Genomic DNA, 108,642 nt, shown 5'->3' on the forward strand with positions numbered 1-108,642 from the left:
TCTAATATTGGTCTGGGACTTTGGAGGAAACGGGGGGCGTCAATTTTCGAGGAAAAAAGAACTCGTTCAAGCGACAGTCATGTGAGGCAACCTGGATTTAAATCTTGCGCGAAACTCTTCAGGACAAGAGAGGTCACTGTATTAATTAATAAAATCATTCCTCGTCATCTCAACAAATTATCATTGACGTGGCAATAAATAAGTGGGTTATGTATTGGTCCGTGTTATCTTCCATATTTTATTACACTACTAGCAAATGGCCGCGTCTTGCTTTTCTGAGAAGCCGTTGAAGAACTCAAAAACTAAACAGTGCCAGTGCCTGTTTTTAACATGGCCATGCCCTCCACTTTCAATACTGCTCGGCTGCACTTCTAAAAGTCAGGAAAGCTCGCTCGCTCCATCTCAAGCTTTTCTAATGGCAAACAGTCTCCAGAGGCCGTTAAAAGTCTCAACCAGTCATGATGCTTCATCACTTGGCAACAAGAGGCAAAGGGAAGCACAAGTACTTGACGGTTCTGATATCGTGTCTGAGAAAATCACGGCCATTGAAGATCTTCACGACATGGGAACTCGCCAACTACGCGAACAAGCAATCCTCCGAGGCCTTTCTTCAAGTGGGTCAAAGAAAGAACTACTAGATAGGCTCTGTGCAGAGTCAGAGAAAGAGTCAAAGAACGGTACACCCGAAGGTTTGTGCAATTTCTGACCAATTATACTCAAGAAAATTTTATTATAAGATGTAGTGGATTAATCTGTTTGGTCTTGCTGGCACTTGGCAGGCAAAGAAGAAGACGAAGAAAAAGAAACAAGCAACAAGGACGACAAAGTTACTGCGAGTTTCAACAAGGTCACTGCCGGGCTGGATCAGTATCTGCCTGATCATATAAAGACACAGAACCATGTTCTAGAGCATGTAAAGAACATTCTACTTTCATTTGCAACGTCTAATTAAATGTCTGAAACTTGCTGTTGATTTACAAGCATAAGCCTTTTAAAACTTCATCCTTTTCCATGCAGGGGGATAGTATCTATGATGCCACGTTGAATCAAACAAATGTTGGGAATAATAATAACAAGTTCTATCTGATTCAGGCTCTTGGTCAGTCCTTGATCTCTTCAAGTTCAGTAGATTTTTGTAAATTATAACAGTTGCAATTATTATTAGTTAGATTTTTTTTAATTTGATTAGTTTTTAGGTGCTTGTTTGACTGAGTTACACGAATTTAATAATGGTTCAGTTTCATTGATTTAGTCTTTTAATGGTTTAAATTGTAAAACAATTGCAGAATCTAATGACTCTAGCAAATTCATGGTATACACTAGATGGGGTAGAGTAGGAATTAAAGGTCAAGACTGTTAATATCATGGGGACAAACAATGCCCCACCTCCACTAATGCCTAGTGGGAACACATCACCTTCCACTTAGCATAAAGTGGAGGCATAAATGGTGGCAACTATTTTGCCGTAATTGGTGGCCTTGACTTCTTCCCCCAAGCTTTGGCTATAATTAGACAAAGTGAAGAGTGTTGGTGTGTGAAGAATGCAGAGAAGAGTGAAAACACAGAGAGAAAAACGTGAGAGAGAGAGCTTGAGTTGAGTAGAGAAGATTTCTCCCCCTCCTTGTTTTGTTGTTTGTATTGTTTCTAAGCTTGATTAATACAAACCAGTAGCTCCGTGGAGTAGGCAAGTTGCCGAACCACGTAAATTTATGTGTTTGAGTTCTGGAATTGCCCAACAACTGGTATCAGAGCTTGTTCTTGAAAAAGAGGGTGTTTGATCCAAACTCAAAAATCAAAGTTCTCAAAACGTGTTTTTGACTTTACCATCGCGTAGAGAAAGACGAGACGAATTCACTGGTGAAAACCCGGCGAAGAACCGACGTCCTACATGCCCGAACGCGCCAACACGCGCCGACGACAGCACTGCCCACGCGCGACCACTCGCGCCACGCTCTCCACGCGTCGTCTTCACCCGATTGTCTGCAACTGAACCGGGTTGACCCGCCACGCCAGCAACCAGCAGCCACGCCAGCAATCCTGCACAGTCAGCAGCCACGTCATCCGTCCAGTCAGCAGACACGTCATCAACTGCCACGTCAGCCGAAATTACGCGTGCTTTTGCCACGTCAGCAAAAGTGGGTCCCGGTTGGCTACGTGGATGCCACGTCACCTGGACACGTCAGCAAAAGTGAGTTTTGATCCAGTGCTTCGCAGACACTATTATGGCCTGACACGCGGCTTCATCTGCACCGTCCGTTGATCCAAAACTTTGATTGTTAAAATCTGAGCCATCCGAAGTCCGATTGGGGTGATCTCAGTGTCGTTTCCAATAGTTTTGGCCGTTCCGGACACATCTGTAAGGTCAGATTTGACAAATTCAAATCAGAGAAACAGTAAAAATGGCAGATGAAATAAAGGCTGCGGGAATTGAAAAATTTGATGGATCAGATTTTGGATATTGGAAAATGCAAATTGAAGACTATTTATATGGGAAGAAACTTCATCTTCCTCTGTTGGGGAGCAAACCAGAAAATATGCCAGAAGAAGATTGGTTGCTTCTTGATAGACAAGTTTTGGGTATTATCCGGTTATCTTTATCAAGAAGAGTTGCTCACAATGTTACAAAAGAAAGATCCACTGCAAGACTGATGGAAGCCCTGTCTGGGATGTATGAGAAGCCCTCAGCAAATAACAAAGTGCACCTGATGAAGAAGTTGTTCAACTTGAAGATGACAGAAAGCACCTCTGTTACACAGCATCTCAACAACTTCAATACTATCACAAATCAATTGTCATCTGTAGAGATTGAGTTTGATGATGAGATCCGTGCACTCATTTTACTGGCTTCACTTCCAAGCAGTTGGGAAGGTATGAGGACAGCCGTGAGCAACTCAGCTGGAAAATCCAAACTGAAATATGATGATATCCGAGACTTGATTTTAGCTGAAGAAGTGCGAAGGAAAGACTCAGGTGAAAGTTCAAGTTCAGGATCAGCTCTCAACATTAACACTCGAGGGAGGAGACAGGATAAAGGTTTATCCAGAGGCAGATCCAAATCAAGATACAGAAGTAAAAGCAAGTTCGGACCCAGAAAGCAGGTTGAATGTAGGAATTGTGGCAAACCTGGTCATTTCATGAGGAATTGCACAAAACCGAAAAAACCTGAAGCTGACTCTGCAAACGCTACCACAGATGAGGTGCAAGACGCTTTGATTCTTGCTGTACAAAGTCCAATTGATGATTGGATTCTTGATTCTGGTGCTTCATTCCATTGTACACCACACCATGAGATGATGCAAAACTATGTTGCTGGAGATCACGGTGTAGTCTATCTGGCCGATGGACAACCAATGAAGATTGTGGGTATAGGAGAAGTGCAGATCAAGACAATGAATGGATCTACATGGAACTTGTAAAATGTAAGGCATGTTCCTGGACTAAAGAAGAAGCTGATCTCAGTTGGACAACTTGATGAGAGTGGTCATTCAATCCTTTTTTCTGGAGGTATGTGGAAGGTATCAAAGGGAGCAATGGTTTTGGCTCGTGGAAAGAAAACCGGCACCCTGTATATGACCACAAGATTTGCAGACATTATTGCCTCTACTGAAGCAGAAAATCAAGCACAGCTATGGCACTGTAGACTCGGCCATATGAGTCAAAAAGGGATGAAGATACTTCAGTCGAAGGGAAAACTGCCAGAGCTTAAAAATGTTGATCTAGACATTTGTGAAAGCTGTGTTCTTGGAAAACAGAAGAAGCTTAGTTTCCTAAAGGTTGGCAGGGCCTTAAGACCAAGAAAGCTAAAACTAGTGCACACAGATTTATGGGGACCGTCTCCCGTGGCATCTCTTGGAGGTTCTCGGTATTACGTAACTTTCATTGATGATTTCAGCAGAAAGGTATGGGTCTACTTTCTGAAAAATAAATCTGATGTGTTCGAAACATTCAAGAAGTGGAAGGCTATGGTTGAAAATGAATCAGGTTTAAAGTTGAAATGCTTAAGATCTGATAATGGAGGAGAATACATTGATGGAGGTTTCAAGGAGTATTGCGCTATTAATGGTATCAGAATGGAAAAGACCATTCCAGGCACACCACAACAGAATGGCATTGCTGAAAGAATGAACCGGACCATCAATGAACGAGCTAGAAGCATGAGGCTGCATTCAAGGCTACCTCAAACATTCTGGGCTGACGCAGTTCATACTGCAGTTTACTTGATTAACCGTGGACCATCAGTTCCTTTGGAGTTCAGATTGCCCGAGGAAGTATGGAGAGGAAAAGAGGTACAACTTTCTCATTTAAAAGTCTTTGGGTGTGTTTCCTATGTGCATATAGATTCTGATGCTCGCAACAAGCTAGATGCCAAATCCAAGAAATGTTTCTTCATTGGCTATGGAGATGAAGAATTTGGATTTCGGTTCTGGGATGATCAGAACAGAAAGATTATTAGAAGCAGGAACGTGATCTTCAATGAGAAAGTTTTGTACAAAGACAGATCAAGTGCAGAAACAGATATGACTAATTCAGATACAAGTCCACAAAAATCTGAATTCATCAGATTAGAAGGGCTTCCCGATGTTACCGAGCAAAACAAAACTCAAGAGTCTTTACAAGAAGATTCAAGCACATCTGTACCCACCACTACACAAGATGATGCAGAGCCAAGTGAACCAATTGTTTATGTTCGCAGGTCTTCAAGGACTGTAAAGCCCCCACAACGGTTCACACTTCTACTGAATTATATTTTGCTGACAGATGGTGGTGAGCCGCTAAGTTATGAAGAATCCTTACAAGATGGAAACTCAAGCAAGTGGGAGTTAGCCATGAAGGATGAGATGAGTTCGTTGCTGAAGAACAAGACCTGGGAGCTGACCACACTACCTGAAGGAAAGAAGGCTTTGCAAAACAAGTGGGTCTACAAAGTAAAGACTGAGCATGATGGAAGCAAACGGTTCAAGGCAAGACTTGTTGTAAAAGGGTTTCAACAAAAGAAAGGGATTGACTACTCTGAGATATTTTCTCCAGTTGTGAAGCTTACAACAATCAGAGTTGTTCTGGGGATAGTAGCAGCAGAGAATTTACATCTTGAACAATTAGATGTAAAAACAGCTTTTCTTCATGGAGAATTGGAGGAAGACATTTACATGCAACAACCAGAGGGGTTTGAAATACCAGGAAAGGAGAACCAAGTCTGCAAGCTAAAGAAAAGCCTATACGGTTTGAAGCAAGCTCCAAGACAGTGGTACAAGAAGTTTGACAACTTCATGTGTAGTTCGGGATACACAAGATGCCAGGTTGATCACTGTTGCTATGTCAAACATTTTGACAACTCCTACATCATTCTACTATTATATGTGGATGATATGTTGATTGCAGGATCCAACATTGAGGAGATTGACAAGCTGAAACAACAATTGTCAAAACAGTTTGAAATGAAGGATCTGGGAGCTGCTAAACAAATACTTGGCATGAGAATCATCAGAGATCAAGACAAAGGCATACTAAAGCTTTCACAAACAGAGTATGTCAAGAAGGTTCTCAGCAGGTTTAGTATGGATAATGCTAAACCAGTAAGTACACCTCTGGGGAATCATTTCAAGCTCAGCAAAGACCAGTCACCAAAAACTGAGCTAGAAAGTGGATACATGGATAAGATTCCATACGCCTCAGCTATCGGCTCTTTGATGTATGCTATGGTCTGTACTAGACCAGACATTGCCCATGCAGTGGGAGTTGTAAGCCGATATATGAGCAATCCTGGAAAGCAACATTGGGAGGCGGTGAAATGGATCATGAGATACTTAAAAGGTTCATCAGAGACATGTCTTACCTTCACAGCTGGTGGTTTGAAACTTGAAGGTTTTGTAGACGCTGATCTAGCAGGAGATGTTGATAGCAGAAAGAGCACTACAGGATATGTATATACTCTAGGAGGGACTGCTGTTTCCTGGAGTTCGACCTTACAAAAGATCGTCGCTCTTTCAACAACTGAAGCTGAATATGTTGCAGTTTCAGAATCTGCAAAAGAGATAGTATGGCTACAGAGTTTCCTGAAAGAATTGGGCAAGATGAATGAAAAGGGTACTTTGTACAGCGACAGTCAGAGTGCAATCTTCCTTGCCAAGAATCCAGCATTTCACTCCAGGACGAAGCATATTCAGATCAAATATCACTTCATCCGACAATTGCTAGACGAGGAGCAACTACTGCTAGAAAAGGTCTGCGGAAGCAAGAATCCAGCTGACATGTTAACCAAAGGAGTTACACTGGACAAACTGAAGTTGTGTAAAACTTCAGTTGGCCTTCAAGGATAAAAGATAATTTCATTGTTTGTCTCCAAGTGGGAGATTGTTAATATCATGGGGACAAACAATGCCCCACCTCCACTAATGCCTAGTGGGAACACATCACCTTCCACTTAGCATAAAGTGGAGGCATAAATGGTGGCAACTATTTTGCCGTAATTGGTGGCCTTGACTTCTTCCCCCAAGCTTTGGCTATAATTAGACAAAGTGAAGAGTGTTGGTGTGTGAAGAATGCAGAGAAGAGTGAAAACACAGAGAGAAAAACGTGAGAGAGAGAGCTTGAGTTGAGTAGAGAAGATTTCTCCTCCTCCTTGTTTTGTTGTTTGTATTGTTTCTAAGCTTGATTAATACAAACCAGTAGCTCCGTGGAGTAGGCAAGTTGCCGAACCACGTAAATTTGTGTGTTTGAGTTCTGGAATTGCCCAACAAAGACAAGTTGCAAGGCCCTTACACATCAAGAGGCAGTGCTATTCAGGAGTTCGAAGCAAAATTTTTTGCCAAGACAAAGAACCGTTGGCCCAACCGGAAAGATTTCATATGCCACCCAAAGTGCTATACTTGGTTGGAAACAGACCATGACATGAACAAAGAGTCGTCAGAGGTGAGTTGGTCTAGAGAAATTAGAACCTTTTATTTTCTCTCATAATCAATATCGAATGAAATCTTGGCTTAGCCTTGTAAATATGTTTTACAATTCAACAGCAATGCAATTTTGTTGTATTCTGCTTCCCAATTTAATCAGCAGCGAGATTTCCTCCTAATTATGCACAGTTGTTGTGGGGTTCAGGAGAAACCTATTTTTACTGTTGAAAGGCAACTACAGGTTACAAGGCTTGATCCTCGAATTGCAAATTTCATCTCTCTTATCTGTGATGTTCGCATGATGAAGCAGTGGATGATGGAATTAGGTTAGTGGCCTTTCTGCATTCGATTTAGCAATTGGAATATTGTACAGGATGTGTTATGTGGGTGTGTTTAGCCAGTAAAGGGTCCGAAAGAAAGAAAGAAATGTTGTCATTGTGCTCAACGAGAGAAAATGAATGTCTGATGATTTTAATTGCAATATTAAGGAAATGAGAAGTCTACGATATGGCTGTGGTTTAAGACTTTACCTCGTTGAGTTTATCTTTAGCCTGTTATCATCACTTCTATCATGTAATCTGTTGCGTTTACCTTCAGGGTACAATGCAGAAAAGTTACCCCTTGGTAAGCTGAGCAAGTCGACAATCTTAAAGGTACATGCTCCGGTTTCTCACATGCACGTTTCTCAACATCAAGGAGCCATTCCTGTTATACTTCTTGCCTGCATGATAAGTTCAGTCTCTTTGTTTTGCCTATGATGCCTACTGATTCAAGGTCAACATATATAGGGCTATGATGTCTTGAGGAGAATATGTGAGAATATTGGCAAATCTGATACAGAAAAGCTTGAGGAGTTAAGTGGGTAAGGATTTGTTGGTTATCATGCAGATAACTATAAAGACTTGCTACTAATCTAATTTTAAGATTTTGTGCATGCTATGTCTATATCAACATGAAAACATTATTGTAGGACAAGAACAGACTTTTTTTGTCCTTTTTTTGTTACATATTTCTGAATTTTATTTCATCCTTCATTCCAGTGAATTCTACACAATAATACCTCATGACTTTGGTTTTAATAAGATGCGTGAGTAATCTCCCTCTCCCCCTTGGTTTTTTGAGTTGCTGTTGTGGGACTTTACAATCATAAAACGCCCCGAAACATAGAAATATTATTAAATTGGGTACGAGAAAACATTGCAATTCATTAATGTGGAGCTGTTGACTTTGTCAGGTGAATTTACCATTGACAACCATTACAAACTGAAATGCAAGCTGGAAATGGTAATTCTTATGACCATTTACTCTATACTGATGACTTTTACCCATTTGAAAATTGGATGTAATTTTCCCATTTCTTTTATTATTTCTTCATTTCATCTCAGAGAAAGGCAATATTATACTTTCATTTATTTCCTTATGAATTTCCTGATTATAAGGACAGGAAATGCCTAAGACTTGCAGAAAAATCTGAAGCAGAGTTTCACGGAGACGTCGAGTTAATGTTTGCAGTTTTTGTTGTATCTGCAGGTTGAAGCTCTAGGGGAAATTGAAATAGCTACATCATTGATCAAGGATGATATCTACACCCAAGTATTGATTTCTGATTGTTTACTCACTTTCATCGTCAAATTGTGCCGCTTGCTGCTTTTTCAGCAGTTATCTGATTTTCTGTTCTGACTTAATTTTCAAGGAAGATCCGCTCTATTCGAAATATCACTGCCTTCGTTGTGAATTGGTACCACTTGACGTTGTTTCCAAGGAATTCTCTATGGTAATTAACTCTGTGAATATCAATTTGTAAGGATTCTTCATTTGACCTGAAAAATAAATCTTCGATTAGGACACATCATTTTAAATTGAACCAGAATGTTCCTTCCATTCCGCAGATTGAAAAATACATACGTAACACTGGTGATGAAACACATTATAGAATCGACGTTGTTCAAATATTTAGAGCTTCAAGAGAAGGTGAAAATGAACGGTTCAAAAAGGTGAGAATTCAGAGCTCTGGTCATGGTTAATCTTTCAGAAACAACTCATTGTTCCATTCTTTCCTTCTCAACAATAGTTGATAAACCATTTAAGTATAATGTTACTTCAAACTCTTTATGCAGTTCTCTCAAACAAAAAACAGAATGCTTTTTTGGCATGGTTCTCGGCTGACAAACTGGACCGGTATTTTGTCTGAAGGTCACCTTTACTCGCTCTATGTAGATATCCTCTATATTATTCTCTTTTTTTTTATTAACGTCAGTGTCCGAGCGAGCTTATACGCACATTGACTAATCTCATAAGCTCTGAAGTTAACGACCATGTAAGTCTCCAGTGGCCCTGAGGTTTGTGGGATCCGAACTGGTGACCTCTAAGGAGCAAACGTAGAGCCTAACTAGTTGAGCTACACACCTCAAGTTTCTCTATATTCTTTTCTTAGACGTTGGAAAGTTAGTTTCAATAATCACAAGGAAACTGTGCGAAGTATATTAGAACTGCTTGAAATAGTTTCCAGTGGCTTTGATGCCAGAACGAGGATCATTTCATTTATAGTTAGCAGTGGTGTTCCAGATGTCACAAAGTAATTTGCAGAAATTATCTGACAGCTCTTTCATAAATCCCCCAGGTTTACGTATTGCTCCTCCAGAAGCACCATCAACTCATTCTCTTGGGAACGGGCTTTATTTTGGTGATATGTTTTCCAAAAGTGCACCTTATTGCCATGCTAACTGGATAAACTCAGATGCTGTGCTAGTTTTGTGCGAGGTTTGTTTTTTATCCAGCAGAGTAAATTGTTATTAAGCAGAAGATTTTACATGTGTTGGTGCATGCAAAAGGCTTTACTCAGCTCCTTCTAAAGTTTAGTGATTTTTTTTAGAAAAAATGGTTTTAAGCAGCTTTTCATCTGTACACTTCCAGGTTGCACTGGGTGACATGCTTGATTATGGATCTTTTAACTGCCATGATAAGTTGCCAAAGGGAAAGCTGACAATTCTGGGAATTTCACTTTCTTTCTTATTTTCAAATTAGGTTACAGACTCTTTCTCTTATAGAGAAGCTTTACAAGATGACTATGAAAACGGCAAGTAATTAAAGAATCCCTACAAATCAGGATACAATGAATTAGGATCAGTTACGGAATAATTCCTATATTGGACTCTACAGCTCATGCTAATATTAATTCCTAAACTGTACAGCTCACGCTAACATTCCCCCTCAAGTTGGTGCAAAGATATCTTCGATGCCCAACTTGTTAAGTGAGTCCTGAAACACTTTGTTTGAGATGGCCTTTGTGAGCACATCCGCAAGTTGACCTTCTGATCTAACAAAAGGAAAGCATATCACTCCTTCTTCCAGATTTTGTTTGATGAAATGTCGATCTATCTCGATGTGTTTCGTTCGGTCATGCTGAATTGGATTTTGAGAAATTGCAATTGCGGCTTTATTGTCGCAATATAGATTCATCCTTGACTTGGGAGTAAATCCAATCTCGGAGAGTAATCTTCTAATCCAAAGGAGTTCGCAAAGACCTTTAGCCATTCCTCTGAACTCTGCCTCCGCGCTTGACAAAGCAACTACCTTCTGTTTTTTACTTCTCCAGGTCACCAAATTTCCCCCAACAAATGTAAAATATCCGGATGTAGATTTTCTATCAAACACATTTCCTGCCCAATCAGCATCTGTGTACCCTTCAACCTTCAAATGATCGTTCTTGGAGAACATAAGCCCTCTCCCCGGAGCGGACTTTAGGTACTGTAGTATTTGACTAACTGCGTCCATGTGATCCTTGCTAGGGCAATGCATGAATTGGCTAACCAAGCTGACAGCGTACGAAATATCTGGACGAGTATGAGATAAGTAGATTAATTTACCTACCAATCGTTGATACCTTTCTTTGTCAGCTGGTTCTTGATCGGGATACACTCCAAGCTTTTGATTCTGAACTGTTGGAGTGTCTGCCGGCTTGCAGTCAAGCATTCCTACCTCAGTCAGTAGATCTAATACATATTTTCTCTGTGAGAGAAAAATTCCCCGTTTTGATCTAGCCACTTCAATCCTTAAGAAGTATTTCAGTCCGCCCAAGTCCTTCATTTCGAATTCACCGGAAAGCTGCTTTTGTAATCTTTTAATTTCTTCCTCATCATCTCCTGTAATGATCATGTCATCTACATAAATTATCAGGACAGTTACCTTTCCTCGTTGCCTCTTAAGGAAGAGGGTATGGTCCGAGTTGCTCTGCTGAAACCCATACTTTCTCATAGCCACGCTAAATCGGCCAAACCATGCACGTGGAGACTGCTTTAGCCCATATAACGCTCGTTGTAATTTGCATACGGTTCCAGGTGTGTTTGAATTATATCCTGGTGGAATATCCATATATACCTCCTCTTCCAGGTCTCCGTGAAGGAAGGCATTTTTCACGTCAAATTGGTGCAATGGCCAATCTAAATTTGCAGCTATGGATAACAATACTCTGACTGTGTTAAGTTTTGCAACCGGTGAAAATGTCTCCTGATAATCTATCCCGTAAGTCTGTGTGTACCCCTTTGCTACCAGCCTTGCCTTGTGTCGCTCAATTGACCCGTTTGCCTTATATTTGGTTGAAAATACCCATTTACACCCAACCGTTCTCTTCCCTTGCGGTAATGTGACAATTTCCCATGTTTGGTTCTTCTCTAGGGCTGTCATTTCTTCTTGAATTGCTTGGGACCATTTGGGGTCTGCTAGTGCTTCATGAATTCCCAAAGGAATATGGCCAGAGGACAACTTATATGCAAAGGCTTTGAGAGGCATTGGCAGCCTTTGTGTGGAGACATAATTTGAGACGGGATACTTTGCCTTTTTTCCCTCCGTATCTGGTGAGTACCGTGATGGAGGCCTGCCTCTGTTCTGCCTGAAAGGTAAGTGATAGCTATTTGAAGAATTCAAAATATTTCCAGTAGGGGTTGTATGAGAAATTACCTCAGGATCATCCTCATGCAAAGGATTGTCATTGTCAGGTACTAGAAGAGAGGGGGATTTACTGATACTGTCGGATGCCATGCTTTCTGTCCCTTCATCATCTTCATCTATTATGATCACATTCTCTGCATTTTCAGTAGTTCCGATGGGAGTTCCCTCAGTATTCTCAGCAGCGTCAGTCACGGTGGAAGTCATGACCACCGTTTCAATAGCTCCAGTAACCTCATTATTCTTAGCATCTCCAATAGCTCCAGTACCCTCATTATTCTCAACATCTCCAATAGCTCCAGTAACCTCATTAACCTCAACATTCTCAACATCTCCAATAGTCCACCACTTCTCATCTTCATTCCGTATTTCCCCCTGGAGAGGAGAAGAGAAAGCCGTGAACGGATAGAAGTATTCTGATTCTAGAAAGGTAACATCCATTGTAATGTAGAGTCGTTTTGTCTTAGGATCATAGCAGCGGAATCCCTTTTTATTCGAGCCATACCCCAAAAAAATACACCGAACGGCACATGGTTCAAGCTTTGTTCGTAGGTGTTTGTGTATATGAACAAATGCTACACAACCAAACACTCTTGGTGGAAGTAACAAGATGGATGGTAGAGTAACATATTGTGATAATGCCTGTAGTGGGGTCTTGAAGTCCAAGGCTTTGGACGGCATCCTGTTCAGTAAATATACAGCGGTAGTAATACTGTCACTCCAATATCTACCCGGCACCTGTGCTTCAAATAATAATGCCCGTGCTGTTTCTAAGATATGTCGGTTTTTCCGTTCTGCCACTCCGTTTTGTTGTGGAGTCTGACTACAGGACATTTCATGCAAAATCCCTTTCGTTCGAAAAAATTCTACGAAGTTATGATTCACATACTCCCCCCCCATTATCCGATCGAAGGATCTGAATATTTGCTGAAAATTGAGTATGAACCATAGCTTCAAACATACAAAACACATCAAACACTTCATCTTTACGCTTCAATAAATATAACCATGTCATTCTAGTACAATCATCCACAAATGTTACAAACCAGCGTATGCCGGAAACAGTGGTAATTGGTGACGGACCCCATACATCAGAGTGAACCAGGGCAAAAGGAGTATCACTTTTATTCAAGCTAATCGGAAAGGATACACGATGACTCTTGGCAAGAATGCAAGTTTCACATTTAAATTCTGCATAATTCAAATTCAAAAACAATTCTGGAAACAAGTACTTCATATAGCTAAAAGATGGATGTCCCAACCGATAATGCCAAAGCCAAATCTGATTTTCTTTTGTCAGTAGTGATCGTCTCACGGTGTTGACATTGCCGATGTTGAAGTCATCCACGCAGTATAACCCCTCTCTTTTAGTACCACGCCCAATGATCTCCTTCGTGAGGATATCCTGAAAAAGGCAGAATTTTGGATACATTAGCACAACACAATTTAGGTCTTCGGTGACTTGGCTCACCGATAACAATTTATTTGAAAGAGAAGGCACAAGTAACGTGTTGGTCAATAATAGAGAGGTTGATATGTGCACGGTTCCAGCCCCTGTGACAGGGTAGACCACCCCATTGGCATTAGAGATACCCGTTCTCCTCGGTTCTGTGGTGTTTGAAAAATCATCTGAACAATATGTCATGTGGTCCGTTGCACCAGAGTCCACAATCCAGTCATTTTTAGATTCTGTGTTACCTTGGTCGTTGGGCAGACTGGTGGCAGCTTCTCCGGATTCAACCAACGGTGCTAATGATAGTTGGGGTTTAGTATTTGCCAATGATGCTTGGCCTGTGTCCCCAGATGAGGTTCTCTGTTTCCTTGTCTTCAATTCACTCCACCAATCGGGATAACCATGCAATTTAAAGCATGTCTCCCGTGTATGTTTCATATTTCCACAATGGGAACACCCACTGCCTTCACTCTTCACCTGTCCTTTAGGCCTTGCTAAGTGATGCAAGTTACGCCCTGCTGTCGGCGCCATCCCTGCTCTGTTTATTTGAAGTGTTTACTGTCGTGGTAAATAAGTTTTCCCCCCTCTAGAAACCATTGCTGCAGCAGTAGAATTTCCGTTATTAGTAAGCATGACAGTCTGCCTAATTGCTTCCCTCCTGACATAGGCATAGGCTTGTTCAACAATTGGGAAGGGTTTCAATTGGAGTACATCACTCCGTATATTGTCAAGCCTATCGTCCAGCCCATCTAAGAAAGTATACACTCGATTCTCTTGCAATAGATCATTGAATCGTTGTATATCAGCAGCACATTCCATAGGATTAGGTCTACGGAAATCAATTTCCCTCCATAAACCTTGAAGGCAATTGTAATAAGTTTCTATGGATTCTCCTGATTGTTTCATCCTTGTTACTCGCCGCTTTAAATCATATACTTGAGAAGTATCAGATCCATCAAAATAAGTGGTGGCGATCGAGTCCCATACCTGTTTGGCAGTGGAGAATCGAATAAAATTGCCTATGAGAGAAGGATCCATTGAGTTAATTAGCCATCCTTTCACAATCGAGTTTTCTGTTCTCCATCTCCTGAAGTGGGGATCATTCAGTTCTGGTTGGGGAAGATCTCCATTTATGTATCCCAATTTGTCTTTTCCGGAGATATACATCTCCACAATTTGGGACCACAAGGCATAGTTGGTACCATCAAGTTTGATACCAATTGATGCAGCCGTAGTGTCATAGATAACCGATGGGGTCTGGGTCTGGGTCTGGTTTTGGGTTACAATCTGAGCCATTCTCGTCGTGAGATCATCAAGAGTTGCCACCGTATTTTGCTGTTCTTGTTCTGTCATTTCAGTTGGTGTTTCCATTCTGTATTTCACCCTTACGCCTTCTGTCAGATTTTTGAGTAGCAAAGAATGAACCTTTGCTCTGATACCATGACAATTCTGGGAATTTCACTTTCTTTCTTATTTTCAAATTAGGTTACAGACTCTTTCTCTTATAGAGAAGCTTTACAAGATGACTATGAAAACGGCAAGTAATTAAAGAATCCCTACAAATCAGGATACAATGAATTAGGATCAGTTACGGAATAATTCCTATATTGGACTCTACAGCTCATGCTAATATTAATTCCTAAACTGTACAGCTCACGCTAACAAAAGCTAAGGTTCTTCTATATTCATCTTTCATCTTTAATCTCCATTTTCTCTTTGTTGATTTCTATCGTAGACCAAAATCAAGTAAGGTGATCTTATAGTGGAATCTGTGGCATCCAATATGAGACGTTAGATTTAGCACCGTGCATGTTTTCCATTAGACAATGGCAGGAAAAGGCTTTGGTTCTTCTGAAACCAATTTTCAACGCATACAAGATTGGATTTGTTAATGGAATCCCTCCATTGAATCTTCCCTTTTTAAATTGCTATATGTATCAAAACTAAGAGAATTCAGTGATTATGTGAATTTATCCTTCTTCAATAATAATAAAAAGAAATGTCAGAAATGATAGCCATTGATTCTTTTTCTGCAAGTTAAACATTACGATCGTATTATGCAGTGTAAAAGTAGCTGGAGGAACTGTCCCGGACTCTTCACAGGCTCAGGTTCTTGAAGACGGTGTTCTTGTTCCACTCGGAAAGCCAGTAGAGCTGCCTTATTCCCAGGTAGGGTGCATTAGAATCCTGTCCAATTTCCCCAAAAACTTAGTAGGTTTGTTATGTCCACATGGTCTTTTGTGACGTTCACTCACAAGAAGTTCATCAAAAGTCAATTAGAAGGGGTAGCAATGCAAGAGAATGTTTAGTTGCGTGTCATATGTTCGGAGCATTAACAACACATCACCTTTTACCAAGTGCCCCATTCATTCTAGGACAGAAGATAGTTGGACTGAGCAGATAATATCATTTCAGGCTAAATGGGCACGAACTTGTATCTGTATGTATACACACAACTTCTACGGCAGTTTCTTTACACAAGTTGTGACAGATTAACTTGCAAAAATCAATGAAATGCTAGCCATTTTTCACTCTTGAACTAATAAAAATAATGAATGCAGGGTATGGGGCTGAGAAATGAGTACATAATTTTTGACGTGGATCAGATTCGAATACGTTATGTGGTTCATGCAAAGTTCTGCTATCAAACCTGTTGAATCTCATTGAAGATTCTCACTGGTGTAGCCTTTACTCTTTGAGAAAATATATGATGTGTACCTGTTAGTTGTTGGAACGCAAGGAACCTCTGTGTGCTTGTAACACCATCTATTTCAATCTTTCTACTATGCATATTTGGATTGCTTTTGCTTTTCGAGGGCTTATTCATATGCCAAGGAATATTGGAATGATATCTTCGCATGATGAGTCTAGTGGATTCTCTTGGCGCTTTCCCTAATCTGAATTGTGGACGGACGGACGGCATCCAGTTTCAGGAAATCATCATGACACGATCAATTTCTACCTTATTCACAGGCATCTTTCAGATTCAACTTGTCAGAATACAAGTCAAGGTTTATCCTCGCTTCTTCTGTTGATAGCTCTGCTGTTTCTGAGGAGCTGATATTGCTCGTACATCGCTGCCGTTGGCTCTGCTACTGCTGGGTTTCCTGTTATCATCCGTTGACATTTCCATTTCTGCTGAAATTGCATGCCAAATGCTAGTCTACCCGTGTGTCTATACCACTCCGGTCTCCTATGGAACATCCATAAACTAGTTGGTAGCAGGCTCAATACTACTACTGATTATAATATAACCAATTGTTAGAGATACTTAATTTTTTAAATTCATTAGTTAATACATTAAGGGCATGACTTTTTTCAAAGTGATTATGGTTACTTGTTTTTTATGGAATTAAAATTTCATAGTTATATAAAATCGAAAAAACTAGAAATTATTATTCGAAATTTGTCATATTTTTCTAATTAATTTAGATTTTTTTTATTTGATTGAGAGCTTCTTTTATTTTTCTAGTTTTATTTAGTATGTATTTTTATTATATATATATATATATATATATATATATATATATATATATATATTAGAGGAGTTGTAATATTGAGTTTTGAATAGAAAAAAGATTGAATAATAAAAATTTACATTAAGGCTTTTACAAAGTGATTTTATTCAACAAAAATCTATATATTTTTAGTAAAAAGATTTAAATATCCTTAGCATTTTCCTGATAAAATCTATATATATACAGGAGTACTACATGGTGGTCGGGTGAGGGGTTTGGTTTTCGAATTTTTAAAAAGAGCGAATTTTGAAAGGCAACTTAGACGAGAAGTCGTCTAACTAACAGAATAAAACACACGCCCAATGAGCAAAAAAAGTATTGGAAGCAGTGAAGTAATTTCATGTTGAGTTGAGGGATTTCTTTCATGTAGGGAGGAGGGGAGTAATTGAAAATGGGTGATAGACAAGCCGTAGATCAGCAGCAGCTACAATCTCCATCGCAGCTGCAGCAGCAACAAGGAGCAGCAAGAGAAGACATGATTGGGTGTGTGATGGCTTTAGAGGCGGCTTTGCTTCCATGCTTGCCTGCCAGAGAGCTCCAGGCCATTGACCGCTCTCCCCATCCTTCTCATCAGAGTTAGTAACAACTATCGATCTCTTTTTTAATTCCGTTGCTTATTGTTGTGTAATTTTTATTTTTTGTAATTTTCTGAAATGCAATATAATTGGAATTGAGGCTTAGTATTTTGGAGAACATAGATCCAAAAAGAAAATAGCTGTAGAATGATTATAGTCTGTTCATTTAGGTTTTGGATAATTGGAGCTACAATGGCTGATGATAGTCCTGCCTTTCCAATTTATTATTAATGAGGTTGGTATTGCTGCTTCTCGTCATCCCACTCACACTTGGGATTTGGAGGGGTTAGGGAGGGAGCAACACTTTGTATGAAGCCTAAGGTCCACCTTACCTCCCAATGAACAAAAACTAAGGGTATGTTTACCAGGAAGGAAGGGTCGATAGGAGAAAGGATCGATATTAACCTGTATATTAAGTTTGTTTGGCTAACGAGGGAAAGGATGGAAGCCAATCTGCATCTACTCATATTGGGAGGATTGAAAATTATAAGTAGGCAAAGATAGAAGGGACCCTTCCAATCCTTTCTTTATTTAATCTCCATCCAGACCTCATCCACCCCCCTAAATCAAAGCCCTGTCTCCTAACAAAAAGACCCTAAAGCTCTAGGAGATAGACAAAGATCTGTAGGTGTTTGCCTGGAGATTCATCTTTTCATTGATGTCTCTTGGTCCATTACTCATCCATCACAACTAAAATTGCCAAGCATGAACGTGATGGTGGAAACTGCTAGAAAAACAAGTGGTAGAGAACAAGTGGTAGAGATTTTTCGGAACTACACTTTTGATGCATGTCCTGAAACTGTAGCATGTACTTTGGGCTTTTAGGGAGCAAATATTTTTTCTTCGTTCCTCTAATAACTTGACTTTTCTTTATGCACCCCTCTCGTTTGGCCATTCATCACTCTTTCCATGACATTCTATCACCGGGTCTGCTACTGTATCAAAAGGGAATGAATTTGAATAGTGTGGCATGAATTTAGTGTAAACTAATTGAAGTGCTGGACGCATTCATATAGCTAGAAGCCGAGAGTACTAGACTACTAGTTTATGTTTTTAAAACAAAACTATTAAACGATACATGCTGAAAAGTGTTTTCTTTTTCAATTGTTCCAGTTGATGTGGAGAGACATGCCAGGGATTTCATGGAGGCTGCCAAAAAGCTTCAACTGTATTTTATTGGTCTGCAACGTGAAGATCAACCAACCATGTCTGAAACACTGAGGAAGGTAAATTCCCACCACTTGCTCCACTTCCCTAAAGCATCATTGGAACTCTGATGAAATGGTGTGTTGCATCTTAACAGGATATTGCTATGATGGAAGAAGAGTTGAAAGTAAAGGATGAGCTGATCAAGAGACAAGAGAGATTGATTCAAGGGTGGAGGAAGGAATTGAAAGATCAAGCGGAAAAACACAACACTGAATTAGAGAGAGTGTAACAGAGCCTGTTAGCATCAGACATTTGGGATGCCAAATCGGGATCAATAACATTTATTTTTATTCAAGTGCTTGCCCGGCATTATTTTATCTTCTTTCTTCTTCTTTTTTGTGTGTAAATCGGGCTTAGAGCCCAACATTATTTTATCCTTAGCTTTCGAGTATGTGCGATTAATCAAAACACCTTCTGATAACAGCCATGCCTCGAACTCGAAGATTGACTGAAAATGACCAATGTCTTTGGGTGGCCAATATGTGATTATATCTGGCAACACCGCAACAGCATTATCTAATTTAATCCGCAACATTACACTCAAGCAAAATTACTGTTGAGTGATTCTCAGAAGCAAAGGAAAATATTTGACAGAAGTCACTCATAGCTACAATGATACACGAAAACTCTAAACCTCCTGTTCAAACAAAGAATGAAAAAGATAACAGGACACGCTTGCAAGAAGTTGAAGGTCCTAATGTCAGCCCTACCCTAGTAGTAGCTGAAAACCCAATCATTTTTGTCTATTTCTTGGCGTAGGTAATTAACATTGAATTCTGCTGAAGTATCTTGAATCCCTGAAGTCCATGCATTGCGCCTGTCGATTGCATCTCATCTCCATACTCTACAAAGGCAATCCCTGGCTTTGCTTCCACCATCCTGACCTCCTTAAAACCGGGATACTGCTGGAAGAGCATTTGCAGCATCATCGGGGTAGTCTCATTTGGAAGATTTTGAATAAACAGAATGTTGTTTGGTGGAGCTGGAGCCTCAGGAACCATAGATTTCACACCACCTGGATAGGGTATTTGTAATAGCTGCAACAACAATTTGAAGGTCAGGATCATAATAAGAGATATCGAACTTTCTTTTCACAACAAATTGACAGCTAAGCTTCACCAGTTTCTGAAAACAGGCTGTATCCTTTTGAATCTCAGCAACGAACTCTTTCACTAATTAATGGAAGTGAAACTAATTTCCATAAGTAGTTTATCATTAGCCAAGGTAACTAGCGATGGATTATTGTTTGATGTTTGATAAGTCGATCAACATAGGATCAGCAAATAATGGGTTTTCCATCACCAAAGAGAAGTAACACTCTAGATTAACTCACTAGAAATGCAATCCTCTTTGCTGGCCTGCTCTCTGTACTTTATAGCAACCAAAAGTTAGTTGGTAAAGAAGTCAATCTTAATTTTCAAATCCAAATATAAAATTAACTAGCTGAATTTCAGGTGAATAGTAATCACAAACATGCTGTCAAATCCATAATCAATTAAGATACAAAGGAAGATGAAATTAACCTAAAAACCACATATTCTAAAGAACCCAGTAGGGTAATCCTAATAGAACAGAGAACATGCTTACAGAAGGTGTTGTCCCGTAGGCGCCGCCATAAGCAGGGGTCAGACCCGCTCCCACTTGATTAGCATCATGTTGATCTTTCTTCTTTTTCCCTGTCATTAGAAAAATATAGATCTCAGAGGAAAATAATTCATAGAAACTGAAGAAGCATAATCTACACAATGATACATCTATCCCAAATCGGTTCCACATCTCAAAGTACTATCAAGCATGTGCACGCTCTACTGTTTCACAACCATGTGTGTTTAAAAACTTTTTATATTTTTGGTTATGAAAGGGGCCAAAGGTCCAAAACAAAGAGCTAACCACTACCACAATCACGACTAATCCCTGTTGCCATTAAATCACCTTTTGACTTCTCCCATTAAAAAGCAGGAGTGGCAAAAAAATACAGTCCTGAGTTCTCAGCACAGAAGTTCACTATGCATATTGTTTACAAACACAAGTACACATTCCGTTTCATGCTATATATGTGTGTGTGTGTGTGTGTGTGTGTGTGTGTGTGTATAACTTAGAATCATAGTTACACAAATCAATCTTTCTATAATCTATATGAGCAAGGCCATGACATCAAAATTGCGAATTTGCGAAGTCAGACAGTGAATACAGACAAAATTACAATTGGTCATGTTCTATCCTTGCAAGATCCAAAATAAAGGTACATAAAAAAAATAAAAAAATGTGCTACTACTCCCACATGCAAAAATCAGAAACACTATAAGCAAATGCTTGGCACTTATCAGTGAGTTTCTTTCTGTCATTCACTAAATAAAGAACATAAAAAAGTGTGAGAGGGAAAGATAGAGATGCCTTACCTTTTTCCTCATGCCTCCTTCGTTTTTCCCGTGGAACAAAAGTACCATCAGCTTTTGCTATGATATCCGATTTAGTTTTTGCATATTGTATTCTCTGCATTCGAAATATTTTTCATCAACATTAATTTTTGGCAAAAGAGAGGGATCCATGCTTTACAATAGTTGAAACATAGAATATGAGCTTGGTCAATTCGAGGAAAAGAAAAGTAAAGGAATCATGTTCAAATATGGTTCTCTGCCAATAGATTAAACAGCAAATGAAAGAAAAAGTTAGAAACGTGACAAGGTTCTTCTCTACTAGTAAATAGGAAGGAACAAATTCCACCCAGAAAATTATTGAAGAACCTTTATTTTTACCGATTGATGCTGCAGAAGTAAGAACGTGTATCTTACAAGCAAACTAGGATCTAATTGTTTCTAATTCAAGCTATGAAACCACCAATGCACAGAATAAGATATGGGCAGATAAGCACTAGAAAGAGCAGCCACTCCTTCATCGATCAGGTCCATTTGAGCCCTCCTGTCCAACCCAAGCAAGACATTTAATATCTAAGGAAAACATTAACCATTTTTTCACAAGGTTCCCTAGAGTTATTAAATCCTCTGCAATTTAAAGAACTTTCCTGTTGAAAAATGTGATGCTGACTTGGTTCATGAATGTTCATAATAATCATTTCATGTTTATCATTCCATAATTAATGTTTTACTTCATGCATTGTTTGGTCCACATTAAGTTCTTGTATTTGGTTTTTCCACAACATGAGAAACTTGTCACAACAGTTTTTTAGAGTTTTCTTTCACGAATACAGAGGTGTTCTTTTTTACTTTATTGTAGTTAGTGGATCTAGATACAGTCGCAAGTTTTCTTGATCTTTTGTTTGTTTAATTTTTTCCATTAAAATTCTGCCTAGAAATCTTAAATAACACCCATTGTTTCACATATGAACACAAATAGGATAATTTCAAAACTTCAAACATAATATAAGAAGAAAGAAACCCTAACAATATACATACATACATACATACATACCATGGGCTTATCATAAAAGGGGAAAGACTGCATTTGCCGTATAGCATTAGAGGCAGACTGAACATCCTCGAAAATAACCCAAGCTTGCCCTTTGTGTTTCAATGTCTTGAATGCCAATATCTCCAGTATCTTCCCGAATTGCGAGAACACAGCGTGCAGCGATGTCTTCAACTCTTTTTTTTTTTTCCAAGTCAGACATTATCACATACAAACCATATATGTGAGAAGGACGACGACAATTGAAAATTAAGAAGAAAAAAAAAGGAAAGAAGAGGGGAATCTGACATTACCATCGATTTTGATCTTCTCGTTGAGATTGTTGATGTAAATAGTCATGTTCTGCGAGACATCAGTGCCTGTACTATTATTGTTATCTCCCATTTCTTCTCTCTCTTGTAATGCCATGAATTCCAGCTCTAAATTTTGCTGGAAAAGAAAAAACGAAGAAGAAGAGACTGAGAGTTAGCTGTTTGTGCTGATAAATACACGAGCAAGACTGGGGGTTTAATTTGATTTCATTAGGGTTCTACAATCTACATTTTGCCCAAAAATCTAACAGCCACTGAAAAGGAGGGAGAGAAGCAGATGTGCGTCAGGCCCAACTTGTCTGCCCAATCCACCTACTTGGATTATGAGTAAGTAGCTTGGCCCATTATTAGATAAGGTCAGTTTTGGGTTTGGCCCATTATCCAAGGCCTTCAATCAAGCTGGCTTCCAGAAAAGAGAAGGGCATGCAATTTGACCTCTAAAATCTTGAAGAAGAATGACTCTGTCCGCATATATACGATCCCAACCTTTGAAATCAAAACTAAGGTCACATTGCATCTTTTGGTATGCAATGATCCACGTAGCCTAGCTAGATAAGGTATTAAGGAGGGTCATTTCATCACCAAGTACACGAAGGTAATATTTAAAAACAGTTGAAATCAATCGTGTTTTTAAAAAAATTAAATTTTTTATATTTTTAAATTGTTTTAATATGATGATATCAAAATAATTTTTAAAAAATAAAAAAATATTATTTTAATATATTTCTAAATAAAAAATATTTTAAAATATAACCGCTGTAATAGTCATGTACACCACTCCAGTTAGAGTTAGAGGATAAGGATGGAAAGACTTTGGCTCTCGTCAATTCTCAAGTGGCGTGAGGACTTTTTCTTGATGCATGCATATGAACGTTGTTTGATTCCCAGTCCACTTCATTTGGTTCTGCTCTATCTTTCTTTAGTGCTCAGCTTCCCTGAATATAAAAGGAGACAACGAGAAAACAAAGCAAGTGACCACCAATTTGAGTAATATCTCATGGCTACTTGAAATTCATGCCAGCCTTGTTTGTTGTTGCTTGTGCCTTCTGTTTTGCTAGGGTATACTAAGAATGGCTCTGTTCTTAGTCATTTACATCGTTAGCTACAAGAAAATAAAAGGAAAGGAGTTGACTAAAAGTTTGAGTCATTTAGAGCCACTCAGGATCTTGACAGATGGTTTTTTTAATAGAAAAAAAAAGGTGTTGACAAAGAAGTTTTTAATGGGGCACGTCAAATGCCATTAATTTTACATCTATCAGAATTTGACGTCTAATCTAGGCAGTCACGGAAAACGAAGAACCAAGCTAGATTTACTGGATCAGTGACGTTACGTTCCAACTTGGAAAAGCAGACCTTATGCTAGATCATTACAGTTCACACAAGTTGCTGGAAAACCAGCTATCTAGCTCCACTGAGCAGCTGTTACTGGAGGCAATGACTGTCAGGAAACAGCTGCAGCCTCCATGCAATCGTGAGGGTAAAGAAAAGAGCGAGTGTGCCACGGACTGAACATGATTCATGACAAAGTTAGAGCGCTTTAGGACCACAATAAATCTTTTTAAGAAAAGGTAAATAAATAAATGCTAGCAACATAACTATTGTCTTTTTATGCGCGCCCCGGTTTCAAGAAAGCTATGCTCTGTCGTGTGGTATTGCTTTGCTGTTGGCTCACCAAATGGAATTTGCCTAGTGTTTCAGAGTCTGAGGCTCTCAATTCTCAAAAAGCTTCCAGCTACGCTGCCTGTGGTGGTCCGCAAAGAGATTTTTATTTGGATTAGCAATTTGTAATCGTTCTCAACGTCTAAACTAATTTCTTAATCACGGATTTTTGCTTCTCCAGTGTCATTAGCATTTGTTTAATTTAAAAATTTGCGTCCAACCATTTTTTTTGTTCTTCTATGTTCTCTGGAAAAGCTTGAGGTTGCTAGGCTATCAAGAAACTCTATGAAGTTGCTCTAACTCTATCATATAACGACTGTATGTAATTAAACCATTATTTGCAATTACGCCGAAAGATAACATAAAAAGAATCACCGATTCATATGCGTTTACATCATAATCACTGCGAGCAAGAACAATGATATGCCCGATGCGAGGGCAGAGAAAACATCTACAAAAGCATATTTGGAATTCTCGCTAACATCAAAATCAGAATCCTTGCCACAACTACACATTTTACGTCGAGGACAATTTAGTTGTATTTGAACGGGTTCGATTATTTCAATTTTAACTCTATACAACCAAAATTGAACCAAATGTTTTTTTTAATTTATTAATTAGTTTAATCTTTTTGCTAGTTTGATTTTTTTGGTTTTTTTTTATTAATTGGTGTGTTTTTTTTATTCCACCCCTATTAATTAATAATACCTAGAAAGAAAAAAAAGAGACTCGGCAAAAAGCACGAGAAGCTCGGACACTTGGGAGACGGGGTTTTAATTTCCCTGGACAGGACCTCAATGCACAAATACTCTCCTGTCGTGAAATCGAGACACGACAACATGTTCACGTGAGTTCACATGAGTTAACGCCTTAGCAATTAGCCAGGAGCATCTGTCTCAAGAATTCAATTCGAAATTGGGCACCTAAAGCTTAGAGCCCATCAATTTAAAGAGCTGGAATCTGCACATACTGAAAGCCATTTTAGTTAAATTATTATTGACTCTTGACTCAGTCGGAATTCTCCTTGATCTTTCACGAGTTCATTGGGCCAGGAATCTGTCTTCCAGAAAAATGAAAAAAAGAAGAAGCAAAACACACGCACGCACAAAATAGGGACCCTCTTGTCTGGTTCAAGTGGACTGCTTATGTCATGTTGCACCCCTAATTAACCATCATCGGCTGTGAGTCCTTTTAACTTTTTTAGGACACCGCTCTCACGTCTATAGTTATTAGAACCGGTCCGGGGTTGACCTGGCCAAGAGGCCGGGTCTCGGGTTTCAGAGGTCAACTCGGGTCAACCCGGATTAACCCGGAAAAATTAAAAAAAAATAAAGTTTTAATATTTCATATGAAAAAATTCATGTAAATATAGATTATACATATTATGAAGTTTAAAAGAATATTTTAAAAAGTTTTTTATCCCACATTAAAAAGATATTATGTTCAGTTTTAAGTTAAAGTATTTAAACTAAAAAATTTTTTTATCCCACATTGAAAAAACATAACTTTTTCCTTGGAAACATAGAGTATATATACTAATGGGTTTCAAATCCCACATTGAAAAAACATAACTTTTTTCACGGAAACATGGAGTATATATATGAAAGGGCTTCAAATCCCACATTGAAAAGATATTATGTTATCCTTTTAAGTTGAAGTATTTAAACCAAAAGGTTTTTTATCCCACATTGAAAAAACATGGTTTTTTTCATGGGAACATAGTGTATATATATGAAAGGGTTTCAAACCCCACATTGAAAAGATACTATGTTATCCTTTTAAGTTGAAGTATTTAAACCAAAAGGTTTTTTATCCCACATTGAAAAGACATGGTTTTTTTCATGGAAACATAGTGTATATATATGAAAGGGCTTCAAACCCCACATTGAAAAGATACTATGTTATCATTTTAAGTTGAAGTATTTAAACCAAAAGGTTTTTTTATCCCACATTGAAAAAACATGGTTTTTTTCACGGGAACATAGTGTATATATATGAAAGGGGTTCAAATCCCATATTGAAAAAACACTATGTTATCCTTTTAAGTTTAAGTATTTAAACCAAAAGGTTTTTTATCCCACATTGAAAAAACATGATTTTTTTCTTGGAAACATAGAGTATATATATACTAATGTGTTTCAAATTCCACATTTGAAAAAAAAAAACCGGGTCTCGTCCGGGTTTGCCCAGGTCACCTGGGTTCCGGGTTGACCCGCCGGGCCGGGTTTAATAACTGTGCTCACGCCGCTCTTTTTTAATGTGGAATAAAAAACTTTTTTAGCTCCACGGTCATCATATGAGCAACCATAGAGTTTAAACATGAAACAAAAAAAAAACAAATTTTTTAATTCCAAATTCTTATCCTTAAACATCACCTAGATGATTGTTTGCTTCTTCTTCACATGCTTGATTCTGGCGTGAGCAGAGTCTTCACTCCTCTGACTCTCTCAACCGTTGGATCTTCGATGTTTCTCATCATTAAGCTGAAGAATTTAGTAAGATTGTAAAAGATCGAAAACCAAGTCATTAATGTTTTCTTTTTCATTAAAAAAATATGGATATTTTAGGTTAAAAAAAAGGGACAGGCGAGAGCGGCAGAAAGAAGAAACAGTCATCACGTGGCAAGAACATAGAAGTTCACTGCATATATCTCCTAGCGTAATTTGAAAGGGTCCACCGTTTAACCGTAGTGGATGCTAGTTCTTCTTCGAGCCTCACGCGTCTCAGTTTCCGTCTCTTTCTATATAAACCCCTTAAGGCTACCTTCTATCATCACATGTTTTCGCAACCTTGAGCAGAGAGAGTCTAGAAAGAAAAAAGGAAGAGTGACCCTTTGTTTCTCTCAGCTGCTGCACAAGGTTTCGAATCAAATCATAAGCTGTTCTTAATTACAATGGCTCGTTCTTCCTCAAACACAAAGGTCATCTCTGGCTTGATCAGCAAGGCGATCAACGGCAGAGGATTCTCAGCTGTTGCATCACAAGGAGCTGCTGTGTCCAAGGCAAGAAGCGGTGCTGATGCCACGGTGAAGAAAACGGGGGAGGAGGTTGGCAAGTCTACCGAGAAGACTCCCTGGGTTCCAGATCCTCGTACTGGATTCTACAGACCAGGGAATGTTGCGGAGGAAATCGATGAGGCTGGATTACGTGCTTCCCTCTTGAAGAAACATTGAGAGATCACTATCTAATCTTATTAATAAAATTTGATTACTATATCATGTTCTACGGTACAAAACGAAGGATCGATGGACGCGTGTGTGTTGTGGGGGGGGGGGGGTGGTTCTGATGCATTGGCAGCTTGGGCTATCGGTGTGTGTGCAAAAAAAAAAAAAAAACAGATCTTGGCTCGATTCGATTACTGTTATGGCATACATCTCTGTCCTCTCTCTGTTTAAGGGACAGAATTCGCAGATATCTTACAGATGTAGTATCTCTTCCTATAAATTCATTATGCAATTACAGGTTATTTATCACACACGGTCTCAAATTATTAGTTTTTGTTTCCCTTTATGCGAAAACCATTAATTTTTCATGATATTTTCGTGGCAGCAGGCATAGCTTTGCCATTTCAATTGATGACGTTCAGGTCTGAAACCTGAAAACCAGTTTTTTCAATGATTTGGAATGCCCGCTTGTGATTGGCCAGACACCAGTGACAAAAAATATTAGTCCACGAGAAATACGAGTGGCTACTTTCCTTGTTATTGCCTATTATCGTCACTATGTTTTTTAAAATATTTTTTTTATTTAAAAATATATTAAAATATTTTTTTTATATTAACTCATGAAAACAATAAAAAAATTAATTTCAAACAAAAATTCTCAAAATTTTTGAAAACATTATTTCTACTATGAAAACAAACATACACTACAAGCAAAGCAACCAACTAATAATTATAGTTTTAGAATTATAAAAGAAATTATCCATACCAAGCTAATTAATTTTAAAAAAAAACAATCTAAACCTAAACCTACATTTTCATTGTACAAGGAGTGATTGATAATGTAGTGGTTGAGCTCGATTTTTAAATTGTGTTTTTGCTTGAAAAAAATTAAATTTATTTTTTAAAAACTTATTAATAGTTTTGATATGCTAGTGTTAAAACTAAAAAAATATTACTTTTAATAAAAAAACACTTAAAAAAAAAAAACAAGTCATCAAGCCCTCTATCAAGTCACAAAGCATGGTTGAAAACCCTTATCCATGTGATTATAAATAATATATTTGAACGAATAGGACGATCTCCTCCTAACTTGAAACAAATAAAGCTCAGCCAAAAGCAACACCTAGCTGTTTACGTGCGTAGTCTAATACCATATATTTTGATTATAGCGTGCAGTCTAATATTACCATTATGCTAACTTTGGTGTTTGATCAATCTAATAATGTAGGCAACACCATCAACAGCAGGTCCCTCACCAACCGAGAATTGCATAATTCACTCCTTGCTTGTCTTCTGCCTTCCAAATAATTTATCGAGATTCCGCCGCTGAGGATGGCTTCCTCTATTTATTCTATGCCAGTTAATGGTTTAATAATCGAGCTCGTATATAGTAAGTGGCGACAGCTGAGAATTTCTTTTGTCATCCTTTACTGGGTAATTCGTTAAAGATACCTAGCTACTGTTCATCTGTGGGATCGTTATAGTTGAAATCGCATAATGATCTTCTAATATTATAATGGGTGGCGAGAAGGGAAGTTAGGCAAAGTTCAGTTGCCAGTTTGTGTATATATTTTATTTTATTTTATTTGTTCTCTAGCTGTATAAAGTTTGCGATGAATCTGACGTTGCAATGCAAACTGCAAAAAAGCCAAGATTCGGTGAATAGTCGAGTCTGGCTCGCAGAAAAATAAAAGCTGTCTGATTGTGACAGTGACGATTGACGAGGGAAACGCACGGCTTTTCTGTTGATTTTGAGTAGGCAGTAATTTCAACATTAATATAATATTATTCGAATTCGAAGAACAAGATCGAAAGACATGCATATGAGGACGGTTCTCTTGTGGGTTCACCCAACATTTCAGGGTTTGCTTGCAAAAGGAAAAATCTTGAAGAATAGAAACTCAATTTCAACTAGAATTGATAAGATTCTGGAATGGATGAATGATTGGGTAACAAATTAACAATGCAATGAACCTTGGAATAAGATATTTTAGATTGCGGGTAGAATTTGTTTTTGAAAAATTCTATTGTTTTAGTTTTAAATTAATTTTTTTATATTTTTAAATCATTTTAATATATTAACATTAAAAATAATTATTATAATGGTTGGAGCATCCATCAACTTCAATGCATAAATTCCGATAGAGTTTTCCCACGAATTAAATTTAGGAAATGCTTGTGATGTCTACGCGTCCCAAATAAGTCGATAATTTATAATGGTTGGAGCAGCGGAGACGGTATCTTTCGTATATGTCATGATGGGTGTCGTGCAACAAGTTTCTTACAAGACGAGGTTTGTTTTGGTGATGATATACGGGTTAATTACACCAGGACGGGAGACTTGTGCACAGAATCCTGTTGTAATGTGCCAGTAGCAAACATAAATCAACAAGAATTGAGGTAGGATTTAGGAACGATGTTGTTGTTTCTCCTTCTTTTGGTACATGGCAGTCTTTGTGTTGCTAATATAGCCGCGCTGTATCTCCCATTCGCATTTTGGATGGAGTATTTTCTCCGTATGGAGAAGAAAGACGTGGGAAACATGTATTTCACGTCGCATGATCAGTTCAAGGAGAAAAAGCTTTATGAGCACGTGCTCATCTTCGTTCTGTCACAGGCAAGCACAGTTAAAGAAAGTTCTCCGATCCTGCCTTTTGGATTTGGTGAAAACCACAATATACCTTTCTCCAAATCAAGCTATGGGCGGCGCTGGCAAACGAAAGGCAGCAGGACAGTCCCTTGATAAGACAGCATGAAATGATGCAGCTTCCTCAATTTCACGCTCAGTCAAATTCGTGCTTTCCATGGACCAGAGAAACTTCTAATCCGGTAATCCCCAGAGGCCCAGTTTTACTCCTCTACGTTAGCTCCCTGCAATTTAACATCGTTCTCCAAATGCAAGCCCGTGTTAGGCATTACTGCTTTAGGAGAGGCGCAATTGCAAACAATGAGGCAGAGAGCCTCTTCTACTTCAAACCAGTAAAACTCGGAAAGATACCTTCACTCAACAAATCTGACTCAACTGAAACCTCGATCTTGAGGTGTCTGACTATTTTAAGACCTTAAGAAAACATAACAAGGGAGAAGAACACTTTACATACCCTGCAAGGTCCTAACAGCTTACACGAATTCCAGCTACCAAAGAATTTAATATTCCCACCAGATATATCAACATTACCTGTATAGCCTCTCAAATCTATTATCTGTGTTTGCTTGAGCTTGGTAGAATAACCTCAGAATACTGAAGCTTATGTGTGAAAATAGATTTTTCAGATACTCATGCTTTCTTTCATGAAGTTATCCTGGGTACTACAAAACAAATTGCAAATAGTGAGAATAATTTCTTGACCTTACAAACTATAGCAAGTTACAAGTACTTATCAACAAGTCCAAGGCCATAGTTTTTCTGCATCTCAAGTGACTAAAGTTGGGAATGACTCAGCCAAATGCCATTCCTACAATACAATTAGCAGCTTGTGATATTGCAGTTGTAATTGCATCGAAAGGGGTATTGTAAGTTCTTATACTCATGGGCCAAATACTGTTGCCAATACTCATGTAAGAAAAGGACAGGTTCCAAATGAGCACAGGCATTCTAAACCAAAAGAAACTCCAACGAGGATCCATAATTCCTTGAAACGAAGAGATGCAACTTTAGCTTTCCAGGCAGAACCTTTCAGGAATATTGGTTAGACGCTGAGCACATACCTCATCCTCATATAGTAGATAGATAGTTCTAAATAACTTCTTTCAAAAGTTACTTTTCCTTATTATAAAAGAAGAAACATATAGAGTTCAAAGCAAACATAATTAGGAAAGGGGTGATTGTTGCAAAATGTCCATGCAGTGATTGTTCCGCCCAGAATCAAGACTGGTTTTCCGTATCAGTTTGAAATTTGAATGATTTGATACCTTCTACTACCAAGTTCTTGAAATAAATTTAACAATTGTGTCAGCATCTCCAATTTGTTGACAGCATGAAGAATGTAAGGAAACATCCTAAAACCCAAAGCGAGCCTACGCCGTGCTAATTGCTTAACGGACAATGTTATAAGAAAGCTGCATATATACGGTTTACAATTTCCAATTCTTTTCCTTCAAGAAAAAAAAAACGATTCAATTCAATACCAAGTCAAACTAAAAGAAAAGCATCCCATTATTCATCCCTTCAATATCCATTAATTAACAGGTAAATAAATCCCTAAAAAGAGGAAACAAAGGGGTTGGATCTAAGCTTGGTTGCTAACTCAACATTATTGCAATTCAACCCACACCCACACTGTGGACACTCATAGAAATTATCGATTGGAAAACTGGCGGAAGCGATTCCAACAGAAAAATCGAGCTCATCTCCATTTCTAATAACCTCCACAATATTTAACCAAAAAAACATAACCTTCACACTTACTCCACTCAAACTCGTTAGCCTGTTATCGCTCATGTAACCACCGATTGTGGATTTGTAGTTAAGCTGATAAGAACCTTCCACAGAGAAACTGCACGAACCGTTCAAAAAGGCGCTGAATTCGCCAGTAGTTTTGTCCAGTTTGTAGCCTGTGACACCTTTTGGGAGAATACCGATCGGGAAGTTGTATCCAGCTATGATTTCATACGCCGTTGGCAGATTGTCGGTGATGGTGAGAGATGATGAAGTGACGAGCGGTGATAGGATGAGGAAGAGGGTGAAAATGGCGGTGAAAGACATTGGGGTCGCTCTGCTTGGTGTGAAAAGGATTCGTTTTTTATTTTTGTATACTGGATTTAGGTAAATTTTGTTGATTTCTGCTTGGGGAGTCGTTGGAACTCGGGAGGACACGTAATGACTTTTGGAAAAGTAATTGGTGAGTGCTGATTTTGTCACCATCGGAGAACCTAGATAATGTCTCTGGTTTTCTTTTTGTTTCTTCCCCTCGATATCATCAATGTTTCATTACTGCTATACTGATGAACTCAACCTTATCAATCTTCTACTGCAGCAAAACAATGTCGTAAAGCACTGTTCTTTAAGATTCATTTACCTGATTTGTAGTCAATCTTTCCCTTTTCAGACCCTTAATTTTCTCTTTCAACTCGATCATTGGACTTTCTTTCTTTACAATTTCATCCTTAAAAGTTGTGTTATCATGATTTTGACACATAATTTTATATTAATTAGAAACACTAATTGATTTTCGAGGACTAGCTATGTAATAAGAAAAATAATCAACACCTATAAATTATACCTAAAATAAATTACATTATTATTTATTAAAAAAAAAACTAAACATGGATCCACTAATTATATTACCTGATAGTCAACATCTATGGATAGGAGTTGATAATAGATCCTTTAATTCCGAGTTAAGTTATTAAATAAAAGAAATTTTACATATATTTATATCAAATAAAAATCATGCAATACCAACATAAATATGTATTCATTGATTTTATTATTAAATAGTCAACATTCAAGGATAAAAGCCAATAACAGATCCTCTAATCTTGGGTTGAGTTCTCAAATAAATGATAGTTGATAAACATTTATATTAAACCAATAACACATATAAAATGACAACATGAAAAATATATACATGCATCAATTGATTCTATTTCTTGATAGTCAACATCCAGTGATAGGAGACAATAACGGGTCATCTAATCTTGTGTTGATTCCTCATATAAAAGACAATTAATACACATTTATATCAAACAAAAAATACCATATAAAAACTCAACATATAAAATTAATTGAAAAAATCTTTATTTCACCACAAACAACATATCGAATAAACACATATTTATGTATATAATTTCCACACCAAGACCAAATCATTATACCTTAGATAAAAATATTGCAGCCCAATCCTTCCAACCAAATCATAGGGTAATGATTTTAACCTTATTTCATATTAAAAATAAAATTTGCCAATGGCATCACACTAACAGGGTTGCTACATTATGGTGTGGACCCTAACATCTTAAATTTCACAAACAATTGCAACGATATGCAATCAATTAAAAATTATTCACAATAATCAAATTTTATCATAAATCAATAATATCATAAAAGTTATTCCACAATTCATTTAGGGCTCAAAATTAACCTCTAAAAGTTATTAAAATGGTCATGAAGCTGCAAGAACTGAGGGGGGCAATGTTGGCGCATATAGATCATGCGCCGTCAGCATTGTTAAGTTGTCACGCTTAATTAGACGAGCTGGTGAGGCTGCAAGATGCATGGATCGACTTGCCATTTGCGGTACTCCTTCCTCTACCTTTTTCTATGAGTGATATCGCCCACCACCGTCTATGAAGGGAGAAAGAAAAGCCTAAAGTTTTGGGTTTTCTCTGTCTGCTTGTTTGTTTCTTTTTCTTTTTCTTTTTGTTATTGTTGTTATACATGGGGAAAGTGTGGGAGAATAGATGTGACTAGGTTCTCTACTAGTGCTCTATTATGGATGATGGAGAGAGGGAAAACTAGAGCTCTAGGTAAAAAAAGAAAAGGGATTTGTTGGGATGGTTTTGTATGGCAATAATGTAGGAGAGAAAAATAGCGTAGTCAGGTTGTCGATGTTGCTATTACTAGCGATGTGGGGTGTCTTGTCATGGTTGTCATTGGTGTTGGAGGAGTTATCAATGATAGTGGATGGAATAAGAGGGAGATATTGATAGAGAGTTTTTTTAGGGTTATACATGTTTTTTCTTTACTTGTTTTTTTTTTCTGTTTTTTTATTTAATTCTTCATCATATAAAATTTCTTTCTTATATTTTTGTGTTTTCTTTTTCTCTCTAAAATACCATACATCATTCATCAAGCACATATTTCTTTTCACCTTATCTTCTTTCATCTTCTACAAGTTTCCATATGTTTTACCTCTTTTTTTCTTTTTACTTATGATTATCTCTGTACTCTCAAGTTGCTTTAGAAAGGGGTTTGCAATGTTCACTTTGATTCCATATCCCTTTCTTAATTATTGTCATGCTCACTAAACATATTTTATTATAGAATTTTTTATTTTGATTCATCAACATGCATATGATAAATGAAAGATAAAAAATTATGAAATGGTCGGAAATTAACTGAATCACATCAAAAAATATGTATTTTATATATTTTTTAAGATAATTCTTAAAATTTCATCAATTTAAGTAGTTAAATTCAAGTCATGATAGGGACTTGTTTTGCATTGTAAGCACTTACTTGTGTGATCTGTCAAGGGATATTTTAATATTGCATGAAATGTCGATATTACAATTTTAAATTTTAGGTCATGGTTAAAAAAATGATCAAAGTTAACATTTAAAGATAACAAATTCCATTTTAATTTGTACCACTCAAAAGGCTTGAAAATCTGGAGTTTAATACCTAAAGATTTGATTTTTTGATATTTAGGTCCTCATGTTTTAAGATTTTATTTTTTTTATCCTAAACTCCACTTTTTTCACGCAGTCATTGGATGTTGAAAGTGTGGAAAGAAAATCACCGCAAAAAGGGAACAAGAGAGAAAGCGTTCGATCAGCCACATTCCAACCTTAAAAGGCCAATCACGGTGTTTATGGATTCTTCGTATAAAGGGAAATTCAATAAAGATGATTTTTTCCTTCAAATGGTTACGCTAAAGGTCTTTAATCCCCTCTGGCTTATTTTTTTTTTATATATATAATAACAACAATTAATGAATTTAATATATTTATATTTAATATATTTATCAAAGATTTTAAGGTTATAGTAATTTCTGCACGTTAATTTTAAGCTATACAAAAGGTATTTGTTTTAGAGGTGGATGTTGAAATTTAGATGTGGACACCATTAAAAACTACAAAACAAATAAAAAATATTAGTTTTTATAATTAAGTTTTTGTGTATAATTAAATTGTATCCTATCACAAAAGCTAGACTCCTTGAATACCTATGATCATTTTAATGCAATCAAGTCTGTATGAAATTCAATTTGGCATCACAAAAATAAATTTTATACTAAAACATTTTATTTCTAAGAAGAAGAGAGACTTTATCAGACCACACAAATCAATCGGAAGATGTTCAAGAAAAAATGAAGAATGAAAAATGAAGACAGGACAATTAAAAGACAAAATCATTAATTTATTCTGGCAAATGCTAACGAAGACAAGTCACTGGGACCTAAATAAATTTCTAAGAAGAAGAAAATCGACGATTGAGTCTGCCTTTCCTCAAGTCGACATCTTTACAATCAAAGCCACATCCACAGATGGGGCACTCATCGAAATTACTCACAGGAAAATTAGCAGAAGCAATCCCTACAGAAAATTCTAGTTCATCTTCATCACGAGTCACTTCAACAATGCTAAGCCACAGGAAGAGCACCTTCACTTGAATCCCACTTAATTTTGAGAGCTTGTCTTTGGCTATCACGCCCTTAACAGTGGACTTGTACTTGAGCTCATATGAATCGATTTTGAATGAGCAAGTGCCATTAAGATGGACTGTGAACTTACCTGTTGAGTTGTTAAATTCGAAGCTCGTTACTCCTGCGGGAAGGAGACCGATAGGAAAGTCGTATTCCTGGAGAACTTCGTATACTGTTGATGTGTCGTCTGCATTGACGAGTGAAGATGCTGAGAGAGCTAGAACCAAGAAAGTTGGCCAGAGGGAAGCCATGGGAGAGATGGATCTTGAGCGGAGAGGCGAACCCATTTCATCTGTACTCCAATGTGGACCTGCAAGTCTCTTTATTAATCTTGTGTAGTTGGTTTATTGACTCGTCGTTGGGACTTGGGAAACGCGGGGTAGATAAATATATAATTACGAAGCCTGAAAATGGCCTTCTGTTCTACAAAGAGTTACGTAGGCTACTGCCCTTGTGGCAGTTAAAAGTGGCGGATGTGGCTTTACAGAGTTAGGTATTCTGTTCTAAGAGTTTGTAACTCGTTACCTCATGTCTTTTTATTATAGTTATTTTTTATTAAGTTTAATTTTTAAAATAAATTTTATTATTAAATTAAAAAAAATTAATTTATTGAATATATACTTATGTTCACATTTTATTTTTTCTAATGATTTATTTTCTTTGATTTATCTTAACAATTTTATTTTATTTTTGTGACGAGTGATGTTTATAATAAAGTGATAATGCGTTGCTAACAATTCTTTTTTTTTTCTTTTTATTCTAGATATTAATGATACATTTGCTTTTGTTAATTATTGTCAAATAAATTTTTTTATGATTCATCTATTATTGTTGCTTGTAGTTTAAATTATATTATTAGACTACTTCTTTATACATATTGTTGTCATCTAAGCATTTTTTTGTGTGCTAAGAATTTTTTTGATTGGCCTGCATTACAATACAGGTTACTGGTCTAGTAAAATACTAAAAGATATATATTTTTTAATGCACACAAACATTATGTACTATCTTATATTTTACCGAGGACTCATTGTTTAAAGTTTTTATTTTTTTTTTATTTTGATACCCAGACCTTTTGTTTTACATGATTGAATAATTTGTTATCCAAATTAAAAAATAATTGAATTAGAGTTGTTAAATAAGGATAAAATTAAAAGATAGTGGACAAAGATGTAAAAGGCATCACAAATGGATAATGGTTTCATGATTCTCATAAAAAGTTCAATTTAGTCCTTAAATTTCATATAATATACCTATTTGACCCTTACATATTTTTTCAACTCAATTTTGGTATAAAAGTTTTATTTTTGTTATTTTTTAGTGTCTGATTTGAGAGAGAATAAAGACAAATATGTGGATTCTGATGGTAAAGAAAGAAAAATATTATTGATACCGATCTTAACTAAAAAAATGATCAATTTTTGTGTCAAGTTATTTCATATGATGAGGAGAGTTTAATTTTAAGTTTTTTTTTTTTTTACCTTGAAAGTGCTTATAAAAACATATCTGATTTGAGAAAGGACAAAGACAAATCTGTGGATTCTGATGGTAGAGAAAGAAAAATAGTACTAACACCGATACTGACTACAAAAAATAATCAACCTTTGCGTCAAGTTATTTCATTTGACGAGGAGAGTTCAATTTAAGGTTTTTTTTTTACCTTAAAAGTGCTTATAAAAACATATCTAAACTCGGAATCTGGGTAAAAATCACACGATGAATCATTTGTCTTAACAAACGACGCGTCGTCTAACTTATTTTTAAAAAAAGTTTTTATAAAAATATTTTTAATTAAAAATATATTAAAATAAACTTTTTGTATTTTTGACATCAATACTTAAAAAATAAAAACAACAACTAAAGAATACTAATTTAATATCATTTCAAACAAAAAAACATTTTAATTAATTAATTTAATTTTTAATATAAAAAAAAAAGAAATATTAATTTATCTAAATTTGATATCATAATGCTTACCCTGGGTAGTGGAATTGGAAGTTGTGAGAGAAATGGAAAGGGTAGGGTCACCTCCACTCGCTCTTGATGGCAGTAAAGACGGGCTCCTCTTCTTGTATATGTATTTTAGGCTTGTACTAGTTTGTTGATCCACACTATTTTCATCAACGCAGTCCGCTAAAAGAAGACAATGTCTTGGACCAAAGCATATGCCATGTGAAAATCTTATTTTCATCAACATGGGGTCCTCCAATCCTTCTTTTACCACCACCCAAGAGGTCGCCCGGACAAAACTCCACTGTAAAGCATAGACGCCATTTTAGCGGCCCTTTCCCCTCTTCCAATTGTAAGATGGATAGCTTTCGGCTATTCTAAAATGTGATGAACTCTATCATTGCCTTCCACATTCTCTCCAATTCTCTTATGTTACAACCCGTAAGGTTGTCCTGACAGGAGATGGGCAATCGAGCCTCCCCATCTCATATGACACTACCCAAAAAATACTCCCTAGAGGTAGTGCTTCGGGTTCCAATAAAGAACACCTTTGCCCTAGAGAAGATCTATTGTCATTTATTAAACCACCCAGCGTTGGAGTCTGAAAAGTTCATTTCAATAGCTAAGCTTCAAGATAGTAGTGGCTATAGACAGCTACAGTCAGCTCACCATGAATCTAGTCCAATCCTGGCTCAGTCTGAGAGCAGATATAATTTAAAGTCTAGTGGAGAAGGGTCAGCTAGATAATGCAGAAACTCGCGAGCTAGATTAGATTATGAATGGTATATATTAAGCCAGCCAAAATCATGGTTATCTAGAACAGTCTTCCTGGCCAACGTAAAGTTACTGTTAAGAGGCATCAGCACTGTAAGCAGTGGCTCGAGCTCCTGTAAGATGCCATATTGATGGAAGATTGATTTCTTCGCCTTTACTTATTTTTTTGTTTTTGTTTGTTCCCCCTTTCTTTCCCTGCTACTAGTGGGGCAGGAGGTGGATGGATTTTATCCCCACCTCGTCCACAGCAAGGACGTCAGGGGGAAAGGGCTACGGGTACAGGTCTCACCTTAGATCTATCACAATGAGCAACAGCCCTCATTTACACAACTCAACTCAAAAGAATTCAATCAAACAATCTGATGCATATCTAAGAGAACTATAAGCACATAATATAATTTTCACAACTATTAATACAATGAGAAGAAAAACATTGGAAGCAAATAAATGTAGCAATGATCAAAAGACAGTAAAAAGAAAGAAGGACCATACATACAACAACGTATGAAATCAGCTAACGTCCCTGAGTTTTTTTATCAAAGCATCCAGAGACTTCTTTTTTGGATTCTGCCTGGCTCCCCTGCTCCCAAATGTTCCAAATAGCCGATCTGAAGGATCCCTCAACTTCTCTGATATTGTCATTACTTTCCTATGGTCCAACATATTATAACTCCTCTCCCTGATCACAGGATTCAGAAAATTCTCAGGATGATTGCTCAAAAGCAAATTAACCAGTTGCCTCGCCTCAGCAAGTGCTGTTTTCAACTGATTTGCATCCCCTTCAGAGAACAATGAAGCTTGGTTATCAGCAAAAGACTCCAACAATCGAATGTCCACGTCAATCCCCATGATAGCATTAACATTAAACCTCTTAACTGAGTCCCCAAGTAAAGCCCCAACAACCATCTCTGAAATGTGAGAAAGAACCTCTTGCAAAACCCTTTTCAGAACAGGAGTTGGCAATATCTGTTGAGCAGTAGAAACCAAAGTTTCCAAATATATCATGACTTCATTCACGTATTCATTGCCGCCCTGCGTGGGCTCATCAGCCATCCAGTTCACATTCTCTATCAACATCATAAAACCATCAACCTTCTGTTTCAGCAGCCCGGATAGCATCTCTTCAGCTGCATCACGAGCATTGTTGAGAGGAAACCGTCGCCTACCCCTCTCTGCCATTCTCAAGGGAATGCCTGAAAGCTGCGCAGAATGACGGAAGAAGAAATCACAAGCACGTTCTAACACGGCCATGTTTGCTGCAACCTGCATAGCCTGGGATACCCCGTGAACTGATGTGTTAATAAGCTTCAATAAAGCTTCATCCAAAACCTCGCTCAAAAGCCGGTCCAAATATTTCTTTATAACATCAAAGAATTCAAGCTGCCCACCATACGACATAAAACTCACAGAATCTTCAATAAAGGACCGCACAATTCGGCAACAATCAGGCACGGTGGATGAAAAGGGTGCAACGTAAGGAAACGCCGGTACAATGTCTGATGTCTGTAATTGAAATGAAAGCACATTCATAGAATATTCATACTCTTTCTTCATCAACATCTGCTCAAACTTATCTGCAGAAAGCGCTTCAGCAATCTGCCTACGACAATCAGACAACAATAGCTCATGGTATTTATCCCTGTGCTTGCTCAAAACATCTAACAAAGAATCAACAGGGTACCCATATCTACGCAAAGTTACTCCAAGCAAACTCACATAATCCTTAATCAATAAAAGATGATTCGCAGTTTGCATTCTAGAAAACTGATCCTCTAATACTGAACACATCTTACTAACAGCGGTTTCCCACAAATTCTCAACTTCCATTCTCGAAATCAAACGCCCTCCAGTCCTCAAAATCTGATCTTCCACAATAAAAAACCCGGCAATTTGTGCGAAAAAAGTCTGATGTGATTCAAGAAATGGAGTCATCGAAGATACCTGAAAATCCGAAGTCAATTGAAGCTTCCTATTCTCAAAATAATACTGCTTAAACCGATCTTCAAGTCCTAACGTCTGATTTATATGATAAGCCCTATAAAGCGGAGTCAAATCAAACCCCAACAACCCACTACCGCCACCATTACTATTACCATCATCACCGATCACACCACTAAGCCCATCGTCCTCCTCCTCCTCTTGCAAAGCATAAACACAATCTCTCAAACTAAGTCTACTCTGTTCTTCAGCTTGCCTCTGCTTAATCCTCAAATCCTCCTCTCTCTGCCTCGCCGCCGAGGCTTGACCAATAGCCAATTGCCCCAAATTCCGACAGGCGACACGAATCTCCACTAACCAATCACCAAACTCTTTACTAACCTTCCTCTCTATATGCGATCTAATCTCCGGGATCTTCTTCTCTAGCATTCTCTTCAAAGTAGACGACGGCGTTTTATCTAAGAAATCAGTCTCAATCGAATCCACACACTTCAACGCCATGTAAAAGTTACCGCCAGATAAATGGAAATTACATCTAGAACAAAGCTCTAGTAGCTTGATACAAGAGAAAATCATACTGAGAGCTAAGTTCACATTATTCGATCCAGTTTGTGCTTCGAGGTAGGAATCGAGGGAGGTTAAGAGGGGCCTAGCGACGGACTGGAGCTTGGAGTTGGAATCGGAGAGTGCAGATTTGAGTGAATCGACGTCGGAGAGGAGAGATCGGAGGTCATCAACGGCTAAGATGAAGTCTTGATAGTGAGCTTTGCAGACTTCTTCGATTTCAGATTCTTTGGAGCGAGCGAAGTGGCGGAGATTGTGAAGGAGTGTCTCCGGCTTGCCAGATGCGAAGGCTTTGCGGACGAAAGGTCCGAGGTCCTCGCCATTGCATACGGCGGAGGATAGGAGGAGCTGGTCTTGTTTGTCGGCGGAGTTGTCAGCGTCTCCGTTCGCCGGAGCTACTTTACGGCGAGCCTTTGAGGGGAGCATAGTAACTGATAATCGGGGAAGAGAGGGGGTTTGATTTGAGTTTAGAAACGGTTATTTGGACGGTGGGGGTAATCTGGTTGTTTCAAGGACTGGAAGACACGTTTTTTGTATGACTTTTTTCGTGATTCTGATTTTGGAAATTCGATAGCGGCGGTCCGGTTAAGGCGGTGTCTGAAATACGAGCACTATCTTTCCTTGTAAAATCTCCTTAACCGGAAAATGCCGGCGCTAACAAATTGTTCGATGTTTGTTAACCAACTGGATTTAAATAAAAAAAAATTATCAAATTTAAATCCAATAGCATAATAGGCATTTACACATGCCCGAAGCTGTCTCTTTCTTTCTCCCTTCGGTGCGAGGGATGGACAAAGAGAAAGACGAACCCCGGCAAGAGACAATCAGCATTGAGATGATTCTCCCATGCCATGTACAATTTCCTGCTAGCAGCACCCAACTTTGCCTGAAATCCAAAAATAAAATAAAAATTGTTCTTCATACAAATAAATCACCATAAAACTATATTCCAAAGGATGCCACGGTCCATAAGTAATGAAATATGGATCTCCCGATCTAATTAAATGATCGATCGAGGATAACATTAACAATTGCCACGTTAATTTGTAAGAAAATAAAATTATAATATGATTTATTTGTATTTATAGCACTGTGTCACATGTAAAAGTTCCCCTCAAATCGTCTTATGATCAAGTCTTGTCTTATTTTCCGAATTGAAGCATGATGGGAATGCGGATCAATGGAACACTGCCTTTTGTTTTTTAAAATTATGTCCCGTGCTTATATTATTGCTAGCTATTTTCGTTTAGCCGGGATAGTAATTTAAAAAAAAAAACAAAAATTGAATATACAAATATACTATCATTTATATTATATATTTACGTATCAAGCTTGCACTAGCAACTTCTTAAAATAAATAATTAAAAATTAAATATCAAAATACCCTCCTCATGACATTAGAATTTATAAATAAACTCATGTTAAAGGATAAAAATACATTTAAATACATGTCTTATTTAAATTGTAGCCTAGAAAGAGAAAAAACAAAAAAATCCTTAATCAATGACTCTAGTTTTTTTTTTTGACATTGAGGGCAAAAAAGTATTTTTAGTATTTAAAAGTTTGTGAAAAAACAAAAATAACATCGGTCAACAACTCTAAATTTTATTAATTTTAGGGATAAAAACATAATTTTTCACTGCAAAACATTTGAAAAATCACTCGGATATCCTCGAATAATTTTTTAATAATTAATGAATCATTAGAAAAACTAATGAGATAGAACCAAGTTTAAGAGGAAGTATGATCATACCAAGCTAGCATAGCAGGTAAAAAATCCAAAACTTTAAATTCAATTGTTAAATTAAATTTAAATTTTTATAAAAGATTCCTAAGACCCATTTTTAAAGAGGATCTACTTCACCAATCCATCCATCACGTGGAATTTCTTGAATTAGGCTATGAATATTTTGTTTTGTTGTTTTTCATTGGTTATTCTAGATTTTATGATTTTTTACTTTTTTTTTTCTTGGATTATGATTTTTCATAAAAGATTGTTCTTGTAATTTTTTAAAAAAGATAGACTTAATCGAATTAATATTTTAGAAATAAAAATAAGATTTTATGGCTTGACCTTATTTCAGCATATCTTCCCTCTTTCTATTATTATTGTTGTCCTTCTTGCCCTTTGACCTGCATAAAAAACTTTAGCATGATTTATATATATATAAATCAGCTAGCTGAGATGAGACGAGGGCAAGTTGTTGAGTAAGTGCGCCAGCAGCAGAGAGAAATGCATTGACAGACAGGCCGTGAGGAGTGGATGGAGATGCACCTAAATTCAGAAGATTTTTTGTCGTTTAATTTGCCACACGTTAAGCGACATTTTTGTCATGTGTTTGTCAAACGAAAGTCTTCTGGAAACGACGTCGTTGAGCCAAGTGTAATGGACTTCATAAACAAACCAGCCCGGCCTAAAACAGGCCCAGTCCGAACTTGTCTGTTCTTACAGTACGTACTGAGGGGTCCTAAAACCCTAGCCTCCGTCTCGTTGCTTCTGTTTAAGGACATTTGATTTGCTTCTCTCTCAGCAGCAGCAGCAGCGAGGCACCCCACAACAACAATGGTATCCATCTTTCTTCGCCACCATCTACAAAAAATAATAATAAAAGAAAATAGAAGCCGTAACACTGTAATTATCTCTTACGCACTGTTGTATGTATGTGAAAATTGCAGGGTATCGATTTGAAGGCCGGCGGCAAGAGTAAGAAGACCAAGAGGACAGCTCCAAAGTCTGATGATATCTACCTCAAGCTCCTCGTCAAGGTAGGCTGCTAATACATGTCTCTCACTTTTTTTCTTTTTTCCCTATCTATCTCTATCTTTCTGTTATATATATATATATTGTTAAATTAATGGGTGGATCTGTCAACAGCTGTACCGGTTTTTGGTGAGGAGGACAGGCAGCAAGTTCAATGCGGTGATACTGAAGAGACTCTTCATGAGCAAGACCAATAAGCCTCCTCTTGCTCTCTCTCGTTTGATCACTTACATGAAGGGCAAGGTTCATCTCTCTCTCTCTCTCTCTCTCCCTCCTTATATCACTCTGTTTTTTTCATTTATATTACTTTTGTTTTGATTAGTGATATTATCTGTGTTTGTTAATCAGGAGGGTAAGATTGCAGTGGTTGTTGGGACAATAACTGATGATATTAGGGTTTATGAGGTTCCTGCACTCAAGGTTACTGCCTTGAGGTTCACCGAAACTGCCAGGGCTAGAATTGAGAAGGCAGGTGGTGAATGCTTGACTTTTGACCAGCTTGCTCTTCGTGCTCCTCTTGGTCAGAACACGGTATGCCAAATCTAACCAACCTCTTGGATGATATTTTTGTCAACTGTTGATTATTGCGCCTTAATTAAATAATGTGGCGCATTCAAAATTGGAATTGTCTAAACTTGGAACTCTGATGTTTAATAATTAAGCTTGAGGGACTCTAATGTTATTTTATTAACTGTCTTCATTGACCTAATTATGATTGTGATTCTAGTTGAAACTTGTTTTGTGGTTGAAGATAACAGGCTGATCTAAGATGCTTCTTATACTGGTTATTGTATTTTGGCAAGGGGTGATAAAGTAGCCTAATAGTGTTAGATGTAAAGCCAGGGAATGGGATGTGTGGGAGGTTCATATAATTTACTTTCCCTGAGCATGAACTGTGATTTACTTGATAAATTACATATTAGCATGATGGTTGTACTTGCAAAGAAGCATTTGGAGTATTCAATATTCTTTTAAGTTTGAAATATGGCTCTCTTGCAGTGTATTACCTTTATAGAAGTAAATGACTTCAATTCCCTATAAAGCTAAGCACCATATCAATCCTTTTAAATTTTGGGATGTACTTGGATTCTCAAGTGAAGGGATTATGAGCCTGCCATTGGTGGCGTGTTTTGAACTAGTTTGTTAGCAGGTTGTGTGAGTACTTTAAAAGTGCTTTCAAGTAGATTCAAAGGTTGTCAGCAGGTTGTGAGTACTGTAGTTTGTTAGCAAGTTTGCCTTCCATCTCATTTACCAGGCATATGATTGTGGACCAATCTTGGAACATTCAAAAGTTAAATTCCTAGAGTCAGACACATCATTTCACTGTGTTCACAGTGCTAGATTGTTCTCATTATTAATGTATAAAGCTCTGGTTGCACTTCTGTTCCTCGTGCCTCTATGTTTCCTTATAATGATATAAGATGAAGCAAGAACAGTGGAAGGAACACATGAGGATATGCTCATTAATCCCGAGCTTTCTTTGTAACCATTATTCTATTACCAGTTTCCTAGTTTTCCATGTCCTTTATGGTATGCATCATGCAAGTAAAATTACAGTGATCAACTTATACTTGATGGTTCTATTCACATGTGCAAATGGTTTCTTCTGCTCCTTTTTGGTGTGATTAAAGAATTTGTTTTGCTTGGAGCCTTTTCACATTGAGGATATTAAGGAATCATGGGCCAATGTTACAGGTTCTTCTCAGAGGTCCCAAGAATGCTCGTGAGGCTGTGAAGCACTTTGGACCAGCTCCTGGTGTGCCACACAGCCACACCAAACCCTATATACGATCAAAAGGAAGGAAATTTGAGAAGGCTAGAGGTAAAAGGAACAGCAAGGGATTTAGGGTTTGAGTGTGGTATCTCACGCAGAAAATACAGCCAAATCCAAGCAGATGCATCATCTATAATCCAATATGCAATTTGTTTGTTTTATCTTTTCTTTTCTTATCCTCACGTCTTGAACAATTATTTTGTCTTAGAAGTTAAAAGTTTCGTTTTTTCAATATTTTGATCCGAGCAACGATTTGTTTGTCAACTGGGTGATTAATGGTTTACTTCTGAATTTCAGCAATGTTACCGTTACTGATATCTGAGGTGGTTCGTGTCATTGAGATGATTCGTTTTCATTTGAGATGGCTTATTCGTACACAGAAATACAGTTTGTTCTTCTTAAGAAATAAGGCCTTACAGGCAAGGTTGTTAAAATCGTGATTTTAACACGGCACGGAACATGTAAACCAAACTCGGATCGTAAAAACAAATCGTAAAATCATAAGTAAAAGTGAAATAAACTAATAAACAATACAAATATCCAAACACTTAAAATACATGATTCAAATAAAAATTCATACATGATTTAAATAACTTAAAAATACAATACAATTATGTCCATAGAATTTCATTAACTAAAAATTAACAAACTTAAAACAAATAATTTGTTGGTGTGTTATATAAACTAAACATGACCTCATTGCTTTGATCTTTCTCGACATGTATCCAGCAGTTCAAGAATCAATATATACACCAATTCACACCAATTCGGATGTATAATGCTGAAAATTGAATAAAATATAACATAAAAACCAACATGGCAACAAATAGATTTTTTAAATGAACTAAAATGAAACTATTTTAAAATTATAAGCAAAATGTAGTCTACCAGGAGATAAATATGAATTTTGTTCATTAGATTTTTTAAACAACAATACCGTCATAAGTTGTTCTTTTATCTCATTATTTATCAGACTTTCCAGGGAATACCGAAAGCTAAAGCAACACATACAGAGACCATTAGATCATGCTCTGCCCTTTTGCAAATATTAGAGAAATAAAAAGAGCTTTTAAAGAGAATGGTAGAGCTTGCTTCACTGACAAAACAAGCAATGATCTTGCAACGTGAAACTCCAGTTTGACTAAGATAATATGAATTCCAATAATCACAAGTTGTGGAGTATGTTTCTTCATCTTAGATATGCTAATATAGGAAGCATGGGTTCGAAAAATACAGTAGAAAGCAACCAAAATTCAGGACAGTATTAAGCATTCATTTCATGCTCTGCTCATTCTGGTGGGAATTGCAATAAAAAGAAAGATGGGTTTTGGAGCTATATATGATGTAGCAGCATTGTAGCAATCTCCACATTGTTTTCGCCAATAGTTAACAAGATACTCTAAAATTCCTAGCTGTCCAAAGTGGTTGGCTTCAGGATTCATTCAAATTCTATCACGGGATCACTCCTGTTAGAGCTTAGAGGATTCATTTATACATTTTAATTATTTGCCGAAACCATTAGATATTTACAAAGGATCTTGGACAATTAAAATTATGAAAACCAGAAACTGAAAGCAACCATTTGAAAGCAACATCTTTGGTACCGTCTATCAGATTAGGACACAAACATTCAAAGATTGCAAAAACCCAATATGGCAATATATATATATACACACATACAAGACTTGTCAGCACAGTTAATAAGGCATGCGAAATTACAAAAGAGAAAAGATCTTATGATTCAGCAAATGAGCAAATGTTAATATGACAGGCACTCAAGTCTTTTTCTATATCAGACACTTCATCGCCATGGATGAGGAGGAAGAAGAAAAGATTAACAAAAAATAATGTGTTTACCTGGAAGATTTTCAGCACCAGTTGCAAGATTAACAGCAAGTTCAATATTATTTAACTGCCAAATCACCAAAAAATGAGATAAGATTGATGGCCCTCTTTTGTATAATAAAACATGATAGAGAAGGAGAGAATCCAACAAGCAAACCTGACCACTAATGAAAGAATCCAGCAAACAAAGCAGAGGAGTGGAGACTGGAAACTGGAGACCGGAGAGGCGGAGACAATCAGATCAAAGGCAAACGAAATAAAGAAAAAAAATGGGGGTTTTGAGAGAAAGAGAGTGGAAGGTGTTGGCTTCTGCTGGGTTTAAGATTTGAGAATAAAAGAATGTGAGATCTGCTTCTGCTAGGGTTGATTTGGGGAAAGGGAAAAGGAAAAGGGGGGATTTTTGTGAGACTAACGGGATGGAGAGGAGAGGACTGAGAACAGTGAGAAGATTCCATAGTTTTTGATAATTTTGTTAAACTCGGTAAACTCGGACCGAGTTTACCGAGTTTGACCGATTTTAACCGAGTTTGACTGAGTTTGATCGAGTTTACTAATTTTCGAGTTTTCTACCCGATTTGACACGATATACCTGAGTTGACTCGTAAAATCGTACGATTTTACGAGTCAACTCGCGAGTTTGACAACCATGCTTACAGGGTATAGTGATTTTAATGTTTTTATCAAAAGTTAGGTTTAATGTCGGATCTGTTTATCGACACAAAAATGAAGTCATCGATCCACCCACGTGAAAATGCAAAATTTAGTTGAGATTGGCTGGTGCTTAGTAGTTGGGCCCGCTGAGCCTGGGCAGGGACTCCATGATCGTGTGCATGCTTTTCATCTGGATTACATCCTCTTAGCAGCAGCAACTGACTTCGCATGATTGATATTCCATTGGTTCGTCACGGCCAATCTCACATGCTTTGTGCATCTGATCCCTTCCTCTTTTGTCACAAAATTGTTTTCCATTGGCTATAGGGCTCCTGGAGATGGTTGAGCTGATGTCAACGATTAGAGAAAGCTAAAACTGGATGGACATTTAATTTGAAGGTATTCTTCCATGCACATCATCAAAAAACCAAGAAGAAAGCATGCATCCTATCAAGCTCCGATTATCATGTCGCTCGGATAATCAGATTTCCCTTCATGCATATCAATTGACAGTCACAGAAAACAAATCTTGTGTTAACAATTTGGGTTTGCTGGTCGGGATTTGTAAAGTGATCAGCGTGAATTGAAGACTTACTCTATCAAGAAAATAAAATAAAAAAAAGGAAGAAGAAAAGAACAAAACAATAACAGAGAGATTCTGTATCTTTTGACATGAAGGGCGAAAACTGGGAGACACCCAACATGGAGAAAATCTCTCTCCAGCACAATACTTCTGTTCATAGAAATCCTTGTTCAGGTTATGACGTACCACAGTTACCAGATGACCTAGTACCTGTTGGGGATCTTACCTTTGGGTAATAAAACTGTAGTTGACTGGTTCTAATTTTGAAGATTTTGGGTCCCGAATATGAACAGTCTAGGGTACGATAAATCCTTTTATAAGACACAGTAGCGTCAGCACTCAGGAGCAGACAACGCCCAACTCCAACCTTGGGCTCAAAGACCCGCATTTATTATTTGTTGCAACCTATTTACACACTTTTAAGGCCATCCCGTGGAATGGAGCATTGCCGTACAGGAAAAGCAGACAATTGAGTTCTGCAGATATATATATATATATATATTTCAAGGCTCTATATATATATATATATATATATATATATATATATATATATATATATATATATATAGAGCCTTGAAAGGAACATGTATGAGATGTCTAATGCTAATTAAACTTCTTGATGAAATCGTAGATATGTGAGCTAACTTCCTCTGGCTTTTCTTGGTTGAGAAAGTGAGCTACACCTTCCATTATAGCTACTTCTTGCAAGAAGGGGACATATTTTTTTAACCCACCTTTGCTGATATAATCTTGAGCTCCAGGCATATTATAGGTAATGTCCAGGTCACCCACAATAAACTTCACTGGTACCTTAATTTGTAACCCAGTCCATGCTGCCATCAGCTCCCAGTTTCTGCAACAAGGAACAAAATTGAGTTGAGAAAATCAATTCCTTTCAGAAATGAAGCGGCAACTTTCAATGCCTTCAGCAATCTAATCCGCATCTGCTAATCGAGAATGCAAAAGTTTATGCCTTGACAAATATCTGCCCAATAAATGTTACGAAAAAACAATGGAAGAGATCCATTGCTCTGCTGAAACTAATATTGTATGAGAATTGGAGGTGAAATGGACTTGTGCACCAAATAAAGACATGGAAAATGAATCCTCTACCGAGCAAAGTGTCTAGTTACTATGATGATGAACAAGAAGATTAATGTCCTAAACATATTTTGACATATATTTGTATTAAAGTGAATAAGAAGAGATTGAGTACACATACAGGTCCAAGCATCGATAGTAGTTCAATCCTCCAGTGAAGCCTGTCTTGTTGAATTTGCCAGCATAATAGTTTATGTCTTTTTCTGACAACCAAGAAGGTAAATTTGGATTGTTAGGTAAACCTCTGAACCCTACCTCTTTCGGTATACAAGGTGGCTTTGGATTACGAGAGGTCAGAAACTTTCTGATTATTCTTGCAGTATCCATTTGAGCAAAGTCTTCTTCAACCTCTCCAGGTTCCTGCCTCACAAGTTTTGAAACTTTTTATGATGGTTAAATCAACCCTGAACAGCATTTACAGCAACTAGAAAAGGACGACTGAATACCAGGTTCTGCATGATTAGAAGAGTACAATTCCAGAAGGCTATATATCCAAGATAATTCCCAATAAATTCTATATAAAATCCATGGCACTTCAAAGAGTAAGATATCGGGTAAGAGAAATCCTTATTCTAGACAACTCGGAAGTAAATGTGCAACGCCTTTCAAGCTGTTAATGCAATTCCAGCAAAGTTTTCACATAGACATTAATAGCATTAAGGGTTTGTTTACTAACAGAAAATTATTTTTCTTTTCTATTTTCAGTTTCCTTTTTCTTTTCTGGTTTTTGTCTTTCAATGAAAAATTAGAAAATGTGTTCATTTGTAGAGAATGAGGACTAATTTTTTCATCCAAAAATATAAGAAATATACCAAGATTACAACTATTTTTTATAAAAAAAAAAATCAAAACTATAATTTATAATAGCCATCTTAATATTTTGCATTCGTGATAATAATCTAATGGTAGAAAATTAATTTTATTTCATGAAAAAGCTATGTTGTTAATTTAAAAAACAAAGAGAAAATACTTATATTAGACTTATAATAAAAATTAAATTCATGACACTAACTAAATATGAAAATCTAAAAAATAAATAATTTTAATCTTTTATATTGCTTAAAAATGTTTGCGTATAAAAGAAAAAAAAATTGTACAGTTCATGTCTTTTCTTTATTTGAAAAACAGTGGAAAACTTGTGAATGAAAACCGTGAAAAACCTCTAAAATGTGTTTTCTAAACTCGAGAAAAATTTGAAAAACTAAAAACCTCTAATTTTCTGGATAGAAAAGGTTTTACTTTATTTTGAAATAGGGCTTAGCTTTGCAATTCCTTTTCACTCTGTGTTGGGTCACTGAGTTGCTCCACTAGTTAAAGCTAAATGTTAAAGAGCACAATCCAAGGAAAACAATAACACTAAGGACATGATAAAGAATCTAATAATTGTTAAAGTTAATATTCCAAATCTGAACCCAAACATCTAATCTAACAATAACTCCAGCTTTAGGAACATGCGAAAAGTATCAAATCAATAAAGCGATTCTATTCTACCCCAACTGGAAATCAAATGAAAGAATTTGCAACATTTACTGCTAACGAACCACCAAACAGGAGCAAACATTCAAACCAGATTTGCCTTTCAGCACTAAAACCACTACTAAAACAACAAAAATGAACACCACCCACAATACGAAATTAAAAAAATAAAACCCAATTAGTAGCGTATAATATACAAAATAACTGAGGTAGAGAACAAGCTCTGAAACTGGAAACAAATATGCTGATAAATTCGGAAGTATTTTTGACAAACCTGAAACCTGCAGATATAATAATCATCACCGAATAAATCTCTACTAATCTGGACGAAACTCTTGTGTGGATTCCTGGGTTGGAACGCAACACTCATGTTAACCAAGGCCTTAATCCTGTCAGGCCTCAACAAGCAAAAGTACCAAGCCACCATTGCTCCCCAATCATGACCCACCAAAAACACCTTATCGATTCCCAGCGAGTCAATCAACCCCACAAGGTCGCCCAGGATGTGGAATACTGTGTACTCTCTATAATTCTTTGGCGCGTCAGTGTCACCGTAGCCACGAAGGTCAGGGGCTATACAGCGGTAGCCCAGGGAGGAGAGAGAGAGTAGCTGGTGTCTCCATGAGTACCAGAGGTCAGGGAAGCCATGGAGGAATAGGATCTCTGGGCCTGTACCAATTGATGCTATGTGCATGTTTATGCCATTTGTGGCTACAGTTGTGTGCTCTATCTTCTCCATCTCTCTCTCTCTTTTTTCTTTTTGGGTTTGTGCTGTGTTGGTGACGGTGATAACCAGTGATGGATGGTGCTGGTTTTAGCTTTCGTTTGGAAGCCGGCTTTTTTTGGAAATGTAGACAGCGGGGGAGAGAGAGGACAAAACGATGCTATATTTAAGAAAATAATAATAATAATTAAAGTGGTGTTTGGTACGAGTTTAAAAAAACAGAGGTGAACTAGCTATTTGAACGCGCCCTGTAACGGGTTAAATATTTTTTTCTTATATAAAAAAAAATTATATATTCAAGTTTTAAATGTAAATTAAAAAAATTATATGTTTATGTAATAAAATAAATAGAAAATTATGTACATTAATAAATAAATAAAATTATTTAGAATAACCAAATATAAAACTATAAAAATTAAAAAATATATATAGATTAAGATATTTAATCCTGCAAGATAATTAACTAGTTGTATTTACTAAATTTATTTATTAAAATTATTTTTTTATTCAATCAAATGATATTAAAAAAATAAATTAATTAAAATACAAGTAAAAAAAATATTGTGCTAAACTGAAAATATTAAAAATATTATTTAAAAATAAATATTTTTTATTTTGAAATATAAAGTTCTTGTATGTAAAATATAAATAAATATAAATAAATCAGAATAATATTTTTAAATATTAAATATGCACAACACCATAAAAAAATAATCACTATCCAGAAAAATTAAATAAGCAAAAACAGTCATAGATGAAAGATTTTAATTGAATCATAAATTTAAATTTAATTTAAAAAACATGTTAAAAAAATATCACTTAAAAAAATAATATCAGAAAAAAATAATAGCTTAGATATTGTGATTTAACTATTTAAATCTATAACCCGGATCATAAATTTAATTGGGTTCAATAAATCTTTCCCCTTAAATTTATATCAAACCTAAAAAAATATTAAATAACCAACCTTTTTTATCTTCAGATTAACTATTTTTTTTAATCCACCTTTGTATTTTTCACCTAAAAAACAAAATCCAGACTTGCAGGCCACAACAATGAAGAGCTCAAGGGATAAAAAAAGAAAAAGAAAAAACTAAAAATTGCTTGAGGTAATATTTTCCCTCCAAATTACCAACTTTTTTTTACCTCTTTCACCTAATAAGATTGCTCAAATGTCCCTCTGATCATTATAATTTTGTTATAATATATAAATTATATGTTTATAATTTTAAACATATTTAAACTCTAATATTTTCTTTGACAACTTTTTATTTTGTATGTTTGTAATAATAAACTAAACAATTCATGCTTATTAGTATAATTAATATGTACTAGTATTGTAGTAGCTTTTATAATTATGATTTTAAAAAATTATGTTTTAAAAAAACTACAAATTATAATTTTATCTTAATCAATATTTCAAGAAATTTGTTTTAGTAAAATTCATGTAAAACTATAATATATATTAATTAACCAAATAATTTTCAAAATGTAGGTAGTGCATGAGATAAACTGCACCATGAATGATGAAACAAACTATAATATATATTGATTAACCAAATATGTGACAGTGTTTAATAACCTTTTTCACTGGAACTAATATTTTATTTAATAAAATAAGACATATTTAAGAAAGTGATTAAATAAAATTAAAAAAACAATAATTTAAGTAGAGCCACACAAAAAGAATACTTCTTGATATCATAAAAAAAACATTGAAATCTTGTTTGTAAACTAAGTAAAAAATCAATTATATTACACTAAAAAATATCATAAAAAATTATTAAAAATATGTTAAAAAAATAAAAAAAAATAAAATTTTAATATTGAATAATGAAATTAATAGAAAAAATAGAAGGAAAAACAAAATCAATGAAAAAAAAAAAGACCTGGAGTACGTGCATGGACTTTAAGAAGCCCAAGGAAGCATGTTTTTCAGCTTAAGCCTGTTTGCTTGGGCTGTTTATTTTTTTCTTAAAGTTAAGAATTTTTTGAAAACAAAATAAGCAGAAGATGTGTTGCTTGTTATCAAACGACAAGTTGCTTGCCCATTCCCAGAGTTCGACACTCCGGTGAATAGAAAATCAAAGGCAATAATTTTTTTACCTAAACACTCATTTCAACCCATTTCTTTACCTAAAAATTTACTTAATTACTATGTAGACCTTAACAAATACGCATATAACTCAAAAATCAATCCAAAAATTCTAAATCAAATCAAAACTAAAAAACTTTCTTTGCCCAGATCTAACATCTCAGGCAACAAGAGAGCTAAAAAACTTCTAAATGAAACTTCTTTTATTAAATAAAAAATGAAACTCGTTAACAGTAAAATCAATATTTTTTATGGCTGAAATCAGTGTTAACTGATACTTTATCTTTCTACCACAAGAATCCAGCCATTTTCTTTTTTATTTCTCAAACTATAAACTAAAAATATATAAAAAATAAAATTTATGATCAAACTGAATTGGTGAAAGGTTAAGAGATTAAGAGTTTATATTTTAAAAAGTAGGCTACAATACAAAAATTAAAAATATCTACAAAATTGTCATTTATACAATGAAACATAATTTTCTTTTGTATAATGATAAACTTGAACTTTTTTAACATGGTTCCAAAAGTATTTTTTGGAAAACTAATGCCAATAGATTTTTTTAAAAAATATAGCACAATTTAGTAAAAATTACAGTTCCTAAGTATTTTAAATTACCACATTTAAGAAGTGTAATATGTTAATTTCATGAGAGAAGAGATAGGGAAAAAAAGATATAATGAGATCCCGAAGACGCATTGTAGTTTAAATGATAACACTTCGAATACAATAAAAAAAATCTTGATAAAATAAATCTAATAAAAAAATATAAATAATAACTAAAATAGACAATAAGCACGGCCCAAAACAGCAAGTGGATCATGTGTTTTCAAGTAAAGCATGTAGCCATACCAGTTTCTAACTATTTTAAATTACCACATTTAGGAAAGTGTAACATGTTAATTTCATGAGAGAAAAGATAGGAAAAAAAATAATGAGATCTCAAAAGCATAATGAAGTTCCAATAGTAACGCTTCCAACACAATCAAAAAAATCTTGATGAGATTAATCTAATAAAAAGAAATCATTAACGGTGACTAAAATAGACTACAAACACTGTCCAAAACAACAGGTGAATTACATGTTTTTAAGTAAAGCGTGTGACCATATTAGTTATCTTGGATGATTTTTTTAATATCATTGAATTAATCTCATAGATATCATCTTTTTGTTGTTATTGAAACTTTGTTATGCATTCATAATCTTATTTTTATTTCCATCCTTTTCTTTTATCTCTCGTCTCATGAAATTAACATCGAAAAAACTGCACTTGTAAACTGCAGTGTTTAGAAAACTGTTACTCATAGGGGAACAAAAAGTTGACACGTGCTATTTTGAAAAAAAAAAAATGTTAGAAAGGTAAAGCATCAACAAACTCCTTGTAATTTTATTCAATTTTAGAGATATTTATTACGTGTCTATTCTTTGTAATAATCCGGATCTACGTCATTACTCCAAAAAGAAAAGAAGTAAGCAGATGGCTAATAATTAAAGATTAGCAAAAGTACCTGAAATCTGCAGAGATAGTAATCGTGCAAGAACGGGACGCTTGTGGTGACCAAAGCCTTCACGCTGTCAGGTCTCATCGTGCAAAAATACGAAGCAATCATGGCCCCCCAGTCATGACCAACCAAAAACACCAAATCGATCCCCAGCGAGTTAAGAAGTCCGATCAAGAGTGTGTTTGGTATTATGATACTGTTGTGGTTGTGATTTGAAAAAAATTATTTTATAAAAAGTATTTTTAGTTAAGATTGGTTTGAAAAAATAGATGTATGGTTAAAACTGTGGTTGAAATTAAGGTTGAAGAAAAAACAGTTTAATGTGTTTGGTTAAGAATGCTTTTTAAATTGAGGTTATAAAATAATTTTAAAAAATATATATTGATAATGATGGTTTTAAATTTAAATATTGTAGAATTAACTACTCTTATTATATCATGAAATAAATAATACTTGATATAAAATATTTTTTATTATTCCATTAAACTATTTATAATTCCATTACGTACAAAATTCAGCTGATAAGAACTACAGTTTTTTATAAATTTGTGAGCGTGTAATAAAATTAGATAAAATATTATCAGATATAAAATTGATATTACAGTGCGAGTGAATTTAATGCACTCTATATTAGTTTTTCGGGAAAAAAATATTGTTCACATCATAAATTTAATTTACTCTAAATTAGTTTTTTTTAAAAAAAAAATGTTAAAAAAATTAATACACTGAAAAAAAAAAAACTGTTCACGTGAACAGTGCAAGTGAATTGCACTGTTCACGTGAACAGTGCATTCATTCAGGAACAGTGTGTGACAGTGTATGTTTCACAGGTAGAAACTTGTAAAAAAGCAATCTTTTACTGCTTCCAACAAATCGTGATCGTGCCGCATAAATATGGTGGGATCCATATGTTTTGATTGTTTAGTAATATGTAACCAAACGGTCATTTTATGCGTTTTTAAAGAAACGCAAACGCTAACGCGTTGTCAAACGGGTTCCAAAGTCGCCCACTTTGTGGAACCCGGTGTACTCACGTACTGATGTGCGAGCATCGGTGTCTCCATAGCCACGATGATCGGGAGCTATGCATCGGCAACCGGAGAAGGAAAGAGAGGAGTTGGTGCCGCCACAAATACCATAGTTCAGGGAAACCGTGCAGGAACAAGATTACTGGGCCTCTTCCTATTGATGCTATGTGCATGTTTATGCGATTTGTGGCAACTGTTGTGTGCTCGATCTTCTCCATATTTTTTTTTTTGTTTTTCTAACGTGCTTGATTGGTTTTGTTTTTGGTTTTTTCATAGCTATCAAACTGGCCGGACTAATGACCGTCGCATTCAGAACCTTATCTTGGATTGGGATTGGGTTTTGAAAGGGTAGATATTAATTCTGCTAAACCAGCTCTGGAAACTCAACAAGTGACTTAACCATATATATATATAGATGATTGTAGAGGCAATTTTAATCATTTTTTTTTTAATTTTACCCAAGATGATGATTTGAAAAAAAACAGTATTGTTTTGGAGATGACATAATTATCCAATGATCTGAGTTCTTAGCCAATAAGATCCCAAATCAAGCATAATAACTATAATATTTAATGGATATAATGAAATGAAATCAATAAATTAAAAAGGGAAAGGAGAAAAAGAAAAGAGTGAAATATCGGTGTAATAAAAAATTTTACTCCAATCAAATACAAAGCTTGCATAAAGCTGTTGAAGATAATCGATTGTCACCATAAAGCTGTTGAAGAATACCAACTTGAAAAGCCAATGTTGCCTACCGAGTTGAGATCTAAACTTGGATAAAATCTCATACGATAACTTTTAATTTAAGATGTTTTTTTTTATATTGATCGATGAATTTAAATTTTATTATTTTTATTTTATTATTAAATATAAGATATTATAAGTTTATATAAGTTTTAAATCTAAATTTTTTTAATTTTTTAATTCTTTTAAAAAATTATATAAATTATATTTTTAACTTAAACTTAATATTATTACCTCTATTATATAAGGTATTATAGTTTTTATATATTTTTTTAACTGAGTTTTATAAAACCCTGTTTGTTTTTGCGTTTTAAAAACGTTTTTGAAAAAAATTGAATTTTTTTTATTTTTTTTACTTTAAATTAATATTTTTTAGTGTTTTCATATCATTTTGATGCGCTGATATCAAAAATAATTTTTAAAAAGTAAAAAAATATATTATTTTAATATATTTTTAAATAAAAAATACTTCAAAAAATATCTAGCGCTTGGTATCTCATTTTATTATTATTCTAACCTAAATGGATTTGGATCGGTTTTTCTAACTTGATATTATTTTTTTATTTATATTATTGTAATTATACGAGTCTATTAGCTTGGGTCATGTCATTTAACCCTAGTCTAGGTGGTTTCTTTTAAAAAAAAAATGCTTGCATAACCTCGGCTTCCCTTACAATAAAAAAAAAAAAGAGAGAGAAAGAAGAAGAAGGATTTGCCCAGATTGTAGCGCTTGCCACACATATAGTATCAACTCAACACCATCCACCATGATATTCTCAACAAACTTCATTATACTAATATTGATGAACAACCTCTTTGGGAATTTCTTGTAATATTCAAGTACATTAATCATTCTTTTATCTCATTTAATTTTTTTTATGTCTTCGACAAAGGAATCTATTGTCGCTAACCGCGCTAATACTGCTCTTGAACAGGGGTCTGAATTCGAACACAAATCCATCAACAGCTTGGTCTTAAAAGTTTTATGTTTAAATGATTTGGTGGTGGTTCGGTGGTTATTGGTTTGCGGGCGGCAACTGGCAGAGAAGTGGATTGTGGCGGTTGTCGTGTTCTTTAAGATTAAAGAAAATCTTATTACAAATATTCTAGGTTTTAAAAATAAGATTTTCCTTCGAGGGAAGAGAGAAATTTACAAAATCAGTTTTGCGCGCAGTGATTGAAAGAATTAAGAAAATGGCGATTTGTTTTCAATGATGTTCATGAGGCATGAAACCGTTCTTGTGAAGTATTTTTCCTTGAAACTATTTTTTGTATAAATTTTATTATTAAATTATTTTGATTTCTCAATTAAATATTTTTCTAGGATACTTTATAGAAAACATTAAATTTCCTATAAAATGATATTTTTGTAAAAAAAAAAATATAATTGGATAGAAATATATATGGACTGGAAGCCTTAAAATAGATGGAAGTTATCGATTGAGAAAATTAATTTTTTTATACTTTTAGATTTGTTGATATGCTAATATTTAAAATAAATTTGCCAGCTCTCTTAATCTTTCAATGCACATCAATTAGGACAATATTTTAACTAAAAAGAATTTGCTACATTATTTTTAATGAATCCATAAAACAATTACATTGACAGCTGCCAATACCATTCTTTCGCTTTCCAGGATATTGCCTTGCCTTATTACAGACTGAATAAACAGTTGCGAAAAAAAAAATGAAAGAACAAGCACCAATTTATGTAGAAGTTTCTCATATCAGGCCACTAGAGAAGGGAACGGCTGTTTGAGGTAGCCAATCATTCCCCAGCAAGAAGCTAGACACGGTGAAATTAACAGCATCAGTAGCGTTAATAACGTGGAAACCAGGCCATGTTACCCTGTTTGTAGTGTCAGAACCCGGTCCGGTGTTGTTGTATTCTGCATAATATGATGTGTTTAGTGCGAAATCTCCACTCCATATTTGCCAACCAGCAGGATTTATCAGTCCATCCATGAAACTTTGCATATAAACAGTTCTTGAATACTGCTTCCATGGCCTCCCAAGATATGTTTGTACCGTTGCATTGCTTGAAGCCAAATCGTCAGCAGCTTTAATATTACAATTATGTATAGATGTGCCAGTGTTTTGGTTCGGATCTGTTCTACCTTGGGCAGTGATGGCATTGAATTGACCACTCATAGGCAGCCGTGGATACAAGTTACAGTTTTGTAAGACAACAGCAGCATTGCCAAATATAAAATCAACAGTACCATAGATATCACACTCCCTGTAGAATTGTCTCAGAGAATGGGTGTATAAGGTATCCTGGTACCCTTCAAAACTGCAACCATAAAATGCGGACAAATCAGCTCCACTTCGAACAGCTACAGCCTGATGCTTGACTGCCCCAGCTGTGTTACGGAATGTGATGTTCACTGCAACAAAGTTGGGTGCCACCACAACTGCAACAAGGATCACGAATTTGATTAATTAGCTAGATTAAGCCCATTTAATTATTTGGTCATGAAATATTATAAAATTAGCTAGGATGTAGTCTAATACCACGTTGAAGGTTCAAGTTCTTACCAAATGTCGCAGAATTGAAAGTAGTCCACCCATCAACAACACTACGATTCCCAGTAATCACCGTTTGATTTATACCATCTCCAACCATCATCAAATATTTCTTGTTCTTTGCAATAGACACATACTCTTCATAAATGCCTGCAGTGACATAAATCATGAAGTAGCCATTACTGCCGTCGGTATTATTTGGAGCTGCAGCGACAGCTTCATTGATGGTTGTGAAATTTCCTTGTCCGTCCTGACTCACCGTCACTATATCACTGACCTCTATATCGTTATTCACTGTCTGGAGAAGTTTTCTTGTGCTCACTGACTCGTAAATTGCACGGGTCCTGGCAGACATTTTCATTGGCAATCGTCCATGTCTGAATGCAAACTGCTTGCTTTTAGGCTGCCATGTGCTCCCCCTCTTCTTTTTAGGAACCCAACCTTTGGTGAAAAAAGCTAGAGAAACACTATAAAGTTTTGTGTCATTAGAAAAAGGGACTGAGAGACCGTTACTTACACTCGAAGCAGAAGATGTGGCCTGCAGGCCATCTAAACAGGTTTGCTGGTTCGTTAAAACGGCACTTAGCAAAGTTTGCACATTATCAGCTTGCAAAGAAGGCAAGGTTTTACTAGTAGCATTGACAGTTTGAAAGGAGCTCAACAAAAACTCTATGTTTAGATTAGCTAGAAACTGACAATCCTCAAGAGCCCGAATTGCAGCGACGGACAAAGTGGAGCGGCGTGAGAGATATCCATTAACTAGGTTCAAAAATTTACGGGATTGTGATAGGGACTTTCCGACGCAAAGTCGGGCAGAGTCATAGACATTGGTAGATTGGACAGGGAGAACAGATTTGCAAAAGGAAGGGTCTGGGGTGTCCTTGCAAAGGGTTCCAGGGCTGACAGGATCACTACTTGGTACATCTGCTAAAGATGGAGAGGCAAGGAAGGGAAGAAAAACAACAGCCAACGCTACCAGAGAGATGAGCTTAGAAGGCATCATTTTTTGGACGAAGGAGAGTTACAGCTAGCTAGCTAAGTTTGAAGAATTTGTGTAAATAGGAAAGCTTTATTTATAGAGGATTGCAAATTAAGTGGCTTATGATTCAAATATTATAACATAATGATCAGTAATATTTATGAAATCAACTTGCACGACTTTCTGAAAAAACGCGTTGGTCTCCTGTCACGTCTCAGGCATGTAAACATAAAATCCAAGTTGTTATCTATGCAGGTTAGTATACGAGTATATATATATTCTGATTGAACGTAGTCTATTCATAATTCTCCTTGCAATTCGGTGCTTGTCATTCTTCAACGGTTGTCAACTAGTCGGCTACCTGCCGCTGGTAAGTCTATCTCACTTTCTTCGTTTAATCAATTGGATATAATTTTTCTTAGTTGGTGGGAGACATTAAACTCTAATTATAATCTTGTTTAAAGTAAGTAACAAGTTACCAGTAGAATGGGCGCCCAAGACATACTGGCAAGAACTCAAAAGTCTAAGCAATATCATTCTAGGGAGGGTAGCAACTACAAAAAGAAGAAGAAAAAAAAAGAGGTGGTAAAATGTCAAAGAATTGATCTCTCATGAAGTCAAAATCATTGGTTTGGTTCGTTTCATGGTTGTGATAATAAAGCTGCCTGCCTTGCATATGGTAAGCGACTAGATGCAGCAGCAGTTTGATTTGAGAAAAAATGAAGTCCCATAAAGTCTATAATAATCTGGAGTAATAAAAGTGTAATAGAAGTCACATCTACACGAAACAGATGGGGGCATTAGCCAAATATGAGACTAGCTAGTAACAAGCTGTTTATTTTTGTGGTAGATTATATATTTATAAAATTTTAAAACTTTTTATATTATTTTGATTTTATGTTGTTAAAAATAAATTTTAAAAAATAAAAAATATTATTTTTTTATATTTTTAAGTCAAAAATACATTGAAAAACATCTATTATTTCAACACCAAACACAACCACAATAAAAGTTAAAAATAAAATAAAAGGTGAGCGATGACTTTCGAGTTAAATAGAAACAACTTTAAATATGAGAAAACATATCGTTTCTTTTCGTCAAAATTCACACAAATTAACCTAATACACATATCCAATTTATTCTACCTTGTCCGGTCAACGGTGGAGCCAGACAGGGTTGGTTAAGAGCATAGATTTAAGACTAGATTTGCCAGATTCATCACGGCCATTGGACGTAACCAATATGACCAAACCTGACAATTCCTTTGAACCCCACATCCGTAAATAAATACAAGGATGATGAGGATTGGTTAGTTGTTTGACGAATTGAGAGTATAGAGATGTCTGTTTATTTTTTTTGTTTTTAAAGTATTTTAAAAAAATTTAATTTTTTTAATTAAAATTAATTAATTTTTAGATTTTTAGATTACGGATATTAAAAATAAATTTTTAAAAATAAAAAATATTATTTTATATATTTTTATATAAAAATATTTGAAAAAATAATTAGTTAACAAAAACAGTAAAGGATCGGAACTTGTCTTTAACTGTTTCATTACATCAGCATGTATGTCAGCCGTGGGTGAATATCAAAAAGAATTCTCATCTTAGGACAAACTAAGAACTTCTAAAGGAATCAGACAACATCTTAATTTTTTTAGCTTTAATCAGTAGGTGTCTTGGAAAAAAACCTCAAATAATCTTTTTTTTATGGAAGATGATTACCCTGGTTCCATGAGCGTTGATCGGAAATGTCTCTGGTATTTGAAGAATATCCATTACTTGATATTTTATTGACTTAAATTGATAATCACTTTAAAATAGGTATGTTTCGTGTGATTTAAAAAAATAAAAACAATATATACTTGGAACTCTTCATGGTATATATAAGTCATTAATTGTGTTGATTGAGCCGTGTGATAGAGGTTGATGAGCCTTAATTCAAGCTCTTAATTATACTAATATTATTATTAAAGACATATATATCACTTCCCTAATATTATTAATTTTTTATAATTAAACTATATATGAGAAAGATCCATGATCCAATAGTCTAGGCTTTTGGATTGGAAATAGTGTTCATCCTTGTGCATAAAGCCCTCGTACGCGCAGACTCAAAGTAAACGCAAAGACTCATGCGCATGCATCTCCTCAAACACAAACAATCCTCTCACAGATTGATTTCAGAGCTGAATATTATGGTTAGGCTCCTGTTTCCCATGACTGATCAGCAAATAATTAGCTAAGCTCTAAACCTTGGATGAATACGATAATAAGCATGAAAAAAAATCCACTTCAAATAGCTATTTCTGAACCGCTTGCTGTGTATAAGATAAACTCATGATCACTTCATAAACAAGTTAGTTTTTTTAAATTAGAGGAAGAGGTCATAAATATATATAAAATTCTGTACACAAACATGGATTAGATCCATGCAATCTCATTTAATGCAGCGACACAAATTGGGTATATCCTAATGCTAATCTGGATTATTTTTCCTTTAAAAAAAAAGTATTTGACTGACGGGAAAACCGTGCAAACGCGTGAAGGTTTCTTCATTTAACTACTCTCGTGCGCGCAAGTGTGTGTGTGTGTGTGTGTGTATCTCCGCGATGACTAAACCTTACTCGACAAATTCCCGCAGAAATCTAGAGTGTTATAAATAACAAGTTGGTTTGATGTAAAACCTTGGGAATTGAATCACCAACATGTGCTCCAAAAGAAATGAAGCTTCGCTAAACAATTTGTCAACTCTCCAACGTCTCCACTTGTCGTTAAACTACATGGCTGGTGGGGAACATTTATCCATGATAATGCTTCCAGCGATCGAGCAAGAACATTTCCATATCAGGATCGATGATCAAAGAAGAGAAAGATTTAACGATAATGGGATTTTTATTAAATGAATTTCAAGAATGGCTAGGAGTATATATCTTCGTTATTCTATATTGAAACTAGAAATAGAATAACAGGGCTTCACAGTTACTTGGATCGATCATGCTATGACATACTTTTATAAAAAAAACAGTTAAATCCAAACACTTGAATGATTGGTTGAGAACACGATAATATGGTGTGATATTATTGACTTAGAAAAATAGCTGTTGAAATGTAATGGAGATATGCTGCCTAATCAAATTAGGAATGTCAAAGATCGAGTTGTAGCTGACTCTTCGACGTTTGAATTCAAATATACTGTTTGGCCATTACATTTACTTGGTTGATATGGATGCATGGAGTTTTGAAATATATAGAGCCCGACAGGCTGGCGGTGTTCCACTACATGGTTCCAAGTCATTTCCCCGTTAGTTTAAGCTTATAAAACCACCGACTTCGATGACTTGTGGAAAACATAATTTTTCTTTTTCCAGATATAAAAGTCGTAAGATGAAACAAGGCACAAGAGCCCCAGAGCCGCCCGATGCTGGAGTGAGTTTGGAAAACACGACTATATGTAGCAGTTAGGTCCTTTTCATGATTCTAATACCTGTGGCCAAAAATCCCCAAGAATTATCTTGAGGTTGAGCAGAATCAAAACAGTAATTCAGGAATTTGAGATTATTTTCATGGAGATTACGTATATCCGATGCCATCTTTTCTGAAAAAAAAAGGAATAAAAAGAAAACCATAAAGCTAGCTAATTGCTCCATCAGGGTACCTGTTTAAACGATTAAACCACATTGTAATTACATTAAACGCGCTTAAAGATTCAATGAAAACTTATCTAATGATTGTAATACGTACAATGCTTATTTACTAGTACGTGCTAATTACTTATAATTTTTATAGTTTGTTTGGAAATATAATTGCTGATTGTTTTTTAAAATATTTTTCATTCAGAAATATATAAAAATAATGTTTTTTTTTATTTTTTAAAAATTATTTTTGATATCAGCGCATCAAAATGATCTAAAAACACCAAAAACATATTAATTTGAAATAAAAAAATAAAAAAAATTTTAATTTTTTTCAAAAACGCTTTTAAAACACAAAAATAAATAGGGACTAAAGTGCAACTTGAGATTTTCTACTCCTAGTAAACCGTTCATCAGGCGATCTAGCATATAAATCTACCTAATTTTATCATAAAAACTATATTTTGCATATAAATTATAATTTCTATTAAATTTATAAATATTATTGTTTAATAAAAGTACTAAAGGAGATGGAAATTTAATGATGATGTCTCAAAAAATCAAAGTAATTTAAGAACAAGATTTATATGTTAAATAATCAGTTAATCTTTTGATTTTAGTAATCTGATTCATTCTCTCTAGTCAAAGTGGTTGGTGCCTAGTAAGTTAAGGCAACCGGTACCTGTAAAAAGTTTTTTTTTTTGTTGATTTAGGACTCTCCAATGCTTAAGTAGGTATTTTTTATATATATAAAAAAGACAATGATATTTTAGAAATAGACTCTAAAAATAAATATGCAACAAAGAATGAAGATTGTGAACTAGGAGTTTGAAGGATTCATAATGTATCTATAGCTCATGAGTTATATATATATAGAGAGAGAGAGAGAAGAAACTAAAGTGTAATTTTTTCCTAATAGTTTTATCAAGGAAAAGTATCCCTAACATATATTAATGAGATAGAAATATGGTAAGTAGTCATTGAAAAATTTTTATACATTATTTTTTACATAACATTAATGTTGATGAAAATATAGTGGGTCTTTAGAGAACTTTTATGTACTATTCTTTACACAATGTTAATGTCAATGAAAATATAGTAGGCTCTTAAAGAATTTTTATATACCTAAAGATATAGGAAGGGTATGATCTAAAATGTAGCATGGCCTATGAAAGTTGAGCTCTTTCTCTAAGTTGAGCCCATGAGCATTAGACTAATCTCCTAGACCGGAACTTATAATATTGAGTTATTCCCTAAGGTTGGGCCATGAGAGTTGGTATCACGAAGATTGAGCTCTTTTCAAGACTAGATCCATTGAAGTTGAGCTTAAACTTGAAGTTTTTGGGTTTTTAAGGAGTTTTTAAAGCTTGTTAAAGCTTTTATTAGTCATTAGAAAACTATCATATACTAATTCTAATCAATATCACATTTATTTACATTTTTTTTTCTTATTCCAAACTCGAAAAATAGAGAAATATATTATTAATAGGAATAAATTTAATTTTCCCTCCTAAAGTTTCATATCCTAGCTTCGCCACTGGATGCACTTGCCTTTTGAAAGGCTTTGCCAAGTTTAAGCTTCCTGAGGCTCGTGTATGTGTGAATGCAAGTATTCATTATATATACGGTTAAGGCCCCTTGACCTCTTTTGGCAAAGAGCAACACAACAATAATCGCTCGGAAGCAATGAATACATAGCTCCGTTCAAATATTCTGTGGTGGTTTCGATTAGCTTATGTGGTCCATGCAGGCATCAATCTCGGCTCCCTTCCCACCCAGCACCTCATAAGAGGAATTTAAAACTCCTTGAACAACTTTAGCCTTAATGTTCATGTATCACGCGTTGCTTCTGTACGTAAATTGAAAATGGTTGGATTGTTAGAATTATAAGTAACAAATAGCCAAATATTTAGCTCAATTCGAGCCAAGGGAAAGGGATATCTGTGTTTTGCCCGAGCGTTACGAAAATGTGGAGATTTGTCAAGCTACAAGAGATGCAAATCAGGCTGCAGATTGGCTAGCTAGACTCTCCATTTGCCCAATTAACCCCCCAGAGCGCTTAATCGTATTGTTGTCTGGGATTACCCAGTTCAATGACGATGGGTGAAGCATTCAAAATACTGCTACGAAGAGCTACTATTGATGCCAAATACCCTTCGTTTCCCAGGTCCTGGAAGGTTTCAGTTCGTTTCATTTTGCCCTTTGCTCTCTTTGAATACCGCTTTGCAGCAGGGTTTCCTCGATGAAAATAATTGATCATAGAATAAAAGAAAGACAATTAGTTTCGGCTCTTAGCTTTTACTCCCTGTCAGATCAAAATCAGGGCTCCTCTTTTCTTTTGCTCCAGCACTTCCAGGCCCAAACGCAATAAACTCCCTTTTCAAGCTGTCCATGTTAAGCCCAGAAACAGAGAGGACCCTTTATTCCACCCCCTTAAAACACTCTCCTCTAACCCTTTTCCCTTCCAATCTGAGATTAACGTTCTTTCTTTCAACATTTGACACCTCGTATCCTTCCAGAGGAAGAACTAAACCTTCGCTCATTGTCTTACCTATTTCAATCCTTGTCTTAATTCTGCTCTCCTCAAAAACACCTGCTGCATTTCCCCCAATATGGTCGTCATCCAAATATCGAAAGCTCTTGGAGGCTTCTGTCAATACTGTTAGATATTAAATTAATATGATTTATTAAGAGTTTTTTCTTTTAAAAACATATATATATATATATATATATATATAGACAATTTCAAATGTATTAAAAAGAGAGAAAGACTCTTGGCCTTATAAAAAGCTCTTTCATTATTTTTCTCTTGTCAAAAACATGTAAATTATTGCTTCCTCGTCTTGCTCTCTTATCTATTTTTTAGAGAACTTTGTTTACAAACTCTCTAATTCTAATTCGTAATTCGTTGTTTTACTTTTGTCAGTGTTCTCCAATGGAAATAATTGAATAGATTTGATTTGTTTTAATTTTTTTTATGTGGTTATCAATTTTTTAAAAAAACAAGTCTAGTATCAAGTTGGTGCTTAACTTCATAAAAAATATTAAATTTTTTTATTTATAAGAGATTGAAAACGAGAGATGAAAATTGAAAAAAATAATAATAATTCTTTTGGTTTTTTTTAAGTGTGGTTTATTGGTTAGAAATTAACATTACTTTGATATTATTTTTTCTTAACGAAACATTTAAGATTTAAAATTTTACGGAAGGTCTTAGATTCTGCGATTTAAGGTCAATCATTAATTAAACTTTTTTTTTAAAAAAAAATTAATTGTTTGTAAAACTACTGTGTTCAGATTTGAATCCCATAACGGAATGTTGGTGACAGCTCATTTTACATGTTTTTTTTTATATATATATATACATAAAAGAAAAAAACACGTATCATGGAAGCCGTGGCGCATCCACCTGTCTAAATCATTTGCTCCTTCACAGGTATAGAAAATTGAAAGGTATGATAAATAATTGATTGTACTGGAATTTCATTTCAGCTATCGTCGAACATATGATCACCGTAGTCAATAAGATTCCAATCATCCACGGAGATGCGAGGAAGTAAGTCCATTGTGTCGAAAATATTGTCATATTTTTAGATATATTAATATTTTAAAATTAAAAACCAAGGCCATTATGATCCACCTGTTGCAGGACTGGACCACCATGTTCCCAGTTCTAACCCTACTTTCAAGTTCTCAGCCAATAAGAAATATGGTGTCAGCTTTTTGAAAGCCCAATCTTCTCTTTTTTACAGAGAAACACTGCATGCTTTTGCATGTGAGAAGATGGCAGAGAAGCACATGATGGCATGATAAAGTTAATCCAAATGTCGAGCCACACTAGTCAAATCTGGGCCATCGCTTTGTCAGTAGAAGTTCCCATCCCTGACGTGCAGATTTTCATTTCCTTCAATCTCCTCTATCCAAACAAGCAACGATTTTAATGTTCTTGAATAATCTGTATTAAAAATAAATTTTAATCCATTTCCAAATAAAAATTACTTAAAAAATAATAATGTATCTATTTCAATAATTCAGAGGACCACGTGTCTCCCTGGCCATCTTTTTCTCCGTTGTTTTTCATTAATTCTCTTGAAGCTTTGTATGCATATCCTTCACAAATCTCTTCCTTTTCATCCAACATGTCTTGGGCCCTTTACATGTTCACTCGACATCAAGAAAGGGGTGTGGAGCACACAGCCTCAACAATGGTGCTGGACCGCATATGCAGCACACATCATCCAATCATTGAAAAGAATCGCTGGAAAAGAAGATGTCATCACAATTAAGCTTAGCACTCCTGGTAATTGTAGTTGTACTAATTTAACTTACTCCCATGTTTTCTTGTCTACTTTTGTGCTCCTTAGGGTGATTAAATGAAGGAGACACGACTGAACTAACTTAATGTAAATGTCCGTTCTTGGGAGCATAAACTAACAATTCTCAACAACACTTTAATTATTGGATTATCAAAAACGGTCGATCAAAACAAATTGTATTAAGAACAAAATTAATGGAAGTAGTTTTCTTGTTGTTGCAGATGAACTGTTTGAATTTGGATTTTTTTAACAGAAGGAAAAGTAGTAATTTCAGTTATCAGTTAGGTTATAATTTATTAAAAGCAATATAGATAATTCGCAAACAATCTTAGGATATCATATATATTCAGTTCTAATGAACACATGAAAATAAGATTTGCAAAATGAAATGCAGTAAACAAAGAGTTCCCTTTTTTTTTTTACACCAGACAATATATACCAATCCATGGTACCAAATTCAAGGAATTTAAAACATAAAAAAAAATAGTGATAAAAAAAATTCAGAATAGACAACTGAGATGGTACTGAAACTCCATTCTATATTGATGGATCGCTTCTTTCTTCTTTCTTTTTTTTGCATTATAGAAAATAAATTTTAAATCCAAATCCTAAGGTCCAAGGGCAATGTGATAATTTATTGATAGGTGGGTGGAGCTTGTGTCTATACCTAATATTTCCAAGCTTAATAAAATATCAGGGCCAAATAACATGGATCTAACTCGTTTCCAAGACAAATGCCTTTTACTGGGCTGCGAGCCGGACCCATGTGGACATAAGTCTAACGAGCTGCTAGATCCGGCATCCTTGAGCTTGGATGCGTGCTGAGCTTAATGAGGTGCGGGTCTAGAAAGCTTCCAGGGTCAACATCATTGAACTTGGCACTATGCTAAACCCAAGTGTTAGACTTAATGTTCTTAGGCTTAGCTGCGAGCTGAGCCTAATTGGACATATGTCTAGCAAGTTGCTAGACCCGTTTATCCCGAGGCTTGGTCGTACCAAACCCTATTTGGCATGAGTCTAATGACCTTTCCGACCCATCAAACTAGTGCTTAGCTATGTGCCAAGCCCAATTGGAAATGAGACTAGTGTGTTGCCAGACCCTACGTCTCTGGGCTTGACTACATACGAAGCCCAGGTAGGCAATGGTTTGGTTCGCTGTCATGCCCTTTGACCGTGGGCTCGGTATTGTGCCAATCACAAAGAGCTAAAAGTATGGGGATACTTGTTTTTCTACACTCATATGTGCATAAAAAATCTTCTAATGACCTACCATGTTTTCATCTCATTAATGTTATGGAAGATATATTTGTTCCTTATTAATTCTATTAGGAGAAAATGACTCTTCAACCCTTTCACTTCAACAAAATAATGAAGTTCAGGAGCTATAAATACCCCCTGAACCACTTATATAAAAAGTTTATAATTTTTATTTTATATATACTAATACTTTTCAATTTTAGAGCATTTATCATACTAAAATAAGAACAAACATTCTTGTTTTGGAATTTATTATTCATTCTCTTATTTATTATGATTCAAAAAGTTATTGACTTTATTATCTAAGAATCCCTATACAGCTATATCCTACTAAAAAGACTATTTTGCAGGTTTTAGATTTTCTACCATCGCTTATCATGAACATATGATTATCTATTGTAAAAAAAGAACTCCATTTCTAAATATACTGGAATTTGAATCCTCATCACCTGAATAAGCATTATTACATCATTATGCTTGTAAACAGATATATGCACAACAAATCAGGATGGGTTGTCCCATATCGCTTAAAAGCAACTGCAGTGGCTGCTTTAAGTACATTATAATTGCCTTCTTGTGGCTCGACATCTAAGCAAACACTAGTTATCTCTAAATACTTTTCTTATGTCAAACAATGCAGATTGTTGAAATGGAGTAGTAATTATTTTTCACCTCTAGCATCGAATAAATCTCCAATTACGAGATGAAAGCATGGCTGCTCAAGATAAGTCCATTTCACGAATTTGACTCATAGCCCAGTAGGTAGGCATCGTGTTCAAGGCATAGCCCGCGCGATCCCCTATTGCATCCCTCTCAAAGGACCAAAGAAGTAACTCTGAACTAGTTCCCGGGCATATAGCCATGTACTCCTGCCCTACCAAAATCGTTAACTAAGCCATAACGTGATTAAGATTTTCACGTGACTGTCATTGTTTTGCGATTAATGGCCGTAGATGTCCGTATCTTTAGGGTAAGGGGAACCTTGAATTGACATCACATGGCCAAGGGCGGAGGGAGAAGTTTTTTCTGTTTTGGCTACAATACAAATACATGTAAATTATTTTTTAATCATTAACTTATATATATATATATATATATATATATATATATATATATATATATATATATATATATATATTTATCAAGTTAACAATAAAATTTTAATTCAAATACATAACATAAAATATAAATAAGTTAAAATAAGTACATAAAATTAAAATTAAAAATAAAATATATTATCAAAGTTGCATCTTTTGATGTTTTGTAAAATAGAATTAATTTATGAACGAATCCAAACCAATATCTTTAACAAACTCTCGTTCAATGTAAATCATCATAGAATCCGTTAAGAACTACTCTTTTATTTTATTGCGAAGCACAGTTTTAACATGTTTCATAGCTAAAAATACCCACTTTATAGTAGCAGTGCAGGCAAAGTCAAAACAAGATAAATCAACTTGTCAATCAAATGATAGTGTTGTGACTTATTTGTTTCAGTTAATCCTTGACATAATTAAGAAATGATAGACATATTCTAAAAGCTCTTATGATAAATCACATCAATCTAATAATACTCTAGCCGAGATCTCAAATAATACGTCTCTTATTCATTGAAATCTTCATGATAAAATTTCTCAGCAAGCTTGGAAATAATATCAACTTTAAATGATTTAAAGTTGTCTTTAGGTTCTAAAGTAGAGCTAAATACAATTTATATTTTTTTATGTGAATTATTTTATAGAATTAAATTTTTTTTTTCAATTTCATATCCTTTTAATTTTTTAATTTATTAGATTTGATTCTTAATTTTTTTATTACTATTTATTTTATTTGATTTTTTTTGCGATTTTATCCTCCATTTTTTATTGTTATGTTTTTAAACCTTGACAAGTTTTTAAAATTGATATATATATATATATATATATATATATATATATATATATATATTTGATTTCTTACTTTAATATTGATATGGGTTCTTGGTTGAGTTTGAATCTAGAATTAATGAGTTGAGAATTTAAGACATCAACCTAGATTTAGAAGATTCGTCTGAGTTTATATTTTTAAGTTTATGTTTATTTTTTCAATTTCATACTTCAACATTTAATTTAAATTATTTTTTTTAAGTATGGGAAAAAACTCAAAAATTAAGTTGTCTTTTTTTTTAGTTTACCATGCAAGATAATTGAAATTTTTGTTAAAAATAATTTAGTGATGACAAAAATATGATAGAACTCCATTTGCATTTTGGTCTGTTAAAACCAAACTTAATGGATATTTTATTTCCTAGTTTTTGTTCTTAAAAACATGCTTCTTTAATGACTGTGGATTTTTATGATTTTTGTTTCCACCTAAATTTACAGCACATCTCCGCCCTTTAAATACCTCCGCCCTTGCACACATAGCTTCAAGCTAGGGGAAGCTTGGTACAAGGATCGTAAGATTCACATTGTCATGGAAGGTTACACAATATTATTATATTTGATTTGAAATGGATTCTCTAATTCTAAGAAATATGAGAAGTTTTGTGGTAGCTGTATACTTGAGAATTTTACGGTATGTAAGATTTATAAAAATCCAGTTTCATCCCTCAAGGGAATATTATTTTTTCCTTACAAAATAAGGGGAATTGCATTCCCACCGGTGTGCCATGTTCTTGGAGAGACTACATTCCCTAGCATATATATAAAAAATAAATCCCATTATCAAACGGCTCCTAATGTCAAACTGAAAAATGCACGAAGCACGAACATCCCAATTTCCATTATTAAACAAGTTTTTTAAAAAAGAAGGATCAACCGAGGCCTCGAAGTTGTTAAAGGACATGGGCTTAATTATTATGGTAACCACTTACCAAGCAGGAGGGTAAATGGTAATACAAAGGAGCAGCTTTTTCTTTATAAGTATAGAGAAAGGAAGGCCTCTGCTCTTCACTGCGGCTTGCTGGTTGGTTAGCTGGCTGGTATAGGTTGGGCTGACCAAAATGGCTTTCTCTGTTTCCTCTTTCACACTTCTAGTCCTCTTCTCTTGTTTCGCTACTTTTCTTGTATGCCATGGCTTTCCTGTCCATCACAACAACCCACTTCACCACCGCCGCCACCCTCGCCTTGCCAGTCACAACTACAGAGATGCCCTGACGAAATCAATCCTCTTCTTTGAAGGCCAAAGGTCAGGCAAGCTCCCTTCTAGCCAGAGGATCACATGGAGGAGAGACTCTGGCCTAACAGATGGCTCAGCCATGCATGTATGTGTACCAAGATGACTCCTTTTCTCCTCAGCTTTCCTTTTTCCTTCAAATTTCTTCGAGTCTCGCTCATTTTTGTTGTCGAAATTACAATGCAGGTGGATTTGGTGGGAGGGTACTATGATGCAGGAGACAATGTGAAGTTTGGGTTCCCTATGGCTTTCACTACTACCATGCTTTCATGGAGTGTATTAGAGTTTGGTGGGTTGATGAAAGGTGAGCTGCAGAACGCTAGAGAAGCCATTCGTTGGGCAACTGATTACCTCCTCAAAGCTACAGCCCATCCAGACACCATCTATGTTCAGGTTTGCAGTCTTGAATTTCTCTGCATTCGTCAGTTCTATGCACATTGTTGGGAGATACCATGAATAGGCATATGCACACTTGATTAGTGAAAAATAGCAGCAGAAATCAAAATGAGATGTTTGCGGTTTGATTTTCAGGTTGGTGATGCTAATAAGGACCATGCTTGTTGGGAGAGACCAGAAGATATGGATACTCCAAGGAGTGTTTACAAGGTAGACAAGAATTCCCCTGGTTCTGAAGTTGCTGCTGAAACTGCGGCTGCTCTTGCAGCTGCTTCTTTGGTGTTTAAAAGGTGTGACCCCACTTATGCCAAGCTTTTGGTCAGAAGAGCTATCAGGGTAAATATCTCCAATTAGAGCTAAATTGTTAAAATCTCAGTAAAAAAAAAAAGTTGATTGTTCACGAAATTTGGATATAACTTGTTGTCTTGTCTAGGTGTTCCAATTTGCAGATAAGTACCGAGGAGCCTACAGCAATGGGTTGAAGAAATATGTTTGCCCTTTCTATTGCTCCTACTCTGGATATGAGGTGAAGTTCGTGCTTTTGAGTCCTTCATTACAACTTACAAGTCCTATTCTTTTAAAGAGGGGTTCATAAAACTTATTCTCCTCCTGGGTATCCAAAAATGGCAGGATGAGCTGTTGTGGGGTGCTGCTTGGCTGCATAAGGCGACCAAGAACCCAACTTATCTCAATTACATTCAAGTTAATGGGCAGACTCTTGGAGCTGCACAATTTGACAATACCTTTGGTTGGGATAACAAGCATGTTGGAGCAAGGATTCTTCTTTCCAAGGTTCCTATTCTTGCTTCCAGTTCTTTGTTTGTCAAATATTGTATTTATGATCATCAATCAATTAAAATGATCGACATTGTCCTTGAATCTCAGGCATTTCTTGTTCAAAAAGTGCAATCCCTCCATGACTACAAAGATCATGCAGATAATTTTATCTGCTCTCTCATACAAGGGGCCCCTTTCTCTTCAGCCCAATATACTCCAGGTCAAGTCCCCACTGTCCTGTCACTAATTCCCATCTCCCCAATCGCGGTGCCATTTTCCTAAACGGCTAGTTTTGGTTTTTTCCTTGCTTCATAAATAGGTGGTCTGCTGTTCAAAATGAATGACAGCAACATGCAGTATGTGACTTCCACTTCATTCTTGCTCTTATCGTATGCCAAGTACTTAACCTATGCTCGCAAGATTGTAAACTGTGGTGTGACCGCTGTCACTCCGAAGAGGCTAAGAAATATTGCAAAGAAACAGGTACATGAAATAAAATCATCCTCAAAGGTATCTTGATCTCTTATTAAGGTGCTTATTTATCTATAAAATTGTCATCAGGTGGACTATCTGCTAGGAGACAACCCATTGAAAATGTCCTACATGGTGGGGTATGGTCCAAGGTATCCACAGAGGATTCACCACAGGGGCTCATCTCTACCGTCGATGGCTGCACACCCAGCAAAGATCCAATGCTCCTCGGGTTTCAGTGTAATGAATTCTCAATCCCCCAACCCGAACATTCTTGTGGGTGCAATAGTTGGAGGGCCAGACGAACACGATAGATTCCCAGATAAAAGATCAGACTATGAGCAATCCGAGCCTGCTACTTACATGAACGCGCCCCTAGTAGGGGCACTGGCTTATCTTGCTCACTCATTTGGCCAGCTCTAAGCCCTAGCAGCATCTCCAACTTGATAGGCTAGGTGACTCTGTTTCTCGTTTTTAGTGGGTTGTTTTTATGCGTCCTCAAATACATCTCTAGATGTGCAAGTGGTTAAAGGGGTCAAGAGACCCAAGGCTCGAGCCCCAAACCTTGAAGCACATTGGTCAACAAGCATGGATTACCTTGTGTTGTTTAGTTTATTAATACTTGTCACTATAGCAGCTTCAACCTATGGTGCGAGTGCCATTGCCGTGCCCACAGCGGCGTTTGTGTATGTAAAGGCCGAATATGGTGGCCCTAATAGGATAGCCGTTGGGCTTTTTTTTTTTTTTTAGTTATGCGAGTCCGTTTTGGAACTTGCATTATGTCCACTAGTGTTTAACTTGCGAGAACCTTACTACTATAACTCTCCCTGTCTCCTGAGCTTTTTTTTCTGTGTCCATGGCTCAAGACTTCGGCAAAAGAATGAACTGGATTAAAGTGGGGGGGGGGGGAAATGAGATGACAACACAAAGGGGTTGTAGTTGGACCACTAACAAACAGTATTAAAAATGTCTTGTCCTTGAAACTAACAACTAACACGCAAAAAAGCTGGAGAGGAAAACCAAAGAAATTACGACTTTTTTCTTTTGAAAAATTAAGTTGAAATAAATATTTATAAAATAATATAGTTTGAATATAAAAGTATTTTAAAATATTATTTTTATACATAATGGTTATTTGAAATAGCAATTACATCTTATCATATGTTTTTCTACACGCCACCATGTTTTGATGTTTCAAAACATCTTTTTTTTTTAAATTTAATTAATGTAAATAAAAATCAACTAAAATTTTTATCAAGATACAATGGCTAAGTACATAAGATAATGTGTCAGTGGGATAAGAAAAAAAAAAGAGTCATTATATATATTATGTTTTCAACATACTTGATATTATTAAAAAGATCTTGATAGAATAATTTTAATTGTATATTAAAAGAACATCAAATGAGGTTGTTATTAACCTTAAATAAAACCCCTAACAAATTATGATTACATTTGATGATCTTTTAAGGTGGAGGTTAGAATCGTCTTATTAAGATTTTTTTAATAGTGAAATATGTTAAAAATATAGCTATGATGTGTTTCTAATGACTCATTTTTTATTATTATTAAATTTTAAATTTTATTTAGTAATTGTTAAATCTTTATAAAATTTATTTTTTTATAAATATTAATTAAATAAAAAAACGTGATTTTTGTAAAAGCTGTTATTACTAATAGCGGTCATGTTGGACTTCTATTTATTTATCGGCGGTTGCATTGAGACGATGCTATTTTTTTAACATGCGTCTGTGGATGATGTTGAATAACCTTTGCCGTCGATGTGACCCTCGAGAGGATAAGAGAGCAAGCAAGAAAGTTTGCAGGGGCACGTGGTAGTGTTTGGGGGCAGGGCTTCTTGTGGTCAAAAACACTTTTGCAAGTGCTGCAGACTCGTCAGATGGGTGTCAGGAGTATCTCTGCCATGCCATAAGAGACTTGTTAACGTTTATTTTTCCTTAGAGGCCTCTGGCCATGGGGCAGTCCTTGATCTGGTTACAGTGGTAGTAGGACCACCACATCCTCATCGCCTGTGCGGGAGAAGGAATTAAAGGGACCAGAACACATTCTTCCGCTCTTCAAGGACGTTCAAGATTACTGCTGTTCTTAGCTTCTTTGAGGCGACTGATTAAGCCGTGATTTCTCGATGCATGATTCTTGTAAATTCACCACAAGACCATTGAGTTGGCCATGTAAAGTAGGGCACCAACCAGAGGAGCAAACTGCCCACCTCATCTACTCTTTCCAGCTGAGCCAAATCATCTCAGTGGTAATCTTGGAGACCCTAACGGCTTGCAAGCACGAGGGCAGTCAAAATGTTTTAGAAGCTACCTTAGATCCACAAGGCAAACCTATTAGAACATGAATCCATCAACATATTATACATTACATTGTATTAGCTGTTTGACACGTGATCTATCGGGTTTTTTTTTTGTTTTTTTTAAATTATATATACATGCTTTTTCGACATGTTTTTTATATAAAAGAATTTGAAGAGTAAATTTAAAAGCTTATACATATACGTGATCAAATAAATATAGAATTATGTACATTAATAAATAAATAAAATCATAAATAATAAATAAAAATCGAGAAAAAAATATAGATCAAGATATTTGACCTTACAACGCAAGCCTTTAACCTGATTATATTTAATGATTTTGTTTATTAAAATAAAATTTTTATTTAATCAAGCAATAAGAGAAATATACATGTATAAAATTGATTAAATAAAATAAAATAAAATAAAAAATAATATTACGCAATATTACAAATATTATCTAATTTTTCACTTAATATTTTTTTTTTTTACATTTTAAAAAAATCAGTTTAACCCACGGCATAGCACGTGGCAATGTACTGGTGACTGGACTGCTAACCAAAAGTAATCGATACTTTTGTTGTTTCAGACAAGACATAACACATGTATCTCCCAAGAGGGGTTCGTGAATCCTTATCCAAAGATAAGTTAACATGTCAATCCTATTCGTTGTCCATTTAACAACAGATAAAACTGCAAAAATTGGGCCTTCATACCGAATAGTTGCAAATGGTACATTGGGCTTGTTACATTTTATTTTGAGAGACCCAGGTGATCTAGCAGTGCCTCCTTCAAGGAAGTTCGAGCGATTTAGAGGAATTGCTGGAAAGCATACCTCCTAGCACTGGCCAGAGTGCAAGGAACTCTCCGAGAATCAATTCGTTCACAACAGCTCGGATAGACTAGTTTTCTTGAGGCATTAACTGACATAAGATAGCTGCATATATCTTTGTACGCGATAGAACTTTGTACATGCCATCTACACGGACCGTTATTAACGGGTAACAGTGCTACGTCTGGTTCATGGGCTACGCAGGTCCTCGAGAAACAATAGCTGAATTTTGGTCCTCGATCGACAGATGTACAGTTTCACCTGAGACGGAAATGGAGCGTGGACATTGTTAAAGTAACTTATATAAGTTAGAATTTTCAATAATATGTTTATTATGAGTGTTTGAGCTAATCTAAATATAAAAAAATTATATATAGTTTAAACTGAAAATACTGTTCTAACCTTAATAAATAAGACTAGATAAATATTATTTAATATCTACATTCAAACTCACGATGTGACAACTACAAGTATCGAGAGTTTGCCGACTAAAAAACAAAAACGAGAGATGGAATGCGTCTTGGTAAAGAAATCTACAATCTGCAAGGAAAAAGAAACAAAAGGCAAAGTAATGGTGTTATGCTTGAGATGATGACGAGTAAGATAACAATTGATTTTAATGTGCTTAGTTTGCTCATGAAAAACCGAGTTGTGAGTAATCTGAATAGAACTATGGTTGTCACAATACATAGGAGTAGGATGAGAAAAGAAAACTTTCATATCAGCAAGTAACCAACGTAACCAAACAATCTTTTTGGTAGTAGATGCCATAGCAGAAGCTGAAGGAAAGTCGAAATACCAGATTTTGTAGAAGCGGAAGACAATATCACTCCAAAAAAAATTACAGAAATCGAAGAGAAGACGAAATACTAAAACAATTGCAGAGACAAAATATAAATACCAAATTGCAGAAGCTGAAGGAAAGTTGAAATATCAGATTTTGCAGAAGCGGAAGACAAAATATCACTCCTAAAAAATTGCAGAAACTGAACGCAAATACCAAATTGTAGAAACTGAAAAGAAGAAGAAATACTAAAACAATTGCAGAGAAGAAGAAATATCAAAACAATTGCAGAGACAAAACAGAAATACTAAATTGTAGAAGCTGAAGGAAAGTCAAAATACTAGATTTTGCAGAAGCGGGAGACAAAATATCACTCCAATTTTTTTTGTAGAAACTGAACGCAAATATCAAATTGCAGAAATGAAGAGAAGAAGAAATACCAAAACAATTGCAGAGATATAACAAAAATACCAAATTGCAGAAGCTGAAGCAAAGTCGAAATACCAGATTATGCAGAAGCGGAAGATAAAATATCACTAAATTTTTTTTTGTAGAAACCAAACGCAAATACCAAATTGCAGAAACTGAAGAGAAGATAAAATACCAAAACATTTGCATAGACAGAACAGAAATACCAAATTGCAGAAGTTAAAGAATCCAAAATAAAGGTTTAGATATTAATTCTTCACCAACAAGCAGAAAACTTGATCTTCATTCTCCATCTTTTAATAGGTCAAACAACTCATGTCTGATATTTAGAAAAATAGAGGTGAAGTAAAGCTTCAAAGGAATGCATTGAGCGTGCTGCAACATTCTATAAGGAGTGAAGTGAATGGTGATAACGATTTTGATACCAGTAGTGGCTCTGATGTTGGTGAACATGATTTCTATAGGAACAACAAGTTCCATAAAATTAGCAAGTCAATCAAGCTCTGATATCATGTTAAAGTAATTCAAATTAAACATAAAAGGAGGCTAGAATTCTCAATAATCTATTTATTATGAGTGCTTGAATTAACCTAAATACAAATAAATTATATATAGGTTAAACTAAAAATATTATTCAACCCTTAATAAATAAGAATAAATAAATATTATTGATATTCTAAATGTTTGAGATGGCACTTGAATAGAACATAGAGCTAACCATTCCAGAATTCCATACATAGCGATCAAACATAACAGAATTTTGTCAATAACATCTGGTCGTCACTTTGAAAACAAGTAGATATCAATGTCGGATTAATATGAATTTTGGGAACTTTAAACTATCCAAAATTGCATTTGGAGAGCCAGAGCCACAGCTATGTGACCATGTTTCTTTTGAAATGATCACAGTAAACTAGCCAGATTGCCAATTACGCTATCTTGATAATTATTTAAAAATGGTCAAGCACTCACCGAATCACGAATTTGAGAATTTAGAACATCTGGAGATATCTTCGAGTCTGAGCCTCTCAAGTTTGGAAACATGTTTCCAAGAACTATATGCCCCAGCGTAAGTCATTAGCCTTTCAGAATAAATCTTCCATGTATACCTACAGTATCAGGAGATCTAAGTGAGCCTCAGAAAGCACAATATAAATGGTTTCATGACATTTACAGATCGAGATACCAGCCTTTCATAAATCCGTTGAAGCCCAGCATCAGATTTTTTTTTTCCAGTAGCTTGGATCCTCCTTGCACTTTTCAAAGAAAAATGCCATTAGTGCAACAGCCTGGTCAGGATAAATATGGAATCCTGATAGACCATGCCCAATAATCTCTGCAGGACCACCGTGGCAACTGCAAATGTTGGGAGACCGCAAGTCATAGCCTCCACTACAGTGAGTCCAAAGGCTTCATAAAAAGCAGGCTAAAATAGAGACGGCAGGGGATGGGGGTTGTGAAGTTAATTATGGTTCCTGTGAAAATCTTTAACATGATGAGAAACCAAAGTAGCACCTTATACCTGCACAAAGGCTCCCTTGGTGTCTGCTATGTAGCGATAGAGCTCACCATTGCGTGCTCGATTCGTTTGGGCTGTTATCCAGTGAAATTGTCCATCCAACTTGCATTTCTTCATAAGTGCATGCTTCCTCTCAATCTCCTGAATTTGTTCCCTGTCTTTGGACTTCTTAACATCAATATAATCAGCTACCATGTCAAGGTTTACCTGCTCCCTCAGTTTAGTATTCTTACCACAGCACTCTACCGACCCTGTCATGTTCTTGCCTCGGTCCAGCCTTGCCATGGAAAAAATTATGGGCTTTGACCAATCGGTCAGTACTGTACCACTGCAGTAATATAAATGAACAATCAGTCTCATAAACATGCGACCCTAATCCTGATCTCCATATTCTAAATTTCCAGTTATATCTTTGAATATTGATCTCGTTGGGAACCACAGGAAAATACTCACATCACATCCACTTATCAGTCTGCTCAGGATCATGTAGCATCTTTTCTATTGAACTGTGTACGGCTGTAAGTCTTTCCGGGCCATATCAGCCCCCATGAGAGACAATATTGAACTTTGGGTAAAATACACAATGACATGAACAACCCGATATAGCCCTGGATGGGTGAAAGCAGTGTGGCTCTCATACTGACCAACAATGGTCTTCCTGAAGCAACAAGAATACAAGTGAAGTGGTTGTTGAACAATGAATGTTGGATAGATCCCTCATTTGAAATTCACCAACAACACATGTACATATCCTATCCCAGATTCTTAGTTCTTCCCTCCAACTATCATTGGGTTTGCCGTGGCTAAATAATGGAAGCATTGGTCTAAATGATCCTCCTATACTGGATTTTGCACAAAGTATATTCTAAAAATGCACGGTCTTCCACATGAACTGTTCAGTTCAGATAAAGAACAGATGGGCTTTTCCCTCTAGGAAGCCTTCAAACACTCACCGACAGAAGTACCCCTCTATAGAATAAAGATAGATACGGACATATATTTGCAGTATCACATAGAGTGGCAACCGAAAGCAAAGCGGAACAATGCATATCTCTTATATTTTCCAGCTTGAGCGAGCATTGCAATTTATATCATCTAGGGAAGAGACCTCCAACCAAGGAAACCTCAGACAGAAATGCATTTCCGCCTAATTTTTAGTCAATGCCACCATTATCTTATTTTTCTACCATGCCAAACCAAGGGCACCAGGCTCTTCTCCTAAGTCCTAATTCACAACCCATTTTCTATTTATAAGCTTTTCATAAGAACCACAAGCCCAACTGCTCCAACTATTGACTTTAGAGCTAAGGAAACCTATAAGGTCAAGATAACAGAAGATCTTGATTGATTCTGAAAAGTTATCTGTGATAGAATAATAACTTTGTGTTACAGAAGGTGTATATTTTTATGACTAAAGGGAGTTGAAATGTGTCCCATGCCTTGTCATAATGCCAAAGAAATTCAAGGGGTTGAATTTTATCAATTATAGTTGCATACAATATCCTATAACGTGTCTATGGGTTTATTGTAGCAAAATGACTGATGCCATGATGAAAAAATTCTGATTCACTTTTTTCATAAGAGCTTAAGTGGTAAATCATTGAGTCGGTATATCTTTCTAGGTAATACTAAGATTTGAAGGTGTTTATTGCAGTAAAATAGCAAGAGGTAGTCCATGATTAGAAAGTTTTGATTCAACTAATTCAAATAACATGAATAAAAGAAATGCAATGACAATTAATAAATAGAAAAAAATGACAACATAAAAAGGCTAAAAAAATCCAACTCAAGCCAATCCGGGCTAGTTCGTCTAAATCCGCGATCTGGTTATGATACCAAGGTAACCTCGTCGAAAGCAAATTAAATAAAATTATAAAACTCAATTATTAAACATCTCAATGTTAAAGGGCAAAAATAAAAAAAAAACTAATTAAAAAAAATAAGGAAAAAAATATCTGAGGCAACCTAGATTACCCGTTAACCCCACGATCATGGACACAAGATTGAGATAACCTTATATAAAAAAGATTGAAAAAAATAAAAATCAATTCTCAATAAATCAAATGTTGATGGAAGGAATTGAAGAATTTTTTTAAAAAAAGGGACCTAAATAAAAGATCAAAGTCAGGCTGTGTCAACCTTCAAAACTCGAGCTCCTTAGTCATGAACCCGAGACTAACATCATAGAAGGTAAACCCAAAATATAACTAAGCAAAATTTCAAATCATCAAAATGCTAAGTGGTGAAATTAAAAAAACAAAAAAAAATTCAAAATAAAAGAAATAACAATTAAAAGAATGGAGACTAAATTTAATATAAAAATAATTTGAAATTAAATATTAAGAGATAAAATTAAAAACAAGATTCAATTAGAAAAATGATTACAAATAAACAAATAATAATAAAAACAATACGGATCAAATTTGATATAAAAATTAAATGAAACCAGATTATGAGTTGTATAATTAAAGAAAAATATAAAAAAAGAAGATAAAAAAACAATAACCAATCAAAAAAACGAGGACAAAATTGAAAACAAAAAATAAATTAAATGACTACTTTGTATTTTGGCAAAGGGAAGGAAGAAAGAAAGAAATGGGAGGAGAAAGAAAAAGTCTATCGAAGCCCAACCACCATACTGTTGTCGACACATGCGGTACCAATAGAAAAAGACCGCGATGCATTTCCTATGTTGCCTAGAAGGCCCTGTTTTGTGGTGCCCACACATTGCATGTGACAACAATATTTTTTAATAATATTTATATTATTTAAAGGATGAAATCACCCTTTATCAACTTGTTAATTAAAAAAAACTAATATGAAAGGATGAAAAAAACCTATTTTTGTAAGTTTAACAATTTTTACATGTAAGAGTAATATAGTTTTTATACCATGCTTTTAAAATGTATAAAAAAACCAAATTTCCCTATGTAATCTTTTGAAATATTTTGCTTGTTATGACAATATTGTCATTATATTATGCATTTAAGAAAAAAAAATTGTCTCCAATTAATATCATGATGTTAAATGATTGTTTTTTGAAAATATTATTTTATCCCTAAAATCAAGACCATTAATTTTTTCATTAAATGGGGAAGAGTTTATGTTTTTTTCCCCGATCTCTCAACTTTTTTTGTCTCTTCAATTTGATATTTTCACATTTCATTTATTTAGTATTTAACTTGATAGTTTATTTTAGTTGTCTAATTATGAGGTTTTCGCAATGTCGAGAGAAAATTCCTGCTCTCGGTTGATCCTCAACTTAGCAAAACATAATAAAACTATGTTAATGTGACTATTAGGAAACTTTGTGGCGCATGTGATGGGCTAGGGTAAATGAATAGGAAACTTTGTGGCGCATGTGATGTACGCACCAACATGTGAAAGTAAGTTGTCACATTTTAATAGTATATGTGACTTGCTACGATGTCAAAACACCGGTTTCCTTGGTGGCATTAGAGGTGACATAATGGAAGCTATCTAGTGGTGTAACGTGTCTGATTTGGTGGCCCGTGGAGACACCTTTTTCTTTTGTTTCTTTCTTCTCCTCTCCATGTTCTTTCTCCTCTCTCTAGGATTCGTGTTGATATGCCAAAAAGATAAAGATGTCATGTTATTTTATTTGTGTTTCAAATTTGGTCGTAATTATTTTGATTAATATTTTTTGTTTTAGGTAATTTTTTTTTTAAAATTAATCTCATCCTTTGATATTGGGTTGGTTCAGAATTGAGTTTTATGATTTTTTATGGAGTTATTCCGATCTCATGACTTGAATCACATATTTGAAAGGTTAATTTGAGTTGCCATTAGTCTTTTTTCTTATATCCTTTTTTAATAATGCTTTTCTTTTTTCAATTCAATACTTAGACACTGGATTAATTGGACATTGAGCTTCGTGATTTTCTTTACTTTTTTTTATAAGGTTATCTCGATATCATGATCTAAGTCTCAGGTTTAATGGGTTAGCCTAAGTTAACCAGGTTTTTTTTGGATTTTTTTATATGATTGAATATTTTTCAATTTCTTCTTTCAATGTTGAGTTAGTTTGATAATTTAACCTCATAGTTTTTTCTGTTTTGCCTTCTATTAAGTCATCCATTTCATATGATTTGGCTCACAAGGTTTGATAGATTTACCTGAGTTTGTTGTTGTTTTTTTTGTTAATTGATTTTTTCTATTTTATCCTTCTACACTTGAATTGTTGTGGATTGGGCATTATAATATTTTTGAATGTGTTTTTTATGAGATTTTCACAGCCACAAGACCCGAGTCTCGAGTTTGATATACTAACTTGGATTGACTCAAGTCGTTTTTTTTATTTCACTTTTTTTCATTCAATGTTAGGTTAACTAGAAATTAATCTTTGTAAATTATTTTCTTTTGGCAAATAATTTTTTTAATTCATGTCATTATGATTATTATTAATATTTTTAAAACAATCAATTTATTATTATTGCCTTTTGTTTTTGTCATATAATAAAATGAAATCAACTTATTAAACACAATCAATTCTATATAACATGAGTAGGGTAGTTTTCATACTTGTTTAAAAAATGTTAACTTCGCTTAAACATCTGTTTTATATGTTAAAAAAACTCAGCCTAGCACGCAACGTAATGCTTTCCACCTATATCTAGTAAATATACATCAACGATCATTGTGGAATTCTGCTTGCAAAAACTCATTCTAATTAATATTCGATTAGACTCCTTAGTTGTTGGACGAACACTTTGTTTGATATGATTTATAAAAATGATAATTCAATCTTAATTTTTTCATATATATAATTTACATTTCCTTGAGTCAACGGGGATGGCAAGAAGTTGATGGCGGTTTGATACAACATAGTTCTGATCAAGAACCAGTGGCGCAGGATGTAACATGCCAAACGGATAAAAAGCCATTCAGATTTGACTTGTACAAGGAAAATAGATATTCCATTATCAACAGGCACAGAAAATATTAGTAGATGCTCTCTGTAGACAATGGTATATTCTCAATACAACAGCCGAAAGAAGAGGAAGAGAAGTTGGTTAGCTGCGTAAGAATCTTCTAATTTTATCCTTCGATTCTCAAAATGCAGTCAATTAAGGACTTTATTTTGTTGACTTCACTAATTGTTCCGTAGAAACATAATCTAAACACACTAGGCACCCACTGAGGCTGCTGATCAGCTAATTATAAACTAATTCACCACCTTTTACTAATCTATTCCTCTTAACTTATCTGAAATCTCTGCACTTTGCAATATCATAAGACAGGATCCTTAGCAGTACTGCTAAAAAGAAAAAAGAATCCTTGACAATAATGACAGAAGATCCATTGCACAGGGCCAAGTGTACTCCCACTTAGAGTTTTTAACCATTTTTCTCCAAATTAATCCAACTTCTGCAAGAATCCTCTTATAACGTGGTGCTTAACACTGAGTTCACGCTAGCAAGGCACAATAAATCTCCTGATCTTTATTGAATGATTCTGTCTTACCTAATCACTGACGCCATAATTCTCCAAGCACAGCCAGTCCTTCCAAGCTATCTATAGACGTGTTTATTAGCTAACGAGCTGCTAATGGAGCCTGCATTTTGCCCCTGCCCCCGCTCCCTCTCTTTAAGAAAAAGGGTGGCACTTATGAGTAGTGCTCTTGCCATTTTCACTGTGATAATGATGAGCTTGTACAACGTATATTATATATGATTTTTTCCCTCTCTTTAAGAAAGTTTTATTCTTATTTCCCAGCAACAAAACAACGAAAACCAAACAGCGATTGGTCAGGAGAGAGAGAGAGAGAGAGAGAGAGAGAGAGAGAGAGAGAGGGAGGGAGAGAGAGGAGAATGATCTACCCCATCTTCTAACTAACGTGTCTTTCGACTTGAATACAGGAAAAACCAGCTATTTAAACAGAAGAATAAATCTCAAGACACTTGTCCAAAGCATTGACCAATCTTGTCCTTGTCGATGGAAGTCACAGTGCACTGAATAAATTAAGGCCACTAAAACCCATAAAACATTTAACCTTGGAAAGGAAAATATCAATTGGCTACCCGCAATATGCTATAATTGATGTAAGAAATGAAATTTGATGTGAAAATGTATTTTAAAATTCGGAAAAAAAAGAAGAGGAGCTGCCGAGATATTTTTTTAGGGGGGTTGTGTACGGCATGCTTGACAGGCGTTTACGGCGTGAATCTCCGAATTTTACTCCGCTGGCCGTCCTTTAAAATTAAAAACCAGAAAGGAAGAATTCCACCTAGAAATTACCAAGACAAATTTAATTGACATTTGCATAAGCAAAAGAAAAAGTATATATCTTTTATGGAACGGCATTCATTTTGTGTGGCCTTCCGCTGGCTAAACGGGACAACTGTCCCAGTCTCTCTCTCTCCCTCTCTAGATTATCTCTTCACCTCCTTCCTTCAAAATCCATCGCTTATTTTTTCTCTGTCCAAAATTCAAAACTTTCGCATTTACATAAACCACCGCTACGCTTTGCCAGATTCTCTTTCCTTAACAAGACAGCAGAGATTTAAACCCCTTAAAGACTCCTTGCTCTAAAAAATCAAACGCCAGCGCTCTCTCTCTCTCTCTCCCTCCCTCCCTCCCTCTGGTAATCTCGAACCAATCAAGTGCCGATTGAGGCGCGGAGTGTGTTTGCCTGTAAACGCTTAGAACATTTAATCCAATGAGATTGGTGCTTCTCTCCGATGCTTCTCTATAGAAATGGCCTCTGCTTCTTCGTTGTCAGGTTTTTTCGCTTCTCTTTTTACCACTGAATATTGATTTCTCTATTGAATTACCACTCAACTTAGCATCTCAATCAATTCAAGTATTTTAATCTTTCTTTTTTCTTCCGGGTAATTGAATTAGGAGAATCCTGTCCTCACTTGATTTAGGATTTTCGGGATTTAGTTTTTTAAGAATTGTGTGGTTGTTAATTTTGCAGTTCCAGTGGAATGCTTGAATATATGTAAGTTATTAACGAAGGGGGATGGAAGTGGGAGATATGAGTGTAGTGTGCTTTCTTGCGCGTGGAAAGCTCCTAGAGTTTTGACAGGGTTTCTGGCCAGCACTGCTCATCCATCTCCGCAGTGTTCGTCATTCTTGTGTGGCCGAAATGGAAGAAGGAAGCAGTTTAAGTCTGTAAGTTCCTCCCTTCACCTGCCTTCTAAAATTATTTCGAATTTATTGCTAGCTTAGCCTATTATCCACCATACTTTCTTCATAGTTTTATTTGGAAGCTATACCTAAAGCCTTGCGATTGTAAAGGAAATGAAAAGAAGATACACAGTTAATTCTTCGGATTTTGATACCTAGTAGGCAAACGAAATGATCGGGATCTTTCATTTTGATAGCAGTGGTAAAATGAAAGCTTAAGTAGTTATATAGTTTACTCTGAATCTGGAACATAAAATATGGGTAGTTTTTGAATCTACTTTTCTTACGAGTCATTCGCCCTTAAAAGTGTGTGAGATCGGTGAGCCCATCCTATCAAGTCAGTAGAAGATTCAAATGCAGCTTCTTTGTTTAGCTGCCGCTAATTTTGGCGAGTTCGAGTTCATTGTTGTTCCAATGGCCAATTTTTAGAATAAAATCTTGGATGAAAATATTCCATTTCAGTGTAGCCATATTTTTTCCAGACAAGGTCAGTTGTTAAGCATCCACCTTTCCATATTCAAGTTAGGCGTTATGAAAAATCGCTTAAGAGCCAATCATAGCATCTTTATCCAATAATTACTACAGTGCTAGAAATACCATCATTTTAGAGTGCCAAATTCTCCCTATCAAGCTCCAAGTGAACATGTGAAATTCATGTTGTTTATAAAACCAAAGGCAATCCTAATGCAACTGCCCATCAGTCCGTGGTTAGCATATTACAATAGTGCTACAACTCTGTTGTCTTATTACCAAAATTTGCTTTGCAAACAATATTTTCATGATTATAATATCTGTGCCTTTTCTATGCTACATTGCCAGAGATGCAAAGCCTTTGATACCGGAGTTTGTTATGCCAGTGAAGATTCTGACTTTGCACTTCTTGGGAGATTTTTTAAATCCAGATTGCATCATGTAGCTGGTAAAAAATGGCAATTGTCTTCTTCATCATCCATTTCTGCAGATACCATCAATGAAGTTTCTCCTGAGAGATTGTGGGAGGTAAAATTGCACTATTGTTTCCTATGGTGTCTCTAGAAACTTCTTGAAAGCGATGTTCTTTCTGGTATGGTTTGGCTTAGCTTACTTTGTGTAATTGCCTCAGGATCTTAAGCCTACTGTTTCATACCTTTCACCAAAAGAATTGGAATTGGTCCATAAAGCTCTTAAGGTACTCGTGCTCTTGTATAATCTTCGTGGACATATTCTTGCATATTGACACAGGTGAAGTATTCGTGAACTTAATGTTTTGGTGGTACAGCTGGCCTTTGAGGCTCATGACGGTCAGAAAAGACGCAGTGGAGAGCCCTTCATTATTCATCCTGTTGAAGTTGCACGTATTCTAGGAGAACTTGTGAGTTTCCTTTAATTTATAATGTATGCCCATTTCTTGACATTGACTTTTAACTTGCTCACTTGCCTGTTTATTAGGAACTGGATTGGGAGTCAATTGCTGCTGGATTACTGCATGATACTGTCGAGGATACGAATGTTGTTACTTTTGAAAGAATTGAGGAGGAATTTGGTCCTACTGTGCGCCACATTGTAGAAGGAGAAACTAAGGTGCTTTCTTTACATTGGTACATCTATGAACTAAGCAGCTGAAATTGTATCTTATATATTTTGTTTGAACACACAGCACATATTGATTCTAAGTTTCTTCCATTGGCTTAGGTATCCAAACTGGGAAAATTAAAGTGTAAGAATGAAAATGAATCGGTGCAAGATGTAAAAGCTGATGACCTGCGGCAGATGTTTTTGGCTATGACAGAGGAGGTGGTTCATTGCTTATAGTTTTTTTTTTCCGTGCATAATCTTATCCATTGTTTAAGCCATTTTACAATTAAACTGCTGCCTTTTCAGGTCCGTGTTATCATTGTCAAATTAGCTGACAGATTGCATAATATGCGAACTCTTTCGCACATGCCATTGCATAAGCAGGTAGTGTGTTGAGATTTTAGATTTAGTTGGCTATTGACCTCAGTTATATTTAACATCACTATTTTGTCTGCAGTCCAGCATTGCAATGGAAACACTTCAGGTCTTTGCTCCTCTTGCAAAATTGTTGGGAATGTATCAAATCAAGGTATATCTATACACCTCTTTTTTACGTGTAAAATTCCTCTCTATGATTCTGTGTTGCATATAATTAGTTAGTGGTTGTAAACATGTTAACTCATGTTGTGTAACTTGTCTTGATTATATCAGGTGATCAAAATTTGAGATGTTGAGATAGAGAAATTCATGCTTCTAATTTCATCTATAGTTATTTCTGTTACTTAGTTCCAAACTGTGAATAACCAGATTTGAAATTTTAGTAAAATTTGAGGCAACGCATTCCTCTAGCCTAAGAAATTGTTAAAAACGGACCATTTAATTGTTTCATTCCTTGTCAATCTATAACATATTATGCTTATTTTTTGGTGCTGTGATATATTGTTCTCTTTAATTAAACTCATTTGCTCTACTAAGTGTGAATGCAACATGTTTTTCCAAAACTGCTGAATGATGCGCACTTTATTTCTCCCATCTGCTTTCGGCTTGTCCACTGTTAATCAACAGTTGCATGATGCCATTGGTGTCCTCTTCTATTTAAAAATATGACTAGTGCTTAGGATGGTCTCTGCTTGGAGAGCTTGTTATAGTTTTTCCCCCTGTTAATTTTAATTGATTACCTGACATGATCTTTGCAGTCTGAGCTTGAAAATCTATCATTCATGTATACAAATGCTGAAGATTATGCTAAGGTCAAGAGGAGAGTTGCAGATCTGTATAAAGAACATGAGAAAGAACTGGAAGAGGTTTTGTTTTTCTTCTCTTTCATGCATTATGTTTAGTTAGATCTGTAGAAGTATCTACTTTATTATTAATCAAAGGTTTGTGCTTTTGTTTTAGGCAAACAAAATTTTGAAGAAGAAGATAGAGGAAGATCAGTTCCTAGACCTTTTGACTGTGAAAACTGATGTGCGTGCTGTCTGCAAGGAGCCTTACAGGTGAAGCCATGAATCTTCTAATAGTTATTTTCTTCATTTATTTATTTGATCTGGTTGTTGATTTTGTTTGAACCAAGGATTTCATTATCTTTGTTTATTATTATTTGTTGCAAGTTGTGGTGTTTTACCTTAGATAGCCATATCATTATGTGATTAAATGGTAATTTTTAAGTTAAATGGGCTTAGACAAATGTGGTACTATGACAAGCAAGTTCCTTAGTAGTCCTCATGTCAATCTTGCACCCTTCGTAAATTTTTTTTTTATAGTAAACTCCCTTGTGGCCTGTTGGTTGAGTATTGTCTGGCTCTCAAAAGGGTAGGCAGATGACCCTTGTTGATGCAGATGGTTAGTGAGTTTCTTATTTTACATTGAGTCTTCATGTCATCTATTGAAGATTATAGTTGCTTTTAGTTTTTACTACCATCTTTTCCCCTCATGACCTGTTGAAAGTGTTGCTTTAAATGTCCTTTTCTCTATGTTTGGTTTTCTTCGTCAATGTTTTTGACTAGGAACTTTTGTTGTGTGCTTTCAGTATTTATAGAGCTGTGCTTAAATCCAAAGGTTCGATCAATGAAGTTAACCAGATTGCTCAGGTTTGTTTTGACATGTGCTTTGAGCCATCCCAAGAAACATCCAAAAGTGAAACTTCACATTTTTTTATTGTGCACTAACACATTTGTCCTTCTAATTAAATCAGCTTCGAATTATCATCCAGCCAAAGCCATGCATTGGAGCCGGGCCATTATGCAGTCCACAGCAGGTATATCCCTGTCATGATCTATGGAAATGTGTCTTCTGCTAACTCTGTGACTTGGTGTACGTTATGGGCTTTTCTCATGGTCAGATCTTATGCAGATATGCTATCATGTTCTCGGCTTAGTCCATGGAATCTGGACCCCCATTCCTCGAGCTGTGCGTATTCTCTTATCCTTCGTTCTGAAGCGTTAGTGCTAATATTAGACTGTTCATTGTGTTTTAATACATTGAGCAAATTTCCTAACAGATGAAGGACTATATTGCAACTCCAAAACCTAATGGTTATCAAAGTCTTCATACAACTGTAATTCCATTTCTGTATGAAAGCATGTTTAGACTGGAAGTTCAGGTATTCTTTGATGTTCATGTTTTACCAAGTTCCATTTTCTTCTGGTAGTAGGGAAAAGAGGTTTCATTTTTTGCTTTTGTTTTTTTGCCTTCATAGGAGAGCTTTGCTTGTGCAAGGAGAATTGTTGATTTCTTTCAGTCTTCAAAAGAAAATGTTCAATTTATTTTCTCTGTTGTCCTAATTCACTCAAACAGTCACTGATGGTTGTTTTCAATTTTTAGTTCATTTTCGTAGTCTTTCTGATTTAGGACTTGGTTGCAACATATTTAGTTATAAATCCATCTATTTTGGCAGATAAGAACAGAAGAGATGGATCTGATAGCTGAGAGAGGCATTGCTGCTCACTATAGCGGGAGAGTATTTGTTACAGGTTTAGTTGGACATGCAATGCCTAACGGTAGAAGTACAAGAGGGAAGGCAGTCTGTCTTAACAATGCAAACATTGCACTCAGGGTACGTTAATCTTGCTCTTGATAAGTCAGTAATTTGCAAACGTCCATAAGAAGCTTGTAGGAGAGCTACTTTTAAGGTTCTGTGACTTTGATGCTAATTTCATGGTTGAAGTCCTTTCTTTCCTCCAGATTGGCTGGCTTAATGCAATTAGAGAATGGCAAGAAGAGTTTGTTGGCAATATGAGCTCTAGGGAATTTGTAGAGACCATTACCAGAGATCTACTTGGTAGCTGTGTCTTTGTATTTACACCAAGGGGAGAGGTAAGATTGCGTATTAATTTGCACTTATGAAATCTTTTTGGTAAGAAATGGTGAATTTACATATTAGATGTGCAGTGCTGGATTTTGATATTTGATGATACGGTACAGATAAAGAATCTGCCAAAAGGAGCAACTGCAATCGACTATGCTTATATGATACACACTGAAATTGGCAATAAGATGGTGGCTGCAAAGGTATTGTTTTTTGGTCAATATCATATTCTTTTATTATTGGAGGGTTACTAAAAATACAAAAGCAAAAACAACAAAATTCTATGTCTGAATTCTGCATTTCCCCTTTTGCAGGTCAATGGTAATCTTGTCTCTCCAATGCATGTACTTGCTAATGCAGAAGTCGTGGAGATAATTACTTATAATGTTAGTATTTATTGATCTTATAATGTTTGTAATGTTTTCCAAAACTTTATGCTGTAGATCATACATATCCGATCCTTTGCATAATAGGAAATAAAAGATAATATGCTCTTCCAAGTTCCAACTACTGGAGTTTGAGTAAATATCGAAGCTTAATGTGATTTTTGGAGCAAATGATCTCTTTTTGTAAGGTGATGGTGTATTATAAAGCTATAGTGATTGGCATTATGATACATTATACGATGTGTAATTATTCATCTGCTTTTTGAGACTTTGCAGGCTTGCATATACATCTGAAACTTAAAAATGCACACCATTATCCCCTTGTTCTGCTGCTCACCTCATAACTTCATTGTTTGTTCAGGCACTCTCTAGCAAATCAGCTTTTCAGAGGCATAAGCAATGGTTGCAGCATGCAAAAACACGAAGTGCAAGGCACAAAATTATGAAAGTAGGTTTAGTCCTATGAATTGAAAATAAAGTTTTTTGTTTTTGTATTTCCTGCTGCTCTAATAATAAAATGCTCTTCATCTGTTCAGTTCTTAAGGGAGCAAGCTGCACTATCTGCTGCTGAAATAACAGCAGATTCGGTAAATGACTTTATTGCTGATTCTGAAGGGGAGAATGAGGTAGAAGATATGTCAGATAATAACAAACGGAGCAGACCTCTGTGGGAGAAAATACTTATGAATGTTGTGGAAAAGTCATCCCAAGGGAAATGTTCAAATGATTTTTTGCCCGTGAACTATGGAACTGTGTGGACCCCCAAGGTCAATGGGAAACATAATAAGCATGTGCAGACCAAGGGGGATTTATTATCTCAGGGAAATGGTGTTGCCAAGATGATACAAGCTAGCATTCCAAGGTACAAGGAAGTCTTGCCTGGTTTAGAAAGTTGGCAAGCCAGCAAGGTTGCCTCTTGGCACAGTCTTGAAGGGCACTCCATCCAATGGTTTTGTGTTGTATGCATTGATCGAAGAGGTAATTCTTCTTTCATTCAGTGATGGTTTGTTTTCCGCCTCATGGTTGCATATTTAATGAATTCTCAAGGTTGTGACTGGCCCAATCATGGTATGATAAATTGTTTTTTCTCCAAGCTTGAAACTCGTGGTGAAAATCTGATCATTCTGTAGCTGCTGGAATAAAATCTCACAATTTTGTGGGGTGATGGCTTTCATTTTCCTGTCTAATTCCTGTCTAATATCAATATTTCTGATTGTTTCTTGTTGACCATGTAAATATTGGAATACAATTTCAGGCATGATGGCTGAGATTGCAACAGCTTTGGCAGCTGTAGATATCAATATATGTTCTTGTGTGGTAAGTAAGAACATCATACAGTGAAGTAGTGAACATGCTCTATTAATGATCTGTTCAACTGATAGACTAACGTAACATCTTTGATTTCAACCATCAGTCGGAGACTGATAGAGGAAGGGGAATGGCTGTGATGCTGTTTCATATTGAAGGCAACCTTGATAGTTTGGTAGGGCATTGAGAATCCATCTCCTTCATGTCATGACATGTGTCATTTCTCTGCCTCTCTCTATTTTTCCCACGGCTGTGGAAATTAGTTGGTCATGACATGTCTTCTCCTACCTCTTTCAGGTTAAGGGTTGCTCAAGTGTGGATCTAATTCAGGGTGTTTTAGGATGGTCTACGGGATGCAGCTGGCCAAGCTCAACAGAAAACCATCTTCTTGAATGCTAATTGATTGGTGGCCCCAGCTGTTGCAAGCTTGGGTAAGAAATTTTGCCCCCAGAAAACTGAGGTTCTGGTGCTCTTACATTTTTTGATAATTAGCTTTGTAGTTCTCAAGTATTTTGTTGTCATTGGGACAAATAAAATAAACCAGCAGCAGCCAATTGAGCCAAGTCTGCCTGTGGAGATTCAGGGCATTGTATATAGTTAAAGAGTGGTAGTTAAAAAGTATACACATGTAAAGATACTTGTGAAGAGGATGGTGAAACATCTAAACAAAAAGGTGTTTTTAAGAGTTCTTGAGGTAAGATGACGCCCTTTTTTTTTCTTGATATAAGCTGCACCTTTTGCCCGTGAATTATTGTATTATTTTCATGCAAGAAGCCTATGTTTTACTGGTTGAGAAACCCCAGTTTTCCATGGACCAGCATGGCTCCACGTCTAGGAGCCCATAACTTGAGAAGTAGCGTAGCTACAGGATTTGTTTTTTAAATTTTTTATTTATTTTGTGTCTCTCTGCCCTTTATAATTCTAATCCTCGGTAGTTATAGCACTGGCCTCGGAGAGAGCTCACTTGTTCCGAGGCCTGAGGGTGCTATTACATTTTAATATCTTGAATCGGCACCAGCCTTGGTTACCATAAGCATGACAACCAAACAATTTTTCTTAATAAGAAAATGATAAGTATTATATTTTAATCATCGTATGTAAAATAATCATCAGTGAACAAGTGCTGCTTCAATGTACAATTTGTGCGAGATTGAGGGGGAAACGAGAATAGATCAGTGAGATTCTTATTGCCCTTCTTAACTTCTCCGAGGACATATGTTTCAGTTATCCACTAAACTAAACCTCGATAGAATTACCATGAACAACTTGATAAAACAGGGCACTACGATGAGTAATAAAAGTAGCAACAAAAGTGTTGGTAGTAACATCGAACAAACCCAAATCTTCCTCCTTGTTGGCTCTGCAGTTTGATTATTAACTTCAAGGACTTCGGTTTTTTACTGGTTTCATGATTATCTGTGTCCCCGTTGAGGCTTTTTGCCGTTGTTGGAATCGCCAAAATCTTCAGTTTTGTTGCTTCTGTCTTCCTCAACAAACTTCTCTTTGATTTTTTCGTGAGCGGAAGATTCTTAAAGCTCTATTTTTTTTTAGAGTTTAAATTTAATAACCATCGGAGATCAGGGAAACTTTTTTTTAAAAATCAGAAGTTACTGTTTGAGATTGTCTTGTTTACCTTGATGTATTAGGATTCTTTTATTATTTTCTTAACTAGTAAATAAGCAATCTAAGAGCTGTAATAGAGTTTTTATTGAAGATTATAGACATTTTATAAAATATCATAGATTTTCTCTAATTTATCATCAGTGTTAGGGCTGTAACTTTAAATTTGAGGCTAGATTCTATTCATGCTATGCATCGCGTCAGCTATACATCGTGTCACTTGATTATTATGAACTTTGCAGGTTTACTGAGGTGCTCTTTACTTCCGGTGGCAATGCCTCTATTGAATAACTCTTCATTTTTGGTACTTCCATCTTCCTCCACAATCTTCTCTTTCGATTCCAAACTTTGCGTGTTTATCATGATGTTCTTGAGTTCCAGTGACAATACCTCCACTGACTCTGCTGGCCAAATTACCTCAGCATTGGTCTCAGCGGAAGTGCTTCCTGTTTCTTCTCAACTCTCATCACCTTCGTCCATGACATATTCTTCACTGCTATCCTCCTCCTCCTCATCTTCAACCCAAAGCATTGCTACAGTCGGATCAGCAGTCATCTTTTCAGCGCCAACTGCCTCTTCCCCCACAACATATTCTTCGCTGGAGTATCCCTCCTCATCTTCTTCAACCAGATTCACTGATTTAGTTTCTTCTTCCATAATCCTTTCGGTATCTACTTCCTCTTCCAGCCTTTTAATTTCAATTCTTTCCAACCATGATGAGTTATCTTCGGAATCATTCTTGATATTGCCCTCCACTTCATTCATCGACTCGCTATCAAGTACTAGCAAGGGAAGTTCTTCCATGCCACAACAAACATCAAATGATGTAATAATTATTTCTTGTCTTGTATCATCAGTGAGGAGGAACTCTTGATCATCGCCAGTGAAATTATCATTTTCGTCATTGATCATACAGGCAGAATTCTCCTCCTGAACCAAATTTAACAAGGTATGAGTAATACATAATTATTCCAAGCTAGTTTTGAACTCCCTTTCAGCATCATGACAAGATCGTGACATCATATAGAAATAGACCCTAATGGATCCTTCATCTATGTGAAAGGATATTTAATGCTGGAAAAATTATCAATGATTACCAAAATCAAACTCTCAGTACAGACCAGTTCAATACAATCAACCTGGATTTCTTCTGCAGTCATCCCTATAGATCCATCTGTCAAACTGCAAATTAAGAAACCATTCTCTTAATTCTAAGTATTGCTAACACAAACACACATATAACAGTGTCTTAATGCTGACCATGGATTCTGATGGAAAGTGGAGGACGGATTTTCAAGCGTAAAACACAGGCCTCGACTGCCTTTGGCTTCTTTTTTGCACGGTAAGTCCTCCTTATCGGTGTCTCTTCTCCTCCTTCTCTTGACAGCAAAAGCAGCAGCAATCAAACTAGTAACAACGAATACTCCACCCAACACAACCGATCCTCCAATATCTATGGTTATTTGTGCCTTGTTTTTCCTTTGTTTAGAAGGGCATTCAAGCTTCTCCATTGTTATTGTTGGGTTAAGTTCTATTGCTGGTTATGATCGTGTTGGAAGTTTGGCTTGGGTTTTAACGAATCCAAATGATTCCAAACTTGATCTATGAGGAGAGAGATACCCGGGAGAAAATAACTATTTTACCTCTAAAAGTAACCTAAATCTCTTTTTTCCCTTTGTTTCTTGAATTTAACCTGGTTTCTGAGTTGGTTGGGTGTACTAAAGTTTCAAACCAAACTATTTAATTTACAAACTAAAGGGACCAAAATTGTTTTTAAACAAAATCTCAAAAGCAAAAGGCAACGGTGACACAAAAGTTATTTAAAAGAAATGTCTCCTTTTTCTTCTTCTTTCTCCTTTTCAGTGCCTTTCAAACAATAAAAGCGGACACTTTTTTGTAAAATAACACCATTAACCCAATAAAAAATATTTTTTAAAAATAAAATAATCACATAAGAAGTAAATTAAAATAAACCATCAACCAAAAACTTCCACAATATTAAAGGAACAAAATAAAAAAAAAAATCATGATCAAAGGAAAAAAAATAAAAGGATTAGAATTGACACCATATTTTTTTAAAAAAACAAAAGGATCAGAATTCAATGACCTTGTGGTTCATTAATATTTGGTGATACTGATACATCATTAATCTCCCAAAAAGAAAATAAAAGAAAAATCTTAATTGAAGAATGTTTATCACAAAACTCTCCCGATAATGAAACTCATCAATACAAAAGACCATAAACAACATGAAGGAAATCAAGCTGTTACAACAGCTTTAAACATTAACGTAAAAAATAGATGAATTGTAGTCATGGAGAGAAGACAATTTAATAACCAGCAGGGGTTGATGTAGGTGCCGTCGAGGTGTAGAAGAAAGTCCTCATGGAGTACAGTTTTATTTTCTTGTCATGGAGAATGTGATAAGCTGAAAGGGGAGCACCCGTAATCCCAAAGTTCATATCTGTCGGAACGTTGCAGGTTTTCAATGGAGAGCTTTCAAGGTAAGCCTTGCATTCTGTGAGCTTTAAAGCTGGCAATGTTTTGAAGTAGTAACCCTTTGCATTAGTTGCTTCAGTCGAGCAGGAGAAAGGGACTTTCTTGTAGCCATACTGGTCCACAGCAGTACAGGCTATTCTTATCACAGCTCCTACACACAAAAAATAGTTTTTGTGAGGAAAACATAACAAAAGCTTATCATTGATCAGCAACGTCTGTAAGAATAATAATACAAGCGAAACAAACTAGTACATTGAATCCGAGGAAGAATAAAGAGGGTGTAGAAATTACCTTCAATAGGGGTATAGTTAGAGCCTTGTTTGCAGAGGACAAAACCTTCTACGCCGATTGGGCTATGCTCATAGTCCAGTTTGTCATTACCTGGTTTTGGTATGTATAACTTTGGTTCCGGGAGATTTGGTTTTTGGGCATACCCATCATGTGGCGTGATATTCTCTGGCTTCGGTGTAGTTGCCTTTGGTTGTTCATAAACCTTCTCTTTCGGTTCATAACCATGATCGGGTTTGGGTACAGTCATCTTTGGTTTCAGAAGGTTTGGTTTCGGAACATATTCATAATTTGGTTTGGGAACTTCTGGTTTTGGGTTGTAACCATAATTTGGCTTGGCAGTGTCTGGTTTGGGCACGATCAACTTTGGTTTCGGGTCATTACCATAGTTGGGTTTTGGCAATGTCAATTTCGGTTTGGGAACTTCTGGTTTTGGGTTGTAACCATAATTTGGCTTGGCAGTGTCTGGTTTGGGGATGGTTGGCTGGCCAAGGTATGGTTTTGAGTCATACCCGTTGTCTGGTTTTGCTTCTGTGAGCTTTGGTTTGGGGAGGGTTGGCTTCGGATTGGAGTCGTAATATGGTTTGTGGAGGTCTGGTTTGACAACGTCTGGCTGTGGTTTTGGGTCATAACTATACTTGGGTTTGGAAGTGTCTGGCTGTGGTTTTGGGTTGTAAGTATAATTTGGCTTGGTTGTATCTGGCTTTTGGTCATAGCCGTAACCGCCAGCGGAGGCAATCACTGACAATGACAAGAGCAGGAGGAAGGCGGCGGAGGAGGAATGGGTTAGAGCCATTGCAAAGAGGACAGGGATAGAACTTCAGATTGTTGATATGGGACGCTACCATCATCATGCCCTTTTATAGGACTGGTTGCCCGACTGGGTTACTAATCTGAGAAATAAAATATAGAAAGGAAAGGGAGACTAATTGTATGCACAGTAGGAGAGGAGGGGTGAGCAACGTGGGGAGCAATATTGCAATCCAGCATGATGGCTTGGACTTGGACAGTATTATATTCGGCATTTTTATTCAGGACGTGCCTTAATTTGCTACTAATTTTTTTTGACATAAAAAATATATATAAAAATAAAAATTTAAAAATCTTGAGTTTTTCTGTAAATTTATACCAAAAAATTTTAGATATAGCTGCAACGCTTGATCTAAGAGTAATATTTATAATATTACTAATAACATTAAACTTGCATGACCCAAGTTTAAGTGAGTCTGACTGCAACACCAGATTCAAGAATATTAGATGTAGGTCTGACTATAAGGTCGTGTCATAAAAGTGTGATAATTAAATAGATTAATTAAAAAAACCAAAGAAAAAAAATCAACAAGAAGAAAAAAATTAATGAAGAAAAAAAAATTAAATTAATTGGGTTAACCCTTTAAACCAGGTTATCCCGTAAAATTTAGAATTCACGTTATGAAAGTTTGATAACTAAATAGAAAAAAAAAATGAAGGGTTTACCCATCAAACCGGGTTAACTTATCAAACCAAGTTAACCCGTCAAGCCCAGGATACGTGTCATGAAAGTCTGATAATTAAATAGAAAGAAAATTAACTTTAACAAACTAAACTAAATGAAAAAAATAATTAAAAAAAATTCAGATTAACGCGTCAAATCAGGTTAACCCATCAAACTCGGGATCCATATCATGAAAATCTGATAACTAAATAAAAAAATTTTAACATTAACAAACTAAATAAAAAAAAAATTCATTAAAAAAAACAGTTATATAATATAATAATAATAATAATATATTAATATATTAGTAAAAGGCGTGGGAAAGCTTCTCCCACGCCTTTTAGAGTATTACTTAGTATATCTTGAAATTTGTATACTTGTAATGAACAGTTTCTTTCTGGATAAAATATAATTCATTGAAAATGACATAAAATATAGGCCTTTATTTCCTTCTTGTAGATCTTGCTTCGTGTTTATTAATTGATTTTTTCTCAAGATGGACACAGACCACTTGATGGTCGGATATCGTGGCATATCTTGTTTTGCCTTCTGTGCTAGTTGTCTTACAATGCATTTCTGTCCAAACCATGCAATCATCACAGGTCAGTTTTTCGAAAGTTTAGATTTGCTCATGGCTGCATAATCTTAATTAGCTGAAGTGATTGTTCTAGTTCAAAACATTTTTTCCTTATACCATGCTCCATGAGAAGTTATGCCTGGTAGTAAAGCACTGGCTACCGTTTTTGGCCTTTTTAGCGACTGAAAACTTGATAGCATGAAGCATGTTGAAGCACAACAGGTGTGGCTTCAAAAGTTAGGGGGTGCAAAAAACGCAATAACGAAGTTCATGATGATATTTTCAAAGAAGACGAGCTGCCGATTCAAAACCCGTCTCTGAATTAAGTTCTGTACAAACTAAGATTAAGAGAGAAGAAAAGTTGACACTTGCGTACTGTTAGAGAATAATACAAATTATATCCTGAAATCTTAGCTAACAGTTTAAGCTATTGAGTTGAGATGATTTTTTGATATGGTATCGGAGCCTTGATGACCAAGCAGTCATAAGTTCGAATCTCACAATCCTCATTTATTTGATAAAAATTAAGTACAAGGTAAAGTGGACCTGTGCAAGTTTCAAGCCCAAAAGACTTTCACTTGAAGGAGTGTATTAGAGAATAATATAAATCATATCCCGAGATCTTACCTAACAACTTAAATTATTAGGTTGAGATGATTCTTTAACACGTAATTGTAAAAGGTTTTTAATCACCAACTTCTTCTTCCTTACTTTTTTATCCTGTTTCTGCATTGAAAAGAGGTATTTTTGGAATATTATAAACAACCAGAATTTCAAGAGGAATTATCGTAGCATACTAGAGAATCTTGCGTATTTTTATAAATTGAATTTCGTCTAGAAATAAGAATTCAAACATAAAAATTGATTTATCCACATGAATTAAATTTAATTTATAAAATTCAAACTATCTATAAAACAAATTTAAGTGATAATGATAAATAATTATCCTCGATAATTATCTTTATTAATCCTGAAGAGTGTAGCTCAACTAATCAAGTCCTGAGTTTGCTCCATAGAAATCATCAGTTCGAGTCTCATAAATTTTAGAGTCACTGGAAACTTACATGATTGTTAACTTCAAGGCCCGTGAGATTAGTCGAGTTGCACGCAAACTGATCCGAACATCCATATTAATAAAAAAAAATCAAATAAATTATAATAAATAACTAAATATATATAAACAAAGATACAAAGATTTCTTCATCAGATATCATGAATTATAATTGTCCATATTTGATGTCACTATTTTATTTCCGCATTATATATGTCATAGAATATTACTAGATTATTAGATTATTGGCATGCACTATGGTGTGAGTGAGATCAATTTTTTTTAACATATATAAATTCTCAGGCATTTCTAATGTGTCTTTTAATATATATAAAAAATATTTATGAACTCAAAAAATAATGTATATTTGATGACATCTTTTTTAAATAATAATATAACAATATATTAGATGATATTTTTCTCAAATACTAAGACGGTGACATATTTGATAGGCAAGTGTTAACCTAAATAATTTATAATTGGATCATAAGATCGAGATAACCATATAAAAAACAAATTAAAATAAATTATGAAAGCCAGTTCATAATCAACTAAATGTTGAAAGGATAAAATTGAAAAAAAAATATTAAATTAAAAAAATAACCCACGTCAACTCAGGTTAACTTGTCAATCCACAACTCTAGTCATGAGATCAAGATAACCCCTTAGTAAGCAAATATAAAAAAAATTATGAAACCTAATTTTCAACTAACTCAATGTTGAATGATGAAATAAAAAAAATCACTTAAAAAACAAGACAATAAAAATGCAATTCAATATGGGCTAACTTGTTAAACTCGTAACGTAGATCATAAGATTGAGATAACTTCATAAAAAAAACAAAAAAAACTATGAAGCTATATTTCCAATAGATCCAATATTAAATATTGAAATTGAAAAAAAGAATAAATACAAGAATCAAGATAACTCCATAGAAAATAAATTTAAAAAAAAATTACAAAACTCAATTTCTAAACAACCTAATATTTAAGGATGAAAATTTTAAAAAAAAACCTAAATAAAAAAAAGAAGAAGATTGAGTTATTGGTGGGAGATATTGAAAAAAATATTCAATTAAAAAGAAAACTAAAAAAATAAATTGAGTCAATTTAGGTCAACATGTCAAACCTGTTACTCGATTTATAAGTTTGAGATAACTTCATAGAAAGAAAATTAAAAAACAATTATAAAGTCCAATAAAAAAATATTTAATTAAAAAATGAACTAAAAAAATAAATAGAGTTAACATACTAAACTTGTGATTCGGGTCATGAGCTACCAAACACTTTACCAAGAGAGAAAGAATCATATTTCTAGAACTAAGAGATTAACTAATTATCCAACACATAAACTTTATTCCTAAGTTACTTGGATTTTTTGGGATATCGTCAATAATATAATACCCAAAAGAAAAAAAAATGAAAATTGTATAGGTAATAGATGTTGAAGGATTCAATTGAAAAGTAAACTAAATTTTTTTTAGAAGCCTAATTCAAAAAAAAAATGTTAAAGGATTCATTTGAAAAAAAATAGTAAGAAACCGATCTTGAAAGTTGAAATTAAAAAAATAATCAAATAAAAAAAAAGATTAGGCACGCAAGCTTGGTGGCCCTACATGCATGGGTCTTAAAATAAAAGTAGAAGTGCATATTTTCAGGCCTTATTTATTTATTTTGTTTTTTTAAGTTGTCAATCCCTTTTTTTTTAAGGAAAAAAACAGCATGCAACATGTTTGTTGTTCAAGATTATGGAAAGGCTAGCAATCAACTTCGAAAAGTAAAAAACACATTTTCACCCATTTGTTTTTTTTTTTTTTAAAAGAACACCCTAAGAACCTAAAAAAACTCATTTTTGGTATTGAATCAACATTTAACTAGTTGAAAAAATTAAAAAATTAACCTAAATCCAAAAAGAAATCTTAATGCCAGATCTACTTTATTTTGGCAAGATAAAAAAAAGAAAAACAGACTGAAACAAAACTCTCATCGTTAAATAAAAATTATTGACACCAAAATTAGCAAGTTTCATCACTAAAAAGTAATCATTTGTCAACTCTATATCTCTTTTCTCAAACTTATGAACAAAAATGTGAGCAATCTAAAGTTTTAAACTAAACTATTTAATTTACAAACTAAATGGACAAAAAAATATTTAACAAAATCTCAAAAGCAAGAGGTGATGGTGACACAAAAGTTATTTAAAAGAAAAGCCTCTTTTCTTCTTTTTCTTCTTCTGCACTTCTTATTTAAAAGAAAGACTTAAATTAAGCCGAGAAGAAATATAAAGTCTTAAAATACAAGAACCCTTAAATTATATCAAAATTTATGTGATAATTAATTTATTATAATTATCAAAATTCATATATAATTATTTGAAAATCAAGTACATTTGTATTCAAGAAACATTTAAATTTATTCATTTGTAAATAATTCTAAACAACTTATCAAAAAATATAAAATAAATAATATAAATTAATTAAACAATAAATTTACTAAGAACATGCAAGTAACTTAGTATTTATAAACGCACACATTGAAATGGAAATTAACATGATAAAACCAGAGGACAAAATACAAAAAATACGAGTCTTTAACTTATATATTTTTTTTAAAAAATCAATGACCTTGTGGTTCATTAATTAATATTTGGTGATACTGATACATCATTAATCTCCCAAAAAGAAAAGAAAGAAATATCTTAACTGGAGAATTTGTCACAAAACTCCCCCACTAATGAAACTCATCAAGACAAAAGCCCATAAACGACAAGAAGGAAATCAATCCGTTACAACAGCTTTAAACAATGTAAAAAATAGATGAATTGTAGTCATGGAGAGAGGACAATTTAATAGCCAGCAGGGGTTGATGTAGGTTTCGTCGAGGTGTAGAAGAAGGTCCTCATGGAGTACAGTTTTATTTTCTTGTCATGGAGAATGTGATAAGCTGAAAGGGGAGCACCCGTAATCCCATAGTTCATATCTGTTGGAACGTTGCAGGTTTTCAATGGAGAGCTTTCAAGGTAAGCCTTGCATTCTGTGAGCTTTAAAGCTGGCAATGTTTTGAAGTAGTAACCCTTTGCATTAGTTGCTTCTGTCGAGCAGGAGAAAGGGACTTTCTTGTAACCATACTGGTCCACAGCAGTACAGGCTATTCTTATCACAGCTCCTACACACAAAAAATAGTTTTTGTGAGGAAAACATAACGAAAGCATATCATTGATCAGCAGCGTCTGTAAGAATAAGAATACAAGCGAAACAAACTAGTACATTGAATCCGAGGAAGAATAAGGAGGGTGTAGAAATTACCTTCAATAGGGGTATAGTTAGAGCCTTGTTTGCAGAGGACAAAACCTTCTACGCCGATTGGGCTATGCTCATAGTCCAGTTTGTCATTACCTGGTTTTGGTATGTATAACTTTGGTTCCGGGAGATTTGGTTTTTGGGCATACCCATCATGTGGCGTGATATTCTCTGGCTTCGGTGTAGTTGCCTTTGGTTGTTCATAAACCTTCTCTTTCGGTTCATAACCATGATCGGGTTTGGGTACAGTCATCTTTGGTTTCAGAAGGTTTGGTTTCGGAACATATTCATAATTTGGTTTGGGAACTTCTGGTTTTGGGTTGTAACCATAATTTGGCTTGGCAGTGTCTGGTTTGGGTACGATCAACTTTGGTTTCGGGTCATTACCATAGTTGGGTTTTGGCATTGTCAATTTCGGTTTGGGAACTTCTGGTTTTGGGTTGTAACCATAATTTGGCTTGGCAGTGTCTGGTTTGGGGATGGTTGGCTGGCCAAGGTATGGTTTTGAGTCATACCCGTTGTCTGGTTTTGGTTCTGTGAATTTTGGTTTGGGTAGGGTTGGCTTCGGATTGGAGTCGTAATATGGTTTGTGGAGGTCTGGTTTGACAACGTCTGGCTGTGGTTTTGGGTCATAACTATACTTGGGTTTGGAAGTGTCTGGCTGTGGTTTTGGGTTGTAAGTATAATTTGGCTTGGTTGTATCTGGCTTTTGGTCATAGCCGTAACCGCCAGCGGAGGCAATCACTGACAATGACAAGAGCAGGAAGAAGGTGGCGGAGGAGGAATGGGTTAGAGCCATTGCAAAGAGGACAGGGATAGAACTTCAGATTGTTGATATGGGACGCTACCATCATCATGGCCTTTTATAGGACTGGTTGCCCGACTGGGTTACTAATCTGAGAAATAAAATATAGAAAGGAAAGGGGGAGACTAATTGTATGCACAGTAGGAGAGGAGGGGTGAGCAACGTGGTGAGCAATACTGCTGCACCAAGGACACATTGCAATCCAGCATGATGGCTTGAACTTGGACAGTATTATATATATTCGGCATTTTTATTCAGGACGTGCCTTAATTTGCTATATATCTTGTAATTTGTACACTTGTAATTAACAGTTTCTTTCTGGATAAAATATATATAATTCAATATTTGAATTGACATGATGACTGCTTAGGATATGCTTATTGCTTTATATGGGAAATAATCCCTAACAACCTATCACAATGATTTTTATATTTATTTCTAATAACTAATATTCTTTCAATTGGTATAATAGCCCAATTGAATTCATTTCATTGTTCTAGTCATTAATATTCATGACAAATTATTCTTTCAATTGGTAGCGGAGAGCTCAATTAAAAAAGAACCTGAAAAAAATAAATAGAGTTAACCTACTAAATTTATGATACAGGTCATGAGATTCTAATAACTTTATAGAAAAGAAATAAAAAAAATTTAGAAACCTCAAAATTCAACCAACCCAATATTAAAGAATAAAATAAAAAAAATAAAAAGAGCAATCGAAAAAATTGACCTAAGTTAAATCGAGTTAATCTAAACTCACGATTTGAGTTATGAATTCAAGATAAATTCATAAAAAGTAAATAAAAAAATAATAAATCCTAATTCCGGCGAACAACATCAAAACCTCTCAATTATAGATGAAAAATCCCAAGGAATTTATGAATTCAGTGAAGGATCAGTTGACAAGTCACTAGCAAGCCCTTTTATAGAAGAATTGACTACCATGCATGAAGTATGATGGTACTAGAGGAGGTCAACATCATATTCTCGACAAGGCAGATAAAGTTGCATAGCTAAATGCTTTAAGAATGCATGTAAATGATAGTTTTCTGTTTCAATTCATTCTGAATTCACTTCCTTCTCAGTTTGGTCCGTTCAAAATTAATCACAACACCAATAATGAAGGATCAATGAAGCATAAGTAATTAAATTGATAAACATGTGTATTTAAGTGCAAGTATGTTTAAAACATGAAAGAAACATACAACATTGCTAGTACCTCAAAGTTAGTAAGAAGGAAGGGAATGGAAAACAAATCCCACCAAATTAAAGAAACAAAATGCACCTAGAAAATTAAGTTAATGAAAAATAAAAAGATAATTTTACTATCAAATGTTATTTTTATAATAAGAAAGGACATGTAAAAATGGACTACAACAAACAATATAAAGCTTGGTTTGAAAAGAAATGTAATAAAATTTCTTTTACTTGTTATGAATCAAATCTTGCTTAAGTTCCTTCTAATACCTAGTTGGTTGATTATAGTGTTCTTGCTCACATAAATAACACAGTGTAGGGATTCCTTACAAGCCAGAATCCGAAGGAAAGTGAACGACTCGTCTGTATGGGGAGTCGTTCAAAGGTGAAAGTGTAAGTGTTGCAACCTCTCATTTACTCATTAAGATTGGTCATGAGATAGATATTAAAGACACTTTATATTTACCTTTGATTTCGGCTGTAACCAAATTTTTGAATTTCTTCCCAAAAAAAAGAGAAATAAAAAATTGAGATCTGGCTAGGTCTGGGACTTAGACCCGGCCAGCATAAATTGTTTTGGATGAAGAATGTGTTTGGTAAAATATACCTTTATACATTCTCTTTTTATTTCACACTTTTTTGTTTTGATATTTGACTAAATAAGTTCTTTTTGGATATTAGAAAATTTCATAAAAATATGGAGGTTTTCAATGATTTACTTATGGATCCCTCACACTTTTCTTTTCGTGTGGTTTTGTTGGCTTTGTTGTATATATGATTTATGAACTTTTATTGTGAAATACGTATCTGATATGCAATACATGTTTTTTTCTAAAGAAAATGAAAATAGAAAATAGAAAATAAAAAATAATTCCCTTTTCTTTTAATCCAAATTTTACGAATTTATTTACTGGCGTTAGAATCACGAAAACAGTATCTTTAGTGTTGCGCAATAGTTACTAACACCAGAGTTAAAAATATTAATAAAAAATATTTATTGACACCAAAGTCAAGAATATTATAGAAAGACTATAAGAATATAGTTATCAAAGTCTTAAAATACAAAAACCCTTAAATTATATCAAAATTATGTGACAATTAATTTATTATAATTATCAAAATTAATATATAATTATTTGAAAATCAAGGGCATTTATATTCAATAAACATTTAAATTTATTCATTTGTAAATAATTATAAACAACTTGTCAAAAAATAGAAATGAAATACTACAAATTAATTAAATAATAAATTTGATAAGCACAAGCCAAGTAACTTGGTATTTATAAACGCACACATTGAAATGGAAACATGATAAAATTAACCGGAGGACAAAATACAAAAAAGACTAGTCTTTAATTTATTTATTTTTAAGAAAAAAAATCAATGACCTTGTGGTTCATTAATTAATATTTGGTGATACTGATACATCATTAATCTCCCAAAAAGAAAAGAAAAGAAAAGAAATATCTTAACTGAAGAATTTTTATCACAAAACTCTCTCGATAATGAAACTGATCGTCAAGATAAAAGCCCATAAACAACAAGAAGGAAATCAATCCGTTACAACAGCTTTAAACAACGTAAAAAATAGACGAATTGTAGTCATGGAGAGAAGACAATTTAATAACCAGCAGGGGTTGGTGTAGGTGCCGTCGAGGTGTAGAAGAAAGTCCTCATGGAGTACAGTTTTATTTTCTTGTCATGGAGAATGTGATAAGCTGAAAGGGGAGCACCGGTAATCCCATAGTTCATAGCCG

At 35.3% G+C, this 108,642-nt stretch overlaps 16 protein-coding genes, 1 long non-coding RNA gene and 1 pseudogene across 22 annotated transcripts; 7 read left to right on the forward strand and 11 right to left on the reverse strand.

The window, feature by feature from the left end:
- Window positions 1-256: 256 nt before the first annotated feature.
- LOC133682077 (poly [ADP-ribose] polymerase 2-like) lies at window positions 257-1,469 on the forward strand. Its single transcript, XM_062105330.1, has 4 exons — window positions 257-689; window positions 780-913; window positions 1,018-1,099; window positions 1,287-1,469. The coding sequence occupies exons 1-4, from the start codon at window positions 257-259 to the stop codon at window positions 1,358-1,360; spliced, it is 723 nt and encodes a 240-aa protein (XP_061961314.1). The 3' UTR covers window positions 1,361-1,469.
- Window positions 1,470-6,787: 5,318 nt separating this feature from the next.
- On the forward strand, window positions 6,788-16,685 carry LOC133682078 (poly [ADP-ribose] polymerase 2-like). The gene is made up of 14 exons (XM_062105331.1): window positions 6,788-6,909; window positions 7,096-7,216; window positions 7,488-7,543; window positions 7,679-7,752; window positions 7,931-7,977; window positions 8,125-8,174; window positions 8,421-8,483; window positions 8,584-8,664; window positions 8,780-8,884; window positions 9,008-9,083; window positions 9,511-9,650; window positions 9,804-9,871; window positions 15,348-15,456; window positions 15,849-16,685. The coding sequence occupies exons 1-14, from the start codon at window positions 6,889-6,891 to the stop codon at window positions 15,942-15,944; spliced, it is 1,107 nt and encodes a 368-aa protein (XP_061961315.1). The 5' UTR covers window positions 6,788-6,888; the 3' UTR covers window positions 15,945-16,685.
- A 325-nt stretch (window positions 16,686-17,010) lies between these two features.
- Window positions 17,011-18,906, forward strand: LOC133683075 (mediator of RNA polymerase II transcription subunit 28). Its single transcript, XM_062106588.1, has 3 exons — window positions 17,011-17,380; window positions 18,494-18,606; window positions 18,684-18,906. The coding sequence occupies exons 1-3, from the start codon at window positions 17,197-17,199 to the stop codon at window positions 18,816-18,818; spliced, it is 432 nt and encodes a 143-aa protein (XP_061962572.1). The 5' UTR covers window positions 17,011-17,196; the 3' UTR covers window positions 18,819-18,906.
- A 127-nt stretch (window positions 18,907-19,033) lies between these two features.
- On the reverse strand, window positions 19,034-22,570 carry LOC133683074 (U1 small nuclear ribonucleoprotein A). Its single transcript, XM_062106586.1, has 5 exons — window positions 22,309-22,570; window positions 22,019-22,191; window positions 20,989-21,082; window positions 20,177-20,265; window positions 19,034-19,626 (listed from the first exon to the last, which is right to left on the reverse strand). The coding sequence occupies exons 1-5, from the start codon at window positions 22,421-22,423 to the stop codon at window positions 19,333-19,335; spliced, it is 765 nt and encodes a 254-aa protein (XP_061962570.1). The 5' UTR covers window positions 22,424-22,570; the 3' UTR covers window positions 19,034-19,332.
- Window positions 22,571-26,735: 4,165 nt separating this feature from the next.
- LOC133681514 (protein SENESCENCE-ASSOCIATED GENE 21, mitochondrial-like) lies at window positions 26,736-27,457 on the forward strand. Its single transcript, XM_062104564.1, has one exon. The coding sequence runs from the start codon at window positions 26,879-26,881 to the stop codon at window positions 27,155-27,157; it is 279 nt and encodes a 92-aa protein (XP_061960548.1). The 5' UTR covers window positions 26,736-26,878; the 3' UTR covers window positions 27,158-27,457.
- Window positions 27,458-31,280: 3,823 nt separating this feature from the next.
- Window positions 31,281-32,153, reverse strand: LOC133681513 (uncharacterized). The gene has a single exon (XM_062104563.1). It carries the CDS (start codon window positions 32,010-32,012, stop codon window positions 31,350-31,352), a length of 663 nt encoding a protein of 220 aa, XP_061960547.1. The 5' UTR covers window positions 32,013-32,153; the 3' UTR covers window positions 31,281-31,349.
- Window positions 32,154-35,210: 3,057 nt separating this feature from the next.
- On the reverse strand, window positions 35,211-35,886 carry LOC133682178 (uncharacterized protein At5g01610-like). The gene has a single exon (XM_062105455.1). It carries the CDS (start codon window positions 35,802-35,804, stop codon window positions 35,283-35,285), a length of 522 nt encoding a protein of 173 aa, XP_061961439.1. The 5' UTR covers window positions 35,805-35,886; the 3' UTR covers window positions 35,211-35,282.
- Window positions 35,887-38,586: 2,700 nt separating this feature from the next.
- On the reverse strand, window positions 38,587-41,718 carry LOC133682474 (exocyst complex component SEC15B-like). The gene has a single exon (XM_062105819.1). The coding sequence runs from the start codon at window positions 41,167-41,169 to the stop codon at window positions 38,752-38,754; it is 2,418 nt and encodes an 805-aa protein (XP_061961803.1). The 5' UTR covers window positions 41,170-41,718; the 3' UTR covers window positions 38,587-38,751.
- A 1,438-nt stretch (window positions 41,719-43,156) lies between these two features.
- Window positions 43,157-45,595, forward strand: LOC133682033 (large ribosomal subunit protein eL18y-like). The gene is made up of 5 exons (XM_062105270.1): window positions 43,157-43,309; window positions 43,420-43,509; window positions 43,619-43,747; window positions 43,853-44,035; window positions 45,200-45,595. The coding sequence occupies exons 1-5, from the start codon at window positions 43,307-43,309 to the stop codon at window positions 45,356-45,358; spliced, it is 564 nt and encodes a 187-aa protein (XP_061961254.1). The 5' UTR covers window positions 43,157-43,306; the 3' UTR covers window positions 45,359-45,595.
- Window positions 45,596-46,183: 588 nt separating this feature from the next.
- LOC133682034 (uncharacterized) lies at window positions 46,184-47,665 on the reverse strand. The gene is made up of 2 exons (XR_009836599.1): window positions 47,281-47,665; window positions 46,184-47,190 (listed from the first exon to the last, which is right to left on the reverse strand). It is a non-coding gene; the product is annotated as an uncharacterized LOC133682034 (long non-coding RNA).
- A 1,024-nt stretch (window positions 47,666-48,689) lies between these two features.
- On the reverse strand, window positions 48,690-51,847 carry LOC133682032 (uncharacterized). The gene is made up of 4 exons (XM_062105268.1): window positions 51,209-51,847; window positions 49,580-49,818; window positions 48,911-49,210; window positions 48,690-48,839 (listed from the first exon to the last, which is right to left on the reverse strand). Exons 1-3 carry the CDS (start codon window positions 51,671-51,673, stop codon window positions 48,961-48,963), a joined length of 954 nt encoding a protein of 317 aa, XP_061961252.1. The 5' UTR covers window positions 51,674-51,847; the 3' UTR covers window positions 48,690-48,839; window positions 48,911-48,960.
- Window positions 51,848-58,576: 6,729 nt separating this feature from the next.
- On the reverse strand, window positions 58,577-60,613 carry LOC133681702 (probable pectinesterase/pectinesterase inhibitor 20). Its single transcript, XM_062104810.1, has 2 exons — window positions 59,569-60,613; window positions 58,577-59,444 (listed from the first exon to the last, which is right to left on the reverse strand). Exons 1-2 carry the CDS (start codon window positions 60,557-60,559, stop codon window positions 58,753-58,755), a joined length of 1,683 nt encoding a protein of 560 aa, XP_061960794.1. The 5' UTR covers window positions 60,560-60,613; the 3' UTR covers window positions 58,577-58,752.
- Window positions 60,614-72,617: 12,004 nt separating this feature from the next.
- On the forward strand, window positions 72,618-75,363 carry LOC133681623 (endoglucanase 17-like). Its single transcript, XM_062104715.1, has 8 exons — window positions 72,618-72,986; window positions 73,085-73,291; window positions 73,430-73,630; window positions 73,728-73,820; window positions 73,925-74,086; window positions 74,180-74,291; window positions 74,391-74,554; window positions 74,633-75,363. Exons 1-8 carry the CDS (start codon window positions 72,726-72,728, stop codon window positions 74,963-74,965), a joined length of 1,533 nt encoding a protein of 510 aa, XP_061960699.1. The 5' UTR covers window positions 72,618-72,725; the 3' UTR covers window positions 74,966-75,363.
- Window positions 75,364-79,875: 4,512 nt separating this feature from the next.
- On the reverse strand, window positions 79,876-81,667 carry LOC133682974 (sucrose synthase 2-like; annotated as a pseudogene).
- Window positions 81,668-86,754: 5,087 nt separating this feature from the next.
- On the forward strand, window positions 86,755-96,672 carry LOC133682541 (putative GTP diphosphokinase RSH1, chloroplastic). Of its 5 annotated transcripts, none has more exons than XR_009836702.1 (26): window positions 86,755-87,168; window positions 87,367-87,563; window positions 88,398-88,577; window positions 88,681-88,746; window positions 88,837-88,929; window positions 89,007-89,138; window positions 89,250-89,351; window positions 89,439-89,516; window positions 89,590-89,661; window positions 90,269-90,376; window positions 90,471-90,568; window positions 91,102-91,162; window positions 91,267-91,329; window positions 91,425-91,481; window positions 91,573-91,674; window positions 91,969-92,127; window positions 92,256-92,387; window positions 92,496-92,582; window positions 92,694-92,765; window positions 93,127-93,213; window positions 93,302-93,743; window positions 94,021-94,082; window positions 94,180-94,248; window positions 94,371-94,504; window positions 95,936-95,997; window positions 96,075-96,672. XR_009836702.1 is itself a non-coding variant. In XM_062105918.1 (25 exons), the coding sequence occupies exons 1-24, from the start codon at window positions 87,144-87,146 to the stop codon at window positions 94,470-94,472; spliced, it is 2,646 nt and encodes an 881-aa protein (XP_061961902.1). In that variant the 5' UTR covers window positions 86,755-87,143; the 3' UTR covers window positions 94,473-94,504; window positions 95,936-96,672. The 5 variants fall into 5 exon arrangements, 2 of the variants coding, with proteins under 2 accessions (XP_061961902.1, XP_061961901.1); XR_009836703.1 differs by having other exon boundaries at window positions 96,116-96,672; XR_009836704.1 differs by having other exon boundaries at window positions 96,551-96,672.
- On the reverse strand, window positions 95,759-97,404 carry LOC133682542 (uncharacterized). 2 transcript variants are annotated; one of them, XM_062105920.1, is made up of 3 exons: window positions 96,954-97,404; window positions 96,815-96,875; window positions 95,759-96,623 (listed from the first exon to the last, which is right to left on the reverse strand). In XM_062105920.1, exons 1-3 carry the CDS (start codon window positions 97,202-97,204, stop codon window positions 96,150-96,152), a joined length of 786 nt encoding a protein of 261 aa, XP_061961904.1. In that variant the 5' UTR covers window positions 97,205-97,404; the 3' UTR covers window positions 95,759-96,149. The 2 variants fall into 2 exon arrangements, with proteins under 2 accessions (XP_061961904.1, XP_061961903.1); XM_062105919.1 differs by having other exon boundaries at window positions 96,791-96,875; window positions 96,954-97,402.
- Window positions 97,405-97,787: 383 nt separating this feature from the next.
- On the reverse strand, window positions 97,788-99,322 carry LOC133682051 (extensin-like). The gene is made up of 2 exons (XM_062105291.1): window positions 98,484-99,322; window positions 97,788-98,343 (listed from the first exon to the last, which is right to left on the reverse strand). The coding sequence occupies exons 1-2, from the start codon at window positions 99,274-99,276 to the stop codon at window positions 98,024-98,026; spliced, it is 1,113 nt and encodes a 370-aa protein (XP_061961275.1). The 5' UTR covers window positions 99,277-99,322; the 3' UTR covers window positions 97,788-98,023.
- A 4,831-nt stretch (window positions 99,323-104,153) lies between these two features.
- LOC133682050 (extensin-like) lies at window positions 104,154-105,708 on the reverse strand. Its single transcript, XM_062105290.1, has 2 exons — window positions 104,887-105,708; window positions 104,154-104,746 (listed from the first exon to the last, which is right to left on the reverse strand). Exons 1-2 carry the CDS (start codon window positions 105,677-105,679, stop codon window positions 104,427-104,429), a joined length of 1,113 nt encoding a protein of 370 aa, XP_061961274.1. The 5' UTR covers window positions 105,680-105,708; the 3' UTR covers window positions 104,154-104,426.
- Window positions 105,709-108,642: the final 2,934 nt, after the last annotated feature.

The sequence above is a fragment of the Populus nigra genome, chromosome 2, assembly GCF_951802175.1.
Source record: "Populus nigra chromosome 2, ddPopNigr1.1, whole genome shotgun sequence".
Lineage (NCBI taxonomy): Eukaryota > Viridiplantae > Streptophyta > Magnoliopsida > Malpighiales > Salicaceae > Populus > Populus nigra.

Coding starts and splice junctions, on each gene's coding strand:
- LOC133682077 (XM_062105330.1), top strand. CDS start 257: ATGGCCGCGTCTTGCTTTTCTGAGAAGCCGTTGAAGAACTCAAAAACT. Junction 690..779: donor AAAGAACGGTACACCCGAAG/GTTTGTGCAATT, acceptor GGCACTTGGCAG/GCAAAGAAGAAGACGAAGAA. Junction 914..1,017: donor AGAACCATGTTCTAGAGCAT/GTAAAGAACATT, acceptor TTTTCCATGCAG/GGGGATAGTATCTATGATGC.
- LOC133682078 (XM_062105331.1), top strand. CDS start 6,889: ATGAACAAAGAGTCGTCAGAG. Junction 8,484..8,583: donor AGGATGATATCTACACCCAA/GTATTGATTTCT, acceptor TTAATTTTCAAG/GAAGATCCGCTCTATTCGAA. Junction 9,084..9,510: donor GACCGGTATTTTGTCTGAAG/GTCACCTTTACT, acceptor TAAATCCCCCAG/GTTTACGTATTGCTCCTCCA.
- LOC133683075 (XM_062106588.1), top strand. CDS start 17,197: ATGGGTGATAGACAAGCCGTAGATCAGCAGCAGCTACAATCTCCATCG. Junction 17,381..18,493: donor TCCCCATCCTTCTCATCAGA/GTTAGTAACAAC, acceptor CAATTGTTCCAG/TTGATGTGGAGAGACATGCC. Junction 18,607..18,683: donor TGTCTGAAACACTGAGGAAG/GTAAATTCCCAC, acceptor GCATCTTAACAG/GATATTGCTATGATGGAAGA.
- LOC133683074 (XM_062106586.1), bottom strand. CDS start 22,423: ATGGCATTACAAGAGAGAGAAGAAATGGGAGATAACAATAATAGTACA. Junction 21,083..22,018: donor CCTTTTATGATAAGCCCATG/GTATGTATGTAT, acceptor TTTCGAATGCAG/AGAATACAATATGCAAAAAC. Junction 20,266..20,988: donor AAGGAGGCATGAGGAAAAAG/GTAAGGCATCTC, acceptor TTCTAATGACAG/GGAAAAAGAAGAAAGATCAA.
- LOC133681514 (XM_062104564.1), top strand. CDS start 26,879: ATGGCTCGTTCTTCCTCAAACACAAAGGTCATCTCTGGCTTGATCAGC.
- LOC133681513 (XM_062104563.1), bottom strand. CDS start 32,012: ATGGTGACAAAATCAGCACTCACCAATTACTTTTCCAAAAGTCATTAC.
- LOC133682178 (XM_062105455.1), bottom strand. CDS start 35,804: ATGGGTTCGCCTCTCCGCTCAAGATCCATCTCTCCCATGGCTTCCCTC.
- LOC133682474 (XM_062105819.1), bottom strand. CDS start 41,169: ATGCTCCCCTCAAAGGCTCGCCGTAAAGTAGCTCCGGCGAACGGAGAC.
- LOC133682033 (XM_062105270.1), top strand. Junction 43,748..43,852: donor TCACTTACATGAAGGGCAAG/GTTCATCTCTCT, acceptor TTTGTTAATCAG/GAGGGTAAGATTGCAGTGGT. Junction 44,036..45,199: donor CTCCTCTTGGTCAGAACACG/GTATGCCAAATC, acceptor CCAATGTTACAG/GTTCTTCTCAGAGGTCCCAA.
- LOC133682032 (XM_062105268.1), bottom strand. CDS start 51,673: ATGGAGAAGATAGAGCACACAACTGTAGCCACAAATGGCATAAACATG. Junction 49,819..51,208: donor ATTATATCTGCAGGTTTCAG/GTTTGTCAAAAA, acceptor CTTGTGAGGCAG/GAACCTGGAGAGGTTGAAGA. Junction 49,211..49,579: donor TACTATCGATGCTTGGACCT/GTATGTGTACTC, acceptor TCCTTGTTGCAG/AAACTGGGAGCTGATGGCAG.
- LOC133681702 (XM_062104810.1), bottom strand. CDS start 60,559: ATGATGCCTTCTAAGCTCATCTCTCTGGTAGCGTTGGCTGTTGTTTTT. Junction 59,445..59,568: donor TTTCAATTCTGCGACATTTG/GTAAGAACTTGA, acceptor TCCTTGTTGCAG/TTGTGGTGGCACCCAACTTT.
- LOC133681623 (XM_062104715.1), top strand. CDS start 72,726: ATGGCTTTCTCTGTTTCCTCTTTCACACTTCTAGTCCTCTTCTCTTGT. Junction 73,631..73,727: donor TGGTCAGAAGAGCTATCAGG/GTAAATATCTCC, acceptor TGTCTTGTCTAG/GTGTTCCAATTTGCAGATAA. Junction 74,087..74,179: donor CAAGGATTCTTCTTTCCAAG/GTTCCTATTCTT, acceptor CTTGAATCTCAG/GCATTTCTTGTTCAAAAAGT.
- LOC133682541 (XM_062105918.1), top strand. CDS start 87,144: ATGGCCTCTGCTTCTTCGTTGTCAG. Junction 87,169..87,366: donor CTCTGCTTCTTCGTTGTCAG/GTTTTTTCGCTT, acceptor TTAATTTTGCAG/TTCCAGTGGAATGCTTGAAT. Junction 87,564..88,397: donor GAAGGAAGCAGTTTAAGTCT/GTAAGTTCCTCC, acceptor CTACATTGCCAG/AGATGCAAAGCCTTTGATAC.
- LOC133682542 (XM_062105919.1), bottom strand. CDS start 97,204: ATGGAGAAGCTTGAATGCCCTTCTAAACAAAGGAAAAACAAGGCACAA. Junction 96,876..96,953: donor ACTTTCCATCAGAATCCATG/GTCAGCATTAAG, acceptor CTTAATTTGCAG/TTTGACAGATGGATCTATAG. Junction 96,624..96,790: donor GTACTGAGAGTTTGATTTTG/GTAATCATTGAT, acceptor AATTTGGTTCAG/GAGGAGAATTCTGCCTGTAT.
- LOC133682051 (XM_062105291.1), bottom strand. CDS start 99,276: ATGGCTCTAACCCATTCCTCCTCCGCCGCCTTCCTCCTGCTCTTGTCA. Junction 98,344..98,483: donor TAACTATACCCCTATTGAAG/GTAATTTCTACA, acceptor TTTTGTGTGTAG/GAGCTGTGATAAGAATAGCC.
- LOC133682050 (XM_062105290.1), bottom strand. CDS start 105,679: ATGGCTCTAACCCATTCCTCCTCCGCCACCTTCTTCCTGCTCTTGTCA. Junction 104,747..104,886: donor TAACTATACCCCTATTGAAG/GTAATTTCTACA, acceptor TTTTGTGTGTAG/GAGCTGTGATAAGAATAGCC.